Raw genomic sequence first — 117889 nt, 5'->3', positions numbered from 1 at the left:
GCAGTCGCTTAACGACTGAGCCACCCAGGCGCCCCAGCCTTTGTGATCTTTACTGTACTATGCTATTTCAAATGAGAAACGTGAAAATTTATTGAAAACCATAAAATGTTATAAATGTATAAACATCTCTACTCAAATAAACTTGATGCATTGGTGAAGCTTCACTTATCTTCATTCTTCGACTAAATATAACCTTAATTCAAGAATTCTGTGGGTTAATTTTTAATTCTAATTAAAATTAATTTTTACACTGCAAACTAACTTAGAAAAGAGAATGCTTACCTGGTCTTAGATTTTCCGAATACAAAGCTTGGGAAAAAGTCAAAATGTTCAGGCCTAGGTCAAAAGTTTTATTCAGGGGCAGAGGTCCATGTGAAATTGTGCACTGGCCAGTATTTACTGGAAGAACAATTCTATTTCAAGGCTATTTACTCTAAATACTACAAGTAACAGTATCACTTGGTATACTTTGGAAAACAGAAAGTACAATTTTTCCTGTGACGCTTAAAATAGATGTAACCGGCACTGCAAAATTATTCTAACGTGTAATGTCAACAATGAACTACATGGCCAGTATTTGGTATAATACTTTATTTTCTATTGTATTAATAAACTAAAGCCAAGAAAATATCAAGTTAATTTTAAAGGCAAATCTTTACTCCTTAAAGAAAAAATACAAACTGTGGTAGTTTCAGAATCAGTGTACTTTACATAATATAAACAAAACCACTAATGTATCTATATGCTTGGTTTCCTTAAACTATAATGAACCACAAAATGGGCGGAAAATGGGTTTACTTACTGGCATCAAATAAACAACTTGGGAAAACAGGTAGCATGCATTTTTTTTTTAAACTGTCTATGCATAGGCACTGACATAACACGTTTTAATAGCCACCACCTCCTCTTCCTTGTCCAAAGTAACCACCCCCATAGCCCCCTCGGACACCCCCTCGCTGGAATGCCCCAGTTCCTCTGTAGCCTCCTCCACTAGACCCTCTATAGTCTCCTCCCGAGCCACCTCTATAGCCACCACTGACACCTCCTCTGTAGCCTCCGCCATAGCCTCCACGATAGGAGTTGGAGCCGCCAGCATAGCCGCTGCCGCCGTAGCCTCCGCCGCCGCCGTAGCCGCCGGCACCTCCGTAGCCCCCGCCGCCGTAGCCCCCACCGCCGTAACTAGAACCTCCCCGTCGGTATCCACCTCCATTGTCGTATCGAGCCATCTTGGGAGGACGTGGACCATCTCCATACCTAGGAAAAGCACAAAATCACCACGTTAGCAAAGCATCCTTAATACATCTCAACTAGTCGTAAAATATAAAGTCGTATTTGGAAATTCAATACACAAAGGGAACGAACCCAAGTGCACAAATATAAACTGAAATGAAATAAATCTGTTACTCCATAATATATACAGAAGAACGCATCTACTGTAACCGTATGTTTGTCTGAAGTTCTTTCTGGTTCATTCTCAAAGATCTTCCATTTTGGCAGTATGTCCTTACGACTTAAGATGGATGGTTCGCTTTCACTGAGCCTCAGCTATACAGCATTCTACGAAAGCAATGATATGTAAGGAAGAGGCTCCTGGAGTTGGCAGTGTTATTTGATCTTTATCACCACGTATTTTCCTGCATTAACTCTGAAGTATGTTTTTGAAAAATGCCTGTGGTGATTTGTTTACACATAAATGTTTCATGTGGCAAATAAAGAAAATGAGGGGTAATGAAAAATGGCATAATCAAGGGGCACCTGGGTGGCTCAGTCCTTAAGCGTCAGCCTTCAGCTCAGGTCATGATCCCAGGGTCCTGAGATCGAGCCCCGCCTTGGGCTCCCTGCTCTGCAGGGAGCCTGCTTCTCCCTCTCCCACTCCCCCTGCTTGTGTTCCTGCTCTTGCTATGTCTCTGTCAAATAAATAAAATCTTAAAAAAAAAAAAAAAGAAAAGAAAAATTGCATAATCAAGATGTCTCACTTAACAACCCTCCAACTCAGCACACCCCAAACTGCTTATTCTTCCTGAACAGCTTTTCTTTTCTTTTTTTATAGGAGTTTTCTTTCTTTTTATTTTTTATTGTTATGTTAATCACCATATATTACATCATTAGTTTTTGAAGTAGTGTTCCATGATTGTTTGTGCATAACCCCCAGTGCTCCATGCAGAATGTGCCCTCTTTAATACCCATCACCGGGCTAACCCATCCTCCCACCCCCCTCCCCTCTAGAACCCTCAGTTTGTTTTTCAGAGTCCATCATCTCTCATGGTTCGTCTCCCCCTCCGATTTACCCCCCTTCATCTTCCCCTATCTTCTTCTTTTTTTTTTCTTAACATATATTGCATTATTTGTTTCAGAGGTACAGATCTGTGATTCAACAGTCTCCTGCACACAGCTTTTCTTATAGAGACCAGCACTATGAATTCAGCAGTTGTCCAAGTTAGAAATATAGCTGGGATCTGTCTTCACTCCTTCACTGCCCTGCTCCCCCCATTTCAATCCATCACCAATTCCTCCTGATGGTCCTGCAAACTTGTCTAATCTACTCCTCCCCATTTCAATTCTCCCTACTGTAATTCAAGCCACCATTATATTCATGCATCCTAAACTCTTTCCTGTATTTATCCCATCCTTTCTAGGTTCTGGACTTTTGTCCTCCACAGAGCAGATTGTATGTGAAGCCTCCTTATTCACCATCCCTCCTGCCAAAAGTAAACTCTCTTCTAAATACCTATGAGCACCACATCTACCTATGACACACACTTATTATTTCTTTCTTTTTGAAGACTGCTCAATAATTCTCATATGTATTTGACCCACTGGAGGAGCAAGGTATAGCACAGTAAGAGCACTATTTCAGGAGCCATTACTGCTTTAGTCTGAATCCAGTCCTACCATTCACTAGCTGTATGGCCTTGGGTCTTAACTTCTCTGTGCTAGTTTCCTTATTCATATTAAAGGGGACAAAGATCTACCTACGTCATAGATAGAGCAAATATTAAAATGAGTTAATATCAGAAAAGCACTCAGCACAGTGCCTGGCACACAATGAATACTATGTGTATGATTAATAAATTTTAAAAAGTAAATCATAGCAAAATGGGACCCAGAATGCTTTATGAATTCTAGCAGTTCTATATATTAAAATTATTAACAGTTTATAACCGAAAGCAGTAACTGTTCCTTGAAAAGGAGATTAAAGAATATTTTTGGATAATTAGAAAATTTTTAATATGTATATTAGACAATTGTTAAACACTTAAATTTTGGGGGTGTGATCATGGTATTGCAGTTATATGCTTAAAAGATGCATGAAATATACTGATGTAAAATGTCATAACCTCTGCAACTCGGTCACAAATGATTAAGTAAAAGTAGGTATGTGTGTTTACACACATGTATGAAAGCAAGAAATCGTCACAGAATGTGGAAGATTCGTGAGTTTAAGTTATAAGACTATATGGGTGTTCACTGTACTATCCTCTGCCTTCTCTGCAGGTATCAAATATTTCCAAAGAAAGAACTGTGAGCAAAGGAAGATTGAAAAGGTGGAAAAAAGCAAACCAAATAAGACATTTTAAGAATTAAGAGAAATTCCACACTTCTTTAAGTCAGTCACATTCTTGCATTTCCCTACTAAGATAAACCTTGAGGCTTTTCATTTGAAGTAGCAGCAATTTAACTCTTCAATCAACATTTTTTCATTAGAGATGGCAAAACAGTACTGTGGAAAGTGAAGAGTCTGGGCTCTGTCACTTTCCCGTCATGTGACCCACCCTGGACTTTGTATGTACTTTTAAGGTCCCTTTAAATCTCCAACATGCACTGATACACTATTAACAGAGGTAAAAGTTAGTAACATCCTTTTCTCTGAGTGTGTTAACCAGAATTAAATTTCATATTCAGTGTTTGTCTAGAATTTTAACTTAAATAAACAAGGCCTCTATCAGCTACCTGTGGGAATTTTAGGCCAGTATAAGATCATCGTCCTCTGCTTGGTTCAGAGACGTTACTGTGTACTCACCGTGTACTGCCAATCATGAGGTTGATACCAGCAGCTGATGGTCTAGAGATCTGGCGGATCATGTTTAGCATATGTTCATTAACAGGGTCCAACTGGCTGATGATATTAGGCTGTTTGGTTACTTCAACAACCAGAGCCTCCATGGCCGCCCGGAGAGCAGTGATACAGGCAGCAGCCTCATGAGAGATTTGCAGTCTGATCCTAAAACAGAGAAAAATGATAAAGTACAAGAGGGGTACACACAGCAAAAGACTACTGTCTCTCAATTTCACATATGGTAAGTGATGAATAAATTTAACTTCTTACTAAGTACCAATACTTTCAATTCCCCAGACTTAGGCAAACACAGGTATGAAGAATGGTAACAGTCTTACACTAACTTCTTAAAACCCACTGCTGGCTACTGGCGGGTACTGTAAACCAGGAAGTCTATCAAGCAAACTACTGTTAGCAATACAGATCACTCAGCTTCCAATAAAAGAATGAAAGAAGAGACTCACATTGCTGGAGTTTTCAGGAATATGACTGAGCCTACTGATGGGTCACTAAGATCTATTCCATTTTTGTCAAGTGGTTAGTACATGCTTACCAGTAGTCTCTAGCCAACATACAGAGTACATGAAAGAGGTACCCCAGTTCCAATTAAATTCCAATTCTCTAGGGTAGTATTCACGGGGGCAGATGTGGCTTCAATGCCTAATGCATTTGCTTCCAATGGTATGACTTACTACCTACGAACTATACTACCAAGATAGCCACTCTCCAAGAAAAGACAATGCTATAAAACACCTCATTTACGTCATGAAATTGTGTCATGTTTCTTTCACAAATTAAGTTAGATTAGCAGCTGAATCCCATTACACCTCAATGGTAAGAATGCAGTTTGGAGTTCACATCTGAAAACACATACCAGTCATCTACGAGCACAATCTGCCCATCAGACTGGACTTTCTTGGAGGCAAAGAGAAGCAACTGCAGGGGAGTAACTAAGGTCATGCCTTTAGCAGAGATGGCTCGGGTTCGAATCTGCAGATGAAAAAAGAGGCAAGAAGAAACAGATGACAGTCCAGCTGCCAAGCAATTGCCATATAATGATAATGAACTATGCTTCAAAAATTAAAACTCATGTTCCCACTGCACATTAATAAGTAACGACAATGTAGATTTTCAATGTAAATTTTTCTTTTGGGGGGGGGGGCAGAGGGAAAGGGTGAAAATCTCAAGCTGGCTCCTTGCTCAGCACAGAGCCCGACACGGGGCCAAGATCATGACCTGAACCAAAATCAAGAGTCAGACACTTAACATACTGAGCCCATGCAGGTGCCCCTCAACGTAAATTTTTCTAAACTAATCTTTTCTTACCTTTTCACCAAATACAAAGAAGGGAGATGGGTACTTCATGTCTTGGCTGCTAAAAGGACAATTAACAGAAGACTTGTGGATAAGGGCATTACGCCCTTCAGTGGTGAGAATCTTTCTTTTTTCCTTATGATAGCACACATTTGGGTACACACCAAAAGCCAGGAGAGAGATAACAACATCCAAATTATTATCTGGTCCAGTGTTAGTAAACACCTGTGTTAACAAGCAATCTGTAAAAGGAAAGGGGTACAAATATCAGATATCTGGCTAATCCTCATATTGCATGTAAACTAGTTAAGAGAATTACGAGAACTGACTCCTCCTTCCCACCTCTTTTTTCAGATAACCTGTCTAATTTCCTGTCTTCTCAGAACTCTTACACCCACATTAAGTTCAAGGAGAAATTCTGCTGAGTCTCCACAGCAAGAAAACTAAAATACTTGCATTCTCTTATAGACTCAACCACAACCCAAGCTTGGAGTGATTACTTAATGACAAAAAGCCACCTCCCCCACCCCCAGGTTAATCATCTACTCGCCAAGTGAGCTAAACCAATAGGTGAACAAAGTATTCCATCTGCTGTTCCTAAATAGCTGTTCTTTCTAGATAGACTAACAATCCAAGGAAGCCCACTGGAATGAGGGCGGATATTTTCACCCAGACTATGCTTTAGGAGTATTTCATCCTGGTTTGGGAAGTATGACAGTGACCACTAAGAGCATGGATATATTCTGTGCTGGAAAAACCTGAGTTCTAATCTTCTCACCTCCTAACTCAATGTATCTGGACAAGTAATTTAAACCTCTGTGTTAGCTTCCTCTTCTATGAAACAGGGTAACAATACCTGCATCTCAGGATTATTGTGAGGATCCTATCACACAAAATATGCCCTTCCTCTTTCCTTGATTTTGATAAAAAACTACAAACTTAAGTCAGTTTGCAACAGAGGAAAACATTCTGTCTGTAAGTTATTTAGATCATATCCTTTTAAAATCTGCCATCTTGCCCAACTATACTCTCAACTACACAGCTATTTCTGGTTATGTGCTTCAATCCCCAATTTTAGGAATTTTAATCTAGTTGGAGAACAAAAGTTCAACAGCTCAACTAATATATCCATCACATTATCCAAGCCCTCTTACCTGCCAGCACACTAAAACCTTACTTAAAGGCACTTAAAATTTAACATGGTAAATTTCATGTCTAAACATGAACATGTGGGCAGAATGATCAATCACTTCACAAACCACTATTTGAGGTTATTCAACAAACTGCTTATTCTGTACTACAACTGCTAAAAGCTACACCTCTGTTCTTCGTAAGGTAAAAGAGACTAAAAAAAAAACCTCTCAAAGTAGCAAAATTCTTAAAACATCTATTAATCATCTGTGTAGTATGTTATAATTTGAGCATCACAAACCTTTTGCTTCCTTTTTTAAAAGACAGAATAAATGTGAAAAACTGATTATCATTATAGTTCAAAGAATGAAGAAATAGCTAGGAACACAGAAAAAGCACAGGGTCTAAAGTCTGAAGCTAAAATATACTGCACTGTCAATGTGCACATGCTGCATAAATGTCACTTCAGATAGATCTTTAGAGAGCCTTACCTTCTGGAAATCCAGAATTAATCAGAATCTCTTTGAGCTGAACTTTGGCTTCCCAGGTCATTCTTAGTGTAGCCATATTGAGTCTTTTGTGCTCACAAAAACGTATCTCTGCTTCTTCTCCACCCATTCTAAAATAGATTAAGAGTCATTTCTTAAAGCCCCCAATACATTAGCAACTAGAGACAGTTCTCACAACTCACAACTTTCCCTCTTTCAAACCCGTACCTAGCATCATCCCAAGCTTGGAAGACTGATAAAAGGGCCACATGATCAGAAAATCTGTTTCCAGCAAAATTTCGATGAATATAACCCAGTCTCTTTCCTTCACTAATGAAAGGCTCCGGAAAGCAGGTGGCAGCAGAGATGGTACAGACAGCATCTCCCACACTGAAACAGACAGGAAAATTCAGTCTTGTCACGCTCTTGTTCCAGCAGTTCACGAGCAATACTGTCACTGTGGGTCAGAGTCTTTACTGGCTACGATACCACTTTATTAGCACTGAGATTGGCTTAACAAAGAACTTTTACAGCTGCTCTCTCCAGAAGCGGAAAGGGAAAAAACAAGGAGCTCTGATAATTAATGGATGCATATTTACCATAAATTATGACCAAGTATTATATTTTCCCTCTCCTTATTCTCTTCCCCATCTTCTCAAATCTCTTAATCTTCAAAATTTCCTGATAAAATATACCTGTTTTCCTAGTGCTATTTGTCTTTCAAAGACAACTACTTATGCTCCTAAGACGAACTGCAATTCTTTTGAGAAACTTGTGCTCTTTCCCCCAACAAGCTGGGCCCAGGTGTCCATCTACTGGGACCATGCATTCTTCTCATTTCATTCTTTTCTTAGTATCTGAAGTATGCCACTTCTATACCTAAGAATTTAATTTTTTCTTCTGAGCCTATCCTGTTTTTATGGGGAGGGGAGTAAGATTCTGAAATTGTTCTACCATTTAAGTATCAGCAATAATACAAAGCACTTACTAGAAAATACATCCCATTATCATCATTTTGCCAAAACGAGGCTCAATGGGGAGTTTAGCCAGGATTCGTCCCAGAGGAGTCAACTCATCATTAGCATCTAATGCATCAAGTTCTGTGGGGAGATAGTTCTTTGTGAGCGGAAATAGTAAAACAGCGGAAATAGTAACACAGCGGAAATAGTAACGAAAACCCCTTTAACTGAGGCAAAGATGAAACATTTCTTTACAGGTTGAGTTTTCATTATTTGTCAAACCAACTACCAGCACCATGCCCATAGCCAACAATTCTCCTCACTCAAAAACACAACAAAACCAAATTCTGGAGCACCGATAAGAAGGTGGTACTAGAATTAGGCCCTGTAGATTGTAAACTGAATATAGTCCATGCAAACTCTATACATACAAAAACTAAAGTAACAGCCTAAGTACACATGCCCTAACAAGTCTAATACCATTTACTAATAATTTTTAGAGAGGAATGAAATCTGGAGAGTGAAAGTCTAAAGTTCATATAGCAGATGAGTACTAGATTCAAAATTCAAAATCAGATTCCCATGGCGAACACCTTTAGTTTTTCCCACAATACTACACGACTTCTATGACATGATTAGAAAACACAAACAGATATGTTTTAACAGATAAACATAAAAGAATATCGTGAGTAATGCATGTTCTGATTATTAAATATTGGTTAAGAAATGACATTTTTTACCAAAAGAAGACTCAGGTTACCCTTTTCTTACCTCATTTTATGAAACTGACCACACTAAATATGTAAGGCAACACTGGAAGTCTTACCACTCACCAGCCTGCTGAGTGTACCTTGATTCATCTGTTACATGCTAGCTGCCAGGACAAGACAATAATTAACATGTTGTTAGGTAGGTCTGTATTTGTAGGTACCTCTAAGAGTGTGCTCTGCTTCGATCACAGCATCCAAAGGTGGAGGTTCAATTGCCTTGGCCAGGAATTGTCCAATTCCTCCCAGACGCAGAAGTTTTATGCTCAAAGCAATTTCATGTAATGGTGTTCGGAACATCTCAGGTGTCATGTGGGTTTCTAGTCTAAGGGAAGAAAAGCATAAAATAACCATCCACTCTAATATATACACGTCTGTTTAATAAAATCTTTGCAGAGAGATAATCAGCTTTATAGAGCTGTCCCTCCCTCATCCTTTTACAATTATCAAACAATGTTTTGTATTTATAACAAAGACTCTCTGGACAAGACCCTCTTAACTGCTTGAGCAGTGGTTTACGACTTTACAATTATAGCTTGATGGTATTTTCATCTGAGGAGTGAAGGAGGATGAAAAATTATCCCAAATCCTTAATGTTATTACCCATACCTATGACTTCTTCAGGTCTCACCGGGTGACAAACATGGGTTAAAAGCGGTGGCTAGACAGAGCGGAGGGGACGGGGGGAGGGGACAGGCAAAAATGGGTGAAGGGGAGGGGGAGATACAGGTTTCCAGTTATGGAATGAATAAGTCACAAGGATGAAAGGTACAGCACAGAGAATATAGTCAATAGTACTGTAAAAGTGCTGTATGGTGGCAGATGGTAGCTACACTGGTGGGGAGCATAGCATAATGTATAGAGTTGTTAAATCACTATTCTGAACACCTGAAACTAATTTAACATCGATTGTCAACTATACTCAAAAACAAACACCTCCCCCCATCTGCCCCCCCACCTCCCAATGGTAGTTAAGACTTTCTGTGGAGATGTGGGCTAATACTAACATATCCCCATAATCACCTTCCCTTCCTGGTCCATAAAATTTAGTGCTACCAGCAAGGATTTTACAGATCATCTAACCCTTAAAAATTTTAATAAAAGTTACTATTACAAATTAATATTAACAATGATAATAGCTAACATTTACTGAGAGCTTACCATATGCCAAGCATTGTTCTCAGTATTTAACATTATTAACTCATTTAGTTCTCAAACAAATTCTGTGGGTATTATAGTATCTTCCATTTTCAACTGAAGGAGCAGACAGTTAAGTAACAATCTCATTTTACAAAATGGGGGAACAGAGGCCTAGAGAGTGTAAATATTTAGGTTATGTCATAGAATAGGTACAAATGGCATTAAATTCCGCAAATAGGTACAAATGGTATTAAAATCTACATTTTTTTTTTTTTAGTAGGCTCTATGCCCAGCATGGAGCCCAATATAGGGCTCGAAATCACAACCCTCAAGATCGAGACCTGAGCTGAGATCGAGTCAGATGCTTATCCGACTGAGCTACCCAGGCACCCCCAGGTCTCTAAATTTCTAATTCAGACTTATTGGCTATACACTATTCATGATGAAGATTCATGGGAATCATTTACTGATGATTCCAACACTGCTGGCAAGACTGGTCAGCTTAAATAAGGTTTACATAAATGCAGATAGCATTATCTGTTTCTCACCCTATAAAGAAAAGAACAAAAATCCTTTATTATAGGTCTATTCATGCCATTACTAATTAGTAGGTGGTTTTCACTCTAAGATGTCTAAGTACAGTACTTGTTTCTTCAAGGGACAATCTAACCTTTAAAAAGTAGGTACCTTCCAAATGTTGCAGCCAGTATCCTGAGCTAACTTCTGATGCTCAAATAAATCCACATTTACAATTACCAGGGAGCCGTAGTTACCAGCACAAAAGCAAATCAAAGTTTCCTTGGTTTTTCTTCAGGGCATTATATACATCTGGTCACCTAAATTAAGTATGTCCCACAATACTTTATTGTGATAAATACACACGTGTACAAAACCCCTAACTCTATCTTATGGTCAACTGGTTCAAGCTAATGCACACACACGGATATCCAGAAACATATAACTATGCATCTGAAATCTATAATTCAGAGAGATAAGGATTTTTTTTAAACAAGTCCCAACCACAAACATTCCCGAACAGGCTTATAGTATAAATGGAATTGGACAAGGTATTAACAGACTTGGGTTTCAGTCCTGGAGAAGTCAGCTAAGAGCCTTAAGCTTTAGTTTCCTTATCCAAATAATGCCCTCTATTTCTCAGGCATATGAGGAGGATCCTATGAGATACAGTGATGTGCTAACATTAGGGGGAAAAAAAAATCTGTAAATATGGAAGTATTTTTTAAATGTATTTTTCAAGAAGTTAACCATTCCATAAATACCAGTAATCCCTAAAGTGACCTATGTGGAACTAAAGTAATGTCCATATAGCCTCCGTTTAAAAGATTAGTAGTAAGCAGAAAATCAGCAAACATGCCATCACTGACAATTTCATTCTTGCCACAATCTTGTTATTTAAGCCAAGTATCTATCCTCCAATATAGGTAACTGGAGGCATTTATGTACTCTGAGTTCAGTAAGTTCACAGCAGGGGACGGGAGGTGATGTATTGTATGAAGGGGTAAAAAAACAAATCTATAGTCTTTATTTAAGAATTGGTCTTACCTCTCAAAACGAGCTCGGCTACACAGGTGAAAGCAGAATCCAGGCCGCACACGGCCAGCTCGTCCTTTCCGCTGCTCAAGGTTTGTTTTAGATGCCCAAACTGTAGCGTAGTTGGTCATGTTGTTGTGAGCAGTGAACAGCTTCACTTTCTGCCTAAATAGGAAACAGTGGCTAATTCTTAGACTCACATGTACCACCAGTACTTAACTATCATATTTCCACTAAGGGATGGGATGCTTTCCAGGTAGTTATGCCGACATGAAGCCTCTGTGCAGCACCAGGAAGAATTTGACTGCACCTTCTGAGTCGTCAACCTTCAACAACACGTCCGTGCCACTTACCAGCTAGATGGTCTTGGCCAAGTTACTAATCCTTCTGTGTCCCATTTTCCTCATCTGAAAATGGCTATAATACTCTTACCGAACTCACAGAATTTTTATTTATAAACATTAAGTGAATTAATGAATGGAAAGCATTCAAACGGGATTTGGCACATACATGAGAATAAACAGTAATTATTTAAGCCAAGTCTGTCCCAAAGTTTAGTGTAACTTCCAGGCTATCTATGATCTAAAAGTTGATGACCTCACCAAGCAGTGACCGCGCAGTCCTGCTGAACCCCAAAGCAACCTCAGAACCCTTCAATGCTTCACACAGGCAGCTGGCACTAACTGACTGGAGCTGGCTCAGGGGAGCTGCGTGCTAGTCACCATTCCCTACAGTGGGCACTGGCAGGTCTTTCTCAATTGCCGGGGAGGCTGAGGGACTATGTAGAGAAGACACGGGGCACAAGCTAGCCAGATATAACAAAGTTTTGACTTTTTTGTCCTGTGTATCAGTAACCATATAATTGTGTACTTTATCTGTACATAATGCCTCCCTGTGTATTTCCCAGGCTCATCGCATACCAAATTAAATTTTTTAATTCTTAAGTGAATGTCGCACAGGTAGGATATTTGTCATAAGATAAATATTGGTCATCTTCATACACTAAGCAGTATGCTACTATATGGCTGTGATCAATGCAAACACCCACCAATGAGAAATGAGCAAATATCAGCAGACGAGCAGTGGGAAGCTCAGGAGTTAGAGTGTCAAGCTTTGTCACTTCCTACCATGATAAATGATTTGTGATAAATCAACACCAAGAATTATTAATTAGCCTGTAACCCAGTATACAGTACACAATAATTAAGACAGTACAAGAACACAGGACTTCAAAAAAAAAAAAAAGGGGGTGATTCTGATTCTGTTAACTGATACTAACTACTACATGGAACATTCTTAAGATTTATTCTAGGCAAACAGGTTCCTTGGAAACTTACTTGCAGGAGTCAATGACATAAACAACATCATTTATGGTAATGCTAGTCTCAGCAATATTTGTGGACAAAATAACCTGTGAAGAAATATTAAGAAAAATTATACTTCAGAAAATATTTTCCTATTATGCACTTAAAAGAAGGATTTGCTTATGTAACAAGTGGCAAGAGAATTCCAGGAGCCTTAAAAAAATCATTCACCCACTGCCCGACTAATGAAAAACTTACTAAGCTCAGGAAGAGAAGACCCCTTCTTTCCCTCCTCAATTTATACAATTTTTTTGTGGTAGCTCTATGAAGGCCTGTAATATTTGTTTAATATCTATGTAACCTCCAACCCCATAAGTGTAAATGTTTATTATTTACCTTGGTTACTCCAGCTGGTACTGGATCAAATACTTTGCGCTGTTCCTCTCGAGGAATCTGAGAATGCAGAGGTAAAATCTGATACCTATGGCTTCCTATAACAATTAAGGAAAGGTTAAGGTCTAAAAATAATACTCCATTGTAAAACTGCTCTACATTACGTATATTTTTATCCAAATATTGACACAACATTACATTTTGTTTTCACATACACGCTGGCTAGGGCACAAGCAAAAATATTCATTTTTCACTGTCAAATATGTGAGAATTCAAAGACTCATACCAAAATGTGGATTCATCTCCAAATGCTTCTGCATAGTATAAATCAAATTCCAGCCAGGTAGAAAAACCAACACAGCCCCAGGAACATTAAGGGTCTCAATGTACTTGAGTAGAGCTTCTATGAGTTCAAAAGGGGTTTCCTTTTCATTCAACTGAGCCATGCTCATCTTTGTTTCTGGACCATATTCATCACCACAGATCAGGTTGCAATTTGCCTGCAAAACATAGGGAGACATATTTTGAACTATCTTAATTACTACAGCTCACGAGATGTCTCTTAGATTTGTTCTTAACATTCAAATGACACCTGTCCTTATTAATTCTAGCTTATTAGTCTTATCTGGCATACAGAAGAAATTTAATTTCCAAAAATGTAGAACCTACTACATATTGAGATACTGTATTTTTCTCATGACCAATTATTTCCCATAGGCAATGTCTATAATTCAAGCACAAACTCTTAAATTTGACTCTGAAACTTCTAATGGCTCCTTCTACCAATGTATTTCTTTATTAAGACTCTACTTCACTGGTCTCTCAAAAATATTCTCCTTACTGATAAATGAACTGCTACTATGATCCTGTCTGTGCATCAATTATCATATGATTACTTTACCTATACACAACACCTCCCTGTGTAATTCCCAGGCTCATCTCCTACCAAATATGAAGTCCTTTAATTCTTAAATGAGTATCCTGCTGGCAGCTCATTTGATCATCTATTTCCAAAATAATGTGGTATTTTCTAAAAAGTCTGCCTTAGAATCAGTGCTAAACCAAGCCTTTAGTAGTGAGAAAGTTGTTACAATTGGTCTTTTTTCTGCCTGATAAACTCTCTAATTTGCTATTCATTTATATCCTCATATCTTCTAATTAAAAATATTCCAGCTTATTTCCTATCAAATTCTGCATTGCTGTCTTACAATATTTATTCTGTTCAAAATTCCAGATAGAAGATGTATTTTTGTATTATCATTGGTCCAAATCTCAAAATAAGTGTCATTTTTCTTTCCTCTTTCTTCTTAGGAAATCCCTCATAACTAACTCCCTGGTTTAATACCGATCTGATAATGTCATCACCACATAGGCTCTCTAATCTAGGAGGGTAGCTGCTGCTTTGAAAACTTTATTGTATATATGGATCACATGGAGATTTTGTTAAAATGTACATTCTGATTTAGTAGATCTGGGATGGGGCACAAGACTTTTGCTTTTCTATCAGCTTGCCAGGTACTGTGACCCATGGAAAACAGGAGTTATTTCTAACCACATGTGGACCTTTAAACATCTTAACTCTTTCTTCCTTTTTCTTTTGACTTTTATCCAGAAATGACTTAACTTGTAGTAAGAAAAGAGCTTGTCACTGAACATGGAATCCTTTGGAGTAAAATACATCAATTAATTTAAAAACAGACTTTATAGTCACCTTTTTAAAAAGTTTTCTATAATGTTAATTCATTACATGTTTTTACTAAAATCATCTGTTCACTACAATAACAAAATCTGTCCCTAATGAAAAATTTTCCATGAAGATTCACTTACATCATCATCCTCACCACCATCATCTTCCTTATCCTTCTTTTTCTTGTCCTTTGGTGGAGGAATAAAGTGGGTCATCTGAATACAGTCTTCCAAAAAATATTCTGCCAAGACAATCCAGTCAGGTGAGTACCATCAACTTTCAGAATGCAGCAGTCTTCAAAACTCATTTTCTAATTCACAACGCAAAATGACCTTAATACCCCCTGATACTTCATAATTAGCAAGAAATTCCAGTGCTAATAAATAAGCTTTTTCCAAACTCAGTGTTCCAATCTCTTGGTCCCTGAAGGAGGGTGAAGTATCTCTCCTACATGTTCCCACTAAGCCAGACAGGGTACCCTCTATCTACAATACTCAAACATTTGTGGAATGGGTACAGGGTACACGCACTATGCTGTACCCTCCCATGGTATGGCATTTAGATAAGGAAAGAATGTGAATACAGTAATATACTGTAGTCCATCCTTCCTCTATCAGGATGTACACATAAAATGGGTTTCCTTTAGTTACCACTCTAAAGAAGGACATCAGCAAAGCTGGGATATCTGCTGATCAATTATACTCTGCTGGGCCCAGAAATGTCTCATAATCTATAAACAATTCCCCTCTATATGCTAAGAGCCCCAAAGTGCTACTCTTCACATTATATAAAGGATACATACAACTGATATGACTCATCACTGATGATGTTAAACTTGTTCACCTGAGGTAGTGTTTGTCAAGTTAATCCAAGTTACTGTGAAGTTACTGTTGTTTCTCCCATTCCATACTCTACTCTGTGGAAGCAGGTCATTAAACACAAGACACTCAAGGGACAGGGAGGTAAGCCTCACTTTTTTGAGGTAAGAGGGAGATATCTGTAATTTTTTTAGAATTATTCCATATGAGAGATGTGTCTTTATTACCCATTTATTTATTCAACCACCATATGGACTCATGGGTATTTATTTTATCCTTAGGGTTATAATCCAGTATTGTATTACTTTATTTATTTTTGTTCAAATTACTCCAGCTCTTTCAGGTTGGCTCCTGTGTCCCTCTGTCTCCATCACTGTGGTCAGCAGAAAGAGCTAGGAAATGTATGCAAGCACACTCACCCATGTATCCATACATATTTTAATTATTTCTCTATCTATTCACTTGTATCTGAACATGACTTCTTACTGATGTTTCCACATGTAATCATACACCACATGGTTCATTCAAGCCTTCCCTACTTACCTATAGCCTCTCGCTCCCACAGTAAACCTGGCTCCCCCATCTGTCATCCACTTATTTTTTCAATCACAGTATACATGTAAACAGTTTTACGACTGTCAACCTGTCCCCTCACAAGATACAACTGCACTGCCTTTTATTGTAGAGCTACCCTTACTTCTGAATTTTAAAAAATAGTACCCTGACATAACCATTTATCATCTCATACCCACACAGCAAATTTTTTAGCTTATTTTCATGCCCTCAATTTGTGCTAGAATTCACTTTTTTAACCAAGCTATTAGATAATTATCCTAAAAAATGGTGATAAAATACTCTGAAGAAAGTAAAGGAGTGGGGCGCCTGGGTGGCTCAGTCAGTTAAACATCATACTTGTGGTTTCGGTTCAAGTCATGATCTCTGGGGAGATCAAGCCCCTTGTCCTCAGGCTTCTCAGGCTCTGCACTCAGCGGAGAGTCTGCCTCCCCCTCTGCCCCTCCCCTTGCTCTAGTTGGCCTACGTGCTCTCTCTCTAATTAATATATCTAAAAAGAAAAAGAGAAGAAAGTAAAGGAGCTCTTACCTATCAGAAATACTCTTTTACCTATCAAAAATAGTTGATCTTGACACACTCACCTTAGTATCATTTTAACACATGCCTGCTTTGGCTCTCAGATTCTCTTGTAAGTTGACTCTCGCTGCTTAAACTTTTTAATAGTATTTCCCATAAACATCTATAGGCCATATTGATTTACACTGGACAGTATATAATTCTGAAAGTTATCTTTGGCTATAAGGAAAAGGCAGGAAATTTACTGGATATGCCAAGTCCTCAAGTAATGAATGAAACTTGTTCTTGCTCCCCAGATTGTACTCACTACTGCTTGAGTAAGAGCCCAAGAAAGTTATGATGCATTTGATATTCTACTTTGGCCTGTATTTTAAATGTGTTTTGAACTATTACTCCAATCTCCAAGATTAAGAAAATCCAAACACCAACGCATAAAAGATGTTCACCCTCCCACCCCACCTCCAAACTATTTACCTTGAACTGGATAAGTCCTCCCATAAACTTCAATGATGGGACAATTGAAGAAATATTCACAGAACATACTGGTGTCGATAGTAGCAGACATGAGAACAATGCGAACTTCAGGGTAAGCCTGAACCACATCACGCAACACTACCAAAAGGAAGTCGGTCTATTAAAACACAAATGAAAAAAAATTGCTGAAGAAGTTCATGCTAATTAAGAGACACCCAAGAGATTTCTTGTGTTATGCAGAAATCACTGAAATTCAGTTTCTTTGGTGGCTTGCAGAAGTGAAAGATAAAGGGTTAATGTGGGATTCAGTAGTATTTTTAAGAATAGTTGTAGCCTAATAGAAGGGAAGAGAAAAAAAATTAATGAGAGCAAAGAATTCATCTGAAAATTTCCAGTGAAATTTATATTCGTAGGCATACAAACTTTAACTAGGGAAGAGGGAAAGTCATGATGAACCAAAACTCAGTTATCCAACCACCTGCAAAGCTAATCTTAAAAATGTTGAAAAGGTCTTATTTGGTTCAAACAAAATAATGGCCAAAACAGTTATAACTTAATAAGGTAAAGTATCCATCTACCTACCAAACAACATGAAAGCTACAGCTCTGACAAAAAACTTTTCTCTGGGTGTGTGGCCCTCTTGCCCATCACCGCCTCCCTCACCTAGAGAAAACCATCCTGAATCTTATTAATCCTTTTCATATACCTTTCCTCTCTCATCTATGCAGGTACCTATACTATATATATATATATATATCTTTTGGACAGTGCTGTCTAGAGGTTTACTTTTATTTTTTCTTCCTTTCCTCTCTCATGTTATCCAACATGTTATCTCTCATGTACAAGTACCTATACAATATATAGAGAGAAAGTATATATGGAAATATATATATATTTTTACTGGACAGTGCTGTCTAATGTTTACTTCTATTTTTTACTTATGATTTTTAAAATTGCTTTGGCATTTAAGTCCTTAATCTGTCTGGAATTGATTCTTGTATTTGGATAGGAGGCAATGATCCAACTGCAACTATTTCCTTATGATGACCATTTGTTTCCAGCTCAATTTAATGAAGAACCCACTCCCCTTTCCTGACATGCCATCACTCTTATACCAACACTGCATTCAATGCACCATCTGTTTCCACATTCTGAATAATTCAGTGCTCAAACTGTCAATCCATGTACTATCTCAATTATTATAGCTTTGAATTACATCCTGAGATCTGTAAAGCCAAGACAAGCCATTCTGCTCTTCTCCAGAAATCCTGGTTATTTTTGGCCATAAATCTTCCCTGTAAGTATTCATAATCAGTCTATTAAATTCTGTGAAAAACCTTGATGGGAATTTGATTAGGCCTGCATTCAAACTGGATCAACTTGGGGAGAAGTGATATCTATAGGGTTGATTTATTCTGAAGTACTTGACATTCTGACTATTCCAGTGGTTATCTTTTGAGTTGTTTTCTAGCTGTTTGTTTATAATACATAAAACACAACTGACTTTTGTAATTAACCTTTTCATCCAGCCGCATTGTTAAATTTTCCTATTCCCTATTATTTATAATAATTGGTCTCTAGGTTGAATAATTTAGGATAAGGTTCATCTGAAAGAGAATATTAAAAGTTTCTACAAAGGCATTTTTTCATTGTTCCCTGTGAACGGTACATTTGTATAGACCTGACAGTCTTTGAAGGAAAGTTGACCAAAACGCTTATTATTATTATTTTTTTTTTAGGAAAATAGTGATGATCCATGATGCGTCCAGTTAAGATTTGGGATAAACTCTAAAAACACTGGTATGTTACCATGCTAGTGAAGACAATATTGAAACATTTCATTTTGATTAAGTTAATCAGGAAAAGAACTAGTTTTCAAGAGATTCTGAATGACAAAAACAGCAAAAATTTTATCCCACTGAAAAGTTAAATTTCCGATTTTAGAAGCTATCTAATAAACCAAACTTTCTTACTTGTTTTAGCCCAACCATAAAGGTCAAAGTTTTGCCAAAGTAAAGATGATTAGCAACAACAGCTATACAAGTATTTTCTAAAGAGAAGGTGCTCCAATAAATGTTTTGAACAATAGCAGCGTGGTAACAGTTTGAATGACGTATTGCCTATTCACTGACACCTTTGTTTGGATATGTAAAATAGCGGCATAAAAACAAATCATTGCTTTAGGCTATCAACCTTCAAATTACACAATTATATAGTAATTGTATACAAATTTTGCCAAATACCAAAAAAGGGAAGGGTTATGAAATAAATTTTAGTTTCTTCCTAATTTGGCATGATTATCATTAATACCTGAAAAGATGAGAGCTACAAACATCCAAAAAGACATTCCTAATTACACGGAATTTAAAACTTACAAAATTTATCCCAGATAAATCTCCAGTTCAAAGAAAAACTAATTAAAATTCTATCAATGATTCAGTCATAAACAGTTCAGCTATTGAATTATGCTCTTACTGATCACTGCAATGATACTTAACAAGAGGACTTTCAGCATTCTATGCAGTTAACAACAAAAAAGGTTTATTTGCCTTGCTAAAAACAGGTGTCCAGTATCTTAGTGACTGAAGCTCCTGATTTTGATAGAAGATGTAAAAAGTGGGAAAAAGGAAGACATTCTACTTTGACTTTTTTATTCAGAATATTAGTATTAGTACATTACTGTTAACTCTCAAGTTACTTACATTTATGTCTCTCTCATGTATTTCATCTACAATTACATGACTGATTCCTCGAATGCCTGCTTCTAATTTTCTTAGGAGCACACCTGGAAAAGGAAATGAGCAGAACAACTGGAGATGAGTTTCTATGTTGATTAAAGTAGGGAGGTATAAAAATGTGTGAGGAAACAAACTTCTAGACAATCAACTGTGCTTCAGTTAATAGAACCCCAGCATCATTTTAGGGAAGAAACAGTAATCTGTATATTTAAACTGTTAAAAAGGTAACAGTGTGTTCTGAAACACATTTGTTTAATGAAAAGAGTATTAAAAGACGTAACTCTAGTAAACTAAGCAGATTTTATCTTCTCTAAGCTACAATAACCAGCGGTAACATAACGCTCTCCATTTAGAGAAAAAGTGCCACAAGTTCTACTGAAACGAGAATTCTGAGACTGGCTCCTTGACTTCTTATTTTTAGCCACTCTGCACCGTTACCAAGTTTCTTCATAAATAACACAATATAAACTCCAAGTCAAAGACCAAAATAAAACAAATTACTGACCAACAGTACAAAACATTATACTGGCATGAGGGCGAGGAAGGACAGACTCAAATCGAACACTGTAGCCACAGCTTTTTCCAGGCTCTTCTCCTCTCTCATAGGCAACTCGCTCAGCCACAGAAACTGCACTTATTCTCCTGGGCTGAGACAAGGAAAAAAAAAAAAAAAGTGACTGAAAGCTACCAAATTACTTACACTTGTTCATCAGGGTTATTAAATTACTGAAGTATATCTGTCCCACTGCCAGCTCAGCAATCAACACAAATAATAGTAATGATCTTTCTTAGAAAGCTCCAAAGTTAATTAGAATAAATCAGAACAAAAAATTACCACTTAATTCTATGGCAGACTCTTAAAATGCTGTTTTTCATTTCGTATATAAAATAATTCTCAGGTTTTTACAGAAAATAAAATGTTTTCACCATTGGCCCAAACTCTTAATATTCAGAGTAATTTTCCAGTAGGGAAGGGGACAGCACATCGGGAGTTCTTATAACTGCCTACACCAAAGTGAAGGCACATGTAAAAAATTATTTAACTGAACTGTGTTAAGTATTAGGAAGGTAAATAAGCTCCTTCATTGCCATATTTACTATGGCCACCTTTCATTCAATCATTTTATTAACTCATAAAGTAACTATTCATTGCATATTTGCATTAGGTGCTACAGACAGTGCTAGAGACAGAAAACTAGATGAAATCATTCTTGTTCTTGACGAGCTTATATGGCGAGGAAAAGAGTGTGTATTACTGCTTCCAGCAATAAATATGGCAAACCCAAGGGGAATGCTGTTAATGTTTTAAGTGTTGGACCTTAATTTTTCTGAAAATAAAATTTTCTGAAGTATTCCGTATTCTTGTAAGTACACAAAACAGTATTTACTTGGTGGATACTATGGCTATTACGATGTCCTGAAGGTATAGATATGGAGGTACATGCAGATTTATAAAGACTGAATGCTTCTAAGTTGCCTTGAATTTAATTTTGTCAAAGTTCTTGATGACAGGTTGTACTTTAGTTCCTTGCTTGAGAAAACTTTTTCTGAGTTTTATATTTAAATACCAATATGATGTTATCCCAGGTATGACATGACTAGGAAATCAGAGAGTAATAACAATCTTAAAAAAAGTCCAAAACAAAACCTCAGTAACTTCACTAAAGCTATTAATATTTTTTGAATCAATACAAAACATGATTTATTAATTTTTATATCCCTAATTTAAGAGTCCTGTAGGGCACGGGGCTAATAACAAATATAGATAAGTATACAATCACCTAGTTTATATTCATCTTGTCCACAAAGGTAAGGAATTAAAAGATGCCTTCTTGAAACACATGGTGTCGAGTTTTCCAGAGCTTATACTCTGGTTTATGCGCCTTAACTTGCTGAGCTATGCTTTTACTGACCACTACTGACCTGTACTCTGCACCTCACTAACTGTTAAGTGTTACATGAAGAACTGAGCTCTGTATTTTGCTCTCAAAAGAAGAGTTCGACTATATACTTACATCAGGAAATGTAAAAATGATACTCCACTAAACGTACAAAATACAGTGTTTTCTGGGACCTTTCAAGAAGTATTTATTTGAGAGAGAGTGAGAAAGAGAGATCACGAGCAGTGGGGGGAAGGGTAGAGGGAGAAGAAAACCCCTGCTGAACATGGAGCCCGATGCAGGGCTCAATCCCAGGACCCTGGGATCATGACCCGAGCTGAAGGCAGACATTCAACCGACTGAGCCACCCAGGCATCCTAAATATCATAAATTCTTGACACCACTCATCTCCTTGCTCTATTTTTCTTTCCTGAAGTTTTCAATACTCCTACTAAATAGCTGGCTTCTAGAAGAACTTCAAATCTATGAGGTTATTTGACTACTTGGAGGTATATTCATATGCTATTGGGTACCTGGGGGTTGCTTTTATCTCCTTGGGGCTACTTTCAGGTTTACGATCCTTATATTTTCCAGCCTTCTAAAATGACTATGGACAGCAGATGGCATATTCCCTAATCAGTACCTATTGTAGTTCTTAACTCTATATGGCCCCCCAATACAGCTGTCCTAAGAGACTCAAGAAAGCCATCCATAATGGAGGTTACAATTAACATAAGCGGTTCTAAAACAACAATCTTCAGAAGCACTATGGGCCACATTTCCTTCACTATGTACACGATTCAGTATCAAGAGGACTATTCATTCAAACGGCTAAAGAAACAAATGCTATCTCAGATTGCCTTAACAGAATACTATGTATTTTTAACTTTTTTCTTTTAAAGATATTATTTATTTGGGGCGGGGGGGACGTGCACAAGTGGAGGCAGGAGGGCAGAGGGTGAGGGAGAAGTAGACTCCCCACTGAGCAGGGAGCCCGTTGCACTGGCTGGATCCCAGGACCCTGGGATCATGACCTGAGCCGAAGGCAGACACTTAACCAACTGAGCTGCCTGGGTACCCCTGGAATACTTTATATTATTAAAAATATTAAGAGTATTGGGCGCCTGGGTGGCTCAGTTGGTTAAGCGACTGCCTTCGGCTCAGGTCATGATCCCGGAGTCCTGGGATCGAGTCCCACATCGGGCTCCCGGCTCAGCAGGGAGCCTGCTTCTCCCTCTGACCCTATCCCCTCTCATGCTGTTTCTCTCTCTCTCTCTCAAATAAATAAATAAATAAAATCTTTAAAAAAAAAAATATTAAGAGTATTAAAAACTGTATTCTACAATGACCAATCAGTATGCTCAGGTCCATCTTTTATATTCCAGGTATGATGTCAATGCATTCAAATGTGGTTAATGGAGTCTTAAAGCCTATCTCCCGGGCTGAACTATAGATGTTTGTAAGACAAAGGAAACATACTAGGACCCCACAGAATTTTTTAAACTTTTAAAGACATTACAGGAAAAATGTATCAGAGACTGATTTTGGGACAAGCACTAGGACAAAGATTCATTATGACTGACAGTTCAGAGTCATTTGTCCAAAATCAGAACACAAGCTACATTCCCACATGGATGGAAATTTTCAAGCATAAGTGACCACCTATTAAGTTAAGTGACCACCTATTATGAACATTCTACCCAGAGAAAAAAGATGGAATTCTCTGAAGTATTTTTCAACTTCATGATTCTCTTACTTTATGAAGGAATATAAGTAAAAGAGGACCAATAGAGAAGTGAAAACTGTTTTCAAATGCAAAGAAGTAAAATAACATTTCATTTCACCCTATAGCTCACTGCTTACATTTGTTACAGCATATATATCGAAACCTGTACATTTCACAGATAAAGCCACTAGAAATGTCCAAATTATCTGGGAAAGGACACAAAATAGTAGCAAATTATACTAAGTTTAAGACTATAATAACAAAAGCCTATTTTGTCTAGAACACACAAAAGCTATTTTTGGCTAAATTAACCTGGCTTTGATATTTATTAGATGGCTAGTGGAAAAAAACACCTTCTCACTTGAGCAGAAGTGATTTTATTCTACTCATGACATGCGAACAACTTCTGAGAACATAGGTTTTCAGCTCATCTGCTGAATTCTGCATCTCTTCCTATACGACTGAACTGCTTTTGAGATTAAAAGTGGAAAGTGGTAGTAAGGAAGGAGGGCAAAGCAGAGCTCAAGACTCCTTTTTCTCCCCCCAAGATTTTTTTTATTTATTCATTTGATTGAGAGAGAGAGCACAAGCAGCAGGGGGAGAGGCAGAGGGAGAGGGAGAAGCAGACTCCCCGATGAGCAGGGAGCCCAACACGGGGCTCGATCCCAGGACTCTATGATCATGACCTGAGCCACCCAGGCACCCCAAAGGACTCCTCTTCTAAACAACATACGCTGCTTCTAAACAATGTATCTCGTATAAGACAGGTAAGCATTAAGAGCAAGGATATTAACAAAAAAACAAACAACAAAAAAAAGAGCAAAGACATTTTATTGGTCATAGTACTTGGGGTTGGAACTTTCACTATGAGGCAAAGGATTCAGAGCCAGTTTTGGGAGTGGGAAGGATAATCAAAGAACATTTTGAGAAGAAAGCTGAGGGTCCTTTCCCAGAAAAATATAGACCTATCATGTTTTTTAAGCCTAAGATAGCACTGATTTTAAATGCAACATTCATTCCTTCAGTAATATTTTTTAGGCCAAAAAACCCAACTATCATATCAAACACAGACACTGATTATAAGATCTACTTCAATTTCAGAAATTTTAAAAAATATGATTTGTATGTATATACATAAATGCATAGGCACAAACAATTCTGGCTACTCTGAGGTTCACTACTCCTCCCCAAGGATCAATTATGTGCCCCAGATTAAGCATCAGATTCTAAGTCAAGGTCTGAGGCAGCCTGACAGGTGGTATCTGGCTTCTATGCAATGGTCTCCTTCTAGGTGCCAAAAGTACAGGGTTAGAGCTGATGGGAACTGCTTTAACCTGAGAAGGCTTGGAAGAGTAATTAGCTTTTCCCTAAGCTCTGGGACAAATTCACAGGCATCACTAATTGCTGGTAAGGTAATATAATGTAGTAGTTAAAAGAAAGAAGCCCAAAGGCAAATTGTTTGGTTTTGAATCCCAGTTCCACTACGTCCTGTGTTAATAACTTGGGCAATTTACTTAACTCTTTGTGCCTTAATTTATTGCAGGAGAAATACTAAATAAAATAATATGTACATCTTAGAATCATAATAAACTTTATATGAGCCTAAAAAATACCAGATGTTTAAAACAGAACCTGGCATACTTTAAGCATTCAGTTAGAGTCAACCGTTAACTGTTTTGTTAGCTTGCCTACTCTTGCTCTGAGTATTACGGTAAGATGGAGAGGAGCAAGACTTGCATGTGAACTTGGGGAGAAAGTATCCTTAGTCTTGTCTGATTCTAGGCCCAAAGAGTCCCTCTCTAGCCCAGACAAAAAGAATCGCTCCCATGGTTCAGTTCAGCTTATCACTGAAAATTAGAACAAGACTTAAATTCTTCTTCTTTTTTTAATTTTAAAGAGCCTAATGTGGCTACCGAGGGGAGTTAATAAAAGAATTAAAAATAGCCTGGCCTCTAGGTGTTTCCACCTCTCAAACTCTATCAACACGAGACACATACCTTGTAAGCTGGCTTACTACTTACCTGAGTTACTACAATATTACACTCTGCTGCTCTATCATTCTGGATGAAGTCATCTAGAATAAACTGTGGAACTTGTGTGGTTTTACCACATCCAGTAGCGCCTCGGATAATGACAACTGAATTTTGACTAATTGCTTCCAGGATTTCACTTTCAAATTTCTTCACAGGCAGCAACTCTCTCTCCTGTAAGATCTTTTTTTTTTTTTTTTGAAAGAGATGAAGGGAGGGGCAGAGGGAGAGAATCTTAAGTAGATTCCACACTGAACACAGAGCCCGACACGGGGCTCAACCTCACGACCCTGAGAGATCATGACCCAAACTGAAACCAAGAGTCAGATGACGAACGAGGTGAGCCACCCAGGTACCCCTAAAATCTGTTTTACGAAAGCTCCATGGCAGTCAAAGTTTTACCAACATATACATTAGAAGCAACTCTCTTAATCCTAAAAAAAATTTCCCATCTCTATAAAAACATTCCTTTCCACTGGCTTCATACTCAAAATATATTTTTTCATAAAAATGCATATATTTATATCTCTAACAGAACTGCCTCTCTTCCCTGAATTTCTGAAGAATCTATATTGTGGCCTTGTCTACCCTCTTGTTTTCCTCCTTTCTCCCTGAACATTCCATACACATTCCCCTTCTTACATTTTAATGTTGTTTTACTCAAAAAATAGTGAAAAATGCCAAAAAAAAAAAAGTTATTCCCCTAATCTCTCCATTTACATTAACTAAGAATCCCAGGCCCTTAACCCAAAAAAATTAACCTCAGAGGTAACTACACAATTAGAGGTTTGGTAAATACCTTTGGATCCACCTCCCTAGAAAGAGCAAAATACATTATTCACTGTTCTTTTGCCCATACCTAGAAAGTTCTAAAGCTCTGGGCACCATATGTCTAAATACTTCACTGACTTACTGCTGGCAAATCGTGATCCTGTTCCAGCTGGTACATTAACTCATTCTTGAGGTCCATACTTATTTGTTCTGGAGTAGCCTATAAAATGAGAAGGCAACAGTCAAACAAAAGCACATAACTTAGCCTCAAACTGAAAACATTTTTAAAAATCTGGGCTTTTTAATAAAATATATTAAAAAATAAAACACAAGAGTCTGAGCTCAAAAACAATGTTGCACTCACATAAGCCAGGGGCCCCTCATCAATGTTGCTACTAGTCCAAGGATTCCAATTGGATTGTGGAGGTGACCAAGGAACCACGCCCATTTGGTTTTGTCGCTGGGATGGCTCAAAGTGAGCCAATTTGCCAAGGTTCAGTACGACAGGCATAAAAGGATCATCAGGCTATTAAAAAATAAGAAAAACAAAAAATAATACCAGTCGCTTATCGGACTAGAAATTTTCAATACAAAGGTGTACTAAATTAACTGTATGCTTACTGGGGGCACGATCTCAAGATTTAGCTCCTGAATGGTGTTTTGCAGCTGATGTTCTAAATCTTGTGAGAGGTTAACTTTGTAAGGCTCCACCTACAGAAAAAGGATAGCCATGAAAATTATGTTAACATACACATGAACACTACTCAAATCTACTATAGCAGGGCTAAGAGCATGCAATCAGCACTAGGTCTACAATATTCCTGAAGCCAGTAAGTCAGTTCCTCATCGTGTAAAACTGACTGATGATTATTTACTCACTGTCTACTCAAACACAGTATCATGCCAGACAGATGATTAGTCAGGCCATTTCCATTTCTTAAGGTTAAGATTCCAAGAACTATGAATTAAACTTCTTTAGCCAAATCAAAAACTAAATTGAATCATTCCCTCCGGGCTACTAAGTCTAAAGACTCACTGTCTCTCCTTCTTTCTTCTTTGTAAGTCCAGAGTAAGCTTCAATTACTCCAAGATGGTAGAGTTGTCTGACAAGTGACAGGGCACAGGACTGTGCTGCCAGTTTTTTATTTGATCCATGTTCACGTGCGAAAATCCCTATAATTTAAGTTCAGGATTACTAAAGATGAAAGGATAAATCATCCTAGTAAAGAAACATCTCATCATAGGCAACTAGGGGCTTAGGTACAAAAGTCCCCTAAAATACAGAGTATGTTACAGACTCTTAAGTTCTTTTTCATGTTAACTGCTAACCAAAAGCAATTCCATTAACAGCAATACTGACTAAATAACCATCTTGATTACAGGCAGATACTAAGACACAGACAAATCATTATAAAAGCAGAAAACCTATTTCAACCAAGTTGTCATTATTAACATCATCTAGTGTTAAAACAAAGAAAGAAAACGTAGTTTAATTTTTGAAAAGCGAAACAAGGCAAGAAATGAAAATGGGTCCAAAGTGGTTACTTAGACCAGGAGTTGGCAATCTTCCATAAAGAGTAAGATAATGAATAGTTTAGGCTTGGCAGGCCACATAGTGTCTATCACAGCCACTCAACTCTGCCTAGCGTGAAAGCATCCATAGACAACACATAAACTAAGGTTTTACAAACTATGGGCCCAGGAACTAAAAATGGCTTATTTTTAAAGGGTTGTAAAAATAAGACAAAAATAACAATGGGTGATATATGTGACCTGCAAAGCTTAAAATATTTACGATCTAGCCTTTTATCAAAGTTTGCTAGCCCCTGACACAAACAAGTGTAGCTGTGTTCTAATAAAATTTTGTTTATAGAACAGGTAATGGGCTGTATTTGGCCAGAGGCCTATAATTTGCTTATCCTGGCATCAGACTGAAGCCAGCAACTACTCAAATTCTTAAAGAAAATGCTAATACAAAGTGTCTTCTCCTCCAGTATCATTCAGCTTTAGGAGATGACATAAGGTAAGGAAGGGGCACAGATACTTTTAGGCCTACTAGCCAATTTAGTCAAATTAATTCTGAAAGTCAGATCAACGGCACAACAAGTTGGACTGCCTTTATCCTCTTCTCTTAACATCCCATCTACTCAAAGTTTTATTTTTAAAGTCTAGGATAAAAAAATTCAACACCATCTCTTGATGATTCATTTGAAGGTTTGATTTTATGAGGAAAGTCTTTCATACACTATAAATTTAAATCCTTAGTGTTAGTTGCAGAATTCTCAAGCTGAAAAGAATCTTAGGCCGTTTCTCTCAATTTGCAGGTAAGTTAACGGGGTCCCAGCAATGTTAATAACAAAACCAGTAAACTAGTTCCTTACTTTCAAGCATCACACACTGCCTGTTGTAAACTTACTAAGAATAGAGAATACAGGATTATAGCTTTACCTTTTCACTTCCTTTATGAATACCCCCCCCAAATCCATTCCTGTTTCCTCAGGGTAACTTTTACACCTCTTCTTGACTCTAAGACTCTTAAATGCTACACATCCACCCTGGGGCTTCAAATGCTATCATCTACTCTACATTTACTCTACTTTCTAAATTTTACACCTAACTACCTGATTAAAGATTAAAAAAAAATGTTTTAGAGCTGTCTGGCTGGCAGATTCCTAATTAGCCTACCTACCATCTCTTACCCTTTGAAATAAATACTAGCACAATCTTTTTTTTTTTCACCTGCAAACTGGGAAACTGGGCCCTCGAATTCATGTAATTACTAATATTCTAAAATACCCCAGGATGCTACCTTTCAATTAATACTCTTTCAATTAATAAAGATTATATGTATGTGGCTGAAGACTTTAATGTATTACTCCACTATATAAGACTCAAGAGTTATCAGGGAAGCAGTAACACTTACTTCTGCCCAGCTGCTTGATGTAAATGGTCATTTCTGCAATAAAGCTCCTGTAACAACATATACAAACAAGGTTAGGAATTTCACTGTTAGAAATTACTAAATCCAGGACTCCCAAATCAGGCAGGCTTTCCAACTGCTTAGGCAAGGCACAGCAAAAAACCACTGTAAACACTTATTTCTGTTCAATCCTAGAATGAATCAAGTATATGTAAACTTCAAATAATGTACAACATGGTACAAGACAACTATAATCAAAGCTGACAAGCCAACTGTTCACGAAAAGAAAATGTTAAGGTTTTAGATTCTGTGTTTACTTACTCCAAAGGTTGCAGTTTCAATAGCTAGAAGACATTCAATGAAAAGGAATTTTCCATTTAGCCTGGGGCCAAGAAATAACACAGTCCCCAAATTCTTTAAATTATGGTTGTGATTATTTTAAGATTGCTTTGCATGGGCCACCCACTAAAGACTTATCTGTTAAGTCTACACATCCACATACACATGAACATACAAACACTATGCATGTATCTGTGGCTCCTGAGGCAGGGGTCTGGTATCTGCCTGCAGTTGGAAGCAGCCCTTGATAACAAAAAACTTAGCTTATTTATACCACACTTATTTAAACCAGGGAACAAAATATTTTTGGAAATTAGAGCTCAAATCGCTAGCAGATTCTAGGGGATGAATTTAGTTTCAATAAAGCAAAAACTGTCCTTTGAAAACTATATGCTTTCTGATCCTTCCACTGCTCAGGTACATTCTAGCCTTGACTGTGCTGTGAATAGAAGGTAGGTAAGGCTTAAGAAAAAGTAAATGTTAGACTCCTTCCTATACCTCTTGTGAACTGACCTTCAGGCACAGCGGCTTCAGGGGTCAAAGGCCACTGGCTTTCAAGGGAACAACATCCACCCTTTCATTAATGACACCGATGCCAGTATGTTTCTCAGCCAGGCTTAAAGTCAGCACTCAATCTCATTCTCCTCCACCTAGGGGGAACAGCGACACCAGAAATCAGTTTACAATAGTTTTCCATGTGATTGCTTAGTTCAGCCTAAGCAGCAGCACATGTGTGTATGAACACAGACCTCTGGTGTTGCTGTCTGTTATGCCTTTAAATAAAGGACATACAAGGAGATGCTGTCCTAGCTCCCCCAATTGTCTCTGCCTTCCTCATTGTCATATCCTGAATTCTTCAATTCTTTTTCTATCAGGAGTCAATGATAAGATACTGGTATCAAAACATGTTTACAACAAGCTTCAGACACATTTACTTGTTCTTAAAGTCACCAAGGGCTACTAATAAGCTCCATCAGTTCAGAAGGACAAAATACTAAAGAAAAATCAACAAATGGATCCTTCCTTTATAACCTGAGGGTTTTAAAAAATCTGATGTCAAATTAAGTATTGAGAATTCAGGATTGAACAAACAGGAAGCAGGGTGATCCATGCTCTGAACATCATTTTGACCACAGCGTCAAAGTTTTTTTTTAGTAATAATTATTTTAGGATTACTAGATGCATCGAAGGGAGAACACTCTGATTTTCAAGGAAAATACTTTTTATGTATTTTGAATAATTTATTTCATATAAAGGACAGCAAATTAAATCAACCAGAAGGTTTCCACTATAGCCTTCTTTCTCTTCCAATAAAAATACAGTGCCCCCAGAAAGTGTCTAATCCGTATGAGCCTTCCTGGGAGTAATAATTACTACACCCTGGAATGCTCTCAGGAAGAAGAGCAAGCAGGCTGAGAAACATACTGTCAACTGTTACAACGACCTCCCTTTATATTCAGTTTTATATATTTAACAGAATAAAAGTAAGCTATTTTAACTCACATACAATGACTGAAGCTATCCTTCAGCTTTACAGTAAGCCCTTAAACACTTCAACAGGACTCTAAGAGCTGGCAACTTTCAAAGCGAAAGGAAAATTTGGATCTAGATGCAATGCAGTCTGAGACTCTGGAACTTAAGTGTCTAACTTGACCCATTAAAGAAATAATCCTTATAACTACCTTTAACAATACCACAGTGAAAAAACTCATCACCTCAGGCTGCTTTTTAAATCAGGGACAAACCACCACTTGTGGCATGATTTTTGCCTCTCAGATACAAATGAGAACCTCGTAAGTCTAACAACACAAACAGTAGATTTTTGCAGAACTTCTAAAATCCTCCTCCTAAATAAAAATCATGGTAAACTACTAATTACGAATCAATGATAATTTTTCTTAGGCAAAGTATCTTCTTTTCACAATTCATTGCTAATCCACAAACTGAATTAGGTAACACACACAAAAATAGAACAATGACTATATAAAACAACCCTAACTTACTATAGAAGGAAAAGACTGAAACAAGCAAACCTGTTGTGATCAGGACCCACTTGGGTGTACTTATATTCTCCTTGAATCTTTTCCTTTTGGAAATACTGGTTCAGACGAGCCTTAGCATTTTCCAATGTCCAGTTTCCATGAAGCCCAGCATTTAAATCCACTTCTTCTGACTCTAAAGTCTGTTGAATCAATGACAATTAAATTTGGCTGCATTAATTTTAGTTATGCATATCTAAGGTACAGAAATTTATAACAGTATCTTCTTTGTACTACCCTTTATAATGCAAAAACTGTTTTTAATGTTTCTATTCCTAGACCAAAGTGAACCAGAAAGTTTTTGCTACATCTGGTGATCCTACTGTATAAACAAGCTATTAGTTAATGTATTGTGTATTTAAATTATTCCTGAGAAACCTTGACAAATTTTGTGTTGGCTTTAACACTTTAAACATATTAAGTGGAAAAATAACCTTTTCTATGAAGACATTTTTGAGGGCTCATGAAATGAGGTTTACTAAGGTAATTACATTTCCTGTAAAACAGATGAGGATACATTCTATCACCAGAAAAAGTTTTGTTTCATAGGCAATTCTAGTGACCAGATTTAATGGGTAGCTTAGGTTTATACTGTCTCGTGTGAACAAGTAGCCTCAAACAATGACTTAAAAGAATCACCAAATCATTAAGTTGTGAATATCTTAAGTCTTGCAGTGAACCAAGTACTAAGTGACAATCCTGGGTATGTGACAAAGGGTGATAGGATAGCCTTACCGCTTGTACTTCTTGTTCTTCCTTTCTTGAATAATAATCCTTCAAGTTGGCTCCTCGATCCCAGGTGGGCCCAGGAGGACCATAGCCAGAGGCCCCAATTCCAGAATTATTTTCTATTAGAAAAGAAAATGAAATATTTAAGAAGATCCTAAATATTTTAAAGAATATTTTTAGATTTTGGCATTCTGTAACTAGAAAGCAGAGTTTCTCAATTATTTGGAAATGTGCCCCAAATCTTCATGACTTACTTGAAAACTGTTTCATGATTGAAATATAAGTCTAAATTGATAACCTCAAGGCTGGTATGTATGGGGGGAGCTACTAGCAATGATCATAAGTGACTGACAATCTAGCATACATTTTCAAGTTGATTAAACTTGATGACTGATTAAATTTGTTCAAACTGCTTCTTTGCTAAATATGACCTTGAGAGAAACCTGTTAGCACTAGTGATGGGGATAAGAAGCTGAAAAGGTATAAGCAAGTGTTAAATCTTGGTAAGAAAGCAGACTAACTAAAGATACCTAATACTGCCTGATTATTAAAAATTTATTCCTCACAACAATCTTATGAAATAAATACTACTGTTATTCTCATTTTATAAATACTGGATCTAAGACTTAAGTAACTTGACCAAGATCCTAGTTAATCTATCCTATACTGGGGCAAGACCAATAAAAAGCTTTGATAACATAAGAATTCAGTAACACCTTGGATGCACAAGGTATAAGTCTACGATACATTTGATAGGAATAAGTTAGAAACAAGAAAGGGCAATAAATAAGACCCTTTAATCAAATGTTCTAGCCTGTGCAAAATTTATCCAGAAATAAAAATTAGTAAAAGCTAATGAAGTAAGGAATTAAGCTATATCACACTTTGTAAGAGAAATCACTGGTGGTGTTTGTAAATTTATGAAGGCCCTGGGTTGTCTCGACATTATGAGTTCACGTAGTTATCTTTCTATCCAAATGAGAAAGAGATGAAGACTAAGAAGGATTATGCATATCTTATCGTGTCATACATACACATTCAAGTCCCTTACCTGCCTTAAGAGCCAAATGTGGAGGAAGAGGCCCTCCCATGGTTGCTGGTAAACCTCCACCCGTAGTTGCTGTGGTGTCAGGTGTATCAGTAATTGGGGGTGGAGGAGGTGCTACCTGCAAGAGGCAAAGTCAAGGCAGGATCAGTAATTTCATCCTCACAGGGAGTAGTAAATTTTTTTATACTTAAAGGAGGTCCATGTGTCACCCCCTCCTAACCCCATAATTTTAACATCTTTGTTTTCAATGTCTAGAATCTATTATATCCTTACTTGAGGCAGAAAAGAAGGGTAGTAAAAATTACTTGTAATTCTCTACCTGGAGATTTTATATGTGTAAACAAATACAGTTTTTCCACAAAAAGTGGGATCGGTTTATGGTGTATAAATTTTTTCCACTTAGTAGCTTTATAAATACATTCCACATTCAAGAAATATCTGTTAAGAACCTTCTATAGAGTAGACACTGTTCTGGGTACTGAGGATAAAATGAACAAAAGAAACAGATGTTCTGTACTTAGAGCTATTCAAATAGCTATACTCTGATTCTTACAGAGCTAAACAATGAATAAATACATAATATGTCAATTATGATACAATACTATAGAAAAAAATGAAGCACAAAAGAGAAATAGGGACTGTGAGATATCTGTTTAAATAAAGTTAATTGGTGAAGCCACACTCATAAGTAAAGAGAGATCGAACAAGTGAGAACAAAGAAGAATACGGGCAGGAGAGATTTCCAGAGAGAATGTCACATCCCAAGATGTAAAATATTTTATGTACATCTACTTTTTAAAAAAGATTTGAGAGAGAACACGCTAGAAAGAAAGAGAGAGAGCGTGCTCACTTAAGGACAAGCAGGGGGAGGGGCAGAGGGAGAGGGAGAAGCAGACTCCCTGCTGAGCAGGGAGCCCGATTGGGGGGGGGGGGGGTCCATTGATCCCAGGACCCTGGTATCAAGTCCTGAGCCAAAGGCAGACCCTTAACCAACTAAGCCACCCAGGCGTCCCGGCATCAACATTTTAAAAAGCACCATAGTGCATTACTGAAAGGTTGCACCTGCACTATATATCTGACAATCTATTTCCTCACGTCCTCTCCAATTCTAGGAATTACATCAAGTGTTTTTACATCTTTACCAATATTAGCTTAGTTTTTTGTTACGGCAACCTATTTTAATTTACATTTTCTCTGCCTATTATTTTATCTGAATATTCACTGATCTCATTAATTTCTAAGAATTTAACATCTCAGTGCTGCTCACTTCACTCTGTCATACAAGTTGCAAATAATTTTTGTTGTCCTTTTCCTTTTTTCACTTTGTAAATGCTTATTGCCCAAAAAGGTACTTTTTGTTTGTGTAATCCAATCTAGTTTCTGCCTATGATATCCTCCATAAAATGGCCTTTCCTGTCCAAAACCTATTCTGCATTATTTTCATATATTTCATTTTGGAGATAGTTTCATGTAAATACAGTTACTATAATCTCACAATAATTAAAATTATTAATATGTGGACCAGCTACTACTTCTAACTTTTTAAAATTCTCCTTGGCTATTTTTCAGCAATTATTTTTCCTAATTAACTTTTCTTTCATTTTTTTTTAAGATTTTATTTATTTATTTGAGAGAGTGAGAGAGGAGGAGCAGGGGAGTGGCAGAGGAAGAGGGAGGAACAGGGAGCCTGACGTGAAGCTCAATCCCAGGACTCCAGGATCATGACCTGAGCCAAAAACAGACGCTTAATTGACTGAGCCACCCAGGCGCCCCCCCCCCAATTAACTTTTCTATTTTATTAAATAATGGTAAAATATATACAATTTACTTGGGGAAAACGGCCTTCCTTCCTTACAAGAGAGTAACTGACATCTTATGATAATGGAACCTCCCACCCAGAAACAGTATAGCTCTACATTTCATCAAATCATCTATCTGTTGAGACAATTCTCCATGAATATCTTGTAGTTCTCCAAGTCTTATTTAAACATCTTCTCAAGGATGTCTGAATAGCAAACAACCTTGGAAGGTAGAGATATTTTCCTCCAGAATAGGGAGCAGATTTTTTCCAAATGAGTAAAGATAGGGAGGGTGGCAGGTTTGCCAGCAGCCCCCTTATAAGACTGAGGGTTTCTTAAACTCAAAGTACCTCAAGTATAATACAAACTCTCTGTGCCCTCAGTATCCACACGGATCTGCTCCATATCGTCCCCAAGATTTGGGGACACGTGGGAACCAATACAAACATGAAGCTGATGCTGCCTGCTATCCCATGAGTAATAACATCCTTTGTCTCTCACTCAGAAGTCTTCTGTCTTCTGCAAGCATGCTAAATTGTCAGACTGCAAATATGGTAAAATCTCAGACTCTTTCAGACTTCTTGATACTATCCTTCAGTAAAAATCTGTTACATTGTTCTTAAAGGTCCTACCAACTACATATTCTTAAGTTCTTTGTAATTTTCACTATTACAGTGAATAGGATTTTTTCCAATTAAATTCTTTATGATATTTACACTTCATTTTTTTCTCTTATATTACATATCCTGCTTATTTTTTATTTACTGTATTCATGGTGATAGTGCTTGGTCTTGTCTTAACTTTACAGAAACTCCCCTAGTTCAATGCATCTTAAACTATCTGCAGTGAAGAACTGGTTTTGAGTTCTTTCCCCTAATCCACTGGAAACAATATTTTTGTAAATATACACAAAATGAATTGCTCCTAGAAATATAAAACAGACATACAAAATACAAACCCAAGTGTATCACAATTCCATTAGTGTTTCTAGATATGCATGCATTTATGTACTTACCACCTCAACATTTTGAACACTGCTCTATGAGCTGTTTTTAGTACAGTGTTTATTGTTTTTGCTATTTATTATTTTTAAAAGTTTATTTTTAAGTAATCTCTATACCCAAATGGGGCTCAAACTCAGAACCCCGAGATCAAGAGTTGCATGCTCCATCAATTCAGCCAGCCAGGCACACCTACTATTATTTTTAGATGATACTTTTCAACACGTCAAGAAGTATTTTTCTACTCCATTTCCTAAGTACTTTATTGGTAATAAGTATTTAATTTTATTTTTTTAAAGATTTTATTTGTGAGAGTGCTCATGCGTGCACGAATGGGGGGGGAGGTCATGGGAGAGGGAGAAGCAGACTCCCTACCAAGCATGGAGCCCCACGCAAGGCTTGATCCCAGGACCCTGAGAGATCATGACCTAAGCGGAAGGTCATGCTTAACTGAAGCCACCCAAGCACCCCTCAAATGCTTTTTTTAAACCTCTATTAAGTAAACCACTGAGTAGATAGGTACTTTTCTCTTATGAACTCATTAACATGATGTAGCAAGAAAGTCTGATTACCAGGTTTTGCTTCAGATTTGCTGGAGTTGTCATTTAAGATACGGTATGTGTACCATATTACTTTTCTAAAATATGAAAAATCCTGAATTCTCAAACCTATCTTACACCACATGGGTTTTGGATAAAGGACTATGAATCAATAGTTATTTACTATCTTCTTAATTAGACTTGGGATGGACTATCTATCTTTTATAGTTATTTAAGATTTTTACTCATCAATTCTAATTCTACAATTTCTGGTTTCATCTCTATTAATTCCTTTAGTTGTTTTATTTTCCTGAGTTGAAAATTAACAGTTAAAAAAAAAAAGAAAATTACCAGTTTACTCATCTAAAAAACTATTTCTTTTGCAATAATAAAAGTATTTGATACTACTTTGACTAAATGACAATTCCTTTGGTCTTCCAGAGTTTTGACATTGTTACCTAAAGAGTGTATACTTTTTAATTTTCATTTAGAACCAAGTGTTTAAATTTCCTAATGTTCAGGATTTTTTGCTACTTTCTCACATTACCATTTTAGTTGGGCCTATATACACATTAGCATTTCTAACATTAGGTAGATGGGTATATATTGTGAACTAGTATTTGTCTTTCCTGCTTTCTTCCTTGAAGTTTACTTTGATATTATTTTGTACTTCATTTGCCTGGTATAGCTTTACTCATGTCTTTACTTTCAATCTTTCTAATTGAAGGATTTGTTTTATACAGATAGCACATAACATGAAGCACAGTGCTCTTCCAAGGTTAGGGCTCGAAGGCAAAGTACAGCTTATTCTAGGGACAGTCCCAATAGCCAAATCCTAAATTCCAGTGTGATAGTATTAGGGGGTGGGGCCTTTGGGAAGGGATTAGGTCATGAGGGTACAGCCCCCATAAAAGGAATTGGTGACTTATTAAAAAAAAAAAGAGAGAGAGCTCTCTTGCTTTTTCCACCATGTGAGGATATAGTTGAGAGAGCCTTTCATGAACCAGGAAGTGGGCTCTCACCAGACACTAAATCAGCCAGAACCTAGTATCCTAACACTTCCCAGCCTCCAGGAGTGTGAGAATATGTTTCTGTTGTTTACAAGCCACCCAGTCTATGGTACTCTGTGATAGCAGCCTGAACTAAACAGGGAGGATTTTCTTTTTTACAGTTCTTGATCAACTAGGATGCAGGTAGAGGCAAAGAGGGTATTAACCACCTGCCTCCAGACATTTTGTAGAGCAGCCCGAGCCAGCTCGGTCTCCGTAACAGCTGCGCATCTGCTGTGGAGAAGGGCCAGTGCCACCTAGTTAAAAGTGGGCATCCTGCCCACTACTTTCAAGATCAAGAGATGTAGCTGACCTTCCTAACACACAGAAACAGACAGAGTTAGGCAAAATGAAGACACAAAAAGTAGGTCACAAATGAAACAGGGGGAAACCACAGCAAGAGACACAAGTTAAACAGACATAAATAGCATGCCTGATAGAGACTTTAAAATAATGATCATAAAGATAACTCAATGAATATGAGAAAAGAGTGGAGGACATCAGTGAGAACCCTTAAGGAAGAGATAGAAAACATAAAAGAGAACCAATCAGAGATGAAGAACACAACTGAAATTAAAAATGCACTTGATGGAATAAATAGCAGGCTGGAAGAAGCAGAAGAACGAATTAATGAACTAGAAGACAGTAATGCAAAGTAATCAAGGTGAACAAATGAGAGAAAAGAATTATGCAAAATAAGAATAGACTCAGAGAACTCAGTGACTTCATCAAGCATAGTAACATTCACATTACAGGGATCCCAGAAGGAGGAGAGAGAGAAAAGGGGGCAGAAAATTTACTTCAAGAAATAATAGCTAAAAACTTCCCTAATCTGGGGAATGAAACAGGTATCTAGATCCAGAAGACACAGAGATCCCCCAACAAAATCAACCAAAGGAGGTCCACAAAAAGACACAGTAATCAAAATGGCAAAAAGTAGAGATAAAGAAAAAATTTTTTAAATTTTTTTTAAAGATGTATTCATTTGAGAAAAAGAGAGCACAAGCAGGGGGAAAGGCAGAAGCAGACTCCCCGCTGAGCTGGGAGCCTGACACAGAGCTTGATCCCAGGACCTGGAGAGATCATGACCTGAGCCGAAGGCAGACACTTAACCATCTGAGCCACCCAGGCGCCCCAAGAAAAAAAATGTTTAAAGCAGCAAGAGAAAAGAAGACAGTTACATACAAGGGAAACCCCCCCATAAGGTTCTTAGTGGATTTTTCAGCAGAAACTTTGGCAGCCAGAAGAAAAGGCATGATATTCAAAGTGCTGAAAGGGAAAGAAATCTACAGCCAAGAATATTCTACCCAGCAAGGCTATCACTTGGAATAGAAGGAGAGATGAAGAGTTTCCAAGACAAGCAAAAGCTAAAGGAGTTCAGGACTAAACCAGCCCTACAAGAAATATTAAAGAGGACTCAGAGTAGGAAGGAAAGACTGTTAAGTGAGAGTATGAAAAGTAGGAAACACAAAACCAGTAAAGATAAGTATTTCTGTAAAAACTCAGTCAACAAAATAAATTCACAGAATAAAAGAATGTAGTCAAGTAGGACACCATATACATAAAACACTGGGGGGAAGAGGAGTAAAGAATGGTTTGAACTTATGCAACCATCAGCTTAATATAGACTGCTACATGCTTACTGGAGACAGCTCTTAAACAGCTATCACATCCATGGCACAGGAAGAGGGTGTCTTTCGGTGAAGGAGGCTTACTTTTAGCTAATCATCATGACCGTGGCCTGAGGAGTAGGCTTCTAATTAAACAGGCATCTAGGGGCTGACTGTATTCCAGAGACCTCGGAGAGAAGGTGCTATCTCCTTCTACTGTGTTCCAGAGTGCCAGTGTTTCCTGAGGAAAAGCTTTACAAGCATCTGGTTTTTGTAGCTAACACCCAGGAATGCCCCCTCAATCACCTGGCTCCAGTTGCCACAGGGGCTTATGTTCTTGGGTCCCCTGGGACTGTGTCAAATGGAGCAACAGTTCTTGGCAGACTACCATTCCCAGGCACAGTGAGGGGACTGAGGCATACCCCCAGTCTTTCTGTGAAGGAGGTCACTTCGTTTGTCCTGAAGCTTCAGACAGAGGCAGGCTTCAGGTTTGGCACACACTGCCTACGTAGCTGCTCTGAAGGAACATATGGTGATCTTCCTCTGCCTTGTTCCAGCTTGTTGGTATCTCCCCAAAAGGAGATTATACACTCGTCTGGAGCCCAAATATTTGCAACTGCTACCCAGGGAACACTTCTAGATTACCTGGCTCTGGTGGCCAGCAGGACTTACGCTTTTGGCACCTCAGAACTTTATATATATTCACATTCTTTTAAAAGATGCTGCCTGAGGGTCTGGCTTCTAGTCTGCCTGAATCTAGGTGCTGAGATCCTACCCTTTGGGACACTGAGTGATCTTAGCACATCCTCAACTACAAGGAGCTATTAATGAACTGCCTGGACAAGAACAGAGGTTTGAGAAACCACCAAAAGCTGGGGCAGGGCTGAATGAAAAAGTTCATCTCCTATATGAGGCCGCTCCTTCAAGACTTGGGAGAATTGTTTCATGTACTGTATAGAAACTAACATAGTCAGGCAAAATGAAACAGGAATATGTTCTAAATGAAAGAACCAGATAAAACCTTAATGAAATGGAACTATGTAATTTATCTGATAAAAACTTTAAAATAATGGTTATAAAGATGCTCACCAAACTGGGGAGAAGAATGTATGAACACAGAACTTCAACAAAGAGATGGAAAATATAAGAAAGTACCAATTAGAGAGGTCAAAGAGCTGAAAAATACAGTAACTGAACTGAAAAATAACACTTAGAGTTGTTAAAACAGCAGACCAGATGGAAAAGAAGAAAGGAGTAGTTAATTCAAATCCAAGGCAGTGCAACTCACCCAATCAGAGCAGCAAAAAGAAAAAAAAGTGAAAAAAATGTAAAGATACCTTAAGAGACTTATAGGAAAACATCAAATGGACTAATATTCGTATCACTGGGTTTCAAGGAGGAGGAAAGAGCGAGCGAGAAGGAGCAGAAATCTTATTTGATGAAAAAAAGGGCTGAAAACTTTCCTAACCTGGGGAAGGAAACAGACCATCCAGATGCAGGAAGCCCAGAGGGTTATAAATAAGATGAATGCAAAGAAACCCAAACCAAGACACATTATAATTAAAATATCAAAAGGTAAAGCAAGGAGAGAATAAAAGGCAGCAAAAGAGAAATATCTCATTACACACATGGGAACCCCCATCCATGAGCAGATTCTTCAGTGAAAACTTTGTGGGCCAGAAGGGAGTAGCATGATATATTCAAAGTGCTGGGGAAAAAATTTCCATGCAAGAATATATGTTACCTGGCAAAGTCATCATTCAGAACTGAAGGAGAGAGAAATAGTTTCCCAGATAAGCAAATGCTAGAATTCACTCATTACCACTAAATACGCCTTTACAAGAAATGTTAAAAGGACTTCTTGGGCTGCCTGGGTGGCTCAGTCATTGGGCGTCTGCCTTCGGCTCAGGTCATGATCTCAGAGTCCTGGGATTGAGCTCTGCATTGGCAGGGAGCCTGCTTCTCCCTCTCCCTCTGCTGCTTGTGCTCTCTCTCTCAAATAAATAAGTATTTTTTTAAAAAGGACTTCTTTAAGCTATAACGAAAGGGCACTTACTGGTAACAAGAAGAAATATGAAAGACTAAATCTCACTGGGAAAATTAATACATAATAAATGTAATAGATTAAGTATACTTATAAAACTAGTATGAAGGTTAAAAAACAAAAACAGTAAAAGTAACTGATTTTAATAATTAAAGGATACACAAAATAAAGATGTAAATTATATCAAAAATATATAACATGGTGGTGGAGAGGTGTAAAAACGTTGCACTTTAGAACTTAAGTTACGGACTTAAAACATCGGTATACATTGTTACGTGTAAGTGTAATGATGATCACAAAGCAAAATTCTGAAATACACAAAAGAAAAAGGAGTACAAGCATACCATTAAAGAAAATCCTCAAACCACAAACAGAAAAAGGAATAGAAACTAGAGAAACAGCTAAAGAACAATGAACAGAATGGCAATAAGCACACACCTATTAATAATTACTTTAAATGTAAATGGACTAAATTCTCCAATCAAAACAGAGTGACTGAATGGATAAAAAAACATGAACCACCTGTATGTTGCCTACGAGATACAGTTTATTTTTTAGTACAAAAAGAACTTTATTAACCTTCTTTCAAACTTTATTCCCAGGCTTCTTTGGCTTAATTAGCTATAAGGAATGAATTGTGTATAAGCAAAAACTGAAAAGAGCTATAATGTCCTAGGCGCTTGGCTTTAAAAATATTAGAGATCTCGATTTTATCAGATCCATGAACAGAATTTAAAAAAGCAGCATAATATAAAGTAGCAGCTCCCAGTAACTTCTTCAAGTTTTATCTTCTTCAGAAGTTGACTCAATTCAGTTTGCTTCGTTCTTGGAAGCTTCATCAAAATTCTCCATAAGATCTGGAACTTCATCATCATCATCATCCTTTCTGGTAGCAAGTGGTGCTTTTCCATCCATAGACTGGTTTGGACAGAGCTTCAGTCAGTCTTCTTAAAGGAGTCAGACTATCTCCACTAAGCTGGTTTAAGATATTGGGTAGCATTTCTGTCAGCTGCATGGTCTTAGCATGGCCTATAATGGTTATTAAAGTGTTCACATTGCCAGGGATGCCTGAATTTTAGGGTTGTTAAAGTAGATCACTGTTCCTTGGTTTGTGAACACATTCACTTTTTCAATATCAAAGATATTGTTTATCCCTAACTTCTTGAAAGAGAACTGAAGTTTTCTATCATCTGCTGTAGCCGTTCCATGAACAACCACCTTCTTGGTGAGCAGTTTCTTTCCCACCAATGCACACGCGTGCTTGCAGTTTGGCAAGTTTCTCCCAGTTAATGATAGTTTCTTTCATCTTGTTGGAATGGAAACAGGACCACATGAGGGAATAGGGTTGGCACTTAGGAGGTCTTGGGTGGACCAGCTGAGGTTCAGTGCACACACATGGGGACACAAGATGGCAGCCAAAGGGAGGCCAAAAGTGATCCAAGAGATACACTTTAGATGGAAGTACACACAGACTGAAAGTGAAAGGACAGAAAGATATTCCATGCAATGAAAAGAAACATTTCCATTTGTCTGGGGAAGCAACCAGAAAATAGACTTTGTTTTTTGTTTTTGTGTGTGTGCGTGTGTGGATAATAAACTTTGAAACAAAGAGTGTAATAAGAGACAAAGAAGGGCATTTCCTAATGATAAAAAGGTCAACGCAATAAAAGGATATAGCATTCGTAAATATTTAGGCACCCAACATAGGAGCAGGAAAATATACAAAAAGCAAATATTAACAGACATAAAAGAAAAAGAGATAACAGTACAACTATAGTAGGGAACTTTAATACCCCATTTACGTCAATGGACAGTCATCCAGACAGAAATCAGTAAGGAAACACTGGATTTAAATGACTTGTTAGAGCAGACGGACAACAGATATTTATAGAACACCACTAAGTAAAGTGAAATTATCATTTATCTCGCCTTCTCTGTCTAAACTCTAACTCAGGGTGACTAAATTATTGATAATAGGTTTCTTGTTATAAAAGTATTCCAGCTCAAAATCAAAGGAAACTGCTAATGAATAAATCTAAGCAGTGATCATAAATCACTGCTAACATCACAACATTACATGCCTCCTCCTGATAGAACAGAACATCACCTTTGGTATTTTCTTATTCTTGCCCCTCCACTCCCATCAAATCTGAATCTAATCAAGTCTCTAGATCTAACTACCAATTGTGGGAAACAAAGAGGCAGAGAAATGTTTTGTGATACCACATGGATGTAATCTGCAAATTCCAAACTGTGGGAAACTAAAGAATAAATGATGTGCTTTCTTCAACAAATTACAGAGAAAAATGAGAAAAAGAGTAAGAGAATCTAGTGATTAAGAGATATTAATCATAAACACAGACATCATTTGGAGCATGATTTAAACAAAATGTAAAAAATTGATTTGTGAAACAGGAAAATTTGAGTATTAACTGGATATCTGAGGACATTAAGAAACAATTCTAAAATTTTTTAGATTTGATAATGGAATTGTTATTGCTTTTTAGAAGGATTATCTTTAAGAGATACAAACTGAAATAGTAACAGAGGATAGGATGCCTAGAATATCCTTCAAAATCATCTGAAGAGGGGTGTCTGTGTGGCTCAGTCGTTAAGCGTCTGCCTCCAGCTCAGGTCATGATCCCAAGGTCCTGGGATCGAGTCCCGCATCGGGCTCCCTGCTCAGAGGGGAGTCTGCTTCTCCCTCTCCCACTCCCCCCTGCTTGTGTTCCCTCTCTTGTGGTCTCCCTCTCTGTCAAATAAATAAATAAATAATCTTTAAAAAAAAATCTGAAGAAAGTAAAGACTAGAGATGAGTCATGACTGGCCCTACTGTAAAGTACTGCAAATGAATTATGAAAACATGAGCTCAAAGAAGTAGTTCTATACACATTTGAAATTTCCACAATAAAAAAATTTTAAAGTATCCTTTGCATTCAGAAACAGGTCACTTTTGGGAAGAGCAATTTGTGGAATGAAAGGGCAAATGCTAAATGAAGTAAGTGACATGATCAAGGATTTGGCAGGAATGAGATGAGATAAAGATGGTAGCTAAAAGTAGGGATTGGTTTGTTATATGATGTTTTTCCAAATTCACCCATTCATCATTCATTCATTCAACCGGAAAAAAAAAGAACTTCAAGTGCCTGCTGTAATTTTAACACTGTAGAAACAGCAAATGAACTCAAAACAAAAACCAGGGCACATGGATGGTTCAGTCGGTGAAGTGTCTGCCTTCGGCTCAGCTCTTGGGTCTCAGGGTTCTGGGATTGTGCCCAGGGAGTACCGGGCTCCCTGCTCAGCGGGGAGTATGCTTCTCCCTCTCTCTCTGCCCCCTGGCAAACATGCTCTTTCTCTAATAAATAAACTCTTAAAAAAAAAGGGCAAAAACCTGCTCTTTTGAACTTTTATTCTTATATGAAAAGTTTGGGGAAAAATGAGGTTGGAAGAGTGTTTTTTATACTCAGTACAACTGACATTTTGGGCTGGACAATTCTTTGTTGTAGGAGACTATCTTATGCATTGTAGATGTTCAGCAGCATCCCTGGCCTCATATTACAGGTTAGTATTGCTGACACTCCCTTCCAGTTGTAACAAAAATGACTCCATACATTGCCAAACATCCCTGAGAGACAAAATCACTTCCAGCTGACAAGCACTGGGTTAGAAGTTAGTAAGTGCTACTAAGAAAAATGAAACAATGAAAGGGGATAAGAAATACCAGGGTAATGGTAGCACTGGATTTGCACCTTTGACAAGGATGGCTGGGGAAGAGCACTCAAGGCAGAAAGAATAGTTACATACAAAAGTCTTGAGGTAGAGAGGTGTTGGCACACTGAGAAATGATAAGCCAGTGTAGCTGGAGCAGAGGAAGTTAGAGGGAAAGTGGCAAATGCATAGACTAGATTGACCTTCCTGCAAATAACATGAAATCTAGGGGGAAAAGATACAAAAAAACCTGCCCCCAAAACCCCCCCAACTATTTATGCAAGCACTAAAAAGTGAACAAAGCTGGAAGATTATGGAGGTGACTTGAAATGAGAAAGCAAGGAATACCAAAGGTTGTAATTCCAGTCTATTATGGCTTTTAGCCTAAGGGAAGACCATGTGAGGCAGTTAAAACTCCAAAAGAAAACCCAGTCTTTTAGGCCTGAGCAATCAGAGAACATAAGCTTGGGTAAATGAACGCTGCTAGAGAAATGAGGCAGCAATCCTGGGAAGGAAAGAATGAACGCTGCTACGAGAAGAGGCAGCAATCCTGGGAAGGAAAGAAGGAAGAATCTCAAATTCCATAAACTCTGCCCAAATCACTGCCTAACCCCTGAACAACAGTATTAAGACAAACTCCAAGCTGCCTAGCAAGGATCAGAAAACTAAAATGAGATTTACACTGTCACCCAAAAGATAAGTGTCTGGAGTCCAACCAAATTTCTTGACAGTACAACAAAATCAATAACCTTTTGAGAAATATAACATTATTTAGGGTCTCTACAACATGATTATCACAACGCCCAAGACATAATCCAAAATTACTTGACACAGAAAGAAAAAGGTGAACAAATCTCAAGAGAAAATACAATCAAGAGAACCCAACCTGAGATGATCCAGATGTTAGATTTACTAGTCAAGAATTTTAAAACAGCTATTATAACTATGCTCAATGACATAAACAAAATTCACATTTGTATTATGAACATATGCTTATAATGAATGCAACAGTAAGAAATGCCACCAGAGAAATAAAATCTCTTAAAAAAACAACAACAGGGTGCCTGGGTGGCTCAGACGGTTAAGTGTCTGCCTTGGGCTCAGGTCATGATCCCAGGTCCTGGGACTGAGTCCAGCATCGGGCCCCCTGTTCCTTGCTTCTCCCTCTGCCTCTCTCTCTGTCTCTCATGAATAAATAAATAAAATCTTAAAAAACAAAAATGAAAACAACAACAACCTGTTAATTCTGGAAACGAGAAAGACAATACATGAAATAAAAAATTCACTGGATGGGCTGACAACAAAAGGGAGCTGACAGAGAACAATCCGTGAACTTGAAGATAATCAGTAGAAGTCATTCAACCTGAAGAACAGAAAGAAAAAAAGAAAGAGCCTCAGGGACCTTTGGGATAATATACAAAAGTTTAACATATTGAGTCCCAAAAAAAGAGAACGAGGCAAAAAAAAAAAAAAAAATTGAAAAAATAATAGCCAAAGATTCCCCAAGTTTGGTAAAAGACAGAAATTTACAGATTCAAAAATCTCAGCAAATTCCAAGCGGGGTAAGTACAAAGAAAACCATACCTAGTCACATCATAGTCAAACTGCTTGAAAACAAAGAAAAAAAAATGCAATCAAAGAAAATAATACATTACATATAGAAGGAAATGATTTGATTATAACTGACTTCTCATCAGATAACAATGGAAGAAAACAAGTGCTGAAAGAAAAGGACACTGGCACATCAGAATTCTACATCTAGTGAAACTATGCGAGACCGGAGGTAAAATAACATTTTCACATATAACAAAATTAAGAAGAATTTGTCACCAGCAGACCTACACTTTAAGAGGAAGAGGTTAAAAGATACAGATTAGGTCATAAAAGATGGAGCAAATGCCAATGTTCCAAACATATGAAAGATATTTGCAACATTCTTTTCATAGCTAAGAAATCTCCAAGATCATCTTGTCCAATTCCTTTATTTTGCTCATGGGCCAACCAATATCAATTATCTAGTGGTATAATATACAAGTCTAATTTCTGCGTCAAAGCAATGGAAATAAAACATTTATATCAACCTTTATAAATAAGTCAGAATACACAGTGAAAATAAATTGTTAAAATTGATACAGATATTATTCCTAAAGGTTTTATAAAAACTGAATCTTTCATTTAAGTTACCTTAGGTATTTACTTAAATCATAATGTGAATCTTTTTATATTGTTAAGAATTCCTCTATCTTTGTGAAAACTCAAATTTTCATTTTTTAATTAAATGAGAAATAAAGTTTATTTCTTAAAAACAGTACTAGAAAGGAGTCTGTTGCATACTTACACAATATAAGTAAAATGATATGCCATTGCACAAAACAGAATTTTCTCTCTACTGTAATAAGGAACTGTCAATGGAAGTAAACACTGTCTTAAGGTATTTCTGATTTTTATATTCTGTTTAAAATGTTATGTTTGGAAGTACACAGAACACAACAGGCTCTGAAAATCAGTTTATGAATGAATGAAATATATAAAACTATGAGACACACAGATTAATGGAATTTCCCAAGCCCACAAGTCAGGTATGTAATCACAATAAAATCAAAATCTTCAGGAACTCATCCCTGGGCTCCAAGAAAACAAGATTCCCAGGTTCACTAAGGAACACAATATATTTGAAAACATCATTGAAAAATCATCACCCTGTCTCTCTATACATATTGGGTTGGCATTACCTTACCACATATATGTTAAGTGCTGGGCCTGCCTAAGTACTTACCCCAACAGCTGGGACTTCTTCACTCTTTACTTCATTTATCCGAACCAAATAGTTAACAAAATCTCTGGCAGCATTGCTCTGTGCATCTTTTTTATTGGTGGAATTGCCCATGCCAATGTAATTATAACCTTCCACTCGAACCTTTTACAGTCAAGAAAAAAAATGTATTAGAAGAGATTGACCCGGGTAATTCTGGGTCTTAAAAAAAAAAAGGTAATTCAATAGTCCATTAAGAGATAACAGTTAAATGTTGAAGATATACTCCATAAAAACACAGAAAATAACATCTAAGAAAATCGTTGACTTATGAAAAAGCTTGAATTATGCTATGCTGCCCAGTGATAAACTAATCTAAAAACAACAATATTAATTTATGTGGCTCAGATATTCTCTTCTGTAACAGAATGTTCCACATTAAAATCTGATTTTATAAGACCCAAGAACAAGCTCCCCATTTGTATTTATTTTAAGCAATTTGACTCGAAGCAATCAAGAATCGCTCCACTTTCCAAAGGAATTAGTGAAACTGCAAATAGCTGATCCAACTTTTCTAATCTGCACTACTGGTACTGTGGCAGCTGAGGGAGATACATGTTCTAACCAGAATAATTTACCTATCAGATTGTTTTAAAAGTAATGCTCGCTTGAAAATGATTTATAATGAAACAGAATAGCAAACAAGCGACAATAAATAACATACAACACTACTGTTTCTGAACAGAAAACATTTTTCTCTTAACACCAAAATAAGTGTCAAAAAATCACAAAAATATAGTAATACCTCACACATGAACTTCTGCCTGTTTTTGTTCCCCACTGCTCTAATTTCATAGGATGGGGTCATCTTCCTTTTGCCACACCAGGCATACAGAAAATTTTTAACATCACCCATGATTCAAGTGTCTTCTTCCGACCTAAGAAAACAAAAGTTAAACCACATTATTTATGAGCAAACACCACAAGTGACCGATAACTGGAATTAACTGAAAACCTAGGTTAAACACAGGATATTCTATCATACTGCTATTAAAATTGCTTATGACAAAATTTTAATGACATAATTGGAAGGCCTATAACATGTTGTACAAAAAAGCAGTATACAAAATACACGACTTGAATTATACGCATAAATCAAGACTAAAAAAGAAATATCCCTCAAAATGGTTATCTTTGGGTGACTCCAAGTGATTTTGACTTTTTTTTTTGAGAGCAAGAGAGAGAATCTTAAGCAGACTCTATGCTCAGCATGGAGCCTGACGCAGGGATGAATCTCATCTCCCTGAGATCATTACCTGAGCCTACATCAAGAGTTGGATGCTTAACTAAGCCACCCAGGTACCCCTGACCTTTTCTTAAAAACATTTTATGTGAGGTGCCTGGATGGCTCAGTTGAGTGGCTGATTCTGGATCTCAGCTGGGGTCGTGATCTCAGGGTCCTGGGACTGAGCAGTGTCAGGCTCCGCCTCCAGGCTAGGAAGGGAGTCTGCTTGAGGACTCTCTTTCCCTCTGCCCCTCCTCCCAGTCACATGCAGGTGCTCTCACAAATGAACAAATCTTAAAAAAAAAAAATCTTTTTATGTAATGTCCCACTTTTTACAATAGGCACCTTATGTGTTAACTCAATCCTCAAACAATGGGAGATAAAATTATATAGTGAATACTATTATTGTGTCTCTACAAAGGAAGAAACAAGGGCATAGAAAGTTTTTTTCCAAGTCACCTACTGTGAGGCATAAACTCAAAGTCAAACTACTATATTAAGAAATGGTCATCAATCAGGGGCGCCTGGGTGGCTCAGTTGGTTAAGCGACTGCCTTCAGCTCAGGTCATGATCTCAGGGTCCTGGGATCGAGCACCGCATCGGGCTCCCTGCTCGGTGGGAAGCCTGCTTCTCCCTTTCCCACTCCCCCTGCTTGTGTTCCCTCTCTCGCTGTCTATCTCTGTCTATCTCTGTCAAATAAATAAATAAAATCTTAAAAAAAAAAAAAAAAGAAATGGTCATCAATCATTTTGTGTGTAAATCAGAGTTTATTCTCATTCTGAGGTGTCTCCTAGCAGACTGTCCTCAAAGTTGTAGGCTACATATTACTCTACTTAGACTAAAAACACTAATTTGTTAAGTACTAAATCTCTCCTTTAGGCCTTGTTATTCATTAAAATTTGAGGATATTAAGTTTTCTTGATGTACACCATACCATACTTATTGGCACTCTCCCTCTAATATAGTTTATAAATATACCAAAAGATATGGAGCCTGTGAGTCTAAAATCTGAATCTAAATTAAAATCAAGGTATCTGAAGGATGCCTGGGTGGCTCAGTCAGTTAAGCCTGATTCTTCATTTCGGCTGGGGTCATGATCTCAGGGTCGTGGGACTGAGCCCTCTGTGAGGCTCCATGCTCAATGGGGAGTCTACTGGAGATTCTCTTTTGCTTTCTACTCCTCCCCACCACAAACACATGCCCTCTCTCTCTCTCTCAAAATAAACAATAAATCTTACACACACACAAAAAAGATATCTAAGACCAAATTTAGATCCAGAAAAAATATGCAAAAAAATTAGTTTGCTGTGAGAAACCTCATTACTAGCATTAAACCTTTGTCTTCTGTTCAGTGCATTTTTTTTAAAAGATTTTATTTATTTACTTGAGAGAGAGAGAGAGAGAGACAGCACGAGAGGGGGGAGGGTCAGAGGGAGAAGCAGGGAGCCCAACGTGGGACTCGATCACAGGACTCCAGGATCATGACCTGAGCCGAAGACAGTCGCTTAACCGACTGAGCCACCCAAGCGCCTCATGTTCAGTGCATTCTGTTAGCACCTAAATTTAACATCATAAAACTGGACCCCAGTATAAACTTATTCTGTAGCCACAAGCTAACCCTGGAGAAATCCTGTTAACTGAAAAGCCGTGGAAAGCTTTTCTATCTGTAAATTCCACCCCTGAATAATTAACTAAAAAAACAAGACCTCAGGGTGAGTGAGTACCATGAAATATGAAGGACTACACTATCAAATTCCTTCCTTCCTGGGCAGTCTCATCTAACTCCATTATATTCAATAACAACTATAGGCTAATGATGCCCAAATATATACTGAAACCTTAATCTTTTCTCTTTTAAGCTCCCAAATCAAATTCATCCAACTGCAGCAATAATGTGCAAATACTAACCTGACACCTCAGTAAAAACAGAATTTAAGTTTCCTCCCCAAACCTGTTCCTTCTTCCCTCAGTCCAAGTGTTTCCATCTCCCGAAATGGCACCGCCATCTACCAAGTTACTCCTGTCACAACTTGGGAGTCATACACTCCCTCGAGATCCTCCATAGCTATCCCTTGGAGAACTCTCAGTATGCGCCAGGCAGTAGTAACCTTAGAGAATCATCTACATGGACTATTTTCCTTAACCCTTACAATAATTACACAGATAAGACTATGATTATTCTCCCCCTTTAGGGATGAACAAACGGAAACAAAGAATACCTTGCCCCAGAGAGGACAGAGCTCTTAACTGGGAAACCCAGAATTCCAAGCCAGGTAGTCTGACTCCTGACCTACATGCAATTCTGCCTCCAAAACGGGTTTCCAATCCATTCGCTTCTCTCCAACCCCTGCCAGCACTACCGCACACCTGGCGTTACTGAAATAACGTCCTAGACCTATAGATCTAGATCCCCGTTTCCCCTCTGGCCACCCTAAAATCCATTCTCTTCACTCCTCCTCACCATACTCCAGGAACATGGCCTTCTTTGTTTCTTCCCAATCTCTGCTCTCAAGCGCTAATCCCTTCTTACCTCGGCAATTCTGCGCCCCCCCCCCCCCCGCATCTTCAGAGCTGACGCATTCTCGACCTCAGGGCCGACATATCAGCTCCAAAGTCTACCTCCTCCGAAACGCTTTCCCTTGCCACCGTAGTTAAACTAGCTTTCTCCCTCGGCAATTTTCATTTCCTCAATCTTTTCACTGAAACCTGCAGACGTTTGTTCTTCTGTTGCCTCCCACCACCACCGAAACCTCCATGCGGAAGGGGAAGGGGCTGTGCCCCACGTGTTTACGGCTCCACCGCCATGCCCGCAGGACAGCGCCCGGTCTTTGTGGCCGGAATGAATGGATGAAGGGCCCTCGGTGTGTGTGGCGTCACTGCGGGCTCACCACCCGGCCATGCACCCCCTTTCACTCAGCGGCAACAGCACCTTCGCCGCGCGCAGGCCGGAGGAGGAAGTAGGGTTTGGCTGCTTCGGACAAGGGACTAGCCATTGCTGGGGGAAAAACGGGCCTATACCGCGGGCCCGGGCAGCGCAGGCGTGGCGCGGCGAGCAGCACGCAGCCCGCAATCCGGGAACCCGGCGGGCGCCTCGCCCCTTCCCCCACCCGCCACCGCCGCCCGCGCTTCGCAACAAAGCCCGGCTGCAGGAGCGCGGGCCCCCACACCCCCAACGGGTGGCAAAGACATCTCTCCCCTACCGGCGTCCGCTTCCTGGTGTCCGAGAACACAGCCCTCTTAGAACCGCCCGGGGCCACGGCCTTCCTCAAAGACACTCGGTAAACACACCTCTACTCGCGTGGAGGCGGCAGAGAAATGGCTCCGACGGCGGCGCCGGGAGGGCGGGGTCAGTGGGCGTACGCATGCGCACGAAGCGAGTTTAGGGCTGAGGGCGCTCCCCACCCCCAGGGAGGGGCGGGGCCGCAGCTACCACTTCCCGGCGTCCCGTCGGGTCGCCCGGGAGATCGGCGGCGCTGGGCCTGCTGCGCTCCAGCGGGGATTCTTCCCTTGCTCCCTACTTTTGAACGTTTTTGAGAGTTGGGAACGTTTTGAGAGCATTTTGACGCAGCAAAATGTTTCACAGCTTCTATCATGGGGCCCTCCGGTAGATGACAAATAAAAGGTAGAAGACAGAACTGGAAATCTTAGGTGCTATGAAGAGTGCTTAGCGAAGTACTTGGCACATAATAGGGGTTCAGTAGGTCTTGTTATTGTAGTGCTTCAGATACTCTAATGCCAGTGTCTTCTGAAAGAAAGAAGCCCAGTGAAGGCAGGAAACCTGCCTGGCTAGCTGAGGCCACTCACTGCAGTGTGTGGCACATCTTAAGTGCTCAGTAAAAACCAGCCGAATGAGTGGATAAACCCTGCAAGGTTGTTTTTGCTTAAACTGGATAACCTTTTGTCTTCAGAGTCTTTGGAATAATTTGTATATTTAGCTATTGTAGTAGTCATTGTTACATTTTTGAACTGTAGTGCTTCCCATGAAGGCAACAATACAAAATATTTCAAGTTGGGGTTGTTTCAGAGATTCCCGACTAATCAATTGTCTGGGCCCATCATACCATATCCATCCTTATTTTTCACTTTTTATTGTCTTTTGTTCTTGATTCTTCTAGCTCATAGTGATTAATCCCTTTAAAACTCTGTTGCTCCTGTAGTCAGAATAACAGTTTAGCATTTACTCTTATTTTCTTCACGTGTTTGCTGTCTTCAGTTAAGAGTAAAATTATTCAGAGAAAGACCTTAATCTTATTTTTTTTGTACCTTTCAGGGTGCTTAAAGCAGCAGGTTCCTGATAGTTATTTATGATAAGGGAAATTCAACCAGCATACATGGATTGCAAATGTTTTGTAGCAGATTGATGAATACAGCAAAAGTGTCAACATATTAAGTATAAATAAAACTTTCAGAGGTGGATCTTTCCAAGAACTATGGGGAATTTTATTATTGAGTTGGTTCATTAATCTGGGCCTTGCTCCTGAGAGCTAGAGTTCCCAGGGGATTGTGGGCCATAACTGGCGTTACCTCTGTAGGTTGCTGTTGGCAACTAGCAACTAGATCTTAACGTTTGTAAGTGAAGCTTCCAAACCTGCTCCAGAAGTACAGTGTGGTCAGATTTCAATACAACAACTAGATGTTCCCAGTATATGACTAGCTAGATGACTACAGATGTTAGCAAAGCAGGATAGAGTAGTATTATTGGTACTTAATATTTCACATTGACCTTTTTGGTTAGAAATTAGTTATGGAAGAGTTGACTTAGTTCCTGAGTTTGGTAGAAAATAAAGGTTATAAGTATATGTATTAAATTCAATCTGTAGGGTGTATAAAAAAATACTAGCCAAGTTTCTCATGTCATTTGTTATTTCTGCCAACTCAATGGACTGGGGCAAAGTCTCTGCCAGGGAGAATGAGATGATGATCACCAACACCTATAGTTGAAATGTAAGATGAAAAATGAGGGAGAATGTTTTGGTTCATTGCTCTTCCTCTGTTTCTCAAATAAGCAGAGGGTTAGGGATGGGGGGAATGGAATAAGAGAGCCTGCAACCAGAACTAGGATTTAAGCAGGGTCATGATGTCTTGAGGAAGTTAGTGCTGGTAAAGTTTGGGCCAACTCATAAGCTTGTGAACACCAGTGACACTTGCACCCTTCAACATTCTTGTACTACCATATACAATGCTGTATCCAGACAGGAATGAAGTTTTGTTTGTTTGGTTTGTTTTTTAAAAGGCTCACAGAGACTTCCTGACCGCTGGAGTAGCTTGACTTCAGAGGCTGCAAGGCTGAAAAGCTAGGTAGAGCATTCAGGAGCCTTATGGTACTAGAGAGACAAAACCTGGAGTTCATCAAGGAAGAGAGAGACCAGGCTTTCATCTGACACCCCCTGCAGAGGTACATTCTAAAAGGAAGGACAAACTCAGGGGAATGAAAACCAGCCTTAAATCATCTCACTTCCTCATTGGACCAAAGTGCCTTATCTCTCTCTTTCTGCCAGAAGAGGAAGACAGAATGACCTATAATTTGTACAATTCTTTATAGAATCTCCCAAATTAAAAAAAAAAAAGTCTCCGGCAAGCCAGGAGACAGGCCAAATAACTGAAAATCAAGAGGAGAAAATATAACAGAAATGTGCCCATAAATGATTCAGATGTTGAAATTATCAGACTTTATAAAAATTGTGATTAACATATTCAATAATATAGATGAAAACATTGGAGGTAATTTACAGAGAGCTGGAATAAATGAGAAGTATCAAATAGAAATTTTAGAAGTGAAAATAGAATCACCGAAATTCAGGACTCAGTTAATGGGTTAATAGATTGTACATAGCAGAAAAGAGAATTGGTCAATTGGAAATAGATTAGTAGAAAATATCCAAATTGACCTTGCAGAGAAAAACAAATGATAAATACATGAAAGAACGTAAAAGATGAGTGGAACATGGTAAAAAGATCTAATGTACATGTGATTAAAGTTTCAGAAGTAGAAGAGAGATAGAATGGAGAAAAAGCAATATTTGAAGAAGTATTCCCTAAAACCAATGAAGACATAAAGCCATAGTTTCGATGAAAGCTTGAATTTTAGCAGTCAATAAAAAAGGATGCAAGTAAAATATTCACTGGTAATAAGCTGCTATGCAGAGAATTAAATATAATGCTGGGATAGAATTTGAGTGGGTGGCTATTTTAAACTGGAGGTTAAAAATATCATCCCTGAGAAGGTCATATTTAAGCTAACATCTGAATAGCAGACAAGAAGGGAACCATGTGAGAATCAGGAGAAGAACATTGCAGGCTCTTTCTATCCCCCTGTAAAGAAGAAAAGAGGTAACAGGTCAAGTCAGGTAGGGCTGGATAAAGTTTGAAACAGAAAAGTGTCTGTGTTCCAAAGTGCCTTGAGCACCACGATCTTCCCAGCCAAGGAAGTCCAAAGATTATCCGTTAAAAACAAGACATCTCCAAGGGGAAACTCTACCACAGGCCAAGGCAGCTCTTTATGGTAAAGACCTAAGCTCTTAGTAGGAAAGGTCTGCAGCATGGATACCTGGATACTTGGGAGGAGAAGATGGTGGAGGAATAAATGGCTGTTATTTCTCCAAATGATCCAAATTCCTCCCTTGGAAGCAGAGCTGGTGGCCACAGGTTTTGCATTTTATTTCATTTCTTTTGATCCATTTTTAGTCAATCTCTTGTAAGAAAGGTCTGTGATTTCCCTGACTGGGCCACAAGCATGAGTCTTCCCTGACCTCCCTCAAGGGGGTGAACTGTTCTGGCAGATCACCACGCTTTCAGTTATATACAGACCATTCTAAAAGAACTCACCCCAAATTTTCATACATAATGAATTCAGTTAATTGCCGTCCTTTTAACTGAGATATTTTACATATATGTGAAGATGAACAACGCTTAAATGTATAGCCCTTCATTTTTTTTTTTTATTTGTGTATACACCAATAGAACTATCACCCAAATCCAGATATTGGCCATTTCTATTATCCACAAAGTTCTCTTGTGTCCTTTCTCAGAGGTAAATTCCATTCTGACTTTTATCACAAGAGTTCGTTTTGCTTGTTCCTGAACTTCACAAAAGTGGAATCATGTAGTATATACTGTTTTGCATCTGGCTTATTTCACTCAACATAATATTTTTGAGATTCATTCATGTTAGATATAGCAGTACTTTTTTTTTCTTTTGATTGCTGTTAGTACTCTGTTTTATTGTCCACAATTGGTTTATCCATTCCCCTGATGATGGGCACTGGAATAGTTTCTAGTTTGGGCTAGTATGAATAGAGTTGCTATGAACATTCTTTTTTTTTTTTTATTTATTCATTTGAGACACAGAGCTACAGAGAGAGAGAGAGAGAAAGCATGAGCAGGGAGAGAGGCAGAGGGAGAGTAAGAAGCAGGCTCCTCGCTGAGCCAGGAGCCCGATGTGGGGCTCGATCCCAGGATCCTGGGTTCATGACCTGAGCTGAAGGCAGACGCTTAACCATCTGAGCCACCCAGGCGCCCCTAGAGTTGCTATGAACATTCTTGATTACATCTTTGGCCCCTCTGTTTTTAGTTTTAGTTTTTGTCTGCAATGGGAGAAACCACAGCCCTTTGAATGTCTTGCGGTATTAGAATTCCAACAAAGCAATATTTAATACTGTATTAAAATGTGGCCCCAGCTCTGTAGCCTTTAATTCAATTATCATTAATAATGGGGGCTTAGAAATAGTTGAGTCTTCTGATTATGATTTGAAAGAACTTAAAAGACCTTGGGCAGCTTTTTTTTTTTTAAAAAGATTTTATTTATTTATTTGAGAGAGAGAATGAGAGAGAGAGTACCTGAGAGGGGGGAGAGTCAGAGGGAGAAGCAGACTCCCTGCTGAGCAGGGAGCCTGATGCGGGACTCGATCCTGGGACTCCAGGATCATGACCGGAGCCGAAGGCAGTCGCCCAACCAACTGAGCCACCCAGGCGCCCACCTTGGGCAGCTTTTTAAAGAAGAAATTCAGAGACTAAAGGAAAAGAAAATGTAGGTTGAATGTACCATTTCCACGAAATCATTGCAAAGTTAAGTTTTCTATTGCTACTTAACAAATTAGTAAAACTTAGTGGCTTAACTCAACACCTGGTTATTACCTCACATTTCTGTAGGTCACATTCTGGATAGAACATTAAAAAGACTGTGGTTGGTCCTGGGACACCTGGGTGGCTCAGTTGGTTAAGCGTCTTTGACTCAGGTCATGATCCTGGGTTCCTGGGATTGAGTCCACGTCAGGCTCCCTGCTCAGCGGGGAGCCTGCTTCTCCCTCTATCCCTCCCTCTGCTTGTGCTCGTTCTCTCTCTTTCTCAAAAATAAATAAAATCTTTTTTTTTTTTAAAGGTTTTGTTTATTTATTTGACAGAGAGAGAGACAGCGAGAGAGGGAACACAAGCAGGGGGAGGGGAGGAGGGAGAAGCAGGCCTCCCGCCGAGCAGGGAGCCTGATGCGGGGCTCAATCCCAGGACCCCAGGACCATGACCTGAGCCGAAGGCAGATGCCTAACGACTGAGCCACCTAGGCGCCCCCAAAATAAATAAAATCTTAAAAAAAAAAAAAAGACTGTGATCCTATTTGCTCTTAGAAAGAGTAAACAAATTTTATGATGCTAAGTTTGAAGTGTTTTAAGTGGCTGGTCCCATCCTACATTGTACTAGGACTGGTCTTTTTGACGACTAGCATACAGAAAGGGATGGTAGGTCACTCCTGAGGTTGCTCTAAAAGACTATGATTTCTGTTTTGGGCTCTGGCACATTCTTTCTTTTTCTCTTTCCAGAGGAAGCAGGCTGAAGCCTCTGGCCAATGGCCAGCAAGGAACTGAGGTCTGCTCACTGCTATGTAAGTGAACCTAGAAGCTGATTCTCCAGCCCCAGTTGAACCATGAGATGAGTGAAGCTCTGGCCAATAACTTGACTGGAACCTTATAAAACACTTGAGCCAGAACCACCCAGTTAAGCTGCTCCTGGATTCTTGACTCTCAGAAACTGCATGAGTTAATAAATGTTTGCAGTTTTAAGCTAAGTTTGGGGGTGATTTGTTACATGGAATAAATAACAAAAACAAGTATCTTCTATATCTAGGTTCTGTCTCTTCTTTCATTCCTTGCTGCCACTTCCTTAGGTTAGAGCTTCACCACTGGGTACCAAGTGCAGTAGGCCACCCAATGGTTTACCTGTTTCCTGTCTCTGTCTTCCAGTCTACTCATCACACTGCTTCTAGAGTGACATTTTTAATACAAAGTCGTGTCACATACCTACCTATCCCACACGCACATCTTTTAGTGATGATGACTCGTTGCTTTCCCTTTTCTCACCCAGGCCTCTTCGACTTACTTGTTCTTCTCAAATCAGTTAGCAAAAGGCATTGTCTCATTGTGTACGTCACTGTTCCAAATAGTCACATGGCTCATTCAAGAGCCCACAGATATTTTTCATTTCCTACCCTCTATGGTTAGATGGAAACACAGTAAAAACTTCCAACCTAGGAAAAAATCTGAGAGTGGCACTATCATCTGGGCTCCATTAATAATAAATACAAATTTCTATTGCAGTTCTTGCCTTGGGTTTAGTATCATTTTCAACTTTATTTTGCCAGCTATTAGTTAAAAGGTTTACCAGTGATGTAATGTTTCTCTGTTGTATAAAGAGCTTATACCGAATGCCTTGGATAGCTGTAAAAACTAACACTTCACTGTGTTTATGTTGTGCCAGATACAGTTCTAAGAACTTTATCTGTATTATTTGGTGTGATTCTCATAATAACCAGGAGACAGATAACATCAGGAGATGGATATTCTAATTCTCATGTTATAGATAACGGAAAGACTGAGAAGTTAAATAAAATGTTGTAGGTCATATACTTAGTAAGCAGTGGAACCAGGACTTGAACCCAAACAGCTTGGATCTGAGCACATACTCATAACCATGAGGCAACTCTGCCTGTCATACAACCATGGTATACTGTTTGTCATTCCATACTCTATGGAACCCAACTCTCCACTACATCAGTAGGTCCTTGGGCTTGAATCTTAGGGACAACACTAGCTAAGAGATATTGTTAAAAGTGGACATACAGTTTTAAGATTCTCGGTGTGAAATATAGTCTGGTGTCACCCAGTTAAGATTCATATTCTGGCTCTGCCACAGACCATGTGTGACCATAAGATATTTAACATCTCTTAGCCATAGTTACTTCATTTTTAAAATGGGAAGATGCTGGGGCGCCTGGGTGGCTCAGTTGGTTAAGCGACTGCCTTCGGCTCAGGTCATGATCCTGGAGTCCCGGGATCGAGTCCCGCATCGGGCTCCCCGCTCGGCAGGGAGTCTGCTTCTCCCTCTGACCCTCCTCCCTCTCATGCTCTCTGTCTCTCATTCTCTCTGTCTCAAATAAATAAATAAAATCTTAAAAAAAAAAAAATAAAAATAAAAATAAAAATAAAATGGGAAGATGCTAAGTTGTATCAATTCTAAAATATACTTCAAAAAGCATTTTGATATCTCTAGACTGAGATGGCATGTTCTACTTTATCAGTGTTTTTTTTTTCTTCCTCAGAGGTGTATCAAATGATGTCTTACAGTCAAGAGCACCTTAGAAATTCGATGAAACGTCATGAACCTACATCATAAACTAACTACAAAGAATAGATAAATAAGCATATAAAATTCAGGACCTAACATATACCATATTTAAAACATTTTTTTCCCCTAAAAAAAAAAAAACGTGAAAACTACCTTGTGTTCATTGTACGCATGCACTGTTGAAAAGATTAGGCCCCACCTAGAGCGAGAATGGCAAGGGGTATATCCATAAGGAATCCAGGGTGAGCTGCAGTGATCAGTATGTCCCAAAGCACAAAAAGTGATGTGCCACCTTTTAAGGACAAAATGTACCAACCCAGGATATCCCAGTAAGGATGCCTATTCTGCCCACTGGACTAGTTTTATTCACAAAATAACAAGTCATAGAATCTTACCTTCTAAGATTTAGTTTTAAATGCGTTACCAACAGTAACCCATGGCTCGAAAGCCAGGGAGGCTTTGGCCTAACATTAAGTTCAAACTTAGTGCTGTAAGTGTGGAGAGAGGCTGCTGAGTGGAACTATGTATGCCCACTAGCTGAGCCCACAATACAGAACTGGAGACCATGAAGAGAGGGCCTGAGGGATGCTAGATACAGCAAATAGAACATAGTAGGATGAAAGTTCAATTTATTAAGAGTGGAATTAATAATGTTATTAATAACAGCTTGAAATTTAAAGGACTGATGACTTGTTCAGGATGGCAAATGTCACAGATGAAGTACATAATCTGGAGTCCAGCAGAACAATTGTCTAGATCTTGAGGATAAAGAATGTAATATATCTGATACCTTTAAAATTACTCTCTTCCTTGTTATATAGTTCTGGTATTCATTGAAATGCCAGTTTCTATCAGAATTCATTTTTGTGGCTTGCTGTGCATATTTATCAGTGAAGATTTGCTTTTTTTTTTTTTTACAAGCAAACATGACATTGGAAATCATTCATGTGTTATTTTTTTGTATCTGTTGTACCAGTTTCTACGGAGCCATTTGTTTACCTACAAGTTTATTCAAGTTCATTGGATTTCGCAACTTGCTTTGTTCTGCTTTACAATTATATTTGCTTTCTCTGCCTTTATCCTATAGAAACTCATTTAGATTTAGTTTACAGTTTGTCATGCTTCTTACTTATGTAGCCACCGAAACACCATATCCACATTTGCTTTAATGGTTCCCATATTAAGGTGTGGGGTTTTATTTTCCCATGCATTTGTGTATTGGAGCATTTTGTTGCCTGCTTACACCAGCTTTCATGGATACTAATACATTTCTATAAGATAATGAGATGTTACCTTCTTTTAATGTTAAATAGTTTCACATATCTAGAATTTGTAATTTCCTATTGGATACTAGTACAGAATGTACTGTATTTTCATGAACAAATGTTTTCCTTTACAAATTACTTTTAAAAACTTTCTTTTTTTTTTTTTTAAGTAGGCTCCACGCCCAACATGAAGCCCAATGCGGGGCTTGAACTCATGTCTGTGAGATCAAGAGTCAGACACCAGGGCACGTGGGTGGCTCAGTGGTTAAGCATTTCCCTTCGGCTCAGGTCATGATCCCAGGGTCCTGGGATCCTGCTCAGCGGAGAGCCTTTTTCTCCCTCTCCCTCTGCTTGCTGCTCTGCCTACTTCTGGGTGCTCTCTCTGTCTCTATCAAATAAATAAACAAAATCTTAAAAAAAAAAAAGAGTCAGACACTTAACTGACTGAGCCACCCAGGTGCTCCCCCTTTTTAATAAACTTTCAATGAAGGTAAATGGGATATACTCACCTATTAAGAGAAAATGACTCTTAGATTGGAACACATAGCAAAATATAAATTTATTCTATTTAAAAGAAGCATCTAAAGTGAAAGATTCCAACAACTTGAAAAAAAATGGAGATGTTCGAATAAATCTACTAATGAAAAAAATAACAAAAAAGTGTAGAATACAATAAAAAAAATGCATTGCTATGCTGCCAGCAAAGTAAAAATATGCCTTAAAGGTAAACAAAAGTTAAAGGGAAAAATGAATCCAAACGGGGGGGGAGGCAAAGAGGCCAAAGAGGCAAGAGAACCGTGATGTAAGCGCCTACCCTGACAGAGTCTGCTGATCCCTGATGGACTTGAGCTTCCTTTCACTGAAAGCTGCATGGGGCTTAGGAGAAAGGAGACAAAGCCTGGAGGCTGCCCAGAGTGCAGAGGCTGAGATGTACCCATAAGTCAGAATGCCTTACACCTGCAGTGAAAAGTGAACAGAGGCTGAGATATATACCCATAAGTCAGAATGCCTTACACCTGCAGTGAAAAGTGAACAGCAATAGCAACAATAAAACAAAATAAAAAAAACAAATCAAAAAAACAAAAATAAAAACAAACCCAGAGGAGGAGCATATTAGGAAAGCTTGTCTGGGGGTGCCTGGGTGGCTCAGTCATTAAGCGTCTGCCTTCAGCTCAGGTCATGATCCCAGGGTCCTGGGATCGAGCCCCGCATCGGGCTGTCTGCTCGGCGCAAAGCCTGCTTCTCCCTCTCCCACTCCCCCTGCTTCTTGTGTTCTCTCTGTCGAATAAATAAATAAAATCTAAAAAAAAAAAAAAAAAAGAAAGCTTGTCTGTTACAAACTAGGTATTTGGTAAGGGGGAAAAAAAAGATTCACTTCCTGTGATGCTCCCAAAAATTTCAAGTCAATTATTTTAAAGTGGTCACTAGTCAGCAGAGAGAAATCACCTGGATGAATTCAAATCATATCCTCTTTGGTAGAATGCATTTTCCATCCAGACTTGAAGTAATTATTACATATAAGGTTCCACTGTACATAAACACATTTAAAAATCACAAAATATGAGGATAAAAAGTACCAAGAGCATCAGCAGAAGAAAAAAACCAACCAGCAAAATTGTACTTGTACATATTTTAAATGTTAGAATTATCTAATACAGACTATGCACATACCTATCCTTCCTTCATGTTTAATTCACCCTACTGCTAAATAAATAAAAAGCCACAAAATTAAAAAAAAAATTTTTGCTTAAATTTAACCAGAAAAATCATGGTGTATATTACCCAAACCCAAGAAAACAAAAAATTCCAGATAGAAAAATATATTTTTCCACAAAATGTTTATATAATAACAAAAACTTGTAACAATATATATAGCTGTACGTAAGCTGCAATGTAATTAAACCTTATTGTAAACTTTTCTTCCTTCTGCACCATTTCCTTAACCCATTTTTCAATCTTCTGGGCAACTTATAGTTATTTTACACTCAAAGCACAGAGTAACATCTTTAGTTTAACTTTCCTATGACTTACAAGGCCTTACAGGACCTGGCTCCCTCCGGTCCCTTTAAACTATTTCCCTTCCTATTCTTTCCTTAGTGTCTGAACTCTGGCCCACTGGCTTCTGTTCAGATGTTCACACTCTACAGCCTCTGTTGTGGCTTGGAATTGTCAGATCTTTGGCACCAGGAATATACCCTCTGCTTCTCTTTACCTGTCTGGCTCCTTCCCAGGATTCTAATCTCAGATGAAGTCTAAGGGACACAGAGACACTTCCCTCACTGCTTTGTGGGAGTTAGTCTCTCTCCTGCACCACCATTCTCCAGCACTTTCCTCTGGCCAGATTCAGTGATCTTGATGGAAGACCCACAGATACTGCAGTTCTGTACAGACAAGTGAAAGAGCAAAAGGTAGGGAATACTCAGTGGAATGTTCAAATTGGGACCACAAAGCTGACTGAGGTTATTTCCTTAGGGGAAGGACAAGGACGATACTAACTGGGTCAATGTTCTGGGGAGTCCAGATAGCAACCACAACCTGCAGACCGCCCAGGCTTGTGAATATTACCTGCAGCTCTTAGTAAGAGATGGTTTAGATGTACCCATTCCCTTGAGTCCTGAGGTGAATCACTTTGTTGAACTGCAGTCCAAGGATTCCCAGGAATGCGATTTGTAGTCCTTGTGCCACCTCCTCCTACCCGAGGCAGGGGACCTTAAATGGGGCCAACTGGACTTGGACTATATATAGATCACTCTGAGCCCCTGATGTGCTTGCCCATCAGTGGGAGCCCACTTCCAGGACTTCAACGATAACTTTGTTATGTGTGCTTGGTGATGGGCAAGAGGCCTGTCCCTTACACCAAAGGTTGATATTTGAAAAAATTTTCTGTGCCCACAGGACCTCATCCAACATCTGGCTCAAATCTGGGAACCTGGCATTGAGGAAGGTCATTCTAGCTGCTGTGTAGAAAATATACTGGAGGTGAACTTGATGTCCAAGCTCCTAGGTGGTCCATGTGGCGTAGAACTCGAACACTCCCTATACCTGGTATACAGATACAGGTGACAAGTCCTGCTGGATACAGGTTCTATACACATTTGGTGGAATCCATTCCATTATGTTTACTAATTGCATGATTAAGATCTAGGAAATTTCTGTAAGGTTTTTCTTTTGGTTGTCTAACTTAAAATGCTGATGTGTCCTATGTAACAAATGATCTCTCAAGAGTCACCAAAGGGGTTGGCAGAGAAAACATGATTTGGGTTAGTTATTTTGTCCACCAAGTAGCCATTTCTCAGCCCCAGAAACCCAAAGTGCAAGGTGAGGCCCCCCCTCTAGCAAGGGCTTAGCTCTGCTGTTTGTATAACTTTGATTCCAAGATTCCTTCTCCATGTAACTGAAGCAAATTGGGGTTGAGTGAGCATGTGATAAGGACAGTGGTTAAATGGGTTAGATCCATTCTTTGCTCTTCTTGCTTTGACAGGCATTTAAGTCCCACTCCATTCTTCCTTATGTGAAAAGCCCGGGTGAGTCTAGGTGGGTGCCTGGTCTTGGACTGCAGTCATTTTAGAATGTCCCTTAGCCCAGCCCAGCCTAGCCCAGCCCAGCCTAACCCAGCCTTCCCTCAGGCTCCAGATTCCTGACAGAAGGGATTTTATGTGCTCTTCATGTGATCATCAAGAGGAAATTTCTCTCAAGTTGTAGCAAACAGCCTTTCTGGAGAAGAGCATGCATTACCCATTCCCCACCTCCACCGGTGCCCCACACACCATGGCATTTTCCTACATCTGTGAATAAACCCAAGAGATCCTAAGTAAAACCAGTCCCTGGAATCACTTTGTCTTTCCACCATCCCCAGTGAATTAATCTCAGAATTCCATCTTGAAACAGAGGTTAAAAATCCGCTTTTAGTATCGTGCTGAGTGAAGTATTTCACATCATTATTTTAGTTTTAATATTAAAGACTAAACTCAAAGGTAATAGTAAATTCATAATACTCCAAAAATTTACTTTTGATAAAAGGCATTATTAGCAACTATTGCTATGTAACATTCATTTCCAAGGAGTTGGATGTTAGAACACACAGAGTTAAATTCAACCCTTGTCACTGAAGAAAAATCATCTTATTTCTCTTTGTGTTTACAAACTCTTCTTAACCATCTTCAAAGTTCTCCAAGCACTGACTTCAGAAAAACAAAAACAGAAAAACAGAAAAAAAAAAAAAAAATCTTGGCTAGTGGATAGCCAAGATGTATCTTCATAGAAAAAATTAATTTGACTTAAATACTTAAGTAAGGATATGACCTCTTCAGAACCAAAAACCTCCCTTTTCTTCCTTTAGGAAATTAACGGCTATAAAGAAATGTTTCAGTGAGAGAATATAAATTCACATAAACCACTGCAGTTCAATTTCTTATTCCAACGCCTTACTCCTGAAGGAGGTAGAAATATGAGAAAACAGCACATGTCATTCCTGAGCAAAAAGAGGAGTGAGGAGCCATAAATATAACAACTCTTAACTGATCAATTGACAACGGTAACTGAATCCACAGATAATTTCAAATTCTCATTTTGAAAAAGTTCTCCTTTTCAGAGATAAAATATAAAGAGTGAAAAAAAAAAAAAAGAGTAAAAATCCTTGGTAATTGGGCACCGGGGTGGCTCAGTTGGTTAAGCGACTGCCTTCGGCTCAGGTCATGATCCTGGAGTCCCAGGATCGAGTCCCATATCGGGCTCCCTGATCTGTGGGGAGTCTGCTTCTCCCTCTGACCCTCCCCCTTCTCATACTCTCTCTCATTCTCTCTCTCAAATAAAATAAAATCTTAAAAAAAAAAATCCTCAGTAATTGATAGACTGGATAGTCAGGTTTACAATCACCAAGGGTTGACTGGCAATACACTTTGTTATTAGAGGCACTAACCAGGGTTTTTTGGAAAGGAGACTAAAACAGCCATACTACTGAGAAAGAAAGAATAAAGAAGGTATGTAGGGATAGTGAGAGTGAAATCTTTTGGTCCTCCCCCAATCTTCGAAATGTGCTGAAGTGTGACCAGGAAATAACAGTTAGCCCCTGGGCTCACAATAGAGGGGACATTGGCCTTCACTTACATTCAGGGCACTGTGGGGGAGCCATTCACTTCCTGTGGGGAAAGGGGAAGTGTGTGGTGCCCAGAGGAGAGCTCTTTGGTTGAGATTTTGAGCTCTGAGAAGTTCTCTATATATATGAAGAAGTGGAGACTTGAGTTCATCTTTGGGGAGGGCCTTTTCTTTGTTCTATGAAAAGCTACTCTAATGGGCCGTTGAGTGATAAGAACTGAAGCAAGTCTTCACCTAATGCAGTGTTTTGGGGGAAAACTGACATCACAGTGAATCAGAAAGCAGATATTCTAGAATTAGACTGAGCAGCCAAGTGAGCGGGTGTGTTAATAGTTGTGTAGAGTTGAGTTATGTTGTAATTTGGCATTGAAGTAAGTGTATTTGCCTAAATGAAGTAGCTCAGAGTTGTCCTAGACTCCAAATGAATATTTATTAAAATGGAAGTACATTATAGTGGTTTAAAATTTAAAAAAAAAATTAAAATAGGATTAAGAATCAGAAATCAAGATAATGGGAGCTCCTAAAGGCAGATGGAATGAATCATTATAATTTTTTTCTTGATTCCATTTCATCCATATAAGCAGAAATTTCTCCACAAAAATTTTGTGAAATATTGAATAACTCAGGGCTCATGATTCCTTTTAGAGTTTTGCCCCTTCACAAAATAAAACATTTTTTAGGATCTTAGAAGGCACTTAAGTACTCGTTGATTGGGTGAGATTTCATTTGCTAGAAAAGAGTTTAGTTCAAGTTCATCTAAAAAGTCCTTGAGAAATGAAGGTACCATTCAAGGTACACACTCTAATTTGATAGAGAGGCACTAGCTATAGGATTCTAAGTTTCCATCCTTTAAATCAGTGGAAGAAAGAAAATCCAGGCTCTTCAGCTTAGCTTTTGCATCATCAATAAACTCCCTGGAGGCTTTCTGCAGTGGAGGCCGGGGTGGTCCCATTGGAATCCCAGAGACCAGAGTCATGATGGCTTTGGTCTGCGACACTCCAAAACCTAGATGGGAAAAATAAATAAGGAAATGTGACTGGGACCATCCACTTTGCCACAAACATCCTAAAGAAGAGATCATATACTAGTGACTTCTATGATAGGATAAGGTGGAAGTAAAAGAGGGGAACATTTCTTATCACTATGGCAGACTGAGCAGACATAGGAATCCCTCTTCCTGCCTCGAACATATAGAAAAGCTGGAAAATTTTTGACAAATTGACAAACTGTAAAACAAAACAAAGGAAGACTCTAAGTCAACCTCAAAAGCAAGAAGGAGGGACCAAAGGTACCAGGAACAAAGAGGTCAGTGTGGTGAGTTGCTGAAGCCAAGTGGTCCATGAGGATAATCTGATTCAGGGATATATGACTGTGGATCAAATGACGCAGGACTTCATCACTAAGACAGAATTTAGTTCAATCACATCTAAGAAGTCCCTGAGAAATGCACTCCTTAAGATGCTGCTCTTTTAGAGCTCATGTTCTAAAGCTGGGGCAGGAATGCAAGATGAAGCCTTGGGTCTGTGCAGAGCAGGGGGCTGAAATTAAATGCCCTATATAAAACTGGTAGTCAGCCTTCTATGAAAGGCAATAGAAGAAAACCTGGCCTGCTGGCCTGGGGATAGAGAGGCATGGAAGCTTGACTTCTTCCAGGCTGTGGATGGAAAAAGATCTTACGAAAGAAACCCCAAGCCTATGCCATCTATGAATCTGGATCCATATTTGCGTTAGGCACTTGTTGTAAAAATTGGACTAAGAAATTAACCTAAAAACTCGTTAGAATTGGTGAAACTATAGCGTCCAACAGAGGCAAATGTAAAACCACTTGTTAGGACACCTTATAACCTAGAGCACAATGGATTCTCCAGAAAACAACAGTCTCTGAAGACAAATTCAAAGTTAAAAATTACAAAACACATGAGAAAAAGAAGCTGCACAAGAGCTTGCAAATGCACAACTGACAAATCCCACATCCTGAGAACAGATGATACACAATTCTGAAAGAGACCTCACAGAGATAAAGGAGGAATAGAAGCCATAGGCTAAGAGAAGGGCATATAAATAAAGTACAGGAAAATCTGGAAAAACAAATACTAGAAATGAAAAAAAATATATATTCAATGAAATGAAATAGTAGAAAACAGAGCTGAGGATAGAATTAGGGATGTTGAAGGTAGATCTAAGGAAACAATACAGCAGAAAGAGAAAGGTATTTGTTTTAACTGGCTATGGTTTTTGGATCCAAGATATGAGAAGTAACTTTCTTTTGCTAAGCTAATAGTAACAACTAAGTATCTGGAAGGAAAATACTAGCATGACCAAAGATACAGAGTATAGTTTGATGAATGCAAAATGGCCCTTCCAGGCTTATTACAAATGGCAGAATAGGGAGCTACCCTCATAATAAGACTACAAGTTTATTTAAAAAAAAATTTTTTTTTAAAAGATTTTATTTATTTATTTGAGAGAGAGAGAATGAAAGACAGAGAGCATGAGAGGGAGGAGGGTCAGAGGGAGAAGCAGACTCCCCGTTGAGCAGGGAGCCCGATGCGGGACTCGATCCCGGGACTCCAGGATCGTGACCTGAGCTGAAGGCAGTCGCTTAACCAACTGAGCCACCCAGGAGCCCCAAGACTACAAGTTTATTAAGATAAGTCTCTCCTTGCCTAAACCATGAAAGCTCCAACCTGCCAAAGAAGTCTGAAATGATTTCTTTAAAGATATATTCTTTTAAATCATAAAAATTATCTACAAGAGTCCACTTTATATTATGTATGTATGTATGTATGTATGTATGTATGTATGTATGTAGCTATCTATCTATGGGGGGGAGGGCAGAGAGAGAGAGAATCTTAAGTAGACTCCAGGCCCAGCATGGAGCCCAACGCAAGGCTCGATCTCATGACACTGAGATCATGACCTAAGCTGAAATGGAGTTGGACGCTTAACCAACTGAGCCACCCTGGTGCCCCGAGTCCACTTTTAAAATGCAAATATTCTGGCAAGAGAGTAAATTCTTTCAGCTAATATCTTAGAGCTATATTTGGCAAAAATGTTGCAGTCTCACTGCTGGTATACAGAATGATCTTATATATACACGGGTACACTTTTAGTTCTAATTTTAATAGTTCAATATTTATTTAATTCACCTTAGGAACATAAAAAACTATCACACCAAACCCCCAATTTTGTGAAAAGTATTGTTTAGGACAAGGGAGTAATAATAGGTAATTAATGATACTTGTGGCACATAAATATGACAGAAATTGTGAAAGTGAAAAGCAGATGGGAAACACTGTCTTTAAAGAATTAAGAGAGCTCGCAGACGACCCTGCAAGAATGCGGGCCATACCACATAATGGGTGCTTGGGGCTCGGGAGGAGTTGCCATGATAAGGTAGAACGGCTCTGAAAGGGAGGTGGGAGGTCTGCCAAGAATAAACTTAAAGCTTTTCCTGGACTTGACCCAGGTTCTCATGAAGCACCAATCTCCTCAGAAGTGGGGTGAATGGTGGCTTTTGTCATTTGTGATGGGATAATATTTAAGAGACTCTGAGAAGGCTTCTCTATGCAAATTCACTATATTTCCCTCAAATTTTCTTTGTCATATTATCCAAACCTCCATCCATTTGAGCTCACTTATGTTAATAAACTCTTTTTACAGTGCAAATACTCTTGGGAGAGCTGTCAGTCATTCACAATTTAGTAAGATCTATATTCAGACTGCCTTCCTCCAAGCACTCAGGCTGAAATCAGCCACGGTGTGGTAGAATTTTAATGAGCAGAGGCAAGTACAGGGAGTGAGTGCTGAGAAGGATCAAATGATGGTGTGCAGAGTGGGAAGGCAAGCAAAGTGCTAAGATTGAGGAACAAGAATTGTAGAAGGGTGCCAACTAGATTTACTTCACCACTTTATAGGGTTGGCCCTGAGGCTAGTATTGGAAATAAAACTCTGCTTGCAACAGAACATTGAAAGGTGTCCTTGTTGAACCCTCACGGAAAGTGACAGTGTACCATTTCCTTCAAACTCACAGCAGACAAAGTAGAAAACTTACCGAGTTTGAGCACAAAGTTGATAAATCTCTGAATACAAAACTGGAAAGGAAAAAACAAATCTACAGTCAGTATTACATAAGCTGTGATAACAATTTAGAAATTTTGGAGGTCAAAGGACAGAAACCCCAAACAAAAAAGCCCAACACCTTAGTTTTCTGAAGGCCTGTCAGAGTGGAGAAAAACAGCTAAGTGAGGATGGTTGAGATCCATCCAGGATAAGGTAGGATCTTTTTATACATGTGAGCTTTATAAAAAGGGGCCATGAGAAAAGAGGTGCCAAAGATAGAATTGTACAGTAAAGAAAGGGGTAGGCACCCTTCATCCATCTAGCCAACCCTTACCCAACTAAACTTATCAGCTAGAGAGGTTGTTTTCAAACTGGGGTATGCTAACTTCTGAGGTACTCTCTAAGGGGCACTTAGCAAGGCTAAGATTTATGGGAATAAATAATTTCTAGATCCTTAACTTCCATAAGTGCTATTTTTCTAAAACTGATGAGACTAAGAATTTGCATGGAGGTGCAGATTGTTCTTTTAGATTTCCTCCTCATAAGTGCTTCTTTTCCCACTTTTGAAAAAAATAAAGACATATCTCCTGTATCACTGCCTTGGGACACCTCTGGGAACCAAATAAAGGAGCAGATCAAAATATTGGTATTGGCATCGACAGAGTGACAAAGCGATTCCTCTAATTAATGGGTAACATGTCCTCTAAAAAATCATAGGGCTTTCAACTTTTTGCTTTCAACATCGCTTTCAATGTTGCTACTCAGCCTGTCAGCTGAAAGTCACTAACGCATTCTGTGATTTTTAACACAACTCAAAAAACTGTTCAAAGAATTGAGTGACATTGCTATAACAAAATTTCTTCTATTCTTACTACTAATTTATATGAACAGGGTTTCATAGCATTTATTTCTCTAAAAACAAAAAACAGAAATAGTATCGCTGCTGAAATGTAACTCATCCTAGCATTAAGTAATATTCATCCATGAATTCGTGAACTAATTCATAAAGGCAGACTCCCATCCATTTCATTAAGAGATGCATTTTCGATGACATTTTATGTTGTTTTAACCAATTACATACAGTCTAGTAACAAAAAATTCAGTACAGAATGAAATTTTAACACCCAGAGCCTTAAAAACATATATGTATACATTCTTTTTTCCCCTCTCACACAAACTAGTATATTACATTCACAACTCTGTCCTCCACTGCTTTTGCACACTTAATAGGTCATGGAGTCTTTCCAGATCTGTACACAGAAAATGATCTCATCCTTTTAAGGGCTGCATATAACTCCATTGCATAACTCAAACATAATGTTTTTTAACCATTTCCTTATGGATGGATAGTTGGGTTGTTTCTGTCTTTTGCTCTTATAAACAATGTAGTCTGGAACATCTCTGTATGCTTGTCATTTCACTTATGTAAATATAACAGATGGCGTTTGAGTCCATGAGAATGAATAAATTCTGCCCTGACTTTTTGCTGGTCTGCTTCTTCACCTGACTGCAAATTCCTTTACAGCAGAGACCAGCTTGACTGAAGTTACGCACTTGGCTCAGCCCTTGGCATATGAATAAAGGAGTCAATGAGACCCACTCACACTAGCCTTCTGTAAGAAAAGCCAGAGAATGTGGTAAACTACATTCCTCACCAATACCATTTTGAGAGGGATGACTTATTTGTGTGGGACTAATGGGAGGAAAAGAGATGGAAATGGGACCAGTCAATAAAAGAAGCTGCTGAATTGAAGGGCTCCTCTCAGGGCCGTTTTACTATCTATTCGGTCCTATGGTTTTCCTGTCATACAACTCAGAACAGGCTGGAATTTTCAGAACCTGCTCCAATCTCGCTTATGCCTTTCACTCCCACTTATTTCCCTGGGATACTCCACTTAGCTACTTTTACTATCTTGAAAATCCCTGGGCCTCTTGGCCTCTGAAAAGTCCTTCTCTTGTGCCTATGCTGTTTCTTTCCACCTCATTCCACTTACCTCAAGCACACATATTACCCAGCTGCGAGATTGGTTCTGCCCTTCATGAGGCTCTCCATTCTCTGGACAGCTAGCCTGCCCTCGGTGTAACATTAATGGCAGCCGCCATTTCCCCTGGGGTCTTCCCTGTAACACATCAGCTCCTGCGGCTTTTCTCTTCCTCTCTCCAAGCCAGTGTCTCCTTTTAGATCACTCACTCGGCTCTTGTTTCTGCCTGGTAGATGCTTCCAATTCTCAGCACATGGCAGGTGAAGATGACTGACCTGCTCTGACTTTGGATTAAGTCTCCCCATTTTGGGTTACCAGCTTCACAGCTTCTTCATATACTCTGGAGACTTGGGTGTGAAGTCCTCAAGGGGATGGCATGGGTCATTTCCCCAGAAATCTATCACTATTATTTTATAGTCACAAACATACTTTGAACACAGAGTAAAAATATGATCCTTTCTAGGAGGAACAGAGAGAGAAGTCATTCCCGTATGGGGCCTGTCCTGATTAGACATGTAGGGAACATAGACAATGGGGACAGGTTTGGCTCTAAACAAGAACAGGTAAGAAGCAGGAGAAAAGTAAAGAAAGAAGCAGCAAGGCAATTTTAACGAGGGCAGGTGTGCTAGGAGTGCTGATGAGAGAGAATAAGAATTATCCAGTGGGAAAGAAAAGTTAACCTGATGGTTCAGGGCTGAAGAGAAGTCCTTTCGTTCGAAAGCCTCCAACATCTGGTTTGTCTTTTTTCCCATGTAGTTATAGGTACTGGAAAGAAAACAGCACACACTGCAGTATCAGTAACTCAGCGGGAGAAGTCTAGATCTTCAAATCCCTTTGATGCCTAAAAGGGAAAAATAGACCAGGCCTCCCAGAAGTCTGTTTTTTGGCCCTAATCTATTAGAGATCAGGTGTCTTCACTTCTGAGTTATCCAGCGACAATAAGCAGTGCCAAGAGGAGGCACAGAATACCAAAGGGGATAAAGGAAAGGAAGAAAAGTCGGAAAAGGATAAAGTTAGAAAAAAGGGGGAAAAGTTAGAGATGGAGGTGTATTTGGTAGGGAATAACAGAGGCCAACACCTGCCCCAGGGCACGTGCACAGGCACGAAGCTAGATTCGAACTGTGGGTAAAACGTAGTATCTGAGGTGAGGCCTAAAGCCTTATGCCGAGGAACTAGGTGAATGGGGTAAATCCCAGCAGATTATCTGAGTTCTCTGCCAGTTTATATATTACCTGTAATATATATGCTTATACAATTTATATATTACCTAGAGATTACTTTCTAATAATAATAATAATAAAGATGATAATAAAATGAGAGATCATTTATTGTCTCTTGTGTTCCAGGTGCTTGACATAAATCATGTCTAATCCCCTCAAATCCCTGGCTTCTGTTTGGTTGTGAAGAAACTATGACTTAAAGAAGGCCACACAATTGGGGCAAAGGCTTTCATCCCTTCATGCTGCTATCTACTACAATTCAGCACAAATGAAAGTGAAAATAAGTTATTTGATCTGATAAAATGTGGACTTAAAAAAATAATATCCAGGGGCACCTGAGTGGCTCAGTCGCTAGGCGCCTGCCTCCAGCTCAGGTCATGGTCCCAGGGTCCCGGGATCGAGCCCCGCATCGGGCTCCCTGCTCCGCGGGAGGCCTGCTTCTCCCTCTCCCACTCCCCCTGCTTGTGTTCCCTCTCTCGCTGTCTCTCTGCCAAATAAATAAATAAAATCTTGAAAAAAAATATAATATCCAACTCTACCAGTAAAGACAAATACCTCAGACTAATCACTGAATTCTTAGAGAAATCAGCAAGGTAGAAGTTTACAGAAATTCTTAACAAGGATGTTTCCGCAGTTTCTAGCAACTTCTCATATAGTAAGTCAGTCTCAGAAAAATATATTTATCTTGATGTACCAAGAACAGAATGTTGTTGGTCCTTCACATGGAGACCCTGGACTGAACAGCAAGGGATTCCAAGAACGTGAAGTTCACATTATCTTCTGGTAAAAAAGTAAGGAAAAAATATAATACAATAGCTGAGATAAGTCCCTTATGGATGTGAAACACCCCTAAATCACAATATGCCGGAGGAGTTTCAGAATACTAAAATTCAAATTCTAGGGGTCTTAGGCATGTTTAGTTAGAGAGAAATGTAATTATAATTAAGAAGAAATAAAGTCTAACGAAATGTACTTTGCTTATAGATTATGTTGACAAAATTAAAATGCCTAGTATGGAGGCCAAAAAACAAAAGTCAAAAAAGTAAGAATTTCTGGGGGAAAAGAAAGTAAGAATTTCATGGTCAGCAGATCCCAGGCATTCAGGTTCCCATGGTAGAAATGTCCCTGTAGTGACAATGGATGTTGCAGGACGTCACCATCCTGGCTTGGTGAATAAGCCATTGAGATCATCCAACTTACTTATTCTTCATCAAAGCCATGCTCACCAAGACATGTTATCAACACTACTTTGCTTCTCCTACACTTTTCCTATATGGAGGTAATGCACTTTCAGTTAACACGAATATTTCACTCAATCCCTTGCAGGCATATTTCTAATGAATTAGGTAAACATGTGCAGTGGACATGCTAATCGAATTGCCTGCCTCTGCCTGAGTAGGCATCAGGCCATGTATGTCTATTTAGCTGGCTGCAGCTGATTGGACTTAGGTAAGCCCAACAGGCAGTGCTATCTAGTGATATCCTGAGATGAGATTCACAACCGGGCAGCCACAATTGGCCATGTGCATGCTGAAGCATAGAGAGCGCACCTGGAGAGCAAGAGAGGGAAAGAGAGAGGTATGCAGAGAGACGCAGGGGTGAGAGTCTCCAGAGGACCACAGATGGAGAACGATCTGTCCTGGCTATTGAGCATTTTGCAGGCCTGGGTTCTCATCTTCTCTGAGGCCTGGCTGCATTTCCTCCTCTTGAGTTTTACCCAATCTCCCAGTAGTTTATAATAATGTGTCTTCTTCCGCATTAGCTACTTTCAGTGGGTTCCTCTTATTAATAACTAAGTAATTTCTGACAAATTCTGTGCATGCTCTTAGCTCATGTGCCTCACCTCTAATTGCAACAGATGCTTCTAAAAACAGTGACTGAGTTGCTAACAAACTGCTAAGCTCTACTTAATTCCTTTTTGCTGAAAGACTGGGGGAAAGAAAGGCAGCTTTCATTAGAAAAGGCATCCATGCAAGAAGTATAACCACATAGGCAGTGAATGCCTCCATGGGGGGACTTTACATTTATAACCGTGTGGAAAAACGAGTCAGGCTTACCTACCCACTGCTCCAGTCGCTCCCATCACCAGGGCACTCAATAGTTGCTAAGCAAAAACAGACACAGGGTATTCACTTTTAGGAAAAAGAGTAAGAGAAAAAAAATGTTGCTATCTAAATAGCTTTACAAATTGTTCTGGAGGGCAACGAACCTGCTGGGACAGGCCAGTGGGTGACTTACCTCATCCACCCCAAAAAGGAAAGCAAACTGTTGCTGGCGATTCTGATCAACACATTGCCCGAAGTCTAAGAGATCGGTGTCACTGAACTTCAGCCCTTGGAAGGTGGGGATCTTATCCTGAATCCCGTCCAACAATTCCTCAGCACGAACTGCTCAAAACAGAAAATGCCTCACGAATCTGCACCCCTCCAGAAAATGTCAAATCCCGTCTTGTAGAGCCCCTCACATCTGCGCTGAGTGCCAGGGGCTGTTCTCAGCTGGACGTCCCTTGCCCTCACTTAGGAGTTCCTATGTACTCATCAAATTTCAGCCCCCACGCTTCCATTCCTCGAAGACAACAGATGAACTTTTCCAAAGCACAACTTCTATTTTTTTTTTTCTTTTAAGGAAGTAGAAAGGAATCGTATCTAAAAAATAATCTCCTAAGAAATCTCATCTAATTTTAACAATCTCCTTTCTGGAGAAGCATAGTAACAATAAAAGAAAAGTCAAAAGAAGGGACACCTGGGTGGCTCAGTCAGTTAAGCGTCTGCCTTGGCTCAGGTCATGATCCCATAAATTTTAAAAATCTTAAAAAAAAAAAAAAGAAAGAAAGAAAGAAAGCCAAAAGAAAAGTGAGGAGGGATCAGAGTACCTTCCTATGTACCAGGCACTGAGAATACAGTAGAGGACAAGGTAGACACAGCCTTCGTCCTTACGGGGCTTATAGGCTTGTGTCTTCTCATACAAGACACAAGGTGTCTGCTAGAAAAGCATCTTTCACACTTAAAAACGTTCATTATAAGGTAGTGTCAATGATTGATAAGAGGGACTTATTTTTGATAAGACTGACTTATTTTGGAGCCAATCCGAACCATCCGGTGAATAGTTTTATGCTTTTGTGACACAGGGTGGAGTGCGATGGAGTGGGAGTTTCTTAGCGAAACAGGGTAAGATGTGAGAGATGGAGGGAAAGAAACATGGAAAGAAGCAGTACTTACTCTTTAACCCTGTCAAGGCCGGAATGTGATAATAATAAAATGGCAATGCTGGGGCGGCAGTAGCTACCTCCTTTAGGAAATTAATCAAGATATCTGAAAGAATAGCAGGACAAGCCATGGTGTGAACAAGTATAAAACACTGGCTTTCCCTGGTAAAAAAAACCTAACCATCTATTGAAATGCAACCATCCCTCTCAGAAGCTGAAAATTCTTGATCCCTCTCAGTCATCCCTGAGATCGATACTGCAATGTCTTTGCAACACTTCATTCAAAGGTTTATTTTCCTTTCTGTAGAAAGGCCAAAATAAGATGATCACTTTCCTGCTGTCCTTAAATACTATTATAAAACTGGTGCAGGGCGCTTGGGTGGCTCAGTTGGTTAAGCAACTGTCTTCGGCTCAGGTCATGATCCTGGAGTCCCGGGATCGAGTCCCGCATCGGGCTCCCTGCTCAGCGGGGAGTCTGCTTCTCCCTCTGACCCTCCCCCCTCTCATGTGCTCTCTCTCATTCTCTCTCTTTCAAATAAATAAATACAATCTTTAAAAAAAAAAAAAAACTGGTGCAAACCTTCCCACATATTAAGAGAAGCTCTTGAAATACTCTTATCAAAGCCAGAAGCCCGTTGGTTGGACTCCTGTGCTCTTACCCCAAAAGGGCTAAATGTGGTCAGTGAACAAGGAATTTGCATTAGGATCAGAATCATCAAGTTGTAACTGAGAAAATTCTACAACAAAAAGATAAACATTTGCTCAAAGAGGGAAGTTAGAAGAATAGTGGCACACCTCACAATAATTCAACCAGAGGTTGGCACTTTTCCCATTTGGGGAGAAATCCAGATATAGCAGAAGAGAATTCATTCTAGTTTACTGAGGATTTGCAATTTCCTACATCATCCTCCGTGAGCTTTCACTGCGACATTACTGCAGAGGATAAATAAATCCAGCAGACTTGCTTACACTGGAGAGTGGGGGAGAAAATACTTCATCTGAATACTGTGATGATGTACTCTGTGATAAATATTTGACAAAAATATTATGAATAACTCATTATCTTTCCTTTGTCTGTCTTTTTGGGAAACGTATTCACGTAAAATTTTTATAACCATGTGACAAAACTTTTAAAATGTTCATTCTCAATTCCCAAGATGGCAGTATTTAAATTACTTATCCTATATTGACAATTATTTTCTCTCTACCAATAATTGATGGTATTTCATGATAATTTTGACCCAATTACATTTAGCTATGAATTTATTTAATCATGCATGCAATCATGGATTGTCTGTTTTCAATCCTTTCAAAATCTGTATTCCTTCGTTTGCTAATCAGAAGGATTAAAAAGACTCAGTATACTTGGAAACCACAAAAGTTTCCGTAGAGAAAGCAGAGAAGGAGAAAGCAATTAACTTGGTAATTTGGAAGACCATGGATCTTTCTCTGAAATCTCCCTCAAATTCATTACTGACTCAACCTTGAATAGAACATGTCTCAAGATGCCCACCACTTATATTCCTTTTTTGAGAAAAATGATCCCATGCTTTGCCATGTAACTCTGACTCCCTACACAACTGACTAGATTAGGGGTGGAAGCCTGACCCAACACAGGTACCTGTACGTTGACCTGGGGCTTGGTGGATGACCCAATCAGATTACTTGGCAAAAGAGTTGACTTCTTAAAGGAGTCTTTTCTTGTATGGATCCAGGGAGACCAAATATTCTGGACAGCTACTGTACCACTGCAACTTCACTCCCACAGAAGTCCATACAACTTTACTTTCAGGAGGTCAGCATGACCATTTTGAATGAAGGCAAAAAGAAGTGGACCACACGAGGCATTGTGTATTTAGACTATTTGCTTACCTTTGTTCCTTGGCTTGAGAAAGAAAGGTGCAATGACGGCGATGCCATCAGCTCCTATTTCTGCTGCATGTCGGGCCTTTAAAAGAAGAAAGAAGACCATTGGGTTTGGTGACAATTTAGATGTCTGTGGGTTGGGGGGTGGTTTCCCCACATCAACAGGCAATTCTCTGATACCAGCTGCATGTCCTGCAATTCTATTCAACTCTGATACTATCTACCTGGAGACAGTCAGATTGCACAGGTTCAGGGCTCCATCCGACAAGACTACCCCGCTTCCCTGAACTTTAGATGCTAGTCACAAGCCTAGGTCATCACCTGTGTTCCTGACCGACTGGCTACAGAGTTGGAGGTTCTCATAATCCCCTCCTTGGGTCACTTAATTTGCTAGACTGGCTCACAGAACTCGGAGGAACATCTTACTTACTAGGCCACCAGTTTAGTATAAGAAGATATTAACTCAGGAACAGCCAGATGGAAGAGATGCCTAAGGCAAGGTATGGAGATAGGGCTTGTAGTTTCCATGTGTTCCACTCTCCCCAAATCTCCACATGTTCACCAACCTGGGAGCTCTCTGAAACCTGCCCTTTTGGGTTTTAATGGAGGCCTCACTACATAGGCATGGTTGATTAAATCACTGGCCACCAGTTGCATATAATATATTTGAATCATTTGTTTAGCACTCCATTAGGACAAGAGTAGAAGGATAACCTTAGCTGAAAATAAGAAAAAAGGAAACAGCTAAGAGACAGTTGATGGCAGTGCCCAAACATCATCCAATGGAGTTATGGCTAAGCAGATGCCAAATTATAGTCTCATTGGCAAGATTATCCCCACAGTAGGGGATTATCCCTATAGAAGGGGATTATCTCTGTCCTAAGATTATCTCTACACTATTCTAGTGTTCAGCTCAATGGATGACAACCTTCCACGTCATGACGATATTTTAAAATTTATATCACACATAGGAAAAGAAAGCAATTAAAAAGAGATGAAAACAGGGGCGCCTGGGTGGCTCAGTCATTGAGCATCTGCCTTCGGCTCAGGTCATGATCCCAGGGTCCTGGGATCGAGCCCCACATCGGGCTCCCTGCTCAGCGGGAGGCCTGCTTCTCCCTCTCCCACTCCCCCTGCTTGTGTTCCTGCTCTCGCTCTCTCTGTGTCAAATAAATAAATAAAATCTTTTAAAAAAAAAAAGAGATGAAAACAAATTTCCTACATCATACTACCTTAATTGAAAGGCCTACTGAAAGAAGAACAAATGACGCATAAGAAGAATAAATCAAGTCTCCACGTTCTGATTCTAGGCTTATTAAGCAACCACTTAGCAATATGCCTTCCCTTGTGGCTTACCTAAGAGTACTGAATTGCAATTCTGCAAATATATATATATCCCATTTCTAAATTCAGTAATAGGAAAAACAAAACCCATCAAGAAGATGTTGGGGCTAGATCAAGTCATTGTAATCTTGGAAATCAGAATATATAAATTCTGAAAACATGGTTAATTTAGTAGTGGTCCAGGTTCTGGGCCTGCTGGTAAATACCTCAACACTTTCGAGCTTTCTTTTTTTACCCAATTCACAAAGTCCTCAAAACCACCAGGTCATGTACTTTTCTGCCAGAAACTTTAACTCCTTCCATTCCTGGCCTTTGCTCTACCTAATCTGCTAATCTCTAAACCTGGAGCAATCCAATTGTTCGTGTTCTTGAACCTATGTCCTGGTTGAAGACTATACCTAGAAAGAAATTTTCATAACTTAGTTGAATGGTGGTAAGACAGATTTATGACTTACAACTTCATTTGGTTTTTTAGCACCATTGGGCAATCCTTTTTAAAAAATTAACTAATTAGGGGTGGCTGGCTGGCTCGGTAGAGCATGTGACTCTTGATGTCAGGGCCATGAGTTCAAAACCCATGTTGGGCGTAGAGCTTACTTTGAAAAAAATTTTTTTAAATTGTGACGAAACCACATAAAATTTACCACCTTAATCATTTTTAAGTGTACAGTTCAGTAGTTTTAAGTATATTCACATTGTTATAAAACAGATCTCTAGAACTTTTCATCTTGCAAATCTGGAACTCTATACCCATTAAATAATTCTTCCTCTCTGCCTCTAGCCCGTGGCAACTACCATTCTACTTCCTGTTTTTACGAATTTGACTACTTTAGATACCTCATTTCAGAGGAATCATATAGTATTTGTCTTTTAGTGACTGGCTTATTTTATTTAATATAATGTCCTCAAAGAGTTTCACCTATATTATAGCAGGTGACAGGATGGATTCCTTTCCTTTTTAAGGCTGAATAATATTCCATTGTATTGTTAAAAAGAAAACCACAGGACCCAAATGGAGTACTTATATTAAGGATCCATGTCAGCAAACCAAGACTTAATACCTAACCTGACTTCAGTTTCAATCCTCCCAGGAATGTAACCTTTAAACTGTCAACGTGGAATTTCCTGGTCAGCCCTAGGAAATTTATTGTCAGGCCCATACCATTGCCCTTAGGAGGGCGACCTTGCTTAAAACAATGTGTTCTTTGCTAATAATTTCCTTTTTCTTGCTCCCTCTCTGTCTTTTACCTTTCCTTTTCCACAGCTCGATAGAGCTCCTTTCTATTTGCTAGATTGGATGCTGCTGGATTCATTCAATAAAGCCAATTTGATCTTTTAAATTACTCATTTGTATTTTTGTCCTTTAATAGTACGTATATACCATATTTTGTTTATCTATTTATCCACTGATGGGCATTTGGGTTGCTTTCACCTCTTTCTATTGTAAATAATGCTGATAAGAACATGGGTGGGGACAATCTTCCTGTGCTTCAGTTTTCCCTCCCATTTTCCTGGGCAGTGATTCTCAATTTTTACTGCTCTTCATCTCTGAACCCCATCTTCCATCTCCTTCATGCCCAGCAGATGGCTTTGCCTTTTGCTTCTTAGAAAAACTGAGGTTGGCTCAAGTTCTTCTCCCTACTTGCAAACTGAGCTACCTCTATACCCACCCCTCGGAGGAAGACGGGCCTCTGTCTCCTACTCAAAACTCTGCTACAGAAGTTATCACCTCGGGCTACTCTCATTATGGCTCTGTGCCTGCTTCTGGATGGTGAACTCTGAGGTCCCACACCTCATATTCCCCAGTGATAGCACCCAATATATAGCAAAAATGGTATTGAGTTTAACTTCAGCATAAAAAAGGAGCCCCTTCCCTTATGTGGAATCTAAAAAAAAACCAAAACAAATGAACAAATAAACAAAAAACCAGAAACAGACTCAGAGAACAAACTGGTAGTTGCCAGTGGAGGGAGGGCAAAATAGGTGAAGGGGATTAAGAGGTACAAACTTTTAGTTATAAAATAAACAAGTCACAGAGATGAAAGGTATAGCATAGAGAATGTAGTCAATAATATTGTAATAACATTGTATGGTGACAGATGGAGATTACACTTATCCTGGTGGGCACTGAGTAATGCACAGAATTATCGATTCACCATGTCGTACAACTAAAATGAATATAACATTGTATACCATCATCCATGCTCTAATAATAAAAGGAAAAGGAGGCCCCTTGAGTGGTCTCTCCCAGATGGACCTACATACCTACCAGTTCTTGTGAATCTTTCAAGCTCAGGGCTCCTACATGAATTACCACCTGATCCAACCTGCAAAAGAGAAAAGGCTGTTGCATCACTTGGAAGTTTACAGTAACATGGAAGGAAGGGCTGAACTACTCTGGTTTGTACTGGTTTTGGCAGTTAATTAATGTCCTGCTAATCTCAACCTCAAAACTATTAAATTCTATAGTGGTCTATTTAAAATGAATCTAATAGGGGATTAAAAAAAATGTCCAGGGAGTAAAATTTAAGGTCTAACCAAGCAAAATTTTGAAGCCAAGAGTCAATCAGTATTTGAATACGTACTTTGACGAAGCACTGTTTTACTTTTTTTTTTTTTTTTTAAAGATTTCTTTATTTATTTTAGGGGGAGAGTGGGAGAGAGGTAGAGGGAGAGAGTCTTTTTTTTTTTTTAAGATTTTATTTATTTATTTGAGAGAGAGAATGAGATAGAGAGAGAGAGCATGAGAGGGGGGAGGGTCAGAGGGAGAAGCAGACTCCCCGTCGAGCAGGGAGCCCGATGTGGGACCCGATCCCGGGACTCCAGGATCATGAACTGAGCCGAAGGCAGTCGCTTAACCAACTGAGCCACCCAGGCGCCCACGAAGCACTGTTTTAGATGGTGTATTGATGGTGGTATTTGTGTGGAGATTGGTGTAACATGGAGGTATTTCTGGTTGGAGATAAAAACAAAGAGGATCTTCAAAGAGTACAGCCAGGAACAAGCCATATGAGAAATGAATTCACTGTAAAAAGCTTTTTCCTATCTTGTCAGTCTTCAGAATTTGGCCTCTTATGAGAGGTTTCCTCTGAGACCCCAATCTTTGGGGGTGCTCCATGTGGCCCCATGGGCAGAGGCCACAGTGAGCCTGGTGTTCTCAGAGGATTAATAAAACTCAGTTGTGAGTCCAGTCACCCCAGCGACTCCTGAGGGACCCTGAATAACATGCACATGCCATCTTCAAGGGGTGGAGACACCATATTCTTGCTTAGGCCCCATCAGTGAGTCCCCAGTGACTCCTGACTTGCCGTGTCTCAGGTGAAATGGGGCCTCACTAAGGAAGTGATGTGATCAGGGTTGCATTTTTAAAGATTTTATTTATTTATTTGAGAGAGAGAGAGAGTGAACAGAGGGGTAGGGAGGAGCAGAGGGAGAGGGAGAAGCAGACTCCCCCCCCCCCCCACCACTGAGCAGGGAGCCCAACCTGAGCTGAAGGCAGATGCTTAACCGACTGAGCCACGCAGGTGCCCCGGGGTTGCATTTTTAAAGGATTAAGACCTTTGAAAGGAGAAAGGAAGCCTGACTGATAGGCTCTACTCTTACCAGCAGCTTTTCTGCACGACCTCCTTAAATCTTTCACACCTCTTCTCCTGGCTTAGGTTAAAAGAAGCCATCCACGCCTTCCTCCCTTCCACCCTGCTGCTAGGTGCTGCTAGATAAAACCATCCTATGGCTTTCATCCCAATTTGTCCTTTCGCAGATCAGGAGAGCGAGGCTCCAAAAAGCCTTCTGTTCATCATGACTTACTTCCCTTCCAATTCCCTGCAGTGGCTACTTCAAATCTGGACTATTCTCAAGCTAATTCTAACTCAACTCCTTGTTCCTGGCAGATGTGCTCACTTCCCACACACCAGAAATATACAGAGGTTTCATACACAGACTGCCCCACTTCTCCTCTTCTGCACCTCCACGCTTAGCCGCATCCTCATCTATGCTTTCCTCCCAGCTTCTGGGCTGTCCTCTCAAGTTACGCTATCTACTTTTGGTTTTGTTTCAACCCTCCCCCCATCCCCCAGACCTTCCCATCAAAGGTATCAGCTGTCTACTCTCTTCTCCTGTAACAGTGTCTTTTCAGCAGAGAAACATGCCCAAGACTTCCCCACTTTAAAACAAACCAGGAGGGCACCTGGGTGGCTCAGTCGGTTAAGCGGCTGCCTTCGGCTCAGGTCATGATCCCAGGGTCCTGGGATCGAGCCCTCCATTGGGCTCCCTGCTCAGCGGAGAGCCTGCTCCTCCCTCTCCCTTTGTCTCCCAGCTTGTGCTCTCACTCTCTCTGTGTCAAATAAATAAATAACATCTTAAAAAAAACCAAAAAACAAAACTACCCTTCTTTTCATCTTGCTTCCTCCTCCCTAACCTACCACTCCATCTCTCCTTCCCTTCACCAGAAAATGTTCCGAGAACGAGCTGTGCTCACGGCCCCCACCCCCGCACATCTGCGGCGATCCACGATCCACAGTTCACGGCAGGCTGCTCCCGTTTCAACAAACCGACTGGCTCTGCTCTCTCTGAGGTCATTGGTCACGGTCACTTCAAACCAACCGTCTTCTCAGCCCTCCATCTACTGACTTTCACAACATCCAACATTTATGACAAATGTGATGACGAACACAGCATCCACCGCAAATAATTACAATGAATTCCCCTATAAGACTTGCTACTACGTGCCAGGCACGGCTCGAATCCTCACCACCACCATAAGATACATACTTTTATTCCAATTTCATAGGTGAAGCACAGGGCGGTTAAGTGACTTGTCTGAGTTCAGAAGCCTAGCGAGAGACAGAGCCAGGACCCAAACTCAGGCTGTCTGGCTGTAGAGTCCCATGCTACGGTGGCATGCTCTGAACCATTCCTCCTTAAGTGGCAGGATTCACCTCCGACCTCCCTCCTGCCCTTCTGAGGGCTTTCTGTCTTTGCCCTCTTCCCTATCTCCCCATTTCTGATGCTTTTCTTTCTTTCTTTAAGATTTTATTTATTTATTTGACAGAGATCGATAGTGAGAGAAGGAACACAAGTAGGGGGAGAGGGAGAGGGAGAAGCAGGCTTCCTGCCGAGCAGGGAGCCCGATGCGGGGCTCGATCCCAGGACCCTGGGATCACGACCTGAGCTGAAGGCAGACGCTTAACGACTGAGCCACCCAGGCACCCCTCTGGTGCTTTTTTTAATGTTGATCCTTAACCTTCCTTGTTTCTCCGTCCATGGTCTTTAATCTTTTAGGGCTCACAATCTGACTGGAAATGAGCTGAAAGCTGATGGATCAGCAGAAACTGCTTCCATGGACATGCACTCAGCCTTGGCATACAGTTTCAGAGTCCTCAAGGTGCTCTGAAGCCATTTGAGGATCCCCAAGGAGGTCATGGGCTTCACACTGACAACTGCTCCAGGCTCACTTGGGACTTACCTTCAATCTTCGCCTCCACCTAACGCAACATCAATCATTGCCTTCTCTGATCCTTGTTTACACTATTTATCAGAAGAATCAGTGTTAAATTTCATGATCTCCATTGGATGGCAAGCAAGCTGAAGGCAGAGACCCTGTTTCATCTCCCCGGTGCCAGCACAGTGCATCCCACACAACAGAACAGACAACAAATAAAGCTTGGTTAATTGAGTGTGCTTACTGAATGGATCCGTCTTACTTGACTACCATGGCATGAACTGAGTCCCGAAGACTACAAAAAGCAGCACCACAGAGAGCATGTTGAGTCATATGCACAGAGAGGTAGGGAAGCAAGGGCTGATAGAAGCATCAGGTACCCATTCTGAGAGGGGAAGGGGTTGGAGTTGTTTACAAGAGCCAGGGGACAGCAGAGTCCGTCACCAGCCCCTCCCCCTCTTATCCCCTCAGCCCAAGGACAAGTAACCCGAGGGGACTGTCTTTGTAAATAGATAAGGGGCAGCTTCCAGCTTCCAGATGGACCCTCTGGGAGCCAGGTGGGCCTTGCAGTCTGGCTGCCCTTCCACCCAGAAGGGAGGGGTTCTCCTCTGCCTCAGCTCCTTGCCAAAGTGCCAGAATCCCCATGCCTCAGGCCTGCCCTCTGACCAGAAGGTGGGAGGCTGTGTCATCAGAAAAGAGCCATACTCTATGCAGCTCTCTCGAAGAGCGCTTTTATCCTGGTGACGCCACTCACTTGTTCCGCCCTTTGGCCACCCACTCCTCTGCGACCTGGCGACGCTCTGAGACGCTCAGGGACAGGCCTTCTCCCGTCGTGCCATTCACTGTTCCAAATAGAGTCAGTTAGTGGGGCCAACCAATTCCTTTCGCTCCTCCAACACCAACGCAGGAAGTGCAGGGTCAGAACTCCCTGCTTAAGGGGAAGGGACGTGGGGAAAGATCAGACGATGGAATCTGGAGGTGAAATGCCATGTTTCCATTTTTATCTAAGACTCTGTCTTTTTTCCATCTTCACCTTGTTCAAAGCAGTGGGAAGGTTAATTATGACTTGTAATGACAAATCTGTCCTTGCAGAGTATTTGAAAGCAGACTGAGATAACTGTTCTCATTTTGGGCAAATATCCAATGATTTGGGCTTGAATGGCAGGAAAATCAACACCACCCACTACTGGGCTGTCAAAGGGGTCAAAAGTGGGAGTTACTCATGAGGACAGTGGCACATCCTACAGATCTACAAAGACCTCAGTCTATAGTTTAACATGATGGTAGCATTCTAGGACAATTTTTTCATGGTAATTCATAAGAAAACACCAAGGATATTAATATTTCTTATTGAAGCACTCTTTCAATAGTCACTTATTTTCACAACAACCCTGCAAAGTACAAATGGTTCTTCTCATCTACAGAGGCAAAGATGAGGTTCTAAATCACTAAATAAATTTGAATCCGAAGCTGTGTTTCTAAAACTTTCCCTTCTAATACAGTAATCTCTTAATGGATCACAGATAGTATGCAAACAGCACTAGGATCCATTACTGGGGCCTAATGCATTTGGATCTCCAAATACTGAGTGCTCAGCTGGAGAAGGGGGGGTGAGAGTAGGAAAGAGTGTTTTTATCACTCCTTTAGGGTCTTAAGACACTTCAAGTATGCTCTACTAGTAGGGATGTTCCTACTTCTTCCCTATACCCAGGGGAGAGCCGTGGCCCTTTGAAGAGTAAGAATCAGTCTTCCCCCACCATGGCTTGGAGCTGTAGGGGGACACCAAGTGGTTCTGTAATCAGGGTCTGGTTTTGACATGTGTCCTGACCACCTGTTTGCAGAGGTTTTAACCTGCCTGGATCATGACCTCGTGCTTCCAGTTCTTGAGGGACCCTGGTAGAGCAGGAGCTTGGGAAAAAGCTGTAGGGTCCAGTCTGTAGGTGTTCAAGCACTCAGAACACGACACAAGGAGCAACTCAATCACAGGTTTGTATAGTTCTCAGGCCTAAAATGTTCAAGGTCTGCTTTTTTAATTTCCACCGTCCATGAAATAAATGAGGATAACTGCTGGACCTGTGATTCTTTTGTGTGCTGCATTTAGTCTTTCTACATTTATTATATGAAAAGTCTGGGTGAAGACACAATAAAGCCCATTCTTAAGAGAGAGAAGTCTGGATTTGGCTGTTACTCTACCATTCCTTGGCTGAGTGCCTTTAGGCACCCTAAATAATATATCTGAGCCACAGATTTTCTTCTTTAAGTTGGGATAAAAATAACACCTTATCTGTTTTGAAGGTACACCACCAAAGGTGCTTTCCAAGTCTAAAATTGATGAGTCTCCAGATTCACAAATTTTACTTAGCTTAGCCAGGCTCAGTCATAACCTATGACACAGGACACTGTAACCTCTTAATTAGTAACCAGGTGAGAGCTACTTTCTAAGGACCAGGCTAGAGATGTTTAGAGAAATGTTTAAAGATGACTCACCAAAAATGTTCTTCACTCCCTGTTCTTCCACAAGATAATCCACATACTGACCAATGACTGAAAAGTTGATTTCTCTAAAGGACACAGGAAAAAAATGGGAAAAAAGCATATTTAGTCTTTAGATTATTATTCAACCAATCCTCAAATCTATAAACTGCTCTCTTTTGTTAATAATTATTAAAAGTCCACCCAGCCATATTGTGCTAAGCAAAATAAGTCAGAGAAAGACAAATACCATATGATTTCACTCATATGTAGAATTTAAGAAACAGAAACAGATGAACATAGGGAAAGGGAAGGAAAAATAAGATAAAAACAGAGATGGAGGCAAACCATAGGGAACAAACTGAGGGTTGCTGGAGGGAAGGGGGTGGGGATGGGATAATTGGGTGATGGGCATTAAGGAGGGCACTTGATATAATGAGCACTGGGTGTTGTATGTAACTGATGAATCACTAAATTCTACCCCTGAAACTAATAATACACTACATGTTAACTAAGTTGAATTAAAAAAAAAAAAAACTCCACCTAGCCAATTTGTAAAATTCTTAACTTGCTCTAAATAATGCCGGCTTTTTCCTTGTTTTTTGAGCCTGGTGATTTCTCTACTTATTCATATATGCCTCACTTATGTGAGCAACACACCGTTATTTATCACAAAGGTTTTACCTTTAAACATCCCCACAAGTAATATTTAAAAAGTAATTACTTAGTAATCTTTTGCTCTTTTGGGGAAGAAGGATGACGGGGGCCATGGTTAAATGAGAATTTAATATTTTCCACTTGGTGAGAAGCAATCATTTTTTAGGCTTACAAGATAGGAAAGTTGGATCTTACTAATTTAAGAATTTTAGCACTTAATATTTGTGACAGCAAATGAAAGCTTCAACTGTATTTGCTAGTTTTAAAGCAAAAAAGATTAACACTGGAGAGGAACTTTGCTCCCACTGCCTCTCAAAGCACGGTCTGTGGAAGAGCGTCTGGAGAGTCTGTAAGAAATGCAGAGCAGCCTCCCTCTTTAATGGCTCATGGTATTGTAACATTGCCCTCCCTGCCCCACTTGCTCAAATGCCAAATCCTGGCCTCTGTCTTGCTGAGCAGGGAGGATTCCTGAATGCACAACAGGAACAAACTTGGGTTGTTCTCACCTAAAGGGCGGATGGGCAAGTTATCCGCCTAGACAATCTATCTCAACACCCTCATTTAGGTCAGCTTGACCTGCTCAACTTGAAATGTCTAAGCCTCAGACATTCCTGACCATTTGGAACCTGCTCTTGGCTGCTTCCATCAAGCCCTTCACCACTTGGGATAAGCGACGAGATGCAGGACAATCAGCAGTGTTTTTTTTTTTAAATTTTTTATTGTTATGTTAATCCCCATACATTACATCATTAGTTTTAGATGTACAATCAGCAGTGGTTTTGTTTGCAGGATAAAAACCCAGATTTTGACCTATGATGTCCATCTACCAATGCAAGTAACCAGGAAACAGCTCCCAATCACACTACCAAATCACAGATTGGAAACAGGAAATAAATCTAGTGGGCAACAGCCTGTGTTGGAATCACAGATTCAAACACAGTGGCTCCTGGACACTTTCACTGAAGTCTTGACACCTCTCCAATCTGATCCCAGCCCCGTACTCAAGATCACCTAGAGTAGGCCTGGCTTTTTCATTGAGGAGGAGCTTGGAGAGCTCTGGATGGTGAGGGCTGGTAGGTACTGTACTCCTTCTGATGTGTGTTCTTTTGGTTTAATCTAATGCTTCATCATTTGGAAAGGGAAGCTAGAGAGCTTGTTTCCATTTTCAGAAATACTTAAGGAGAGAAACTGATTGTTAGGGGATGTATATGTATATACCCAAAGTGGACTCTAAACTCAGCAGGGACCCACACCGCCAGTCTACTGCATGTACTCAGCACTCTACCTGGCTCCAATGAAACACTCAGTCATTACTGCTGTTACTATTCCTCATGATGAAACCCAGAAATATCTCACACATACCTCACACCCTCATCAAAGTTCACGTCTCCATTACCACGAGGATCATTTTGTAAATTGTTTATGCCCACCCTCCAGGCTAGAGCAAGGACTTCCTGAAGGCAGACACTGTGCCTTTTATACCTGACAATCCCTTGTCTGCACCTGGCATAGTGCAGAAGCTCAATGAGGAGGAAACACCCATGATCTCTGCCTTCAGAGCAGCCTATCCCCACACCTGCAGGATACATGTAAACATTATTAACTGAGGAAAGGAGATGGCATAGTATACAAATAACTAGAATATTAAGGAATGTATGTTGAGGGCTATGACTGAGATAGAAAGTGTACAGGGGTTCAGAAGAGGGAATCACTCCAATTAGGGAGGCTGGGAGAGGAGACTTCGAGGAGGAGGTGGGTCTGGAATAAACAGGATGAAACCCTGCACTCTTCCTTCCCTCCGACGTTCTTGAGTTGCTGTCTATCTGGCCCTATTCTGGTGCCCTCCTCTTTCCAGGGAGTTGGCTGCCCCCTTAGGCAGATCGAGGCCAGTATATGAAATCCGCGGTTTCTTCTCCTTCCTCAGTGAACTCCACACTTCACTCTATGGCTTCAGTGGGTAATGCTTCCATCTACACTGACCCCCTACTCCTTTAGACTTTGCTGGATGACAGCTACAAGTTCCCTTGGGTTAGGGGTAATACATTATCTATCCCTTCAAGAAAGCAGTTTGTTGCTTCTTATAAAATGCCCCTAGCCTACAGGACTGATGCTAATGGTAGAATTTCTGGGCAGTGGCAGAGTTACCCCAAAACGTCCTTGGACAGATAGTCTTTTGGAACTACCAAATCTTCTTAGAGAGAGAAAAAGGTTGAAAAGAGATGGCTCCTAAATGTGTTTTGACCTTCACAGTGATAAAAATTTGTTTTCTTGTTATAAAAGATGACGGAAAAGCCAGAAGATCTAACAAGGCCAGGCCTACATTTCTGTACAGTACTGAATGGCGGGGAGGGTCATGGCTGCCCCCTTTGGAGGCATAGAAGCCCCCCAGACCACCTCAGGGATTTCAGGTCTCTGTCCGACTAGAGGTGCAAGTTTGCAGCCCTTGGCATTGTTGTTCAGTGGCTACAATCACAAGTGAGCCCAGGGAAATTACCCAAAGCTGTTACCCTGGTTGTCACAAAAGTATCCCAACAGCAGGGCCGAGGTAGGAGCAGGATGATAATTCTCTCTGGGGACTTTGCTCCCTTCCCTGTTTCTCCACCGTAATCTACCTCTCTGCGGTATGTGGGTTTATGTTGATTGCTGCAGGCACTGTATCAGGCATCCGGAAGTCACTAGAGATAATGCAAATGGTAAGACTAGAATATTCTCTTCCTTGCTGGATGGCTGTCTGGGGTTCATTGCTCATGGAAGTAAGAGGTGGCACAAACCAGTTCTCTTTCAAAGGTGGGACTGGAATGTCTCTTCCTTCGTGAGCCTCAAGAACACATCCAAGTACTGGTCATCTCAGGGCTGAGTGACTCAGAACCAAATCCCATGCTTGCTGAAGTCACTCCCCTACTTACCTCCAATTCACTATCTTAATTTCAATTCCCATGGGTTCAGATTCTTTGCCTTAGGTCTATGATTTTTTTCCAATTTTTCATACCATAGAAGCTATGTCATTTATTTTTGAAAGTACACACAATATAAAAAGAAGGAAAAACCCACTCATTATCTCCCTGGAGATTATCACTCTTAATAGTTTTGATATTTTTCTACTCACAAACACACAGTAGTGTTTTCTTTTTTTTTTTTTTTTGCAAACTGCCTTTTGCAGTAATTTTACAGACCAGCTGCATGGCCCCATCAACACTAAAGCCCAGGGGAATGGCTTCTCCCACTGAGGCAGCCTTGCTGATCTTAGGAGAGCATCCCGTGCCCTTTCCTAGGTCAGTGCAGCGTTTTCTTAAATGGATATGGTCATATTGTACAAAGCATTGTGATATTTTTTTCACTTAGCATGCCAAATTGAGTATTTTCCCGCTTCTTCAGATATTCTGTTCTTGTATGGGCTACACAGCATTTCATTGTATGAATGAACAGAACTTAGCTAATCCTCTAGACCCTCGGACATTTCGTTCACTTCCAAACCATGTAAGAGGAGAGAATGTTTATCCAATTATTTTTGCCACAAATTGAGGCCCTGAGTGAATACTGTTTGAAACAGCATGTAGGCTGTATCTCTTCTCCTAGGACAGAAGGATAAAGCAATTTTTCTGAGGTGGCTTTTCAGAGAAAAATCTCTATTGCTGTTCATTTCCTCTCCTGGTGTACGACACAAAATGAAAGACTTTCACTGTATTTGAGAATACAGAATCACCAGGGAGGTCTTTTCATAACTGGCACACATGTCAGAAAATCTGATGTTCTCTTTTTTTTTTGCCTTTTACATATAACTCTCAGCATTCAAAATCAGATGAAAGTTATGTGCGCTTTTGGCAAAATAACTACTTGGCTACTTTAAAACTCCTTCGGCAGAGAAGTATTCAGGGACCATAACTGCCCTGCCTTGCCAGAAAACATTCTGTTCTGGGAATCTGGGTCATGTAGTCTCCCCACCCAGTTAAAAAGACAATACCAAACTCCAACTCCCAACAGTCCAAGACCCTTCTGACTGGGGTAACCAGTCTGTTTTTACTAGAGGGTGTTGTGAAGATTCCCATGGTGAAGCCAAAGGCATTTGAGGGAGAAAACTTTTTTTTTTTTTTGACATTTTAGCCAATCTGGATAGTCTTTCTTTTTTAAAGATTTTATTTGTCAGAGAGAGAGAGTGAGCACACAAGCAGGGGGAGCAGCAGAAGGAGAGGGAGAAGCAGGCTCCCCTCTGAGCAGGGAGCCCAATGCGGGACTCGATCCCAGGATCCTGGGATTCTGACCTGAGCTGAAGGTAAGGTAGACACTTGACTGAGCCACCTAGGTGCCCATGAAATGGACTTTCTATTTTAATGACTGTACTTGCCCAAGGGAATAAGTGACTTTTTGAAACAACTAAGGAAAGCAAACATCTTCTAGTGTGTGGAAAGACAAGAGTTGAGATGGGTAGAGAAGGACCTTTCTCTCTGGCTCCAAGGCTAGGTGCAGTGGGTTAATGTTTTAGGATCGTGGTCTCATCAACTGCAGAAACAGAGGTTGCAGTTCTCTCTCAGAGTTGTTATGAAGATGAATTCGGAATATGTACATTAAAATGCCAGCACAATGACTGACACGTAGTGTTTAGCCAATTAGTGTTAGCTTCTTTTCCTCATGAAATAACAAAATTTACCATTCACTGTGCTAGATGCTGAAGATACAAATATAAATAAGAAACATGCTCAGTCCTTGTGTATTGCCTGGTACTCGATAAATATCTCTGGAATAAGGTTAAGCAGCTCAAAGCCTGTTGGGAGAGACAGGCATGTAACAAACAGTTATTAGAGTAATTTTCATTAGCAAGTACTTCTGATGTAATGTGAAAAGGTGTGCCCAGGCTACTGTGGGAGCGCAGGGGGAAGGACTCTGTAATTCTTTATAGGAAATGGGAAAGAAGCACCAGAGGATGGCTCTGATGGATGAGTAGAAGTGTTCATGTGGAGTAGAGAGAGGAGTGCGTGGTGGTAGAAAAAGGCAGAGGGAACAGAATGTGTAAAGGCACGAAGGGAATAAAGAACATGAGGTGATGGGGCAATAGAAATGTAGCAGGAGAAGTATCCCAGATAGTCTGGGCTTTAACTTTATTTTTTTAATTATTATTATGTCTTGTTAATCACCATACATTACATCATTAGTTTTTGATGTAGTGTTCCATGATTCATTGTTGGCATATAACACCCAGTGCTCCATGCAGAAAGTTGGGCTTTAACTTTAGATCAGTTCATCTCAGACTTTAATGTGCTAAAGAATCATCCAGGGACAGTGAAAATGCAGGTTCTGACTTAGTGGTATGTAGGAGGGCCTCAGATTCTGCCTTTCTAGCAGGTTCCTATGTGATATAGAGCAAACGGTCCATGGACCACATGACGAGTAGTAAGGCTTTGACAAAAGGGGATCGGCAGAGAGTCTTAAAGAGGGAAGTGACACAATTAGATTTATTTATGAGGACGCTCACTGGGCTGCAGTGTGCAGGTTGGACTGGGGTTATAGGTACTTTATACATTCTTCCTGGGATCACTCCAATATCCCTCATGACATAACACCAGAGGGCTGCACTCTTTGGATTCAAATGCAACTTGGAAATGATATGGCTGAATACTTTACAGAATATGAAAGAGAACTTTTAACAGGTGACAAGACCTCCCCAGGGTCAGACAGCTAACTGGTGGCAAAGCTAGGGGTCAAGAACCCAGATACTCTAACTAAAATCCATTTAACCATGTTCTTCCTGTAAACTTCCCCACTTCAGAACATCAACTTATATTCAAGAATTGAATTTGGATATTTCTTAGAATTATAAAGAAAAAAGGATGCAGGAGAATAGCTCTTGTTCAGCCATTCTCAAGCATGGAGACTGTGGCTTACTTTATGAGCCAGGATGGGAAAACTCCCATGATGGCAGGTCACCAGGCAGAATTTCCACTTATTCGATTCCATGTGACCCTTCTTTCTGTCTCCTGGAAACATGTCATAAGTTCACATTCCCCTGTGGGCAAGTAGGCAAATGCCCATCTGCTCTCAGTGGGTGCTCCAATCTTGCTTTGTACCCACAGTAATGTTTGAATGAGAAGGGCAGGTGGTGGGAGATGTGGGAGCTAATATAGCTTACATGCCTACTATGTGCTCTGTACTGACATACAGTTTAATTCTTTTTTTTTACAAAATTTTTTAATATATATATATTTTTAAGATTTTATTTATTTATCAGAGAGAGAGAGACAGAGGCAGGCAGAAGGAGAAGCAGGCTCCTTGCTGAGCAAGGAGCCCGATGTGGGACTCAATCCCAGGACCCTGGGATCATGACCTGAGCCGAAGGCAGATGCTTAACCGACTGAGCCATTCAGGCGTCCCTGTACATTTTAATTCTTAAGGCCCTTGCAAAAAAAATACATTCTTATTTTGATTGCACACATCAGGAAAGTGAAGGTCCTAGAAAGTCCTAGAAGGGAAAAGGATAAAAAAAAAAAAAGAAGAAGAAACAGAGAAATGGAGGAAGCAGGGCCAGAGGTATTGGGGAATGGAGAAGGATCCAGAAAAGCAGAGTCATTTATCTTCATATGTGGGGCTTGGCGTCCCCGGAAAACAGCAGAATAGGGAGGAAGAACACACCAAAACTCTCAGTGAGTCCTAAATGAACAAATAAGACTGTTCAAGGAGTCTCTTCTCTGCTGAGGGATCTGATTAAGAAGGTTAAAGCAGCAACCAGATGTAGTGTTGTAAGCCTGCAAATAGGATCCTTCTCAATAACAGGAAGTGAATCCTGCCTGCTCATGCAATCACATGATTTATCTGTTTTATTGGCCCAACAAGTGGCTAACACATCAACAAAGAGCTGACTTCAGTCTTTCTTTGGACTTACGGAAACTGAGAAGCAACAGAAAAAAAAATTGCTACCAATCACTGAGTAATCTAAATGCCATCTCAGCAAGAATTTGATTTAGACGTAGATGGGATTTTTCATGAAACTTAGAAACTGGAGGTCTTGAACTCCAGCGATCTAAGGGTAAACTGCGATAGGGCCAACTTTGAATGAGAATACTAAGTCATAAGAAATTTCACCTATTTTAAAGGGGGTAGGGTTAAGGTTTACAAATTCAACAACAGAAGGCCAAAAAAATAAAAGCCTTTCTTAAAGATCTCTTAAATTCCGCATCTTCCTTTTATCCCTGTCTGGTTCAAATGAACATACTGACCTAAGTGCCTCCTGACCCTGTGCTGAGCACCATTATATGGAATATCTCACTTTAACACCCAGAACTCCACCGTGCAGGTTAATTATCATTGTATTTTAAAGAGAAAGAAAGGAGAAGCTTAAAGAAGCCAGAATTCTGTTTTGGCAGACTGACCACTCTAAGGGGTCAAAAGCATTTAGATCCAGGTGGATAAATTCCCTTTTTGTCCATGGCAATGTCCAGAGAGGGGTTATACACCTGTGGCACATGACCGTTAGCTGATAGTACGAGCAAAGGGACTGACATAACGTTCACCTGGGAGTTAGGGTGCTTGTCTGGGTAATGAGTTCTCAGCAATCATCTGTTGTTACCTCCCACTCCTGCAGGCCCCCAACATTTAACCCATGTTGAAATGAGACTGTAAACATACTAAGGGGTCCAACTTGCAGCTAACTTCCCCTCTTTACTCAGGCGAGGACATTTTCATCACATCTATGAACAGCCTGAGGTGGAATCATGCAGCTATCTAGAGACAGGATCTAGAGGGGCCAGGCCAGGGCTTAGAAGCAAATTCTGCTAAAATGAGATTCTCCTCATCTAACTCCACCGGCCTTATTTGGGAAAGCCAGGCCTCTGATGAAATCCAAAGAGAATTTATTTTGTGGAGCTATAGACACTGGGAGAAAGGCAAGATGCCATATCTTACCTTCTCTCTTTCTGCACTGTTTGTGACATAGAGACTCTTCTCTGAGTTGGGATCAGAGACAGTACGGGGGAGGGATGACTGACAGAAGCGGCCATTTGGCAGGAGTACCACAGAGGTGCAGAATCTAAGTGACTGCTACTATAGAGAACTTCTGTCCATTTTGGTGGAGTGAGAACAGATTCCCCTTAGGTCCCAAATGATAGTTACCCATGCTCAGTCATTGGCGTGATGGTTGCAGCAACGAGACCTTGAAGCTTCTTCTTCGGGGAGGCCATTGAGCTGCTGAAAAAAGTCTACAAAACATAAATGTAATTCCTCTCCTTCTTCAAGGAATGTCCATTAATGATAAAACTCCCAGGCAAAGTCCATTCCCAGTTTAGAATCGTGAAAAAGGCTTACAAGTACACAAAGACACAGAGCAAACAAAAAGAATGTAACATGTAGAGCTTAATTCTGTAGAGGAGGTGACCATTTTTAAAGACAGGAAAAGGCGGAGACAAGAAGGGAGCAGTGTTCGGGAAAGTACTATCAGAAAGGCCTCCCACTTTATCTCTACAGGTGATACAGGCAGTCTGAAACCTCAAAGAGCAGGGGTAAACAACAGCAGACCCAAGAAAGAAAATGAATCTAACTCAGGGAGGTCAAATATATAAAAAATTACTATTACTTAAATTGTAATATGGTCAGGACAAAAGGGACATCCCTTTCTTTTTCCATAGCTTCATTCTTTTAAGCAAGAATCTCACCTAAAACCAGCACTTACAGTTTTAAGGCTTCAGTGTGATCTAATTAACTATCTTCAGATTTCCCTAACTATCCTTTCCATATTCTAATTTTGACCAGTTTTGCTCTGTTTTGCTACCTCTAGTAAACCATGTATACTCTATCATGATTGTTTATTTACCTCTCTCCCACTAGACCAAGCTCCCCAGGACAGGGAATACATTTTATTTGCCTTTGCTTTTCCTGTACTGAAATACCTGCTGGACACCTTCTCTTCAATTAAAAAGTGATGAATATGTGGGTAACTGAGTGAGGTATTCAGACTGTAGCTAGATGATGACTTCTAGAACAGGGAGATCACTGCTCAGAGACTCAACCTGACCCCACTCATTTGGGGCAAAAGGATTCCTCACCATCTGACAGAGAGTACACCTGTCATGCCAGTGGAAAAAAGTCTAGAGGTTGTGGAAAACAGGCATGAGAGACAACAGAGTATCCTAGTTCATAGCCTGGATTCCACAGGCAGACTTCCGATTCAGCTCTCCAGCTTTGCCACTTACCAGTTACGGAAGTGTTACTGTTTTTTGAGCTGTAGACATAAAAATTCAAAGCCACGAATGCAAAGTCTAACAACTGCAGAAGAAAATAAAAATATAATCAGAGTGTATTTAGTGACAGACAAAAGATGCCTGGCTTAGAGCAAGCACAGTGATATCTATAGGTAACAGAGAAGATGGGGTATATTACAGTTCTGAGGTCACTGGCATATTTAAAAACCCAATGCCCGCTACACTTAAATTTGACCTACATAATGTAATAATTACAAACTATCTCATTTTGTTCGTTCTTTTAACTGTTCATCTCAACTCCCTAAATGGGAATATAAACTTACAGAGTACATGTATCGTATCTTCTACTTTTTCTGTATCCCCCAAGAGTTCTGGCTCTGGTGAACCCTGGAAGCCAGAAAGAGGACAAAACAAGGACAAAGACATGAAAGGGCACAGTATGGCAAAACTTAACTGCTTTTGTAGAAAGCCAACTTGATACCTCCCCTGACAAACAGATATGTCCCTCTAGCAAAACTTGCTCCTGAAATTAAGCACCAATACTTCAAGTAGCTTTGCTCTGCACTGAAGGGCAGGCAATAAAGGGCAACCTTACCTGATATACGGGATTCTAGAATTTCTCTGACTTTTCCTAGTTTGAAGAGGAGACTAAAATCCTGTGGGAGGTTTTGAGAGATAAATGGGGGTCCATTGGGAAAACACAGGGCCAGGGCACAGACCCTGTCTGTCCCAGAGGAATGTCTGTACATTAACTGAGATGGATGCTATGCTTGCCGCATATCTTCACCGGGCACTCCTGCAAGCATCTGAACTCAAGATACCTGCCAACTTGTCCCCCAAGATTTCTTCCTTTGTTCCTTATAGTAGAGGGGTTGGAGCACTAGCTCTGGAGTCAGACATCATGGGTCTGCATCCTGGCATCACCACTTAGCAACGGGGCGGCCCTGGAACTGTTATTCACCTTCTCTGTGAGTCTGTTTTCACTCCTGTAAATAACAGCAGTCATATTTCATAGGTTGTGGAGAGTAAAATGAATTACTTATCATAGAATGATTAACAAGAGTGCCAGACACATAGTAAGTACAATTGTGAAGTCTTGTCAGATAGCTATAGGACGTTAACAAGTATTATTATTTTTACCAGCACCTGCTTTCCTGTCATTTCATTTTTACTGGTATTGCTTCTCTGACCCTCAGTACTCTGGTCCATTCAGGGACTAAGTCATTTCAATGCTCTTATCTTCCTTCCCTGCAATCCCTCCCTCCCTGCTTACTGCCCCTCTCAGAACTTACCCTTTGTTACCTCTTATCTAGACCGATGGACACAACCTCAGGTCCAAGGGGCCCAAAGGGGGCTCAAGAAGGCACAAATGATAAGACTCTCAACAGCTAGGTTCAGCACTAAAAGTCTCCTAAGTCAAACCCTACCAGGCTGCTCACACTATACTTCTGATTCTGAGCTTTTACCTGTATTTATTTCATACTTAGGGCAACTACATTGATATTCTTAGGACTGTCAGAAGCTTGGATGGGTAGTTTTATATATGCTGTTAATTGAAAGAAATACTATTAAGTGCATGTAAATGCAATCTGGTTAAAAAAAATTTCAAAAACATAGAGCCTGTAGGGGTGTGGGGTCAGAGTTGGGAATTATTGTTCTAATCCCCACTTTCCTCCTCAAATCCACATAGGCTGCCAGGTTAATCTCCTGGTAACACAGACATTTCTGGTCCTGCCTTTGCCCTGCTCAGAAAATGCAGTAACTTCCCCCTGGCTTCCGTAGGAGAAATACCAAACTCCCTGGTGCAGGTCTCTGTATAGATCTCTTCATTTGATCTCAACTGATTTCCTGGTGCTCGTCTCTACCATGTCTGGCCTGCTTCCTCTCTCCGGAGCCTCTCCCATCTGGAATGACATTATCTCCCACTTCAGCCAACTTTAAAAATTCACTGAAAAACTAGAGAATATCCCCTGATCCCCCAAGAGGAAGATAATTTCTTACTCCTCAAAATTCCCTCAAACACTTGCTTTTCCTTAAAAATTTTACCTCAGTTATTAGAGTAGTTTTGGCTTTCTTCTACAGTGCAAGCCACCAGGGGGCAGGAACAGCTTCAAAAAAAATCTATCTGCAGAGCAATACACTAAATGAACAAAATTTGCTGACTTTGTGAACACTGAAACTCCAGCAAGAGATGAGGCAAAAAGATCACAACAACAGTAACAGATGGTTAGCAAATGGTTGCTATTTCGTAAAATTTGAATTTTAAATAAACTTGGTAATGTCTAGCTTTGGTATTCGTCATAGCTTGTATCAGAAGCAAATGGTTAGAACGTCCTCCAGCCTAAGGCTTAATGTGAATTTGAAATGTTAACACTGAAACGCTGGAGAGGGGATATTACTCTTGAAATCCTGTACCTCTGTTCACTGACAACACTTAGTGCAAAGAACTCAAGTTGCCTAAGTCAGTCCTCTTAAAAAGGACACAGTTGAAAAAAAATCTCTGGGGGAGAAGAAGGATGCAGCTCTGGGCATGGTGAATGACTTGAGAAATACGTAGAAAAAAAAGAGAAAATGGAGAAACTAAAGAAACAAACACAAAAACAAAACGCAGAAATATAAGCAAGTTCCCATAAATAGAAGGGGTTGGATCAAAGGCCATCGCTAAAGTCTGCTTCGCTCCACCGCGGCCTCGGGTCACTTTGAGGAAAGGAGCCTTAGAGAAAGCTATGCGGTCCTGAAAGCGTCCGGGGAGTGGTTCCTCTGCCCGCGGCGGTGCGGACGCTCGCTCCAGGCGGAAGGGTATGGCGTTCACACTTCCTCCAGCCCCACGGTCCCCGCTTCTCTGCCCTCCCCTCTCCTCCCGGCCGTCCCCGGCCGCCTCCCCGCCCCGAGTCCCGTCCCCGCGACCCTCTGCCCCCATCCGCTGGTAGTCTCCGTCCGTCCGTCCGTCCACCCCGCGGGAGCCGCGCTCACCGGACGCGCCCGGGTCCGCCTAGCTCGCCGGGCAGCCGCCGCCGCTCCCTGCACCGCCGCGCGCCGCCCCGCGCCCCCGCCGCGGCCGCGCGGCCCCACACCACGTGCCCCCACTCCCGGGGCCCGGAGCGGCGGGGCCCGCGCCTGTGCCCGCGGCGCGCGGAGAGGCGCGCCCCCGCGACGCTGCGCACGCGTGCAGTTTCCCGCATCTCGGCGTTACCTGGGCGGTGTGGGTGAGGCGCCGGGACTGCGAGCACCTGAGTTTTTGCACCTCGGGACCCGTCGCGCGTGCTGCGGTGCGTCTGGATTCCCCCGGGCAAGCCTCTCTCTTCCTCTTCGGCTCAGCGGGTCCTTCCGCTTGCTGACGCCTCCTGGGCTCTCTTTCGCCTTAACTTCTGTCCAGGGCCCTGCAGCAACAGGTATTTCGTGGTTGTGGGCTTTGAAATGTGTGCTCTTTCGGAAGCTTGCTGAGAACACCGCCTGCCATCTCAAAGGAGATGACGAATATTAAAAGCGGATTAGTTACTAAAGTGGCAGCTTTCCTGCGTATTCTGGAGAACAGTTGAGTTCTGAAAGGGAGAAATAATTTTAAACGAAGTATCTCTACTTGTAGGAATGTCAGGAGTTTATTTTCTAATATCATGTACTGTGCTAATAAATCAGAAACACAGCCATAAACAAGTCCTCAGCTCCCTCTTGTTGAGGTGAATTAACCTCAATGTTCCATAAAAGGCAGTGGTCGATGCTTATTTCATTGAGAGAAAATAAATTTCCCAAGGGCTTTCTAGTTTGCACCGTGCTTTTAAATCCATTGTAGAAGTTCTTTCATTGCACACAGCTCCAGAAATTAATTCATTAATCAATTCATAGAACAATCCTTTGTGATAGGTACTATTTTTTAAGTTCACATTTTACGGTTGAGGAAGCATCATCCCATTCAGAGACGTAGAGAGTTTAAGTGACTTGCCAAAGGCTAGCGGGCTGTGGGTAGTTGAGTGGTGATCTGGATTCAAGTAGTCTGGAAGATGATACTTTTAATCACCACTCTATGTTATCCTACAAAAAAAGAAAGGGAAAATCCTAGGTTTGTCTTGTAATGTTGACAAGAATATTATATCCCAATGGGACAATGTTAGTAATTTTTTTTCAAAGTCACACTTTAATATATGCAAAATTAAATATTTCAGTACCCAAAAGGTATAGGACATTAGGTTTAAGGTTGTCAACCAATAAACCAATATGCTAAATGAATAAACTACTGTTTAAAGAAATATGGTAGTATAAAGCAATGCCTTCTAGTAATGTGTTAGGGTTTGTTAAGAAACAGATGCTAAAATGGAATTTGATGTGCAAGAAATATATTGGGGGAGGGACCCAGAGAAGGCAGGGAGAGCCTTGATTGTCATTCAGGGCTGACACCTGTGGAAGAAGCTATGGAAAGAAGAGGGTGGGGAAGGAAGGGTCTCACTGGAATGGGGAAGAAAGGGCCTCACCCCTTAAGACACTCAGAGCTTCTCTGATGAATTGTGGGAAAGACATTTATCTTTAAAAATATGTATGCCTGTGCAAAAATATGAAACACTGAGGGAGGGGAAGACCTTAAGCTGGGCAGAGGGGTGAGTGTGTGGGTATGCATGTATGTGTGTGTATGATGAAGCAGGACAGTGTTTCTGAAAAGTCTTCCTGGGGAGGTGACACCTGAGCTGTCCTAGACAAGGAGAAAGAAGAGGCAGCAAAAGGCTCACTGCTGGCCGGAAGTCCTCTAACACTTGTCTGCTAAGTGGCATGGACTCTGTGACCTGTCTTCTATTGTTATACAGTATCATTTAATCATCATTACTTCTCATGCTCTTATTTCTTGTCCTGCAACTCCACTGTGAGGTGCTCAAGGCAGGTGCCATGTCCTGTTCTTTTGTTTTTCCTACAGTGCAGAGTGCAGTCCTGTCCACCTGCAGGCCAAGAGGGTGGGATTTGGAGACATTTACTCCTTTACTCCCTTCAACTGTCCTTTGTTTTAAAAAAATATATTGGGGTTCCACATCATATTGTGTTCACTACAATTCAAGTTTGAAACTCAGTGACGTGGAGGAAAGAGCTTGGGGGATACAGTGCACTGTAATTGATCAGACTGGTCACATGTTCCATCCTTGGAAAGGGCAGTGGACCCTATCATGGCCTCCGGAACTAATGTGGGAAAAGGGTGGTTCCCCAGAAGGGTTCCCCTCACCTTCTTGTAATGATGTTAAATGCTCTAGTACCAATTGCAGGGTGTGGGGGGTGTTCCCCACACTAAGAATGAAAAGTTCTCTGACACCAGCTGGGTGTCCTACAATTTAACTCAATTCTGGTACTATCTACTCAGAGATAGCATCAGATTCCACAGATTAAGGGTTCAGTCCTACAAGTCTGCTCTCCCCACCCCACCCCCACTTCAGACGCCACATCAGACCCGGGCTCTTACCTGTGCTTCTGACCCATTGGCTATAAACCAGACCCCTTCTTTGATAATTTGCTGCAGCAGCTCACAGAACTCAAAGAAACATTTTACTTACTAGATCACTGGCTTTTATTAAAGGATGTAACTTGGGAATAGCCGGGTGGAAGAAATGCCTAGGGCAAGGGGTGGGGAAAGGGCTCATAGTTTCCCTGTTTTCTCTGAGTACGAGTGTACCACTCTCCTAAAATCTCTATGTTCACCAACTAGAAGCCCGCCGAAAGCCCTCCTTTTTGGGTTTTTATGGAGGCTTCATTACATAGGCACGATTGATTAAATCACTGGCCATTGGTGATTAATTCAACTTTGGAGAAGGTTGCGGGTAGAACTGAAAGTTTCAACCTTCTAATCACATGGTTGGTTCTCCTTGCACCCAGCCCCCATCGTAAGTGCTTTCCCAAAGTCACCTTATTAACATAACAAAAGACATTTATTGCTCTCATCTCTTACAAAATGCCAAGAGTTTGAGGAGCTCTGTTCGGGGGAAATGGAAGAAAGCAAAATATACATTTTTTATTATATATTATCTACATTGTATATTATATATATACAGTTGTCACCAGAAAAGAGGAAATGGATTGTAGACAGCCAGAACACTGCTATACTGAGGAACATTCATGAAGGAAGGAGAATGTAATTTGGATTTTGGAAGTGTTGCTATCCATTGTGGGCCTAAAAAAGTTCTGTCCATAGGTGAGCAAGAAGAGCTCTTTGCATTCCTTGTAAAGACATATAACCGACTCATAGGTATGAGAATTACTCCTGGGAATTCTGGTTGTGTGGGCATGTTGGTGGGGCTGATGGAAAAGCCAAAGTTTATTTTTTGCATCAAAGTTCAGAGATCTTCAGAGCAGGGAGCAGGCCATGACTAGAAGTGGGACACGATTGCTGGTCCCCAAGACAAAGACCCTTTCAGGGTTTTATTTCTGAGGCTGAATGCTAACTAGTAGAGGGACATCTCTTGAGAGAAGAAAAGTCCTGTACAGAAACTGGGTTTCAGAGAATGCTTTGGGGTCACAGGAAAGGATAGTTTTGAGATCAGTCATGCTCAACTGTCTCCTGGCCCGGCCCTTTGGTGAAGGCATATTGGTTCCAGCTCAAAGGAAAAAAGGAACAGAAGATGCGCTTCCATATTTGGCATTCTTAACCCGGGATCTGTGACTCCAGATTTTTATTTTTAATAGCAATAATCTTTTTTTTTTTAGATTTTTTTTTTTTTTAATTTATTTATTTGAGACAGAGAGAATGAGAGAGACAGAGAGCACACGAGAGGGGGGAGGGTCAGAGGGAGAAGCAGGCTCCCTGCCGAGCAGGGAGCCCGATGCGGGACTCCATCCCGGGACTCCAGGATCATGACCTGAGCTGAAGGCAGTCGCTTAACCAACTGAGCCACCCAGGCGCCCTAATAGCAATAATCTTAATCTTTTAATAATACTAACCTTTATGGAGATACTATTCAATACTATACGATTCACCTATTTTTAGCATATTTCAGTATTCTCTGCTGTAATTTCACAGAGTTGCACAACCATTGCTGCAGTCAATTTTAGAGCAATTTCATGATCCCCAACAATCCATAGTTAGCAGTCACTTCCCATTCTTTTCCTCCTCCTGGCCCCTGGCTCTAAGCAACTGTTAAGCTTTCTGTTTTTATAGATTTGCCTGTTCTGGACATTTCATATAAATGAAAGCATACATCATGTAGTCCTTTGTGTCTGGCTTCTTTCCCTTAGTGTAATGTTTTCAAAGTTCATCCATATTGCAGCAGGAATCAGTACTTTGTCCCTTTTTATGGCCAAATAATATTCCATTGTATGGGTATACCACATTTTATTCATCGGTTGAGGGACATCTGAGTTCTTTCTGTTTTTTGGCTATTATGGATAATGTTACTATTGTGATGGCAGATTTTAGACCTCCTGGAATATTGTGGTATCTTTTTTCCAGTGGAGTTAGTTTATGGCATTTTGGCCTCTGTTTAGTTTTTCCGAAGCCCCAAGTCCTTATCACGATCAGGGCTCTCATCTGTGCCCAAGCTGCTCTTCTTCAGGCTGACTGCTACTCACTCATCCTTCAGATCTTGGCTCAAATGTAACCCTCCTGAGAAGTTAACTGGTGTGCAGACTCTCCTCATAACACCCAGACCACCTCATAGCATCCATTACAACTCATTAGTGTGTTTAGTGCTCCCCATTAGTTGGTTAAGTTTCACTAGAACAGTTTCTGTTCTCTTCCTTGGGACACATATAGTGCCTGCTACGTGGTAGGCACTCAATAAGTAGTTGAAATAGTACACAATGCAGAATGAATCTTGATAAGTGAGAGCAGTATCCTAGCTCTGTTGCCTGAACATAAACTTTTGAATTGATGGGAAGAGGGTACCTCCTTGTTGACTGGTGTTTATACAAGAGTCAGGCCCCCTGTGGCCAAGAGGGATGGTGTCAACACAGAGAATGAGAACTAGGGAGCACCGAGGACACAGGGGCCAGATAAAGAGGCCTGCAGTGCCTCTCTGAGAGCAAGAAGGAAGGGATTGCTGACTGCATTAAATCTGGGGGATGTGGGGTGCCTGGGTGGCTCAGTCATTAAGCGTCTGCCTTCTCCTCAGGTAATGATCCCAGGGTCCTGGGATCGAGTCCCACATCGGGCTCCCTCCTCGGGGGGAAGCCTGCTTCTCCCTCTCCCACTCCTGCTGCTTGTGTTCCTGCTCTCGCTATCTCTGTCTCTGTCAAATAAATAAATAAAATCTTTAAAAAAAAAAAAATCTGGAGGATGTTGCCTTGTTGACTTTGAGCCCCCTTTTCTGGATTGTATCTATGGTCTGACATGCCAGTGGGATCCCCACATTGATTTATCATCTCGTAATAATTGGAAAACACTTTGAAAATTTGGGCCTAGTTTAATGGTTGGCAAGGGAGAATTATGAGGGTGCCATCGTTTGAAAACAGAAAAGGAAGTTAATATTAATTTTGCTTGGCAGGTCTTCTTTGACAATATTAAAATAATTACAGAGGCAAAACTTCCTTTTGAAGGATGTTCGGCTTGTATTAGGTATTGCCTATAGGCTGTTGGAAGGCACACAAGTGAGTCTGTTTTGTTTTGTTTTTTTTTTAAGCAGACATGACTGTCCTAAACTGTTTATTAGGTAAGAATTTTACAAACATTATTTACATTAGCGGTAACGGTGGAGCTGGAGAGTATTACGTCTTCTCCGTGACGCATGGCGAGAACCACCAATAGTGTGGTGGAACTTGTGACCCTTTCCAAGGCCACGGCTCTTGCAGCCTGCAGATGTCAGCCCTCGCATCTCCCTGTGCTTGTGGACTGGTTTGGTGATCCACTGGGTGTCAGGATTTCTTCTGATAGCTTTATGGAATGGATCAATGAGGATAACCTCAGAGAATTTGTATGTGGAATCTTCACCAACCCAGGAAGAATTCAAGACTCTCAGCCCCACAGTGGCGTCCAGCTCACTCCTCTACAACAGACTGAAGGCTTCCGGCAAACTTGAGCTGGTTAACACCATGATGGACAGGCTTGCCTTAGGTAGCACCCTTAGGAACTGGGCGTTTGCGGCCACCACGACGCACGCGAATCCGATATATGACATAACCTTGCTTGGCCTTGTACCCCAGCCTGCATACTTTATCGGGCCAGGTTAGGCGGGGGGCCCTGTGGAGCACAGAGAGCTGGCGGTACTCCCAGCAGCACACCCTGAGAAGCGCATTTCATCGGACTGCTTCCTCCATAGCTCCTGGAAGTACTTGTAAGCGCCCGTCTTGGCCTACCTTTGAGCTGATGGCTGCTGCCGGACAGAAAGGAAAGAGCCTTTCTCCCAAGTGAGTCTGTTTTACTTGCGACAGCACTCTATAAGGTTCCCCAGGGATCTCAAAGAGAAATAAACATGTCTTCCAAGAACATGCCAAAGCTCAGAAGCTGGTCATATTATGAATTAGGTGAAAACTCACCACTAGGTGACAGTCTGTCAGCAGAAATTGCTTTCTTGTTTAATGACTTTCCCCAACTGAAAGTTTTTGGGAATATCAGTAAAAATAAAAATATTAGGTAATCTTTTTCTGACCCCATTTCCCTAGCCTCCTTTTCCCAAAAATCTATGGAGCGGACATCTTCAATTTTAAACATGCTTCTGTAATCTCTGTCTCAATATTAAAATAATGAAAAAATGATGTATGGAAAATCACACAGAAATCAGACATAGAAAATTCAGTCCCCCATAAACTAGTTCTTTGGGTTTTGAAGATAAATATGGCTATGAAAAGAGTACACTCAGTGGTCTTGACTTTCTGATATGTAGAGGATGCTTTAAAAAATCTAGTTCAAGTTTAGTTTATAAGTATTTTCTCCCTCATGAATATAACTCTGTGCTTCCTTTCAGCATTTGAGGTGAAGATGGAGCTCTTGGGAGAAATATATTTTAGCTCATTTATGAAGAACTTTCATTTTATGTCCTTTTTGAGTGAAGGGAAAACTCCCTGGAACATGTTCAGTGAGGTAAGCGCAACTTGAAATTTCCTTTGCTTCCACCCAAGGCTGCTTCAGTTCTGGGTAATAGCTGAACTCAAGCACTAACAGTCTGGGCTCAGGGAAGTCTGGGCCCCTCCTGTCAGCTGGGAGCAGGGGGCGGGAGCTCAGATGGCTTCTGTGGGGGTTTGGGGGAAATTTTGTTAGTCCTGCCCCTTCTCATACCCATTGCCCAAGCCATCCGGGCGCTACTGTCTTGGACTAGCAGACTCAGCTTCCCATGTTATTCCTACTGCCCCCATCAACCAGGTTCTTCTGGGCCCCCCCCCAAAGTTCACATAAGTTATTCTAAAGTTTGTTATTCCTGTGCTCTGTTCCTCAGGTTAGGTATCTTAGTTACAGCTAAATTATGTCAACTCTGAAAGAAATGCCTACAATCTATATTTGGCCGTACATTTAAAGGTGGGCCAACTAGGTTAAAAAAAGAAAGAAAGAAAAGCAAAGTACAGAACAGTATTTATTCAATTCTTCCATTTGTATTAAAAGAAAAAAAAAAAAGGTGTGTGTCGAGAGGTACCTGTATCTGTAGGTATGTTATCTGGGAGGATAACAGTGATATTCAAATATTTAACAACTGGGTCAGTGCTGGGAAGAGGGATGGCTGCTGGCTTTAGATCTGAAAGCATGCTGCAGATCCTCAAGTATCTAAGCTGTAACTCTTTAATGGTTGATTGAAATTCTGGGGGGGCAGCACTCAGGGGGCTTTAAACAGCAGCTATTTACCAATCTAGAGAATCTGTCAACAGTTAAACAACTTGCGCTTATCCTCAGCCATTTCTCCTGGGAGGGGAGGGGATCGAGGTTCAGAGAGACTTCTTTTTCAGTGTGCCCTTTAGTACTGTTTACAATGTTTGGTGGTTGTTCTCGTTGTTTGAATTCTATTCAATCATGGACTCGGAGATCGAATTTAATTTTGTTTGGCTCAGGGGATAAGTCTTATTTTTAGAATGTGGATCTGGACATTTCTGTCTAGTCATCCGACTCCAGTCTGCCTACAGACTCGGGGCTGCTCTCTTTAGTGCCATCTTGCAGGAAGCTCCCCCACCCAGAGCTTTGCTTACACCCCTCTGCTCCCCTGGCTGAACCCCTTATACCAGCACTCAGTCCCCACCCCCAGTCCTCAGCGTTGCTGTCTGAATCTTCTTTTGTTACTTATCCCGCACCTCTTGTCTCTCCACCTTACCAGACGTCAGTTCCATTACTAACTAGCATAGACATTGCTCTGCTTATTCTCAGGACCAGAAAATAAGTGCTTTTTTTTGTGTCCACACAACTCTTGTGTATGGTGAACCTGCGCTTCCCTGCCTTTTACCTGAGCATCAGCCTGCATGGTCATGGTTATTGTAACCATGGTAATAACTCACATTGCATTGGTTTGTGCCTCTGCCTGCCTCGTGCAGAACCACCCCTGCCTCCACGTTTCCCCCCGAGGTTGGTCTGAGGGGCAGGGTGATACTTGAAGTGGGCCCCCTTTCATCCTTTGCTGTTCTGCTTTGAGCTCCTTGTTGGTATCCCCTGCTGTGAAACCACTGGGGGGCAGTGTCTCCTCTCAGCCACAGCCACTCGGCCAAGGTTGCTCTCTCCTGGTGCCTGAAGGTGTGGAGAGAAGCCCTTTGTCTTCTGCCTTGCCACATTCTGTCACCCAGGCCCCAGAGCAGCATGACGTGTATTCAGTGTCTCACTGAGCCCCCTCCCTCCCCGTCTGAAGGATCTGCCTGCACAGGGCTCAGGTTTGAGCCTACGGAGCCAAGGCAGGGAACCAAAGGTGGAGACAAGGCCTTTTTTTCCTTTCCACCCCAAGGCTTCCCTTCCTGTCCTCCTTTCTTCCACCCAAGGCTGCCACAAAACCGTCTTTAAGCAGTGGCTTCCTTGAGTCTAATCAACTCCTAACCAGGTCAACTGTTCCCTTAGATTGATCAAACAAAGTTGATCCTTTGTGGTGGGCTGGCCACACACGTTCTTTGCACACTTATCTCAGTGCATGGTAATTATCTGTTGGCAAGTCTGTTTCCCCGTTTGACTGCTGGCTCCTCAAGTATGAGCTCCTATCTTTGTGGTATTCGTCTTTGTATGGCCAGCACCCCATTCCTGCCTGTCACATGGCAGACCTTGGTAAATATCCCTTGAAGTATAATCAAACACTCATTTTGCAAAGATATGCAAAAGAAAACCTCTCGTCTTTACCAGAGGGACATCCAGGCAACACACACACAGGGAGGGGAGCTGTTCTTTTTTTTTTTTTTTTTAAGATTTTATTTATTTATTTATTTGAGAGAGAGAGAGAGAGAGAAACAGCATGAGAGGGGAGAGGGTCAGAGGGAGAAGCAGGCTCCCCGCTGAGCCAGGAGCCCGATAATGTGGGGTTCCATCCCAGGACTCTGGGATCCTGACCTGAGCTGAAGGCAGTCTCTTAACCAACTGAGCCACCCAGGTGCCCGGGAGGGAAGCTGTTCTTAAAGGGACATCCCCTACCCTACAAAATATCCATCTAAGGCTCTCTGGGCTCCTTGGGTCCTTAGGGGAGAGCGGCACTTCTGGGAGAGGCTTGCATTGGTCTTGTTTTGAGAGAGTAGCATGTTGAACAACTGTTTGACTGGTTACATCATATTGTGCACCTGCCAATTGAAAAAACAAGGACAAAAACATGACAGTACAGTATGGCAAAACATTGATCAGAAAGGGGAAAGGCAGATGACATACAGGGACAGAACATTTTATTTGTATCATCCCAAATTCAGAGAAATGTGGTTAACTCAGTGCTCCAGTCACCTAAATGTTCACAGCGGAGGTAAAAGTGACAGACTGAGGCATGGATCTGCTAATGCTGGATATTGGGTGTTTCCTCTCTTATTATTTACTAGAAGTAAGTCTGATGTCATGTGATAGACCACTAAGTGTAAACGACTCTTCGACCAAGAAAAATAAAGAAATTGTGTAACTACCTGACTTTATTCTCTGAGAAGCAAACCCATGAAACACAGGCAGGGCAGACACTCTTCAACTAGTGTGTGAGACTAACAGAGGTACTAATTATGTTTATTGTAATAATAACAATATTAAACACTTAACTCAAGGAATGGCATTTGTAGAAGTTAGAAAAAATAAGAATATTCCAACGGGCTTTTGGATACTCAGTGGCAGTATCACAAATAATCACAGTCATTGGAATCATTTTCAGAGATGAGGAACAAGGGTTTGATTTTAGGGAGAGGTGTTAAACAATGTATAGATGGTCACACAGGTGGTAAGTCTCATTCTAAAGCATGACCTCTTTCTCTGCAGAGCAGTGCCTCCCTCATTGGAGAATGTGACAGTGAAAAACATGTGATTCTCATGGGTATTGTATGGTTAGATGTTTTGGTTTCCCTGTTCTATGTACCTAGAAAAACTTGGAAACTAAATGACTTGCTAGCTGACAGAGCAGGTGGTACTGAAGGGGAGTGGCGGGAATGACCACAGCACGGAGCCTCTTGCCACTCAGCGCCTTCCCTGTCTCTGTTCGCCGTAGCTCCATCTACTTAGAGCCCATCACAAAGTCAATCTACCCCTCTCCCAACTCACCCACCAACAGTGAAGCCCTCAGCATTTGTCGAAAGCCCACTTTGTTGTTCCTAGGGCAGGGTTTGGAATGCCAGAGCAGCACCAGACAGGGCCCCTTGCCACCCTGGTGCTTGTTAATCTAGGTGGAGAGACAAGGCAAAAATTCGTGACACAATTACAGAATCTGACAGAATGTAATAAAGTGCTAAATTGTGTGGTACAGACAATTAGAGAACAAGACAGTATATAATAAAGTGCTAATTGTGTGGTACAGACAATAAGTATAATAGGAGTTCAGTGAAGGGATGGATGAGTGTGGGCTGTAGTCTTCAGGGAAGACTTCTCATCATGTCAGGGCTGCCGTGTTTATCCGGTGCATGATGGGAAACTGAATACGAAATAGAGGATGGATGAACAGCAGAATAACTGTACTGTACTTTGGTATCTCTTCTCAGTCTAGATGAGGGCAGAAAGGGAAAGAGAAAGAGTTCTTTGAGAGGTCGCATTCACCATTTAAAACAAAAATCAAATAGAGAAATACTTATTTTCTCTCTCAATTGTGTTACAGAAAATTTCCACAGAAACTTAAAGTCATATTTTAAATTGAATAATGTTCTACATTGGACTAGGAGCGTTCTGTGTTTACAGAAATCATGTTGTAAATTCTTTTCATTAATGAAGAGTCCTTTTGCATGACAGATAATCACTTACTAGTTTATGCAAGACTCCTTGAAGCAGGTAAATAGATACTCTTGTATACTAGTGCAGGACTGATAAACCTTTTGCAAGGTAACTTGGCAGTGGGTACCTCAGACCTTGAAGATGTGCCTGTTCTTCAGTCTACCAGGTTTACTTTGGGAATTTATCCTAACGATGTAATCATGGCTGACTGCAAGAATAACTCTTCAACAAGGATCGTTATCACAGAGTTGAGAGAAACTGGGGACAATCTAAATGCTCCCAAAAAGAGGAATAATGAAATAAATGAACATATTTGTAAAAATGGAATGTGTAGTCACTACATTGTTACCAGCAAAACCATTGAATGTGGTGGGAAATGTTCACAATATATAGATAAGCGAAAAAAGAAAATTCTACAGCTCCTAGAGTATGATTCCATTTTTGTGAAACATCTGTTTTATGCAGAGAAACATATCTCAGTGGTGAAGATATATGTTACTTCCACTTCTTTATGCTTTTGTGAAATTTCCAAATGTTTTCCAGGCTACATGGTTTACTCTGAAATAAAACATATTAAAAATCCTATGGTTCTCTGATTTGTTTTGGAAGTTTGGAGGGTCATAATTTGGACTGTCATCAACCAGTGAGTTTCCTTAAAGTGGAGTAGACCTGTCCTGGGAGGATTCCTACAGACCTAGGAGGTGGAGGTAGAGGTAGAAATGGAGGTGAGGGTAGGTTAGAGTGGCAGATCCCATGCAGCAAAGAAGTTCTGGGCCAAGAGACAAGCTTCAGAAGCATTAGTCCATTTTTCTATTTTATAAATAACTCCTTGTGTACATTATTTTCATGAACTCACATCAAGCTAGGAGATAATGAAAGGTATGCATACTCTTTAAGGCTTATACAACATGAATTTTTAGCAGCAGAGCCTGTCAGGGGGGCAGAAAAAGCCCAGGGCATGGATCAATTTTCAGGACTTACGGAATACTAAAAAAAAAAAAAAAGTATAGATGTACCAAAACAGTTTCAAAAGTTGTTGTGTTCTAAAAATGCTTATCTTGAGGAAATCAGTACCTTTAACCCAGAGAATACGAAACCAGGAAGTTAAATTTCATTTTGAGAATATATTAAAAGCCTGGATTTGAGATCTTTGGTGAATATTTGGGTCCAGGCTAAATTAGGCACTGCCTGGAAACCATGTGGGGGGTGTGGAATTATTGAAAAACATCGGAAAATATCCGGGAAGGATTTTGGAATTTTTGGTCCAGGGGATTTTCCGTGTCTAAAGTGAAGACAAAATACTGTTCTTCAATTCTGAGAACTTTATTTAGAACTGTGTTGAAAGGGGCCTTTCTCTGAAAGATTTCAATACAAAAGCACTGTATTTTCTCATCCGATGACTTGGTGTCTTCCATTTTCTAGATTTTGACTAATTTAAGGTCTTAAAATATAAATGTTTCAACCCCTTTTAGTTAATAATTTTCTATTTTTACCTTCCCATCTAGCTTTTCATCTCGTAGTTGGCCCAGTGAAAATAAAGTGCAGTAAAGTCAGAATTTTACTGCCTTTCCTATGCTTCCCAAATAGAGGGGAAATCCTTGGAGGCCCAGGTTCTTGGGAAGCCAAACCTTAGCTAAAACTGGGACATGTTTGCTTCTCTTGAAGAATCCATCCTGTAGGAAAACTTCCTTTTGCCAAAATGAGCAGCATCCCCAGAGTACAAGTTGTAAGGACTTGTTTCTGCACATTCCCTCATCTTTCAATTAATTTGGGTGAATTAACCCCTCTGTGCTCCAGGCTTTCCATTGGATGGCATAGTATAGTGCTCAACTGAAATATTTGTGACAAATAGCAGCCTGAGCTGACATGGACAAGCCTTCCCTCCCTCTACTGCCACATAGAAAGCCTAGATAAAATGTGGCAGAAATGTCAAATATTTATATATAACCAGTCTTGAAAAAAGTAAGGATAATAGTCTTATTCTTAGTATGAAAAAGGAACTCAGAGCCAGTGTGATAACTGTAGCTAACTGGCTGGTGCTACATGTAGGTCCTAGAATCTGGAGGCTCAGATATTGAGGCCATGTAGGGACAGGATATGTGGCCCCAAGGCCAAGTTTAGGCAGGGCACTGTGACTGGGATTATCAGATTTAGCATTTAAAAGTACAGGATGCAGGGGTGCCTGGATGGCTCAGTTGGTTAAGCGTCAGACTCTTGATTTTGACTCAGGTCATGATCTCAGTGTTTTGAGATCAAGCCCTCCTTGCTTAAGATTCTCTCTGTCCCCCCCCCCCCCCACCCCCACATGCACGCTCTCGCTAAAAAAATAAATAAAAGTACAGATAAACAATGAACACTTTAAATATATATATAAGTATGTTCCAAAAGTTGAATGGGACATTCCTATACTAAAAAATGTTTATCTGACATTCAAATTTAGCCAGGTGTTTCGTATTTCATCTGATAACTCCATGACAGAGTTCTCTCAATAAACCCTGGGGGCTGGGTGGGGAGGGGGGTGGTGCCTCATCCATGAAGGGATTGTGTTAACTACTTGACTGTAACTACCTTGGGGAAACATTCACAACTGTTGTGGGGAAGCAGAAAGGAAGCTTTATTTTATCTGGGGCTGTTGGTGGGAAAATGTAAGTGTCCCCCAGGCCTTACCATGAGTTAATGTAGGATTCAAATTTATATAACCTATGGGATATAGAAATTTCAGCCTGAGGAGTTACCATAAAAACTGGTCCAGGACCTTTGAAACCTCAGAATTTCACCGGAGACAAACAAACTGCTGTGTTAGGGGTATTTCTACAACTTATCACACAGGTATCCATTGGGATAACTGGTCCTGCTGAAGATGAAGTGTTAATAAAAAATTACAAACCAAATGAGGAAATGAATCACCCTGTTGGGGAACCTGGAAATAGGAAAGTTAGTTACCCCAAAACTGAGCTAACTTAAAAAAATCTGAAAGAGGTTATGATATAGGTGTCTTTTGAATGTCAAAGACATAAAGGAATAGAATGAAAGAATAGCTTATGAAAAAAGAGGAGGTTTATTTGAAAAATAATCAAATATAAAGTATAGAAATTAAAAATGTATTTACTGACATTAGAAATTCAAAGGGACCCATTAAATGCCACATTAGACTTCTGAAGTGAACAAGTGAACTCTAAGAAAGAACCAAGACTACATTCACCTAGAATGTAGCACGGAAAAATAATGAGGTAGAAAAATATGAACATGAATAAGAGAAATGGAAGTTAGAATGAGGTCACGTGTGCATATGCGTGCGCGCATACACATCCACACACATCCACATACACACACACTAAGGAAGGCATAAGGAAAGGGGAGAGTAGAGAGAACAGAGATATAATTGCTAAGATATAATAGAAGTTGCTTTAAAAAAAAAGACCCTAGAATATAAAGGCCTAAAGATAGAAATTTATTTCCCATATAACAGTCTAGAGGCCAAGGGCTAGTAAGCAGCTCTGTTATTTTAATCTGTGGCTTCTATTTCAGGATCCCACATGGTTTCTTTAGCTCTGGTGTTTGGGTCTACATCCTAAGCAGGGGTGGTGGTGGTGGGGAGGGGGGTTGCAAGGAAGGGAAAAGGGTCATGGCTGCCTGTGTCTTTTAAAAGCACTATCTAGAAGATACACATAGCACTTCTATCACAGACCCATTAGGGAGGCAGGGAGAGGTTCTATCTATGTTCCCAGAAAAAAAAAGTGATAGTTCTCCCAAAGGAAATAGAGAACAGTGGCTATGAGAGGACAGCTAGCAGTTTACTCTGCAGAGAGGTTAAGACAATGCTAGAAGAGGTCATGATGGGGAGTTTTCCAGAACTGATGAAAGATAAGGGTCCTAAGAATGAAAAGCATGTCCCAAGCAAGATAACTTAGAACAAACCTCACAGTGGACTGATAGTGCAGACTATTAAAGAAAAATAAAATAGTAAAACAACTAGAAAACATAGATTAATCACAAATGTAGGCCAAGTAGATCGATAGTAAAGTTTTTATCAGCCTCAACAGACACTAGAAAACAATGAAATAGTATCTTCAAAGTGTTGAAAAATGTTCAACCTAGGAATCTATATCCAACTGAACTGTCATTCAAGAATGAGGAAAAAATAAAGGCATTTTCTGATAAATAATTTAAAAATAGACTCTTGCCGAAAGAGCTACGAAGGAATATAATTTGGTAAGATGGACATTGAATACACAAGGAAAGTGTGGGATGCAAGAACAATCGGTCACCTCCTCCCTGTATAATATTCTTAAACTCAATTACGGTAAAAAAACTCATCTCAAAATATATAAAGCAAAAATGTGGCAGGATTATGAGGATGAGAGATACCATGGAAAGCACATCAGGTCAGAAGATTTGGGTTGTGGCCTCTGCTATGACACTTTATTTTTCAGAACTTCAGGTGAGACTATAGATTTCTATCATTTATTCTAACTTAAAAAAATAGCAACAACTCAATTCTGATTCATTAGTTTTATGGTCTTGTGGTATAATCTTTCTGATTTAGAGGTGGGCTTTGGGTTATGATAGTCCTGGTTCAAATCCTTGCTCTCTCATTGACTAACTTTGTGATCGTAAGCAGTTTAACCTCCTAAAGCTCAATTTCCATACCTGAGAAATAGGAAAAATAATTGTATTAGTGTTCCTGTATTAGAGTTCTCTAAGCAACAGAGGATGACTCTTGCTGAATAAATGGAAAAGCATTTTATTTAAAAAATATCAGGTGGGGGGCACCTGGGTGGCTCAGTCATTTAGCGTCTGCCTTCGGCTCAGGTCAAGATCCCAGGGTCCTGGGATCGAGCCCCGCATCGGGCTCTCTGCTCGGCACGAGGCCTGCTTCTCCCTCTCCCACTTCGCCTGCTTGTGTTACCTCTCTCGCTGTCTCTGTCTGTCAAATAAATAAATAAAATCTTTAAAAAAATATCAGGTGGATCACAGAACTGTTGAGTGCACTGGAAAACTGGCTTGAGGCTAAGTCTTGGTGTACAATACCCCAAACCAAGCCACAGATCGGATAGGAAACTCTTGCTGCTCCATAGCTTCTGCTTCTACATCAGAAAGATACTACTGTAATTCCTGGGAAACAGTCACCACAAAAAACCAGACACCTCTGCCTCCCCCTCACCAGTGAAGATGCAAAAATGGAAGGTCCATGTAGAGCCTCTTTCCTTTTGTTGCTTACCGCTGAATCAGTAGCTTATGATGGGGTCCCTGATGGGCAGTAACTAATCCATGTGCCTGAATTAGGCTAAGATTGCAGATTGCATTCTGACTCCTATGTTGGAGTGGTGATGACTCATGATTTGAATATTTCCCCAAATATAGGAGGAAGACTCAAAAAAGATAATAAGCTGCCATGAATAGGATAGATGTCCATAATAGTAGTGGTAATAATAATAATAATATCTACTGTCCAGAATCTGAACTCTCTTCTGTTTAGGGATGCCACCATTTTGAGAGTCTTGCTAGGTGGAGGATCTTCATCCTACGACAGACGCCAAAAGAAGACCAGATGCTGGTTCACTTGAAATCTTGACATGAGACTTAGTATGTGGACATGAGACAAGCTCTTGTCCTGAGCTGTCCAGTAAGAGTGACAGAAAGAAGCAAGGGCAGTTTGGTCGTCATTCTAATGGCTGTGGTGTTGACGGCTATGATGTTCAGCTTCTGATGGTCAGTAGCAATGAAGACAATAGGGTGCAGAGTCCACAGCTCTTACTATCATGATGAAATCTTTTTCCTTCTCTGAAAATGGGTGCACCTTACTTTAGTGGGTGTGTGTAAGCATTAATCAGGATGTGCTCTGAAAAAGGCCTCTGAGAACCATCAAGCACTTAATCTGTGCTTCTTCTATCACAATTGCCAGCCTTAGGAACATAGCATAATGTTTAAAGTTCCAGAAGAAAAGGAACAGTCCATTTAAACGTTAAGAGAATAGATAAAACATGTAGGAGGAAACAAAGACTGTTCATTCACTTGACCATTATTATTCATTGATCATTACAGGATTATAATTGCAACACTACATTCGCTCACTGGGA

The 117889-nt window shown here is 40.2% G+C and overlaps 3 protein-coding genes and 1 pseudogene across 22 annotated transcripts; 1 reads left to right on the top strand and 3 right to left on the bottom strand.

Moving 5' to 3' along the window:
* Positions 1–576: 576 nt before the first annotated feature.
* DHX9 (DExH-box helicase 9) lies at positions 577–52518 on the bottom strand. Of its 2 annotated transcripts, XM_045877280.3 has the most exons (28): positions 52380–52518; positions 48700–48832; positions 47919–48059; positions 33396–33510; positions 32351–32463; positions 31610–31758; positions 29241–29287; positions 27354–27490; positions 26939–27028; positions 26682–26843; positions 26460–26537; positions 25538–25729; positions 20416–20557; positions 19875–19957; positions 17173–17329; positions 14932–15032; positions 13391–13604; positions 13108–13202; positions 12745–12818; positions 11420–11572; positions 8881–9041; positions 7979–8090; positions 7219–7380; positions 6994–7121; positions 5384–5613; positions 4932–5047; positions 4022–4222; positions 577–1254 (listed from the first exon to the last, which is right to left on the bottom strand). In XM_045877280.3, exons 2-28 carry the CDS (start codon positions 48808–48810, stop codon positions 888–890), a joined length of 3831 nt encoding a protein of 1276 aa, XP_045733236.1. In that variant the 5' UTR covers positions 48811–48832; positions 52380–52518; the 3' UTR covers positions 577–887. The 2 variants fall into 2 exon arrangements, with proteins under 2 accessions (XP_045733236.1, XP_045733237.1); XM_045877281.3 differs by lacking the exons at positions 31610–31758; positions 32351–32463; positions 33396–33510; ... (1 more) ...; positions 48700–48832; positions 52380–52518 and adding an exon at positions 30090–30226.
* A 10344-nt stretch (positions 52519–62862) lies between these two features.
* On the bottom strand, positions 62863–100910 carry NPL (N-acetylneuraminate pyruvate lyase). 19 transcript variants are annotated; one of them, XM_054507996.2, is made up of 15 exons: positions 100553–100676; positions 98401–98565; positions 97903–97966; positions 97571–97643; positions 96495–96580; positions 87756–87829; positions 86023–86110; positions 82098–82155; positions 78491–78566; positions 76632–76724; positions 75652–75800; positions 75471–75517; positions 72874–72958; positions 70204–70243; positions 65037–67154 (listed from the first exon to the last, which is right to left on the bottom strand). In XM_054507996.2, the coding sequence occupies exons 5-15, from the start codon at positions 96560–96562 to the stop codon at positions 66970–66972; spliced, it is 963 nt and encodes a 320-aa protein (XP_054363971.1). In that variant the 5' UTR covers positions 96563–96580; positions 97571–97643; positions 97903–97966; positions 98401–98565; positions 100553–100676; the 3' UTR covers positions 65037–66969. The 19 variants fall into 19 exon arrangements, with proteins under 19 accessions (XP_045733228.1, XP_045733230.1, XP_045733227.1 ...); XM_064594198.1 differs by having other exon boundaries at positions 96495–96569; XM_064594195.1 differs by having other exon boundaries at positions 97571–97966.
* LOC135364820 (uncharacterized) lies at positions 99771–113495 on the top strand. Its single transcript, XM_064595524.1, has 4 exons — positions 99771–99805; positions 100247–100971; positions 107443–107558; positions 111968–113495. Exons 1-4 carry the CDS (start codon positions 99771–99773, stop codon positions 112403–112405), a joined length of 1314 nt encoding a protein of 437 aa, XP_064451594.1. The 3' UTR covers positions 112406–113495.
* LOC123845695 (large ribosomal subunit protein eL15-like) lies at positions 106219–107189 on the bottom strand (annotated as a pseudogene).
* Positions 113496–117889: the final 4394 nt, after the last annotated feature.

This window comes from Mirounga angustirostris, unplaced genomic scaffold (genome assembly GCF_029215605.1).
Source record: "Mirounga angustirostris isolate CCGP_5_RB_7025 unplaced genomic scaffold, mMirAng1.0.hap1 SCAF_6, whole genome shotgun sequence".
Lineage (NCBI taxonomy): Eukaryota > Metazoa > Chordata > Mammalia > Carnivora > Phocidae > Mirounga > Mirounga angustirostris.
This window is presented reverse-complemented; position numbering and strand designations above follow the sequence as displayed.

What these genes read in the sequence shown, in the direction of transcription:
- NPL (XM_064594191.1), bottom strand. Translation starts at nt 96,562, where the DNA reads ATGGCCTCCCCGAAGAAGAAGCTTCAAGGTCTCGTTGCTGCAACCATC. An exon ending in TGAAAGATTCACAAGAACTG is followed by an intron (nt 78,567 to 82,097) that starts GTAGGTATGTAG and finishes CTTCTTTTAAAG; the next exon opens with GCCCGACATGCAGCAGAAAT. An exon ending in GGCCTTGACAGGGTTAAAGA is followed by an intron (nt 75,801 to 76,631) that starts GTAAGTACTGCT and finishes TGTTTTGAGCAG; the next exon opens with TTCGTGCTGAGGAATTGTTG.
- DHX9 (XM_045877280.3), bottom strand. Translation starts at nt 48,810, where the DNA reads ATGGGTGATGTTAAAAATTTTCTGTATGCCTGGTGTGGCAAAAGGAAG. An exon ending in CATCAAGCAGCTGGGCAGAA is followed by an intron (nt 27,491 to 29,240) that starts GTAAGTGTTACT and finishes CTTAAATTATAG; the next exon opens with GGATTTTCGCACGTGAACAT. An exon ending in GTAATATTGTAGTAACTCAG is followed by an intron (nt 20,558 to 25,537) that starts GTAAGTAGTAAG and finishes TCCTTGTCTCAG; the next exon opens with CCCAGGAGAATAAGTGCAGT.
- LOC135364820 (XM_064595524.1), top strand. Translation starts at nt 99,771, where the DNA reads ATGAGGCAAAAAGATCACAACAACAGTAACAGATG. An exon ending in CCAGGGCCCTGCAGCAACAG is followed by an intron (nt 100,972 to 107,442) that starts GTATTTCGTGGT and finishes GCTTCCTTTCAG; the next exon opens with CATTTGAGGTGAAGATGGAG. An exon ending in CCTGGAACATGTTCAGTGAG is followed by an intron (nt 107,559 to 111,967) that starts GTAAGCGCAACT and finishes CCTGTTCTTCAG; the next exon opens with TCTACCAGGTTTACTTTGGG.